Source organism: Agelaius tricolor, unplaced genomic scaffold, assembly GCF_023055355.1.
Source record: "Agelaius tricolor isolate 1412-34295 unplaced genomic scaffold, bAgeTri1.0.p SCAF_26, whole genome shotgun sequence".
NCBI classification, from domain to species: domain Eukaryota; kingdom Metazoa; phylum Chordata; class Aves; order Passeriformes; family Icteridae; genus Agelaius; species Agelaius tricolor.
Genome location: NW_027269286.1, coordinates 1,528,259 through 1,672,437, shown reverse-complemented (window position 1 = coordinate 1,672,437; position 144,179 = coordinate 1,528,259). Strand labels below are relative to the sequence as shown.

At 39.1% G+C, this 144,179-nt stretch overlaps 3 protein-coding genes across 15 annotated transcripts; 2 read left to right on the top strand and 1 right to left on the bottom strand.

Annotated features, from left to right (window-relative positions):
- Positions 1-69,489: 69,489 nt before the first annotated feature.
- Positions 69,490-99,406, top strand: SUPT20H (SPT20 homolog, SAGA complex component). 12 transcript variants are annotated; one of them, XM_071448423.1, is made up of 25 exons: positions 69,490-69,635; positions 70,308-70,405; positions 70,906-70,926; positions 72,372-72,407; positions 73,485-73,543; positions 73,627-73,693; positions 74,997-75,123; positions 75,716-75,819; positions 76,340-76,456; positions 76,581-76,634; positions 76,833-76,972; positions 78,228-78,384; positions 78,470-78,526; positions 80,132-80,203; positions 81,191-81,348; positions 83,523-83,555; positions 85,522-85,633; positions 87,767-87,872; positions 88,113-88,271; positions 90,013-90,325; positions 91,315-91,469; positions 93,735-93,790; positions 97,280-97,385; positions 97,919-98,046; positions 98,879-99,406. In XM_071448423.1, exons 2-25 carry the CDS (start codon positions 70,388-70,390, stop codon positions 99,011-99,013), a joined length of 2,490 nt encoding a protein of 829 aa, XP_071304524.1. In that variant the 5' UTR covers positions 69,490-69,635; positions 70,308-70,387; the 3' UTR covers positions 99,014-99,406. The 12 variants fall into 12 exon arrangements, 11 of the variants coding, with proteins under 11 accessions (XP_071304524.1, XP_071304522.1, XP_071304521.1 ...); XM_071448421.1 differs by having other exon boundaries at positions 87,764-87,872; XM_071448420.1 differs by having other exon boundaries at positions 74,994-75,123.
- On the bottom strand, positions 99,333-108,834 carry EXOSC8 (exosome component 8). Its single transcript, XM_071448433.1, has 11 exons — positions 108,741-108,834; positions 106,975-107,011; positions 105,880-105,943; positions 105,276-105,349; positions 104,665-104,710; positions 103,572-103,677; positions 103,443-103,488; positions 103,081-103,177; positions 101,900-102,020; positions 99,957-100,063; positions 99,333-99,547 (listed from the first exon to the last, which is right to left on the bottom strand). The coding sequence occupies exons 1-11, from the start codon at positions 108,755-108,757 to the stop codon at positions 99,432-99,434; spliced, it is 831 nt and encodes a 276-aa protein (XP_071304534.1). The 5' UTR covers positions 108,758-108,834; the 3' UTR covers positions 99,333-99,431.
- Positions 108,756-129,405, top strand: ALG5 (ALG5 dolichyl-phosphate beta-glucosyltransferase). Of its 2 annotated transcripts, XM_071448431.1 has the most exons (10): positions 108,756-109,055; positions 110,108-110,249; positions 111,093-111,139; positions 111,829-111,897; positions 113,107-113,199; positions 114,730-114,843; positions 116,133-116,192; positions 118,955-119,106; positions 126,884-126,969; positions 128,167-129,405. In XM_071448431.1, exons 1-10 carry the CDS (start codon positions 108,756-108,758, stop codon positions 128,277-128,279), a joined length of 1,176 nt encoding a protein of 391 aa, XP_071304532.1. In that variant the 3' UTR covers positions 128,280-129,405. The 2 variants fall into 2 exon arrangements, with proteins under 2 accessions (XP_071304532.1, XP_071304533.1); XM_071448432.1 differs by lacking the exon at positions 111,829-111,897.
- Positions 129,406-144,179: the final 14,774 nt, after the last annotated feature.

Here is a 144,179-nt window from a genome sequence, read left to right as displayed (position 1 = left end):
TTATGATTTTTGTGTTGGTTCAGGGGGCTGCAGAGATTCACAAGCACAAGAAACACATAAAGTGTGCCCAGAAAATACATTGATGGAAGCTGGAAAGGAAAGAGCCTGCTGATTCAGAGAGAGATGCAAACAGAGATATTTTGACCGAATATGGAACGGGTGGTAAATCTTGCAATTTTATTCCCAAGAAAAATTTATTAATATGAATTCTGCATGACATTTAACAATTTTCACTGCATTAAAAGAGTAAGAATTCTTTATTCCACAGAAATATCATTATCTGGTTTTAAATGGTATATGAATTACCACTGTAATTACCTCTGTTATTCACTGCACCTAAATATTGCCTCAGGAAAGCCATGACCACATAAACAGTCCATAAACCCCCCATCTTGTTCTTAAATAAACTAGACCTGAGATCTAATTATTGCATTCCTTCTCACTAAAGTGTACTCTTCCTTTCCTAGGTAGGAGAACAATCTCTCCCTGAAGACCTCTATTAAATCTGGGCCTTTTGCTCCACAGATAAAATCATAGGAATTACAGTATTTTGTCCTAGAACTGATTGTGGTAAATACTGATGATAGTATAATAAATATACAGAAATAAGGGTATCAGTTTCTTAACAAGTTTTTTTCACCTAAACTGGTAAAGAAATACAGAAAACAGCCTGGGTCTAACATGTTATGATAACATAGTATGAGATCTAACTTAAACTTTATGTTACAACAGCATCAAAAGTGTCCTAGATGCTGCTGAGAGAAAGAATTAAAAACTCTTCTCTGGTGTCAGCAAACAGATTATCTGGTTTGCAGTCAAGGCATATCACAGAGGCAGAGACTTTGGTGATGTCTCAGCACATAATATTTTGGGATGACATAACTTATTAGGTCCAGCCTTATTATGCTCCATGCTGTGCAAATAGCTTCAGTCCTCCTGAGGTCACCATATCTCTGCTTTTTGCCACCCCTTTTTGAATACAAAGTGCCCAATGGCTACATCTGCTCCTCTGTGGGAGTTTGCAGTCTCTTAGAATTGTCATGATCTAGTCAAAAGAGAGAAAATGTAAGTGAAGAACAGGACAAAATATTTATGTGGGAAATAATGTATTCACCATGACTTATTAGCAGAATTTTCCCCAGTTACTTTTAAGGAAAAAATGTTTTGTTCTTCCATGGGTGAGAGCAGTAGAGGAGAGCCAGGAGAAGGATCTGGAGGTCTGAGGAGAAAAGTTACAGGCTGAGAGCAGGGAAACACCACGACAGTTCCTGACTGAATCAAGCCTTAGAAATTAGTGTCTTAATGCTCTGAAAGGCTGCACTAGGAACACAGGGAGGGAAGGTGAATGCTGGCAGCAGTTGGGATGCAGGCCTTGCACCATATGCTTTGTGAAGCCCTCAAGATGAAATCTCCTTCATGAGACAAGGGCACATCTCCAACATGCTGAGTGACACTTTCCTCCAGGCTGCCACTGCTGGCAGCTCTGTGCAGATGTGCTCTGGGAGACAGCCCTCAACTCCCATCCCCACCCCACAGATGCCTGGGCAGGGCTCACAGCCAGAAGGTGCTCCTGGGCTGGGGAGGAGGTCCAAGCTTGCTGGTGTTGGCAAGCTGCCCCATGCACTGGCAAGAGCTGCTCAGAGCACCTGCAGTGACCTCCATCCCAAATTTCCTTACAAGACTGGAGGCTCTTCCAGTTAGTGACTGTGAGTAAAACACAAAGAGAAATATATTAGATTTATAGATAGATTTTGATATTAGAATTATATTTCCAGCTGTGCGGCTCTCAACTAGCAACACAGAAATATCCACTCTACAATATGCACAAGTCTTATTCCGAAGCTGTGGTGGCATTGACCTGGAGTGAGGTGCGTGGGGTGGGTGAGACACACTCCCACACAGGGCACAGCAAGGAGGGAATAGTGTGGCTGTCCAACTAAACTCTGTCCTCATCTTCTGTCCTCCATGGCTCCTTTTTTGTGTATTTCCCTCTAGACCAATCTTTTCTTATGTCTTGTGCAAAGATTGTGAACTCTTCAGGGAAGTATAGCTTCACCCTCTGCTTATTGCTTGAGGTTTATCCCCTGATTTCCTCCTGTGCACTTGTGTCTGCACCAGGACCTACACAGGGCTACTAGTTTCTCCTCAACATTGCTAAATCTATACTAAATCCCAAAATCAGGGATGTAAATTCACAAGTGTAGAGCAGGAGGCCTATGGCACCACGGAGAGAAAGACAGACAGCAATCTTGCTCTGGTATTTCCATCTTCCTCCACGGGACTACAGCACTCACTGAACCAGGACAGCCCTTCTCAGTCACAGATGTGACTTTATTTTAATTTTTTTTTTTTTTTTAATTACAGATTACTTCTTTATTCCAAGGAACAAAGCCTACAAATGAGAGAGGATGTGGTAAAGCCATTTTTGTCCTGCTGGCTGGAGTCCAGTGGCTTGCTCAGGCAACCCATCCTAACCAGATTCTTCTAAGAGCAAAGGTAAGTGACCAAACCCAGAGACTGTGTTTCATGACAGATGAACGTGGGAATGACAGCACTCAGAGCACTCCAGTCTGGCAACACTTTCACAGGGCTGCTCCACCACTGCACCTTGTCCCCTCGGGCTGCTTCTAAAACACACAGATCCAATTACCTAGCAACCAAACTCAGGGCTCAAACACTTGTAACACATTCAGGCAGGAGCAGCAAAAGGAGGGAGGCTATTGACTTGGGTCCAAATAATTATTTTGCTTAACGATGCTAATATAACCCTGATTACTGGAATAGTGGAGACTTTTAAAATAGCTATGGATAATTAAAATTAAACTTAAAAATTAAAATAACTATCATAAATATAGCCACCATGAATCACAATAATGTACTTTGCATATACTTCTGATTTAGTATTTTGGATATATCAAAACCCAACCGATTTTCTTTGTCATTTCAGGTCCCTAAGTTGAGAAATTCTCTTGGAGAGGAAAAAGATAATGAAAAACCTTGGGTTTGTTGGCTCAAAGTTGTAAGCAATCCAGTTTTTAAGTTCTGTGTTCCTATTTCTGTTTGCATATTACATGGAGGATGAACCTTCCGACATAGAGGAAAAAATCAGGCACAATCATTAAAAAGAGGGGGGTGATGTTCTTTATCACTTCAGCTTAGAGAAAAACAGTACTTCCTCTATCACTCCAGTCAAGAGATGTTCTTAAGAAAAAAAGATAAGTTATAATAAAATTGGTGTAGATGATCAATATCTATAGTGTGCTGAGAAGCAACCAAGTTACTCAGCTTTTTCATCTGAAGTGTTCTGAAAGTAGACCTACAAAATGTAGAGGAAGAAGTGAGGGAAGAATTCAAGGTTAGATAAATGTTGCTTTTGCTTTTAAGGAAAAAATAAAGTCTTCTGCAATTTTGTTTCTTCCTTAAAGAGATATTTTAAATTTTCCATGGTTCAAAAAAAAAAATCTGTTACAATTGTAGTAATTCCAAAACTGACGAACCAGACAGTTCCTTCTTCCAGGTCCTTTGGAAGTTCAGCATTTGGACACAGTAACTTATTTTGCCTAAATTGATCGAATCTGTCAGTTTCTGGAATGGCAGCAAACACCTGTATCTCTATGAAACCCAGGGCAGGACAAAAAACTTCTGTTTGACCCAGCATGTCTAGAATCAGTGAAAATATTCCAGAGTTTAAAAGTGTTGTTACATTGAGACCCTTTGAGCTATCCTCAGCTGAATCATGTGATGCAAAACATAACATAAATCACACATAATTGAGAATCCTCATTTCTCTTCCATATTTCTGATATTATTCTTATCACAGTTGTATGCTTTCTACCCATTGCAATAATTTTTTCTATATTTTTTAAAATGCTATTGTAAAAAGAAAGCATTCGCTTTTTTTTTTTTTCCTTTTTAACAAAACACCTGACATTTTTCTGGGACACCTCTTCCTGCAAGCTATCTGACTCATCTAATACAGGACCTTGCAAGAAGTTCAGGGAATGTCCCTCTACTAAGAAAATCAATACAGAGTGCAGATGACAATGACTTGCTATAACTTGTTGTGGAATTGCCTAGGGATCAGGTTGGACTAGGATGTGCTTACAGGTCTTTTTGAGTTGTCTGCCATTCAGTGCTGCCTCGTATCAGAGGTCACCAGGCCCAAAAGCCACCCATCCCCACTGTAGTGAAAACTCTGCCTAAGGTTGAACTAACACACAAGAGAAGCCTCTTTTGGGTCAATGTTGTGCTGAGCAGATCAAAGCAGATACAGCTGGTCAAGTCAGTGAATATGTTTTCCCAAGGGACATATTTATGTATCTCATATGATGGTACCAAAAATTATTTAGATACATCTACATGAACTGGGGCATTAGCAGGGAAGGATGTTTGATTCCCTTTCCTCAGAACTGTGATTTACTCCACACAAAATAAATATCCAGTTGTGCAATATGTGAAGGCAACATAGTGGACTGGAGTGACCTGGTGCTTACTAATGCAAACCAGACTCCACAAGCTGATGAACTGCTCCTCACAACTGCTTCTCCTCAGTCCTTTACTATGGAAGTGGCAAGTATTTAACATTAGAGTTTCTTTTTCATTTGTTTTTCTCCTGGCTCTCAACCATGGCATTCATATTGCTACTCTTAACATTTGTGAACAACCGCTATTTTCATCATCTCTTCTCTCACATTTAATTTATCAAAAAAAACCCACACTTTTAAGTTCATATTTTCCATGTTCTCAGGAACCAGTGCTTTGGATCATAGTAATTTTATACTCTTTTTTATTATTATTAAGCTAAAGAGAAGAAAGAAGCAAGAGGTGTAAGGAGTTATGTGCATCCAAAATGACATTCTCTTGCATATAGAAGGAAATAAGGCCAGACACAGAAAGGCTGGAGAGGTTGCCTAGGATATATGATGTTGCCACTATTGAACATGTCCTGTTTCCATTAAGGTAGCTTCAAAGTTCAAACTCACCGTCATGATTTATCATGGGCTACTATTTCCATCATTGTGACAAACATGAAGGCCACATCCTGAGACTTTGAGACCACAGTTTCAAGATGCAAAAATTAAGCTAACCAGCAGGTTTACCTCATCTTTAATGACCAAGCTGAGCTGTGCCCACTGTGACACCTCAGGGCCTGTGCACTTTTGAACCCTGAGTCCATATTTTCTGTGAGGAACCACAGTGAAATCAATAACCACAACAGCTCTCTCCAGTTACCAGGAGTGAACAGCAGGACATTGTGTTACCACGTTCCTGCCTAGTTTCATGTCCTAATGACAGCTTTGCTTTGAAAGTACTTATGCTTTTTAAGAAAATTTTAAGGGGTTCCAGAAGTGGAAGGCACATGGTGCCAAAAGGCCCCATGCATTTCAGATGGCTTCTACAGAGGCCATTAACTCCAACTTCCTGAACCCTGATGGCCCAGGAAAACACAGTGCATGCCTGGAAGGAGCTCAAACAGCAACATGAACACTAAATGAAATCCAGACAGACAAACTACAGATCCAAGATCTTTCACCCCCAGTCAGCAGTGGCAGGCAGAGAAACTCACAGTGTTCAGTGCACCACAGGAGGATAGAGGTCAAATAAAAGAGGGAAACTTAGAGGAATTAATGAAAAACTTTAAGATAATATCTAGACAGCTTACTGTCTTTTTTTAATAGCTGCTTGGGATAAAAGTAAAGGAGAATGGATGAATAAGATAGAAGTTTTTCAGAGGTCTGCATCTTCAAAGTAAATTCTGTGAATATGAGATATGAAAAGGCTCTTTAGATGACAGATTGTGTGAATCAACATATACCAGGTAGCCAGGGTGGCCACCAATCCACAGCTGAAATGCAGAGAGTAGATTTATTTCATTACCTTGCTAACAACATGGGGTAGCAGAGACACACAGAGAGACAGGCTCCCTTAGGCTAAGCTCATCCTAGCAAAAACAGAGAGCCTGTTGCCTGTCCCAATATTTCAAAAGCCTTTATGCACACACAGTTTATCACAAGACTGTATTTTATTATCTCTCTCTGGCAGAAGGCTCAAGCATGTCTGTGGGAGTGTATTATCCCTGCACAGGAATACTATTCAAAACAGTCAGGGGATGAACAACAGTAGGCATAATAAAAGTTGTTCCAAACTGATATTCTTAGCATACCCAGATGAAAAGGTCAGTTTGAGTGAAACTACTTCCCTCTCACCAAATCTTATGGTTTTAACCCTCTCCTCCCAACTCAGATTAACTTGGCTTTTAGTAAAATTGTCTTTGTACAATTACCAAAAAAGGTCATTCAATACTAAAAAATGGCCAGTTACAAGAACATGCATAGTAGACTCAAAGTTACATGAGATTAAACATCTGATCTATGCTGTCTTTTGGTTGAAAGTGTTGTGCACATAGTGACAAATTTTTTCAGACAAAGAAGTGTGGTTGAGAAAACTCTAAAAGCCCAACACAGCACTGCTGACTTTTTTCACTAGATCATTTAGTGAAGACATTTGTAAGGCAAAGATGAATGTACATTTGACTAGAAGAAGCAGGACACACAATAAAGGATGTCTGAAAAGATGATATTGCAAGAAAATGACAAAAAATCTAAACTTTAACAGGAAAGAAGTAAGGTGCCTTTCATCACTATATGCCAAGAACTAATGGTGAATTTGGGTGATTGGCATTGGCCAGTCAGAACTGTCTTGAGCTAAAAATTATCTAGTTGCTTATGCCTGGGGATCCCAGAAGAAAGTGGAATGCTAGGAAGAAACATTGAACACCAGCTCATGACACCTGGAAATTTAGCAGGCAGAAGCTGAAAATGATTCACAAGCTGTCCCTGCTCACTGAGTAAAACCAAACTGGTTTTGAGCAGTAACAATTTTCCTAATGATGTTTCTTCCTATAGGACAATTGCTGCAAAGATACAGGTGAAGACAGAGGCAGACACAAACTGAGTTTGAGCAGCATAAAGGGTTGTTCTGTTGCATTTGTTATAATTTCTCAGTTCAATCTAGTCACGCACCAGTCCTTTCAGAAACAAGGTCATGCAGCTTTCTCCATGTTTCCAGTGACACACTGGTGTTAAACAAAAACATGTGAAGCAATGCAACTATGTGCAGGCTATGGCCTCTGAACAGTAAGAAGTTCTTGTTATCTTATTTCAGCATATAGTTTTATTTCTTCTGGATTGAGACCAGCGTTAGCATAGTACTCCTTCATTTCCTAAGAGCTTTGTAAAAATTGGGCTTGCTGTTCCACTGTCCTAAAGCTGTGGGAGCCCACTTCCACCACTGCAAGCAGAGACAGAGAATGCACCTCTGTTGGACAGAGCATTGTGTGTGTGCATGCATCCCAGTGTGAAGCACCCCCTAGGGATATTAGAAACCACAGTCAGCACTGTTAAGCTTTCCTGGTGATGCCAGGATAAGCAATAGGAAAAAGAGGTGATGGACATAATGGTTGGTTTCTGGTAGGAGCTGAAGGAGAGACAGATGTGGAAAAAGAAGATGGAAAATCCTCAAGACAGCGTGGAGGACTGGGATGCGCATATGCTTGGCATAGGACAGAGATGAAGAAGAAAACCAAAGATAATGCAGAGACTCTCACTAAGTGCTAAGGGAGGGAAGAGACTTTTTTTATCTCCTACATAATACATAACTAAGAAAAAAATATTTCAATCTCTTGCAAGGAAATCACAATATACAGCCATCTTCATACCATGTACGAAGCTAAATGACCTCATATTTAGTGATTTGATTATGGCGAATATTTTTTTCTTAAAAACATGAAGAAAATGAGCTCTGGCCACTCCCCAAGCAAAAAAAAAAAAAATAGGGTATTACACAGAAAACTGAAAAACTATTAGTAATAAATATCACAATACCCCCATAGTCTTTGCATTATATCTTGTCTGATAGGCCAGTCCTTCTCTGGAAAAAAATAGAGAATGCAATGGATGTTTCTTCCCTTATGACAATCACAATAATATAACCATGCAAACTTTAGTTAACAGAGCTCTTTAGGACCTGAATATTGTATGTATGAAGTTCACCAGGGTGTGATGAGAAGACAAACAATGCATTTTTCAGGGATAGATCCAGGCACACACTATCAGTGCTTTGGGACACCTTTCAGTCACACCAGGACTCACCCCAGGCAGGATTAAGGTGGTTCCTGCTCCCTCTGCACCACCTGCACTGCCTGCTTGAGTGCAGAACCGAGTGCTCCTCTCCTTCCCTCCCTCCAGGACCTGCTCACCCACCACATGCTGGGTCAGCCATGGTTGTGCAGCTCCTAGCACGATGACTCGTGGCTGCAAGACAGCTCCAAATCGTTCATCACAGATGGATCAGGGCTTGTGCTGGCACCCTGTTACAGCCTAGCTGCCAGCAGTGGTTGTGTTCTCAGATTATGATACTATTATGATACTAACAGACTTTAACTGTTCATAGCATTATATGTTTCCCCTTTGCTTTGCAACACTCAGTATAAGCTTCTAGGGCTTTCCTTTCCATTTTTAGTAATGAGTACGATTATTAGAAAATTCTGCAGTGTACCTGTATATTCTTGCTTTTTTAATGTTGTAGTTCCTATGAGATTTGGGGTCTTTGGACTCATTTACTATTAGGCTTTGATTATGGGAATTTTCTGGCTTTTTGCAGATTTACAAATTTCTTCTCTAAGGAGTTCCTTTCAGGTTCTAACTCTCCACAATTCCTGGATTATTCAGAAATAAAGACAGGATGGAGGCTGTGGGAGTTGTGTTGTTTAGCTAGTTTAGGTGACTTTAAATACTTAACTCAAGTGCAAGTGGAGGATAAAAATTGAGAGCTGACATTCTCAGGAGAATTCACAAAAGAAGATTCTGGCAGTGGGAAGGGAATAAGGAGCTCATTGAAATGACTTTAAACTAGATTTGACAGGACAAAAAGGGTAAGACAAGCCTTGCTAGAAATAAACCTGTGGGCAGCACACTGATATTTAAGGGACGGTGTGCAGCCAGGTCCTTCAGTCTGTGGAGGTAGAGGATGGAGATCCTTCTGGCAGCAAAGACACAAGGGCTTTCAATGTGATAGAAACCACAGGAGCACCTGAGAATGGTCGCACAGGAATTTGGGCTTCCCTGTTCAAAAATGTGGTAGGGTCAATAATCAAACTGAAGTACACTGCACCAATGCATGCAGGATGGGCAACAAATAGGAGAAGCTGGGAGCCATTGTGCAGCAGGAAAATTAGGACATAGCTGCCATTGTGGGATGACTTGAACAACTGGAGCACTGCAATGGATGGCAATAAACTCTTCAGAAGGAATAGGCAAGGAAGGATGGGTGGTGTGGTAGTCCTGTAGCTTAGGGAATGTCTTGATCGTCTGGAACTTAATGACCAGGACTAAAGGGTGGAATGTTTATGGGTAAGATTCCAGGGAAGGCCAGGGCAAATATCCTGGTGGGTGTTGTTATAGACTCCCCCAAGCAGAATGAAGAGGCAGAAAGAATATTCTGTAAGCAGCTGAGAAAAGTCTCACAATCATTAGCCCTTCTTCTAGGGTGACTTCTGCTCACCAGTCTGCTGGAAATAAAACAGCAGAGAGGAAACAGACCAGGAGGTTCCTCAAGAGAGTTTTAAGACAACTTCTTGACACAGCTGGTCAGTGAGGAACCAGGGGAGGTTCCCCACAGGACACATTTTTAGTGAACAGATAAGAACTAGGGGGAGATGTGATTGTTAGAGGCTGTCTTAGAAACAGTAATCATTAAATTATAGAATTTTCACTTCTTGGAGAAGTCAGGGGGGAGACTGGCAGACCTGACAACTAGGACTTCCACTGGTCAGATTTTGGCCTGTTTAGGAGCCTGGTTGACAGCATCCTGAAGGGCAAAAATGTCCAGGAAATCTGGATATTCTTCAAGAAGTAAATCTTAAAGATTCAAGAGCAGGTTGAACAGACCTCTCAGGAAGACTACAAAAATTTTGTGGTGTTATATAGGGAGAAAATTAGAAAGGCCAAAGCCCAACCAGAACTTAATCTGGCTACTGCAGTAAAAGACAACAAAAAAATTCTTTCTAGAAATACAACAAAAATTAGCAACAGAACTAGAACTAAGGATAATCTCCATCCTTTATTGGATACAAGGGGACCCATAGTGACAAATGATTATGAAAATACTGAGGCTATTTGCATGTCTTTAAAAGTAAGACCACCCCCTGAGCTAAAAGACACAGAGAAAAATGAAGTCCCCAGAATCCAAGGGGAAATGGTTATTGATCTGCTACACCACCTAGACATACACAAGTCTGTGGGGATGGATGGGACCCACAAAAGAGTACTGAGGGAGCCGATGAAAGGGCTCACTGAGCTACTTTCAATTGTTTACCAGCAGTCCTGGCTAACTGGGCAGGTCCCAGTTGTTTGCAATTCAGCACATTTCCTCCTCAGCAACTTCACTGAGATCCAAAACTGGGAGGAGTGGCTGTGGGACCTCAGAGGACTGTGGGACTCTTCCGAGGGATCTTGACAGGTTGGTGAGACAGGTAGAGAGGAACCTTCTGAAATTCAGCAAGGGTAAATAGAGGGTCCTGCACCTGGGGAGGAATAACCTCAAACATTGGTAAAGGTTGGGGGCTGACCTGCTGGAAAGTGTCTCTGGGGAGAAGGACCTGGGGTCTGCAGCACAAGTTCTATGAGGAGTGTCTGAGGGAATTGGGGTTGTTTAGCCCAGAGGAAAGGAGGCTCAGGGGGAATCCTTATCACTCTCTGCAACTTCCTGAAAGGAGGGTGGAGTGAGGTGGGTTCAGTCTCTTCTCCCAAGTAACAAGTGGTAGAATGAGAGGAAGTGGCCTCAAGTTGTGCTGGAGAGGTTTAGATTGGATACAATGAAGAATTTCTCTACTGAAAGGGTGGTCAGACACTGGACTGGGCTACCCAGAGAAGTGGTTGAGTTTAAAAAATGTATGGATGTGGTACCTGGGGAAATAGTTTAGTAGTAAGTGTGTAACAGTGCTGGCTTAATGACTGGAACTGATGATGATCTTAGAGATCTTTTCCAACCTAAATAATGCTAAGATTGGAAGATCTATCTGAGATACCTACACCAACCAATAGATCTCCCTCTTCCATGCATTTCTTTAACCAGCTTTCAGTCCTAGCTTTTTGATGGTGCCTGTCTTGCACTTCCTTTTGTTTATACATCTGTTTATACATCTATATATCTATATATATAGATATATATATTTTTCATACATATTCATTGATGAATATACAGTCACCTCTTTTTTATTAGTTATTTTGCTATACCTATCACCAGTAGTGCAACAAGAAGTATTTCTCTCACAAAGAGGCATTGGTATTTCCCTAGCTTGTTCAATGTCCAGAAGACAGCATAGCATAACTGCACCTTATCAAAGAGACTGATCATGACTAATGCTTATGGAATCTTGACCCCACAACCTGTACCAGTGAGCTCCCACAAAACTCCTAACTGATTTAATTAGCAGTAAGCAGCTCTTTTCTTCAGGCAAATGAGAGGATTTCATGAATACATACATCCATCGACTTTTTTTGGCAAAAGGAAACATTTTATGAGAACTGGAGCCTTATACAATCACACACCCTTGCTTTGCAAAGCATTTTCCATAGACTGTATCTCATAAATATCCTTTAACAACTTCATGTTCTCTATGCTTCAGCAAACTGAACTTATTGCTGATAATTGAATGGGGTCTGCATGGTTTGATGTGGTGTCACTAATGGGTGTTTCCCATTGGGAGGTTTCCAAGGCATTTTTTATTGGAGTTTGCTTGTTTATCATGATCTGAGAGAAACAGTCCCATTTCAGCAAGACCTGTCAGGTATGTCTTGCTTGCTTTTCCCTGGCAGACTGCTGCACTCCTGTGCAGGCAGTCCCTTGGCAGGCAGCAGCCAGGTATACCACTGTAAATCAATAATTTTCCCTGAAGGATTTTGCAAATGGGAAATCCCATTATGGGATTTCTGGAATTCAAGCAAAAAAACATTTGAAAATTTGAAGGTACACTTCACCTCTCTCTGCTGTACCTTTTCTACATGCCATCTCTGGGAGGTTGCTCAGATGGGGAAGCAAGAAGGAAGCATACATACCTGCCCTGTTAAATGATAAGAGGCTGGGAAGCCAGCTCAGCCACTCCACTTTGCTGTCATTTTATCTTGCTCCATGGTTCAGTCTTGGTGTGTTCCACCTAGCTGTCTCCCAGACAATGTCCTAGTATGGCTCTGGGGGTGCTTTACTAGAGTGGTCCCTCTGAAAGCCAATGCAGACTGCATTACATCAGATTTTGTACCTGTTTTGTACCTGTCCTTCAGTGTTCTCAGAGTCAGTGGCTGTCATGTTGCCACTATCTTTCCAGGAGTTATGGTCAAGATGCAGGGAGATTGCAGATGTCAGAGACAAATTTCCACTTATACTCTTTTCTAATCTTTACCTGATATACTTTGATGTTGCTGTCCTCAGAGACAGGACACAACCCATCGCGTTGTTCACAGCTCATCCTTTTGCTTTGCTTGTGTCTGCATTTACCCCCACTGATGAACCAAGCTATTGACCTGTTACAACTGCATGTCCAGCAGCCTGGTCACCCCTCCTAACAGTTCATGTGCAAACCTCCTCTCCAGCAGCGTTAGAGCGTGCCAGACATGAGGTGTCTCAGTAGTTCTTGTTCCCAGCTTCCAGCAGCAGCTGGCACACCCTGCTGCAGTTTAAGCCTCAGATGTCAGATGTCATTGTGCAAAGCTTCCAGACACAAGCCTTTGGTCTCCTCCAGTGCCTCTGCTCCTTGTCAAACCTATACTCCACAATTTCCATTCTTCACTTGGCAAGGACTCTGAGGCACTGATTCCATTTCATTTTTCCAGTGAAATCTCAGTTCAGTAATACTTAATTGGCCTGGCTTCTTAAGTAGATATTTCCAAAGTATTTTTAAAAATAAATATTTTAAAAAACCCCAACCTCTGGATATCTCTCTGAGATACCTCTTCTCAGCTTGATTGATGGAAAATCAGCTTGATTTTCTTCCGCTTCACCAATCATTTCAGATGTCTGCTCATTGATACATTCTCTGACTGAGCTGTCTGCTTGAGTTCACTGAGTTTTTCCATATGTAGCTAAGTTTCACCTGCGAGATGATTTATAATTCTCTTTCCTTTTTTAGTGAAGATTATAAACATTTGCTGTGATGATGACTATACATTTTACATCGAGCAGTAGTTCTTTGGCCAACTTTTATCCTTGCAGCAATTGATTCTGAGCCACTTTGTGCCTCAGCTGGTAGATAGGTATCAACAACTACTGTATTATTCTTACCCATTAGAGACAGTTTGAAAAAATAACTTTGCATCTGGTGATCCAAAATACTAGGACCTGCTTATGCTTCAAAATTAAAAAAATCAGATTTTTATTTTTATAAGACCTTTGTATCTTTGTAACAGATTTGTATCTTTATATATCTTCAGACATAAATATATATCTACTTTTTTCAATATCATGAGAAAAAAAATTAATGTATGGTATCAGCATGCCTTGCAAGACTTAAGACTCAAGGTTTATTTATTAGTCAACGTACTTCAGTCACAAGCTAACCTAAAGAAATTCCTTTTTGGTTACAACTGTCAGCTTCCCTTATTCCTCATTCATTCTGGGCTGAAGTGCAGTAGCAATGACACCCAGGTATAGTGCTGCACCCGAAAAAGTTACATTGGCCCTTTCAAGTAACTAAAAGCTCAGTTGTGCCAGGCACAGGAAGTGTTCAAGGCTGGGTTGGATGGAAGTCTGAGCTGCCTGACCTAGTTGAAGTTGTCCTTGTTCATTGCCAGGGCTTACACTGGGTGACTTTTGAAGGTCCCTTCAAACTACTCTGTGATTCTATAACCCAAAAGTGAGGCAAAGTTACCATTCAGTCATTAAATTTTCAGCATATACAGGATGAACTTTGCATAGAAAGATAAGGAAGAAAATAATTACTGGTATGCTGCCTCTTTGAGACAAGGAAGACATTGTTATTCTTTCCTTGTTCTCTGAGATTGAAGCTGGACAGAAACCAGAATAACTTGAAAAAGGGTTAGTAAATCCTTGAGGTCTATTTAAATGGTCAGTTGAGACTGAATTGTAGGCAACCAGGATTAATCAATCTAAAGAATTTGAAAATTATTTCTCTATTCTTAATGTCAGTTTTCCTTTTAATCCCCTGATCCTCATTTCTTAGTTTGGCTTCTATGCACTGCTACTCACAGTGAAAAAAATTAATGTGGTGATGACGAGATGGAAATATCAGTCCCTGCAACTGAACTCTGCCAATTGAACCCCTGACTTTAGCACGATGTAGCTGCAGAGCAAAATACTGCTGGACTGCTCAGAAACATTGCATTTTTTTTAAATTCATGTAGGTCAATTATGAGTGAGTTTACTCCAGCCATTATGAGTATGACCCCAGAAAAAATTTCATGCAGTGTATTAGTGACACAAAAATCAGTCTTTCATATGCAGCTTTTAAAAACAAATTGGTGGGTTTGGATGGTGAAAAACAGCAAAATAAAAGCTAAATATTTCGCCTTGCATTGAGCCTCTCCTCCCTTTGTTCCTGAAAAGGCCATTTCCCAAAAATTTTTTACTTCTTTCATCAGATTTTTTTCTAACTGAGGTGATTCCTAAAATTCTTTTTCCAAAACAAGAAGATTCCAATAAATAAATCATAACAGCCTGCAAGAAGTCACTGCTGCCGTAAAGCAGATGAAAACTCTCATACCTCCCCATGAAGCTGACAAGTTGATCCCCACTTCAACAGCAATTGAATAGCAAATGTACTGCAAAATTCTCTTTCCTTCCTTGATTTTATCATTATTTCACTTAGGTAGGTATCAACTGCCTTTCCACTGTTACAAACTTTTCAAATGCTTCACAGAGACCACTTTTGAATGCATGACTATAAAATCTACCTTTAAATTGAGACACTGAAAGTTATGACAAAGGGAAATACCTCCCCTGGGGGAAAAAAAATCAATAGTATGATTTCTATATACTAAGTCCCATTGAAAAATTACTGAAAAAAATTGATTCTTACATCAGGGAGAACAAGAACCATTAGTGAAATCAATCGTTTCTAAGGTATATGATAAACCACATTGCTTAAAATTTTTCTGTTTGTTACAAGATTTCAGTTATTGAGAAAAAGGTCACTAAATATCTCAACAATTAGTGAGAGCTGGGGTTTTCTTCTTCTGATATCACACACAAACACACACAAAAAAAAGAAAAATCATGTATTGTTACTATGAATAGGGAGAATATTAATAACTAGGATTCTGGGAGAAAAGTAATGATCAGTGATCACTGAGCTATGCCTCCTTACTGGATTGAATGAGGTGTATGCACATCAATAGCAAAGGGCTGGATGAAAGTCTCTTCATCCAGGCAACAACTGACAGAATGAGAGGATGCAGTCTGAAGCTGTGCCATGGAGAGTTTAGGTTAAATGTTAGAAAAAGTTCTTCAAAGAGTGACTGAGCAATGGAATTGTCTGCCCAGGGAGGTGGTGGAGTCACCGTCCCTGGACGTGTTTAAAAAAGGACTGAATGTGGCACTCAGTGGCACAGTTTAGTTGATGAGGAGGTGTTAAGTTAGGTCATAGGTTGGACTGGGTGATGTTAAAGGTCTTTTCCAATTTTGTTCCTCCTGTGATTCTGTGACTGTGAACCCCTTTAATATAACTGTTTGAGCCCAACCCATCAGAGAATTCCTCACCCAATAATGCCATTTTTTCATGTAGTTTTGTCTGAGTGCAGTGAACCCCACTAAACTACCCAGATATGATGCCTGATATGACCAGAGTAAGCTGTCATAATGAAGGCTGGTAGGTCTACAATTGCCATAGAATTTCTGTGTGCCTTGGTGGAGTAGTGTTCTTTTATATCCTGGAGGATACAAAAACCCTGATGGATGGTTTAAATGATCAATGACTACGCTGCTAATGATTTGAGGATAAACTTTCATGTCCTCAGACTTAGGACACCATTTCTCATACTGACATTTGCTTCTCGAATATACTGTGAAGTCCTTAGTCCAAAGTCAGAGAGAGCATTTATAAATGTTTTGAAATTATTTGCAATTATGAAAAATATCTCAAAAATAGAATAATTTAGTAATCTGCTGCTCCCAGAGTTGTTTCTTCTCTGTTAATCCTATTGCATATCCTTTGGCAGCAGGTGTTAACTGATGCAAATTATTCACTCCTTCATGACCACTGTTAGCCAGGAAAGCTCTCCTTTCACATCAAAATGGTGGAGAATACTTGATGGATATCAAGGAACTACTTGTACCTGTTGATCTTAGTAACCACAAGAAGTATAAAGTATCTGTTTGAAAATCAAGCTCTAAGAAAGTCAAGTTCTGATTGACTTGCCTAATGTCAAAGACAGGAAAAAAAGCCCTCCCAGCGCACAACTCTCTTTCCTTGAGCTAATATGTCTTACATGTAGAGAAGGATGTAAAACACTTTTGTATGCGTAAAGATAACAGAAATACCTTCAGTAATTGAAAGTACAGACTGGGACATTTTTCATGTTATGCAAAAATGTATATGTACACTAGGAAACCACTGCTTGTTCAAAAGAACAGGGGATGCCAGGGGCAAAGAAATAAAATTTCAACAGTCTTTCAGTGCAGTCTGGGACAGCAGCACAAGGCCTGTAACTGAGAAATATCTGACATTGCTTGAAGAAATGCAGATCTCAGAGCAGGTTCCTTTCCTCTTCTCTCAAGTGGATCTTTCCTTCCATCTGGAGCTTTGTGTTTTCTTGGCTACTCAGCCAGCCGCATTACAGACAGTGAATTAAAAGCTGCTCAGTGGCTGTAACCACAATGGAAATCTACTCCACAGCTGTGACTTTCAAATCAAATTACAAAAAACCAAACACACCACTTCATGGTTTTAATACATACTAATGTAAAAGCAGCATATTCAGTAAATTCATTACTACATCTATATGAAGCTCTGTAGCTTCTCATGTCCAAGAAAGGCACACCCATTTGTCTCAGCCAGAAATCCAGCCCAAGAAAATTTCTGTCACTGAAAGTGCAAGTCTGGATCACTGAAATCCAGAGAGTTATTCCAAGTTCACATCAGCAGAACAAAGATCAGAATCTGACCCAAATATTTACTGAATTTTGGAGTCTCTGTGTCTAGCCATCAAGAAATGCCTGCTGGATGCAAACTCTACAGTCTTCAGGCAGAACACAAGGAGTCTAGTGAGGAAACAGACATGGATGGTATTTTCTAACATAGAACTGTCAAACAGTGTGCCAAGTGTTGTACATGTTAGGCACAGGAAAATGGAACGTTGTTAAATTAAATCACTCACTATACCAGATTCTACATCTTAACACAGGAATGGCTTGCAAGAATTAGCTTGCTGTTATATTTAAATCTAGATGTTCTTTTCCCATTAGTGGATCAGCCTGTGGTATTATCCAGACAGGCAGCAGAGGGGAGTGACCTCTGTTGCCTTGCTGCCCAGCTCCCCTAGGCAGCCCTGTGGTCTGTACTCCCTTTGGAGTGTCTCCTGTCTCAGTGTCTTCATACTGCACAAGACAACGTGCTGATGCTGAAACTAGCAGTGAAAGAGTAGAAATATCCATGAAACACTACTAGCACTTAATGAAGATCATCTCCCAGATCTCAGAGCAGCACGGCAGCACTGGCACATGAGCTAACAAGGGCTTTCACAAACATTTTTCATCTTGGCTGCAACACTGTGCTGGCCCAGCAGACCTGCCACTAGACAGGGAGAAAGCCCCAGCAATGTGAACTAAAGCATCTCTGTGCCTTTCTGTGCTGCATGGTGTAGGGTACCTGAAATATCACAGGGGCTGAGCTTGTGTCTCACCACAAGGAATTTATTACAGATGAATGTTTGCAAGTGAAATACTGTTAGTGAACCCAGGAAAAGCTTTCTCCTATAAGAAGCCAGCAAGGCAGTGTAGTCCAACTATTTGGGTTATTTCCTCTGCCACAAAGTGGCTAAGAGCTGAATTTTGTCTAGTTATAGATAACATTTCTCAGTACCCTTAAATAATTATATTGACTATTTTTATGTCCAAATTGGGTAAAAAATGCCTGAAATACAATATAAAATTTCTTTCAAAACTCATTTGGACTATCACTGACAGGTAATCTGGGAAATTTTACAAAGAAAATACTTTATTTTTTGTACAGTTATAGGAATAAAAAATGGAGCTAGACTTAGTTGACTGCTACTTCACTGTTCAGAGGAAAAAAGAGACTCCTGAGCTGCGCTCCCTTCTTCCCTGCCTCTAAAGTGCATTTCACATGAAGCAATTAAAATGTGTAGGCTTAGATGTCCAAAAGGTAACCTCCTTCCTAGTTCAGTGCTCCAACCAAGATGCCACAAATCTATGCACTGCTATTTACCTCTGCTCACCAAGGAGACCCCAGAGATTTCTGGTTTCATGCTATGGAAGGTGGAAAACACAGGTTTGAAGGCCCTGAAGATGAGACCAGGTGAGGCTACACTTTGTGAGCCATTGATCTGGTGATGCTCAAGCACTGGGAAGAGCACGGAGACATGACAAAGTGACATGGCCCTGGCAGACCATGAGCATGTCAGACACATCAGGCAACCCCATGAACACAGCACCTTGCACAGACCAAGCCATGTGCAGGCCATGTCTGATGGGTCAGGTTTGTCACTGAGCCTCAGCAGAGAAAGGCACAAGGCAGGACTGGGCTTGGATTAGAAGCCAAGCTGAAGTCCATCAGGCACAGACACTGATCCCAAAGCCACAGGGACCAGATAAACAGATCTCTGATGAACATCAAGTTTACTAGGAAGTTTAAGCATTCTCAGTGTTGGCTGGTATTCAGCAGAGGCATAGGACATGCATTCTTTTGTCAAAGCCTTTTGTTAAGCCCTTGCATGAGCCCTGTGGGCTGTGAAGGAGACCCTTGAGTTTATTCTCTGACAGTATTTAGTCTTAGTACAGTGGAGAGCAAATGAAGAGTATTGGAGACTTGGGCAATACTCTAAAAACAACTTGATGGTTTCTTTCCAGATTTCACCTTTATTCACAGTGACAATTTGCACATCTTCAGCCCAGTTACCTCTGTGTTATCACATCAGCCAGCAAAGCTGGCAACAGCTCCTGCTGGCCACATACACAGCTATGTGAGCTTTTTGACCATGCAGGACTCTTCATAGGTCTCCTCTATACTTTATTTCCAAGCTGCTCAATCCAATGTCAGTCTATGTATTCAACCAGTAGACTCAGTCAATTTATTTTGGAGGGAAAATACCCAATAATATTAAGAAATTTCAGACTTTCAGAGCCAAAAGATGAATAATGAAATAGTAAGTGGAAGCTAAAAGTGAGCTTGTTTTCTCAAACAATGAAAATTGAAATTTTTCTAAAGCTGTTGTAAAGAAAAAAACCCAACAAATAGTGCCAATAAGGATATACAGTAAGATGGTAACATAGATACTGATTTCATCCACCCAGTCATGTGGCTAGTGGTAGTATTGGACTGGAGGACCACATGATTTCCTTACAGCATGAAAAAGAATGTTACGAGAAAAGTTATGTGCTTCAGCCTTTGGCCCCAGGGTCTAGTAGTTCTTGGAAAAAGCACCATGTACTTTTTTTGATCTCTCTGGAATAGCCACGATCCATCCTCCAGAGATTTGTAAAACAAGGTCATGCTGAGGCCATCTCGTTCCTTTCTCTATACCTTACAGAATGTGGTTAGAGATGTTTCTTCCAGCACTCATGGCCTATCACTTATCCCTCACGTTCTCTACTCTAAACTGTACTAGACAGCTTAAAAACATCTGTGTCCAAGCTCCTCCTTGGACTATACTCCTTCATCATGAAATTATGTCTTCAGCATCACCTCAGTACTGTGAGAGGAACCCAGAAGTGTCGGGGATCCAAAATGAGGAAGGTCAGCAGGAGTGGCAGAAGAAAAGCACTCACACAAATAAGACACGCATCCAACCTCCCCAGCTCCAGCAATAAACAGAACTGACACATCTGGGGGAAGGAAACCCTCACAGGAATAAGAGTAATCTCACCATCAGAACAAGTAATTAGCACTTCTTATTCTTATTATTGTATGAATGCTATACATCCTATATTTTAAGATCCCAGTCCCATGTGAAAAAACTTTTGAAAGGGTTGTATTTGTTGCATACCAGTCATTAGACAGCTACAATACAGGGCCACACCTGAGGTATCCAAGATCTTTTTTAAATTTAAGATTTCCAGTAATGGGCAGTTTATGTTTTGTTGGGAAAGACCTGACCTACTCCATACCACAACCATGAATCAGCCAGTCTGTGAGCCAAAAGATACTACTTCTGCTTTCTCATGATTTATCACCTTGAACCCCCTGAAACCAAGAACCCCCTGAAAACAACAAAATTAATAGAGTTTAAGCCAACAGAATAAACAAAACCATGGAAACACCAAGCAACACACTTGAGGGTTTTTTTCCCATATTTTCCTATTTTGTTTATTGGTGAAGATGTGGGGAAATAAATTTACGTTCCACTTACAACATCTACAATGCAACCATTAGGAAGTGGAAAAAGACTAACCCTGTAAAGAAATATAAATCCTTCCCAAATGAAAAAAAATCACTTGTTTGTCTTACATTGGCCCTGACACCACTTGACAATAGTTATACAAACCCACAATAAGAAATAATCCTTTTCATCCTCAGAAATATCACCAACAAATAATCCCCGTCATATAATTTCAAATCAACACTTGTCATGAGAAATTGCCTCCCTCAATGAATCAATTATTTTATATTACTATTATGATATAAATATAATTTTATATTATTAAGAGTAAAATACTATTGTATATTATTAATATAATTATAATAATGGTTACAATAATAATAATATCCCTTTTCCCAGGAATCTCCACACAGGATAGGAAGAGGGATGCCAGTACCCTGACCATATTCATGCTGTGTGTATGCTGTGCCCCTCCAGGGCATCCAGCAGTTGGTGATTTACAGGACAAGTGGGTTATACCTGACATGTGCAGGTGAGCTACCGCATGCACACAATAGCAGCAGACTTATGGGAGTGCTGGTGGCATTGTCTTCCCTTCTACAGGAGGCAGCTCTGCAGCCTGAAATTTGGGCACATTTCTAAAGAGTGGAAACTGTAGTCAGGGTATTCTTCATGTCCTCCATGCACACAACCTCAGCGAACCTTGTATGGATTTTTCTGAAGCTATGACTCAACAGAACCATACACCGAAGGTGTAGTTCCTCACCAGTGCTCCTGAACACTGTTTCACACTGGGACCCAGAAGCCTGCCTTGTCACTGCCATGACCTGACTGGCAGTCAGTGAGGTCATGGCATCTTATCTTCCCTCCTCATCCCAGCACAGAATCCAGGAACAGAAAGCATTCTGCTCCAACAGCGCTTTCCTGGCTGACCCCTGGCACTGTGAACCTTCCCTTCAGCATCCTGTGGTTGCACAACTTGACCTTGAAATATCTGCTGGGCTTAGTCAGGAGGATAACCCTGCCCCAAGCACCTCCAGCCTGCTTTCCCACAGCATGCTGAGACATCACTTGCTTTCTACATTTCATAGCTGAAAACAAGAAGGCATAAACACCACTTTCAGAAATCCCTACTTATAATGGTAGGGATTCACATGCCTCAAGATAAGTAAGAGGTATCTCAAAATTGATCCTCTCCACTATTGCTGACATTCCTAAATATTAAAATACATTCTGTCACAACTGCTGCCTTTACTCATCGTGCCATGGCAAATGCATTCTCTTTACTTGTGGATTTATGCACACAACCACTAAGCAAGGAGCAGTAAGCAGATATCTGCTGCTTAGTGCTCTCTGTCATAAAACTTTCCAAATTAACAGACAAAAAATGCTGTTTCTACAGAACTAATAATAATAGGTCAAAAGAAAACATCCTCCGAGCAACTAAAATTTCTAAGGAAATATTTCTTAATCTCTGGAAGTGGAGATTACTCATAGCACTGGAAGAACTATCAAAGGTTTCACTCCCACTGTTCATCAATACTTAAAACTGACTTCCAGGTTCCAAAAATATAAATAATTTACCTAACATCTCCCTGGAAGTACATTTCCAAAAATGAGAAACTTATTTCCAGCATTTAGGGTACGGTAAATATTATGACTTCAGCACAATTTTTCATTAGTACTCATTTGCCCTTATATCAAAAAAATTGCACTATTGCTTCTAGGACCTAATAAAGCACTTACACACACAGCTTTGGTGGGAATAGTCATGTGCTTAAGACAAATGTATCCCTAAGTACTATTTACAGATAAAAGCACATCTTTTCAGGCCCATTTCCCCAGCTTGTTGAAATACAACATAACACAGCCATACAGAGCAGCAATATACCAGTTGCAGATACTTTAAAACAGAAAAAGCACCCCACCTATTCCATAGGACCAGTTTTATGAAGAAAAGTATCCAGTAGCTGCCCACAGAGGAATAGGCCTGACAAAGAGGAAATATGAGAAATAAAATAAGCAGAGTAAAACTGAGACTTTCAAAAGAGTTATACAACTTGCATAACACAAGATGAAATCTCATACTGTTGGGAAAATTCACCAAGTGGTTCCCTCCATAGGTGTACAAATGGGAGAGGGACACAGCTGACTTCTGAGTAAAAAACCAAAAAACCTAATGAGGTGATAGAAAGTAGACAGGATACAAAAAGAGTGCTGGTCTGCAGCAGCTTCATTCACTGGGCATGAATGTCTTTGAGGTTTTGAATCACAGCTGTGGAAACAAGCTGCTGAATTTCCTCCCCTAACTCTCCCAGTAATTTTGTTATTTAAGTATAAATGCTCTGGAAGTCAGTATTAACAGCAAACTCCTGAGTGCCCTTTGTGAGCAGAGGATGCCAGTGGGAGAGAAACTGTGATTTATAGCTGTGTTTTCATGCAACTAAGGAGGCACAGAAATGAGCCAGGCAAACAGTGCTCAGCCTGGGCTTCTTTCTATATCAGGAGTTGATCTACCTTATCTGAATTTTATAGCAAAAGTGAGTCTACTGATCAAACATTTTTAATCTTGCTGATTATAATAGATTAAGACTCTGTGTTGCAGTGCTCTGTCTGAATCAGAAAAAAAAATGTTTTCAATGAAAGGGAAGACAAAATTTGGATTAATCTTTGTTCCTCAGACACAGTCCATTGTTTTAAGCACCTGTCATTGTTTTGATCCTAAGGGGCACTGTTCTTACACCAGCTGGTCCACTATTATCTTGGTAAGAAAGTCACTCAAGCTCTATAAAATATGATTTTAAATAGTTTTTTTTATTAAAGTTAAGAAAGAAAGGAAGTATACTATAGAGGTTTTCAACATTATCCACTTCTCTACATCAATAAATACTCAGTGTAAGCACTTATGACTGCTTTGCTATGTGCTAAAAAGTGAGTACAAGCTTGGAACTCAAGTTAGGCAGAATGCATCATACAATCTTTTCTTAACACCCACAAATTCACATTCCCTTGGACTGCCTTGACTTTTCCCATGGCCACATCTTGAAAGAGTCTTATCTTCAAAACTTAAAGAAGAAGATGTTTTTCCTTGTCCATTTCTCCTCATCCATGTATGAAAAACTTCCACATTTTGTCATTTCAGCATCACTTCTGGCTCTGTCCCACTGTCCTGTGGAAGAGGAGGAACAAGGAGAAGTAGGGTGAAGTTCAGATGTAACTACCTCATGAACTATGAATGCAGAGAAGAGAGAGAAGCATAAGGGCTCAAGAAGCTCAGCTGAACAGGTTTAGGTTGTGGCATCTCAAGAAAATGCTGCCTCTTTCTGCCCACCTCAGCATCATGCCAAAAGATTTAGCAGGTGCAGATGGAAATAATCCCTGAATTCTCAGTTTTTCATTCAAAAATCTGGGGTTTAGCTGAAACCATAAAGCTTTATTGGCTTTGACATACTTTCAAGTGCTACTGGAGGTTGTACAGAGCTCTCCACAATATCAAAAAGTCGTCCTGGGAATAAAATAGGACAATTTAAAAAAAAATTTTTCACTAATTTCTTCCTGGTTTTATAGCCATCTATCCCAGCAGCTGTTAAGTGCCTCTAGTTGAAAGGTCAGGAAGATGATTACAAAACCTGAAAGGCTTTCTTTGGAGTCTCTGTCTCCCTTCCCTTTTGATGATGATCACATGACCCAAAGAAACACTTGTTTTCTCTCTCTGTTTTTGGTAACCCCTTATTTCCATCAGCTGAGGCAAAGCTTTGAGGACTTTTTAGACCCACTTTGTAGCCAACAGGATATAATCACAATTTTATTTCTGGGTAGAGCTATTTTAGAGCATTAATCTTCTGAACACTTCTAGAGGTGTGTAACAGTTTACACACAACATCAGGACACAACAGCACAGGGCAGATCTATTCTAGCTTTCTAAGAAAGAGGCTTATTTCTCTATAATTTATCATAATCTGTTGCCTGAATGCTGGCAAGCAACAAGACTAGCTCTGACATATGGCATTCTTTTGTGTTGTAATATTTGAACATTATTGAAGGGATGAAAAGGAAGGCAAAAAGGAAACTCCTAAAGGATGGTGTGTTTGGTTCTCCTTTTGAAAACATCCTCCGGCAGCAACACAAGAAAAGGCTGCGCCTGGATCACCACCTTCAGACCCTGACTCATTCATCATTGCTGAAAAAGTCAAAAGGAGGTCAGGAGGAACGAAGAGTCAAGCTTCATCAGAGTCAATTCCAGAAAGAATTCACATACTCTGTTGCTAGTAAATACTTGAAACAGTCAAAAAGCCTAAATTGGACTATGGAAAAAATCTGTTTCTGGTCACACAACCAGAAACATGTTGTGTTTGCTGTTTTCCTGTGTATCTGGGGAAACTGTACCTGTAAGGTGGCCCAGCTAAAGCCAGTCCTGTACTGCTGTGGCACTTGGATGTTGCTGTGTTATGGGGTCAGAGAAACAGTCAGAAGGCAGACCTGACTTTATCCAGCCTCTACCAGGCTCCCTGGGATTTAGAAATGGCCTATGGCTCTAGAGGTAAAACTAAAAAAATAATTCTCTCACAAAAATTAATACTGAACGTGTCTCACTGCCCAGTCTGGACACTTGCCATCTGCAAATAATAACTGGGAAAGGAAAGTCTCTACCTGACAACCAGGCAGCAAATTGGAGATGCTTACCTAAGGAAGACATAGAACCACAGAATCACAGGATCACAGAATGGATCAGGTTGGAAGAGACCACAGTGGGGCATCTGGTCCAACCTCCCTGCTCAAGCAGGGCCATCCTAGAACACACGTCACAGGATTGTGTCCAGACCGTTCTTGAATATCTCCAGTGAGGGAGACTCCACACTCTCTCTGGACAATCTGTTCCAGAGCATGGTCACATACACAGTATAGAAGTTCTACCTCATGTTCAGGTGAAATTTCCTGTGAATCAATTTCTGCTTGTTGCCTCTTGTCCTGTTGCTTGGCACCACCAAGAAGAGCCTGGCTCCGTTCTCTTGATATCTTCCCTTCAGATACTTATGGACATTGATGAGGTCCCCTCTCAATCTCCTCCATGGAAGTGTTTTATGGTGGACTAGTTTATGGGTCCATGACAAAAAGCCCAGCATGCTCAAAGGAAAGAGACTTGAGACAGAAAAATACATGGAGCTCAGAATTAGAGTTCAGAGAAAAAATAACAAAGTAAAAAAAAGCCCTGCATGCTGTGACAAATAGCAGAAACCAGACTCTATGAAAAGAGAAGGAATAATAACAACTGATTACACTTCTTGCAAGAACTTGACAATGCCATCATGATGAGAGTAACACGGAAAAAGATGATAGCAGAAACACAAGAAAAAAGTGGAAAATCTTTGTTTCTTAGTCTAAAAAAAAGTCACTGATACATGGCTAGATATAGAGAGATATAGGTATAGATACAGATGATATAGACATCTATAGATATAGATATAGATATAGATATGGATTATATAGATATAGATACAGCATAGAATAGTACCAGGTAATGACAAGAGGAAAAGCAAGCACTAAAAGAGAGTTAAATAAGATTATTTTTCCAGAAATCGCAGCCAAGCAGATGACACCATAGGGTTGTATTCACCCGTGATCACTGTAGGAAATAAATTTATAAACTCTAACAGATAGTATATAGACCATATATATATGTATGTATATGAAGACTTTTTGTTTCAAAATGTTTTCAACTGAAGCAATAAATGTTTAATACTTTATATTTTTTTTCATTATAGGGAATTTTTTCATGTCTAATAAATCAAACAGGAGATAGGAGGTACCCACAAAAGTACAGTGATCTTTCTGTGCAGAATACCCTTTAATGTATACTCTTTCTTTAGACTGTATCTGAGTAGTCAAAAAGTTTCCCTGGAAAATATAATCAATATTCCAGAGTAGATAGGAAAGTATCTATAAACTATGAGAGATATATAAAAGTGTGACTGAGAGTGTCTGTGCTGCTTTCATAGGACTGCCACTCTGATCTCACATCATGTTAAAGAAATTAAAATCTATTGGAACAAATGTACCATGAGCAATGTTGGGCTCATTGCCCACATTCTGTGGATTGGAAACCATTGCTTGAGAGCAGCATTGCTCAGATGAGGATCTGAAGTGGCATATAAGATATGAGAGTGATGTGACTGCTCTGAGAAATAAATGCATCAAAAGAATACATATTCTCACCAAACAAAAGTATAAAGTGGAAACTCATACATCTAATAAATTATCACTAAAATACATTTTTTGTCATCTGATTGTGAATTAAAGGCAGTATATTGTACAAGACACTTGGCAGAATTCTTTTAAGAAAGGTTAGGCTGCTTTTTATTAGAAAAAATGTCAATTGACACATCTCTATAGTATTTGAACACAGTGAAGTAGTGAAAAACAGGGCAGTGTGAGGAACGCTTCAGATTTAAAATAAAGTTTGTGTTGTCTTGAGATTCTTATAAAGGAATAGGAACAGTGTCATTCTGCCTGAGTGCTTGACTGAAAAGGGAACTTGAAAGGACCCTAAAACTTGTAAAGAAAACTAATTTGAATATAAAAGCTGTTGAAAGCTCACAATAAGGAGCCAAGATAGGACATGCCCTGTGCCAGAGAGCTGCACACTTAATGATTTACAAGAGGTTAAAATAGTTCTCCTCAGTGTTCTGTAATTAAAAAATTGTTATAAAATTGGAGGCTAAATTAACCACTACACGTGGTGATATTTGCACTTTCCATCTTCTACCTAGATTTCAAGGAAACAGCAAAGACAGAGCTACTACTTCCCCAGGTAAGAAGGCCTATGCTAACTGGGTCTTGGATGTGATCAGTAAATTACAGTATAATCAGTAAATGATAGGAAGTAATAAATTTTCATCTCAAACATTACTAGGGCAATATTAAAGCCAGTAGTCAGTCTAAGGACACATTAATTGGGACAACAAGTTTTCTCTAGGTACTTCTTTCCTCTCTTCCTATTTCCCAGATTATTACAGGGCATTTATTCAAGCCTGTCTTTTTCCATAAGCAGCAAAGGATGGGACATGCATGTGCCATTAGCTGTAAGACTTGGAAATGAAACATTTGGAAGTGCTAATAAGCTCTCAAGCTCTCTAGCTGTGCCCCTAACCCTAGAGCCAGCGCTCTAAGAGGGGAGAAACAGATGCTTCTCTTCCTGTTCTCCCTCCAGCTCTCCCTGTGGTGATAAGAAACTTGGATATATTCCCCACTGAGAGCTGCAAGGTCATCCAAGAGATGAGTGTGGGTGTGAACTGTGCTCTGTTCTCCTCTGCTCGGTGTCCAGCAATGACGTGTGCTGTTTGTGCTCTAACTGGAAGGATGCTACAGAGAAGCTGTATCTAGATCTAGGTCTGATTTCAGCCTAAGGAAGCTGGAGAGAGCACACTTTAATTACAGGTCTGACATGGTTCAGTGGACAGCAGGAATATTCTTCAACATAATGGTTGTGAGTATACATGACGGAGAAAGAAACTAAACCAAACAAACCAAACCATAAAAAAAAACCCCTTGAAGTGCAGACTGGATAGACCTTTCACTACCAAATATTTTATAATCTGCCTTCATTTAATAAATTCTGCAATGTATAAAGGAAAAGTCAATTAAAAGCAAAGTCAAGTCTCCTCGAAAACAACCAAAATTCACCTATGGCTATATCTTCATCTATTTTCACCAAATTTCAGGGCAACTAATGAAAAATGACTACTCATGATAGAAGGTCTGAGCAATGAATGTATCTCATAGTCTGGCAGGTCCTCAGCTATCTGAAGACATGATGTACCTAGTTAAAGCAATGTACTGTTCATTGGAAACAGTGAACACACTTCAAAAATTGAAACCAGCTGTCATAACCAAGAAGCAAGATAGACCCTGTACTGCTCTGAATGTAAATACCTATGAGCTCACACTGTGTTCACATCAGAACTTTCAATGACAGCTGCATTTGCAGTATGAATGTCCATAATGCATCCATAATCATAGACAGAGTCAAAAACAAGGAAGGATTATGTTTTAGCTAGCCTTATTAAAGCATGAAAAGAACTTTGATCCCTTCTAAACAACTTTTTTTACATAGGAGTAGGATTAAATACCAACACCTTCCTTTTTTCCTTCCTACACTGTAATTCATCCAGAGTGAAACAGAACTGAGCACCAAACCTCAAAGGACATGGAAATTATTTCCTTTAGAATACAATGTATCCCAGAGATTCAAAACATTGCTCTTTGAACTTTCAAAAAAGATTTCTTAAGCCAGTTCTTGGAAACTGATAAACCAGAGAACCCCAGAGCCTACATCTGCGGTCTGCACAAATTAGGAATTACTCAATCACTGAAACTGAGATCATCAGAGCAGCAGAAGTGAAAGAGGGCCTGTCTTGTCCATTCTCCCTCTCTTCTTCCCCTAAATCAAACCTATATTGAACACAAGGACATACATATAAAGCCAAACATACTTCTACATAATAACCCTCCAAGGAAAAATTATGAGTTTCCAATGAAATACATTTTTACTTGTTTCTTTTTTTTGGTCTATGAGCATGATTATTTTGTCATTTTTGGTATGGCTTACTCATAATCCTGTATTTGCCTAATAGTATGCAAGTTTGATAAACAGCATACTAAAACACGGCCAGATGTTTTCAGAGGCAGCCCATTTTTGAATAATTCCAGGGGACAAAGGTGGCGGAACTGCGCTTCTTCCTGTGGTCGGCGAAAAGAGATGGTAGTAGTTTGGACAAGAGCCAAAATCTAAAAGAGGGAGGGACATTCCAGGAAACAGCAGGGAAAGATGATAAAGATGAGAGCCCTCTATTATCAATTAATTTTGAAATACCTAAAAAAAATGTGGGACTAGAGAAAATGGAGGAGGTCTTTCCCTGGCATTTTCATGGCTGATCAGGTGATCTGTACCAGGGGAACTCACACAATCAGTTTCAACTTATCAGCTCTTCCAGAAACCCGTTGATGTACACACAATCATGTGGCACAGATCACAGTTGGGTGTGTGGCCAAACTTAGAGAGCTCCCCTTCCTGCTGTTGGTCAGGCCAATCCACACATTATTTCACATTAGGCTTATCAAGTTATTATACTGGCTATTTCAGCTTTTCTCTTCAGCTACTTTCCTTTTTCTCCAAGATTTTCAGTACTTACAATAACTCCTGCATTTCTGTTTTGCTACACTAACTAATGTTCCATGGCTTCATGCCACTGTCCACTGCTTTCAGCTCTACAGAATTTAGGCAAAGCTGTCTATAGAAGGCAGCCAGGAGAATAAATCATAAACCACATTACATTTCATATAGTGGAGTTAAATTATTTCACTGCTACCAGAAGTATTAGTATTATTATTTTAAACAAGAAAAGAAGCAAGGATGTACAAGTAAAGCCATTTAGTTTCTCTTAAAATTTTTGATATTTACATAAAATTCATAATTGGCAACTCACTCATTCACACCTTAAATTCAATTGTCTACAAATCATTTCCTTCTTAAATGCCTTTGGCCGCTGCATCCTTGAGACCCATTCAAGCCATTTTTATTACTTCTTGGTTTTTATATTGAGTTTGTCACGGCACACTAAAAAATGGGGGTTTTGTGTGATATATAGAAAGGATGTTCCCTTCTCTGTCTAAATCAACAGACTGCAGCAGTCCTATATTCAGCTTGTAGCACAAACCCATCCCTTTCCTAACAACTCCTTCTTCTATCCACCTGGTATGGCAGCTTGCTGAATAGCTGAGGTGCAGTAGTGGCATTCAGCAGTGAAGAAGATACTATTAAGGGTAAGAATTTGGGAGGATAATGTGATGGGAATTAATTTGGGAGGATATTGTGGCAGGAATTAATGCTCACTGGAAGAGATGAAAATGTACAGAAAGAAAATTGCCGAGTTAGGTCTCCTGAGGCATGGAAAGAGAGGGCTGTTGGAGAATAGAAAAGAAATATTCCACTACATACAGGGACCTGTCTGTATTTTCATAGTATTGGAGCAAGTATTAATATTCCTATATAGTAATACTGAGAGAAGAAATAATAGATTATATATTTCATGAAGACAAAATTTAAGTATTACAACGATTTGAAATAATGTGGTTTCAATTATGGTTTCATATGAATTCATAATGGTTTCCATTAGTAGAGCATGAGGAAGAAATGCACCATATTGCCAATCTACCCTTCAAACCCTATCAGCAGAAAACCCACCCAGCCTTTAGCTTAAACTCAGTGAACTAAATTCACACTCATTCAACTGCTAGGGAAACCTACTAATTTTTGATAGTATTGGTGTGCCTTTTTTTCCCTCAGTTCTCAGTGTTCCAGCATAATCGTATCCTTCAGTCAGTTGAACTTGTACAGACAGAAAACATGTAAAATTTATTCAAAGGCACTGGAAGTAGAAAAGCCTCTGGTTCGCTTTTAAGTTCAACATAAATCCTTCACATTGTTTTTGGGTTTTAATGTGGTGAACATCATGCATTAAATACATAGTTATTAAATACACATTAAATAAATAAGTGCCATGGATGAAGGTAACTTGCTGACTTTCTTCAGGCACAGACATTTGCTCACACTTGCAACAAGAATAACTTGAAAACTTTTGCCAAACATCCTCAAATGCATTCCTGGTTCTCCCCAACAGCATATAGTAGACCCCATCCCCAGCTTGTCTAAATAAAGTGAGTTTCACTGAAGTAAATTAATTCTATAATAAATTAATGAGAGAAGTTCAAAATAGCACATAGAATTTTGGAAGCATTTTCCCAGTTTTCCATAGTATTTAATCTGCTAGGAACTGTATCTCTCAATATAACCCGTTACTTCCATTTATTGTGTTACACTTGCAAGCCCTTTTGTGACCTTACCTCAGGGACATTTTCACTTTCAGATATACCCTGCTGCAAACTATATTAGTCTAAATATAACATTTTTACAAACTCCTGAAAAACTTATTAATGGATCTTCTTCCATTCTGAAAAGTCCATCAGACAAGACTACTCATGTCCAGAATCTTGTAAATGAAGAAACTTTCTGTTGAGTTCAGGAAACCTGAGTAGGCTCCTTTATGTGTACCAGACTCTTTGCCAATCAACAAAGCTGAAGGGCCTGTGAAGATGACTGCTACCAGACAGAAGCAGAGTCATTTGAAGGGATTTCTGAGGAATTTGGAGAATGCACTCTTCCTCAAAGAATGAGAGAAATATTTTGCATGGAAAAAAAAAAAAAAACCAGAGAAAAGCCACTCCTCTGATGAAAAATAGAAATCATTGTCTTGCTCAGCTGTTCTTGTGAGTTTTCCTGGTTAACACACTTTTCTTGTGACACTTCTTATGAGGTTTTGGTTAACACACACACCACCACCATGGAGCCCAAGAGGACAGAGCAGTTAACATGGAATACCTGAGCACATGAGCAATGCCCAATAGTTACTGAAAAGGAGTGTCAGCTTCCCAGCTACTTTCAAAAACTCTGGCTGGTTCAAAGCCTGCTACAGATTTGTCAACATTAAAGATTTTAAAAAAAAACCCTTTCTCTTAGCCTAAAAACTCAGTGAAAATGAAAAAAAATCAAAGATATTCCCAAATCAAGAGACCATGCATTATTTAAAGGAACTTGTTGCAACTCCCTGTATTTTTTTTCCATCTTCCTGCGGCTGTAACAGAAATCCATAATGCATGCTTTTGTAGACTGTGTGCCATTTCTCATGTAAGGCTAGTGCTTCTAACTGCATGGCTGTAGAATGAGAATCTGGACCTTCATGTGAAACTGATCTCTTTCTGAGAGATAAGTTTTGAAAGAAGCCTCATGCAAACAAGTCTTCCATAAACATAAGAAGAAAAGCCACGAATAGTGAAACAGAAAAGAAATACGTTTTACAGAGGTGCCTTTTACATGACATACACAGTGTGAGTCATTGCTGTGTGATGCATTCAAGCATTGGCCAGCAATAAAAGTAGAATTAGACATTCATACAGATAATAAGAACATCCAAAGCTCTTTTTGAAAAGGTTAAAGATATATATTATTCTTACCTTAGCTCACAAACTAATGAAACAGCCAGGAGGAGGAAGAACTTTCTGAAAGGCAGGTTAGCTATCTGTCTGACCTTGCATATATCTTTCTCAGATGTTGGCTCTGCTAGGACTGGATAGTGAACTGAATGAGTGACTCTTTCCAGCTCAGAGATAAATACAGAGTTCCTGCTGTTATCTCTGGTGTTCTCAGGTACTTTCCAGAGGCCCCTTGCACATGCATTACATACCGTTACTCATTGCACCACACCCGTCCCCGTGGCTCCTGAAGACCTCGTGCTTCCAAGGGTTTCTCTTGCTGTCAGCTGACCCTGGAGACTCCAGTGTGGGGTCCACAGCACAGAGTTGCACCAGCTGCTATGAGTTCAGTCTGCAAGAGCTCAGCCCATTTCTCCTCTAAGATCTCAGAGGGGAGCACTCAGCAGAGCAGTGTCTGCAGCCCTGCTGAGACAGAACTGAACTGTGCAGCCACCCAGAAGAGCTTCTCGAGATCCGATGGACACCAAAGCACGCTGCAGAGCAGCAGTATGCCAGAACAATCTTTTGCAAAGGGCCATGTCCATCTTGAGGAAATGGACCCAAACCCAAGCCCATTTGTAAACCACACGTGCAAACGATCCATCTCTTTACCCTAGACTGAACCCAAGACCTAGCTGTAAGCACCTCTAATAGTGGAAATTGTTCAGATTGGGATCTGAATCAAAGATTATGGGCACAACTTATGTTTAATATTTGGTCATGTTTTGCTCACTGTAACACAGTGTGAAGGCCAATGCTACTCTTCTCTCTAATTGCTTGGCGTCACACTGTTGGATGGATGGAAAACAATGTTCCCATATTGTCAAGATCTCTGGTTTCCAAAATATATATTTTCTTTTCTTTTTTTAAGTATCAGAACAGCTGAGCTATAGGTAAGAGAATGCTTTCATTAAACAAAAAATCAAAATGTCAAATTCTTATATCCTAGTGGAATAAGAGGCTGGAAGCCTGAAAGATGCAGTCACTTGTAACTTAAGTTACTAACACTCCAGAGAGTCTGACAGTTTTCCAGCAAGTGAAGCACTAGGTCTTTCTGTACTTGAATAGGCCGTATCGCCCAAAGGAGCTCAAGCTACAAATGCCAGCATGATTTTCCCAGAAACAAACTGTGCTTCATAGCAGCAATCATTCCAGACTGCAGGAGGGACAACACCAGAAGGCCAAAGGAAAATCAGCATAAGGACCAAGTGATTTATAGCATTCATCGAAGGCAGTGTTATTACAAAATGAGGAAAATGTCTCCTCTTTCAGCACTTTAATCACTTGGGGCAATGTAGATGCCAAAGGCTCACACCTTTGTATGCAGACCTATAATTACAAGACATAAACAGATGAAAGAGACCAATCACTCAGCTGTGCTATATGAGAACAGTTACAACATCAAGCAAAATCTCTCACTAGTCAGTTTGAAGGACCAGGTTAGGGAACAGAGTAAAATCATTCTCAATTTATACAGAGCCCTTCTGAAGCTCTTCACCCTGCTGTGGTGCTCAGCAACACAAATTTCTCTCTCCCACTGGCACAAACAAGTAGCAGTGCAATAGTATCAATAGGAGCAATGAGATTAGTAGAAATCAATTTGATTTCTACTTCACCATTTGCTTTTTCTCTGTTGAGCCTCTCCTGATAGTTGGAGAATCATTATCTATAAAACTGTTAGTTTTCTGGAGTTTGATTTATTTAGTCTTTTTTACTTGCTTTCAGTGCCAATTGCTGCCTTATGAAATAGCTCCTAGAAACATGCCCTCTAACCAAGAAACTGAGCTGGTTCCTCACTGGTTCCCTCTTGCCTTACCTGAATGGAAATGTACCAAGTTAATTATTTGGTGCTGAATGGACTCAAAGTAGATCTCTTTGCCTACCTGAGACTTAGGTGAACAAGAAAGCAATTTACTGCTAATGGTCAAAATGGGAGATAAATAAATTGAGGAAGGGGATGGAGGACAAATAAAAAGTCACCAGTCCAGGATTTGCAAAGCTACAGACTCACATTTGAAAAAATGGACAGATCATAAGAAAAAGGAAGATTATTGCTATATTAATTCATCTTCTTCACAAGGGAAAAAAAAAAAACACCAGAAGACCAAACAACAACAACAAAATGACCAAACAAAAAAATGCCACCACCACCACTCGCCCAGACTCCACTATATTGTCTAATAGTGTCTGAGTTTCAGCCACTCAGACTCCTGGCTGAAACTAAAAACACAGATGAGGAGTATCAGATCTCACCCTTGAAAATGCCACTTTGTGTTTCCAGATCTTTTCTGCACTTGATGCTTAAAACATACAAAGCAGGGATTGCCATATCAGAGCAGACTTCTGATCCATTTATCCAGTAAAAACTTGTGGGATAACCTATCTGAAGAAGGAATGTCTTGCTTACTCCAGACAGTCGCTGAACTATATTCTGAAGTCCAGGTACTTATCCAAAACTAATTCAATGTTCCCACAATATAAACATGTCTAATCTCTTGCTGCCTGCCAAATTTTGTTCCAACAGCTCATACCACAATCACCTAAAGAACCTCACCATAAATTTGGTTGTTTCAGATCCTGATGAGTTGTCCAGACTCATCTTCTGATGAAAATGCCTATGAATAGTTATATAACATGATTTAGAATGCTAACATAGAACAGCATTTTCAAATTGGTAAAGAGTCAATAGATAAAGAATTAATTCTCGATAAAATTAATGTCTCAATGAAATGGAGTGTCAATGGCATGCAGGAAGAACAAGTCACGATCTGCACTTTGTTTCCAACAGAAAATGTGTTACTACAGTTACAAATATGTTTTAGAGATCTGGTGCCACTGGTGGAAAATTAGTTTATAAGAACCAGGGAGCTACTCAGCCTGGATTTCAAACATCAGTTCTGGTAATATTATTATATTAGTGTATATTAACTACTATATGTCCATATAAGAGAGAATAGAGCCAACCTCCTCTGACTCATTAGCTCAACTCCTGTCCAAACAAATTAGGAGGGAAAGTTAGCTATTCATTATATGGAATGGAATGGGATGGAATGGAATGGAATGGAATGGGATGGAATGGAATGGAATGGAATGGAATGGAATGGAATGGAATGGAATATTTCAGTTGGGAGGGACCTACAGCAATCAACCTCTCAAACTGCCTTACCACAAGTCAGAATTAGGGGCATTCCCCAAATTCCTCTCAAACACTGACAGGCTTGGGGTATTGACCACCTCTTTAGGAAGCCTACTAACTGCTCCCCTCGTTTCTTAGGAAGTTTTCTCTCACAATGGGATTTAAATGATGGGAAAGAAATAGGACACCTCTGAAACTTATGTTGTTTTGCAAAAGAAATAATGTTCCAGGCTTTCCTAGAGACCTTTCCTACCTATAACAGATGTTTTAAAGGGCAAAAGACATGAAAGGAAGTCTCTGAGGTGCAGATACAATGTCAAAGTGCTGCCAAATATCTGTGGAGTCAAGATTCTTTGAGAAACACAGCATCAACAAGTGCATGACTGCCTAATTTAGTCCAGCTGATCTGATTTGTGTTTACTTGTAAAAACACAATTTTGTTTTGGGGGTTTTTAGAGACATTTTTTCATTTTTCCTTCCCCTAAAATATAGAGTATTTAATGATGTCCATCCCTTTCAGTTTGCCTCTCAGGAGCATTTTCTCAGAAGAGGTTATTTGGTGCCAAGAAAACAAAATATCTAGTTAGTGCTTCTGCTTGCAGACAAAGCAAAAAGATCAGCAGCCTGTCAAACTCTGCATCCTTCCTCTCTTCTGGCAGAGCAGCAGCACACAGAACAGAGCAGCTCTTGGGTGAAGGGGCACCCATCCTCCCTGGAGCTGCCAGTCCTGAATCTGCTCAGGCATTCCAGTTTTCTCCACCCATTTTTTATTTTCAATCTCTCCTTAGCAATTTGTCTAAATGAAATACAGAACCCTGTAACTTAAGCCCTCCGCACACAATGTACAGATTTTCTCAGAAACTACTCACAAAACTCGAAGATCTGTGGAACAGAGGTGAAAAATACCACCATCCACTTAAAAATAAGGATATAATGGCTACACTTTCCTGTAAGGAAAGCTTAAAATGACATTACTTCATTTATCCAAAGACTGGGGGCCCATACCTCTCAGAGGTTTTGGCTGTCATCCTTGATAGCCAAAGTGAGCAGGCTTACTGGGAAAAGTCTCCCAGTCATGACAGACAAGTAAATAAATTAACTAATAAAAAAAGAAAAATCTTTTATCAAGCTGTTAAAAAAAGATCCTTTAACTGCCTTTCCCCAAAGCTCCCTTCAGGGCTGTATATTAGAAAAAGATTAATGGTGTGCTATTTAGCACCACCTTGTGCTGACTTGTCCTTTTCAAAAGAATGCAGTCAAGGGAGAGAAACACATTCAGTCTTGACAACCCAATGCATAAGGGTAAAACACTTGGGTGATTGGGTTGGGTTTGTTAGTTTGAGATTTTTTATCACAACAGCAATTTCAGAATGTAAATAGCAAGAGCAAGAATTGCCATATTATACCATTTAAAAATTAAATCAGAAAACAAAGCCTCCAAACCTGTACAGGGAAGAGAGACTTGATCACAAATAAGAACAATATCTTACAGCTTTTACTTAATTGTTACATAGTAACAGAGCAGGCAGATTATTATATTTACTATACTACAGACAGTCTTGCAAACCTGCCTCTAGATTAAATCTTTACCACATGTAATTAGTGAAACTAGATATAATGTAAAAAATGTAAGTTTACTTAAACCAACTACTTTTGGGAAAATTTGAGAGTGAGAAATCTGATTTTGAAGTTTGTGTGCCACAAATTTAATACATCAGGGCTGATCTCCCTGTGTCCATGGATGGGGTTACGGAGCTCTGGTCCCTCTACCTCAGTCTTTCAGTGTTGACAGTGATGCTTACAGCCCTGCTCACAGACAGACCTGTGCATCTGTGTATCCTCAGAGCACCATGTTGGGGTAGGAAAGTGCTACTATTGCTACCTCTTGTGCAAGGGGTCCTTTGCTTTATCCCCTGCCCAAAGTTGTGTAGCACAAGATTTTCGGACCCAGAACAGGGGTTAGATTTAATTTCTGTGACCCCTTCTGCATATGCTACCAGTACCAGACCCTGTTATTGATGTTGTTTATAGACACTCCCAGCTTAAGTAAAGGGCCCAGTCAGAAGCCTGACAAAAGTCTAATAGCATTTTCCAATTGCTTTTTGTGGTTCTTGGATTAGGTGCTATGAGAATAGGTGAGGTTCCATAAGGAAAAATTCAGTCTGCCAACAACCCTTGCCTCCTTGACCAAAAAAACCCACAAAAACCAAAAAAAAACAGAAACAAAGTATTTCAGTGATTTCCAAGAATCAATTAATACTTCAGAGCTTGGATTTTCTAATATATTTAATGTACAACCTTTCCAAAGTCTGTGAATAGTTGTGAAACACAGCAAAAAAGCAGCCCTTTCCCTCATTTTGCTGCAGAAAGTCTGCACAAGGCAGGCCACACCTCTGCAGGGAGCTCCCACCCTGCATCAGCCCTGACACTGAACTCCCTGCTTCCAGTCCCAGCTGGGAAGGTCAAAAGACTGCTTTCCTGGAGAAGCTGTCCATAACAAGTGTGTAAATAACATGTAGGTTAAACAAATGCTAATTATGGGCTGACAGCTGAGGCCCTTGGCAGCTTCTTTGCTTGCTGCCTGGATGAGGTGGTCAGGGATTTTGCATCACAGTCTGCCTCAGAGGGAAAATTCACTCTTGGAACTGACAAAAGTTTATGGAAGAAGGGAAAGTATAATTAAAAATTCCCCTGAGAGAAGCTACATTAGGCCAGGCTGGATGGAGCAGGGACACCTTCCAGAGGCCAGATTGCTCAAAGCCCCATCCAAGCTGGTCTTGAACTCTTCCAAGGATGGGGCATCCACCACTTCTTTGGGCCATCATTCCCATAGCAGATGACTTCTTTTTAATATCTAATCAAAGCATACCCTCATTCAGTTTAAACCATTACCCCTTGCTCTATCATTACATGTGAAACATATACATATGAAGCTGAAAAAATATTTGTGGATGCTTTTTAAATGGAAAAATGAATACTTGGCTTCATTATATTGAACAGCCCACAGTGGATTGGAAGGATGAAGAGTGTCACTGTCAATTCATTCACAAATTGAACTGTAATCACAAGTCACTGATAAAGATAGTACAACAGATCTATCAGTCATTATCACACTTTTGATGTCTTCAAATAGCTGACATTATCTAGAGGGTTTGAACATGATAAATTTCAAAGGGAAACAGTGCTTCTGCAAGTGATCTTGCTGTCAATAAACCTAATTAAGTTTAGCTACTACAGCATTTTAACCAAAATGTTAAAAGTCTGAACCCCCACCTGAGGTTAAACTGCAGATATTTAGAGCAAGGTGTTGTTTATTTTAATTATTTTGTCTCAGATCTTTTCAACATAAAGCAGGATTTCAAAAGCTTATATAATACATCATTTCTTTTTCCTGATTAATGACAATTTTAATTAGAAGTTCTTTCTACCTAAAATACATACAGAGAAGTAGACAGCAAAATTCCCCAGGTAAAACCTATATTTCAAAAGTGTATCTCATTGACACTCAACAATAAAAATTTTATTGACTACTTAGAGATGTGAAAATGAAAGCCAAGGAGTAAGTAGTATGAATGGAATTTGATCTAAATATCAATATAGAGCATAGGGTTAACCGCAAATCAAATACCTCATAGCAAGAATGCTTGGTATTGGACTCAAATCAAAATGGGTTCACCAGCATCAGCAGATTCCTAATTAAGCATTTGAAGACACAAATCCTTAACATTATTTCATTAACCCACCCAGTGGTGAAGAGATGTGATGTGAATGTACACATCTCATATCCCCATATAGGAAATGGGTTCACATTTGCTTCCCCAAACCAAGTCTGACACTATGGCTACGAGCTTAGGTTGAACCTAGAGACAAATAAACATTTTCCAGGTACTCCTAAGACTTATTCCACCTTTCTAACATAGAAGGAGCAGGAGAGACACTATGGTGGCACACAGGTATTAGGAGACTGAGTTGCCAACACAGCAATATGAGAGCTGGAGAAAACTCAAACTGGGACAAAAGACATATTACACATGTCTTTGTGTCAGATATGAGTGGTGGACTCATATCTGAATTTAGATTCATAAGAAAGTGACAAAAGACACCGTCAAGGATCACGGGACTTCATTTGAAAGATGGAAATGGAGAAAGGGGAGAAACACTGCCACAGTATTCCTCATCAGGAAGTCTTCCCATCACAAACTATCCATGAGGTGGTAAAATGAGCTCCAGCTGGGAATTTACCGTGACTCCTCTGGGATAGTTATTGTAAAATAGAATCACATGGTTCGTGCATATAGGGCCAAGCACACTGAGTGCACACTGAATGTATAGAAGTATTTTTTTTCCTACCACAAATGCAAACAACTGTGCATGGCTGCATTAATTCAGGTTCATGTCACATGGCTAGAAATTATGAGGGTTGGTAGAATTTGAGAATTCTACAGCTAATTCAGGAGATTCTAAAGGCTCCAGTTCTCCCTCCAAAAGATGTCAGGTGTTTTGTGCTAGGAGTCAAATCTAAGGAAAATTTATCCTCAGAAGAAGATGAAATTATGTGGTTTGCTGCTTTTCTTTTCATATACCAGCAGTGGACTATTTACTTATATCTTTAGTATAGGGTCATTTGACATCACATCAAGTCATCTCCTTGACTGTCTGGCCAGCTAATATTAAAACCCCTATTTCTACAAAGAGGACTGGAAGAGTAAAATGGAGGGTTGCTGTATAAGTTTCCCAATACAAAATCTTGAGATCTATACTCATAAAAAACATAGTAAAAATGTAACAACATCTTAGGGGTTACTATATATAAAAATTAAATGGCATAAGTTAATACCCTATTTGCATTTCCAGTCTACAGTGGACTTCCAAATTTCTCTGCATATTCTTGCATGGAAGGAAAGGAAAAAATTATTTTGTTTCACTGATTGAACATAGTGGAATTTGACTAGTTTGGGCATAAACTGGGACATTTGTCCTATTTTATATTTATTCTCCTCTGTGATTATTACAGTACAATCTGAGCTACTTTAATTTGGGAAGAAAAGGGGACAGAAGACTATGAAATGCTGTGGATTTTCCCCACCAGTTTTCCAGGAGCAGGAGAGCAAAAGAGACAGAAATAGGACAGCTTTGTTCTGCTGTTGTTCAGGGTTTATTAGATTTGAGTTTTCTGAAGGAGTTATTTCCATACTGTATTAAAATACAGAGTCACATATATTTTTTCTTAGAAAAAGCCAGATTGAAAGAAAAAAAAAAAATATGCTGACACTTGTAATGATCCTTAGTTTCCCAGTGACTTCTTTCGAAATCCTCCAACATTGCCAGGAAAAACTTCATGAGTATTGCATTGTGCAGAGATGAAAACCATCAACCAGGAGATTCAGGATGGCTTTTAGATACCCTTGGCCTGAGACACTAAATATTTCTATGAGCTTTTGAAACTAATGAAAAGTACTATAGGAACCCATAGTTTGTTTGAAGAACAAGTTTGATGTTAGCACCTGTAAAACTGAGAAGATATGAAATAGCAAACTGCACTATTTCTAGCATCCTGAGAGTTAAAGAATCCATGTCCAGCTAAGTTATATTATCATAATGAATGCTAATATTATGAAGGCATGATTAACTATATCAGCATAATTATGTAACAAGTATGCCTGATGCAGAGACATTTTTTCCCTGGTGGATGGATCTTCCAAACTACTCACAGCCAATGGTTTAGGGTGTCCCTGAACCAAAAGTCACATCCTGAGTATGAAGTTTACTTGTCATCTGGGGATCTATATTCCACAAAGAAGATGAAGTATTTTTGCCTACTTCTGAATTAGACTTCTGCTGCCGCTTCTAGAAGTCTATAGACTTCTGCTGTATTTTTCATGATATAGCAAATCATTATGGAGAAGATACTTCCTTTTGTTTATTTTATCTTCAGTTTATCAGCAACTATCTCTTTAAAAGAAAAAAAAAGAGCTCATGATTGAAATGAATTGTTTCAAGTTTTTAAGAATTGTCTTTTGTTCATCTTCTCTTTAACAGTCTTTTGCAGATTGTTATCAAATTACCCCAATTAGACTTATTTCTCCTCAGCTTCAACCTGCTGAGTGTATCAACAGGTTCTGCAGCCTCTTCCCACTGCCAACAGTTTGGCTTTTGGTGCTCATGACCAATTCTGGCCCAGTGTATCTGAACCTTGGGTGAAGCTGCTGGGAAAGAGATGTGTGAGAAACACCCAAGAGATGCCTCGCAGGGGACATCTTCCCAGCTTGGGATCTGCTTTTGGCCTGAATCCTGGCCCACAGTCCTTGTCTGAGCAGGCCTCAGGGATGCCTGTGGCTGTGACCACCTGCTGCCTTGCCTTCCCAGAGTGGCTTCAGACCAAGTCACCACAACCTGGTCTAGAAATGAGTCATTTACTGTCCTAATAACTCCCTAGACCTGCTCCTCTTGTTTGGGTACCACGGGACAGGGCTCCTGTCCAAGGGTCTCTACAGGCTCTGTGTTCCTTGCAGAGCAGCCTAGCATCCACTGCACCCCGACAGGCCTGAAAATGTCAAAACAACTATGCTGGACATACAAGCCTCTTTCACTACTCAGAAGATACAGTCCTCAAGGAATTGTTTCAGTAAGCTGACCTGGATATCACTTCTCCTTAAGGCAAGACATCTCATCATCAGTACTGTTGAAAGCTTCTAAGTAACCTGACAGATAAGCATGGGTAACTATACATTGCTCATTGTTAGGAAAATTTATCCTAATTTTAATGACAATAAGATGGAATCAATTCTGTGAGCCCAATGGATGAAGGGGTAAAATATAAGCAAATATTACACAGACATGTAAATGATATTTAGGCAGATACTCTATAAATTTACAGAAGAACAAGGGTGTTATAAAGGTTGTCAGATGGCTAGAACTTACATAAATTAGATATGTTTCCATAGTGTTTTTTAGACAATTGCCAGTCTTGTCATTCATTAATCTTTCAGTAGGGGAACCTTGCTAATTGAAGAGCTTTCAAAGGAGTTTTTATACAAAGTTAATGGAAAACCACTTGCAAGAGTAGCCAAATCACCATGAATTCAAGAATCTTCCTCCTGATTTAAAACTTTGTCTAAGTGAATAGCTCCACAAAAGTGTAAAAATCTACTGTATGACCAGGAGAATTGTCTTTCGCTTATCTGGTAACCCATATAAAATCCAAGTGTACTACAGCAGATGCAAAAGAAGACCTAAATATTCTAAGCCCCTCAAGGATAGCTCTCAAGGTAAACAGTGCATCACCTATTCTAGGTAAGGAAGAAATGACCACATTCAAATCGAAACACGTCATTGCAAGGGCCAAAGCTCCATATTCCACATTATATCATGAAAAGGTAAGAGGGGGTGTGGGGGAGTGTGTGTCTGTCTGCCTGTCTTTTTTGACAAAAGTTTCCGTTATTATTCTTATCAGTACTGAAGCAGAAAAAGAGGACAGTTGTGGGGGGAATACCACCAGAGGGAAAAAAGACATGAAAGTATTCCTATTCACATTAGCTTGGATGTCTAGACATAAAATGTGATAAGTTATCCGTAGCCCATTAACTTAACACATGGCCTTTAAAGATTCATGTGCAAGCAATGAACTTGTTTTATATTTGTCCCTGGCACAACTCATGATCCTTCTAAGCCAGTAGCCGTAGACACGTCAAGTGTGCAAATATCTTTAGCATTTTTATTTGACTTTTATTACTTGTTTGCTTTTTACCCTGCTTCTCCCTTTACAAATTCTTGTTGCTTGTGGAAACTGAAATCTCTCTCCATGAATTCTTGCCTTAATTCTGAACCAGGTATAATTTAAGAAGCTACAGACTATACATTTCCAGTTAGACTTAGTGAAGTATGTACAGCTCCTGGATATTTGAAATAAAAGAAAGATTTCCTAAATTTTGGGGTGGAGATTTTCTGCTGGAAAACTTGTCATTAACAGAATTTAACTTATAACTCTCATAAGTCCAGAGTAGATAAACTAGAAAAAAATATCCAGAAGGAATTTTGTGTGCAAATGAGATAGAGTATGCTGAGCTGGAAGTAGCTGTCCTTGTGATATAAGATGAATACAGCAATACAAGCTCTTCATCACATGAGCACCCATACACAGTATGCACATAGATATGCAAAAAAAAAAATATAGAGAAGTTTTTTATAATAAAGCTAAAATGTTACATAGAATACACAGAAGATAGTAGAAATAAGAGAGACAAATTACTTGCTACAAATTCCCTTAAATTTATATGAAACCATTATTTTCTTCTCTGTTGAGAAAATAAACATAAATCCTTCAAACAGAAGCACATACTGCTAGACTGTTGTGGGATCTCAGCACATCGTTCCCGATGTCCAGAGATGCCAGGAGAACCCTTGGGGGTCTCGGAAACCCTGGAATGTTGCCAAGAGTGCTTGGTGGCTTGATTTTGATCCATCCACAGAAGTAACAAGAGTCTGAGGACAAGAGAATCACTTTAGAATACAAGGTGTAAAAGAGACACATTTAGAAGGTGAGATATAGACTTTAAGGTTTTTGGTACAGGGGGGTTATGGAGACAAGATGGAGAGATCGGGGCGTGTCTTGTCCTTCTTCTTTCTTCTTCTTGTCCTCCATCTCCTGTGATGATGTTGGCACTTGGGGATTGGTTTCTAGTGAAAGTGCACTTGCCAACATGGGTGAAAAGCATTGGGAAATAAAGGTAAATATTGTATACGTAGGTTTTAGTATAAAAAGACATGACCGCCCCGTGGGTGGTCGGAGAGTGCCTGTGACTGCCTGCAGATCAGACCTCTGTTGGGCAGACAGAAAATTTTTGTAGATAAGAAATAATAAACAACCTGAAGACCGAAAGCTGAAGAGTCCAGACTCGTCCTTTGCATCGCGCCCACCAAAGAACCACCCTACCCGTGTCGGGGCAGAGACAGACAGCCGGACCCGACATTTGGCGTCCCTGGGTGGGCACCCCGTGGGCACCGGCACCGGTGGGCACCCGGCGGCGACCCGGGAGCAGCTCGGCAGCGACCGGCAATCCAGCAGCATCCAGCAGCCTTCGCTGAACCACGGTGAGCTCTGCTGTGCACCTCTTGCACAGGGACAGCCTTGAAGCACCGAGTGGGCAGCTCCCGAGTTGGACTCATTCCCAGGAGAGCCTGATAACTCCTTGGGAAAACAGCCAGAAAGCAGCCAGGAGAATCTGAAAACGCAGCAGCCGCAGAAAACATCGCACTCCACCTCAGCCGAAGAAAGTTCGTAGCAGAACAGCCCGGATCGGAATCGGAAAGGCGCCTCCGGATCCATCTCCTGTGACCTGCAGGCCAGAGACCAGGAGCCTCCGGACTGCTCTGACGACAGGAATTCGGTGAGAAGGTCAAGAATTAAGAACATGGGGGGTACACTTTCCCAGGAACAAATAGAAATTCTGTCCGACCTACAGGGTGTGGCAGACACACACACTAAGGGGATCCCAAAGAAAAAGCTTAGAGAATTATTGCTGTGGGTGCGGTGTAATTACCCGTACTCCGAAACAAGGCTGTTATTTGAAGTAGGCTTTTGGCAAGAAGTTAACAGACACCTATATTTCCTAGCCATCAATGAGGATAAAACAGCCTTAAAGTTGCTGTCCTCAGCAAGAATTGTGTTAGAGGCGACCTCGACTCAATTTAGGGGGTCAGCCAGGCAACAAGTTGTTGCAGGTCCCAGAGGGGCGGAGGGAGCAGAGCAAGGTTCCAAGCAGAAATTGGCTCTGATCTCAATTAGCCCGGGGGAAAAGGTGCCCGAGAAAAGGGTACAAGGGAAAATGTCATTGCCCTCAGTCCCACCATCCCGAAAACCCAAGGGAACCCTAAAGCACCCTGAAACCACAGAGAATACAGGGATTTCAGACTCCGACTCAGACACTGATGATACCATTCCTCTTCCTGATGAAATAAAGTTTTCTCCCAGCGACATCGAGGAGACAGGCCACCCTTCCGGAGTGTACTGTCCCGATTCGCAGGAATCAGGGGGGGAGGAGGTGGAAAACGTGGCGGAGTCGGGGAGGGGGGTTCAAAGGGAACAAGCGGGGAGGGGGGATGCGCTCTCTCGCGGCAGGCGCGGCGGCGCGGAAGCGGCGGCGGCCGGCGGGGGGGGCAGGGAGGCAATGGGAGACACGGGTTTCCATGCGACTCTTGCGAGCGCAACGCCGAAAGCGACAGTCGCCTTTGGAGCGGTGCCAAAGACGCGCGGGTCGAGCAAGGCTCAGGAGACAGCCGGGGAGAGCTCTCAAACCGGCGCGGGAGCGTCAGACACGGGCGGCAAGGACGGAGCAGCTGCAGAGCTCCGGAGAGCTGCTGTGAAGGGACGCAGGAGACGCGCGGTGGTGACGTCAGACCCGGAAGTCTGGACCCGGAGATCGGCTCGAATCGCAGCGAGAAAGGGGGCACCCGCGGGGAGGGGGCTGCGCATTTCAGCGGGGGGTGTGGATACAGCGTCAGAGGAGGAGGAGAGAGGGGCAGGAACAGACAATAGGGAGGAGACTTCGGAGGTGGAGCGGGACGGAGACAGTGACGTCAGTACAGGGGAGGCAGGGGGCGTCCCCGAAGGCACGCATGCGCAGGAAGTGCCGGCGGAGCGAGGTCGGGGGTGGGTCCGATCCTCTGTGACGTCTGGGGCGAAAAGAAGGGGCCACACTCGGGGTTCGGCATCCCGGGGCTCCATCCCCTCTCCGAGACCGATGCCTCTAGCCTCAATCCCTATGGTTCAAACCCCTTCCACTCAAAAGAAACGCTCAAGTACTCAACCCTCAATGCCAGCTCTGTCAGTCAGCCGAAACAAAATGTTTGGGAAACGTTAGCCCAGGCAGCAAATTTAGAAAGTATCTGCCTGACACATTCGAAACCAGGGAAACCATTCACAGCATGCATGGTTGGGTTGCCAGTGGGCGAATGGCCAATTCCAGGGCATCCTCCAATGGAGATTTCGCAGGTCATCAAAGATCCTGTGAATGAATGGTGTGCGTGGACACATCTTTTACCTGTAGTTTCTACTGAACCGCAGGAATTGGAGATTTTTGGGTCCACAACAATGGAGCTATGCATGAAATTTGAAAATTCGAATGTGTCAAGGACAAACAATAGCATTGATGTCACACCAAATCATGAATATTATAAAAATGCATCAGCTTGGTGCAATCACACTGTGACGACAGCCAAAGGATCAATCCAGGTCCCAGTGCAATTGCCACGTGGGTTGTTTTTAATTTGCGGGGACAGAATTTGGCACGGCATTCCTGCAAATGCCAAAGGAGGTCCATGCAGCATTGGGAGGATTTCAATGTTGTCACCAGATTTAAAAGTGTTGAGAGAGCAAAAACACAAAGAGAAAAGGTCCTTGCAACATTACAGTGCAGACTGTGATGATGAAGTGTACACCTGGGACAAGGCAAGGAGAATTGCAGCAGCAATTTTCTCACCTCAGACAGCATCGGGGGTGGCCTTGACTCAACTGGACCACATGGGTTGTTGGTTGAGCAAGCATGCTCAATCAGTTTCTCTCGCTTTGAGTGACATGTTAAAAGATGTAAGCAGTGTGAGAGAGGCAACTCTTCAAAATAGGGCAGCAATCGATTATCTATTGCTCGCTCATGGACATGGATGTGAAGAGTTTGAGGGGATGTGCTGCATGAATCTCTCAGATCATTCGAGATCAATTCATGAAAGCATTCAAAATATAAAAGACAGTATAAAGAAATTGGGCGAAATCACTGGGTCATGGATTGATGATGTGGCGGGATTTTTTGATCTTTCTCCCTTATGGAGAGGGTTTTTAAAAATGGGATTTTATATTTTAATGATACTCTTAGTCCTCATGCTCATCGTCCCATGCATCTTTATGTGTGTGAGACGTGTCATGAGTCAAGTTGCCAAAGAAGTCTTCTTGGTGCAAACAGAAGGGGGAGATGTGGGATCTCAGCACATCGTTCCCGATGTCCAGAGATGCCAGGAGAACCCTTGGGGGTCTCGGAAACCCTGGAATGTTGCCAAGAGTGCTTGGTGGCTTGATTTTGATCCATCCACAGAAGTAACAAGAGTCTGAGGACAAGAGAATCACTTTAGAATACAAGGTGTAAAAGAGACACATTTAGAAGGTGAGATATAGACTTTAAGGTTTTTGGTACAGGGGGGTTATGGAGACAAGATGGAGAGATCGGGGCGTGTCTTGTCCTTCTTCTTTCTTCTTCTTGTCCTCCATCTCCTGTGATGATGTTGGCACTTGGGGATTGGTTTCTAGTGAAAGTGCACTTGCCAACATGGGTGAAAAGCATTGGGAAATAAAGGTAAATATTGTATACGTAGGTTTTAGTATAAAAAGACATGACCGCCCCGTGGGTGGTCGGAGAGTGCCTGTGACTGCCTGCAGATCAGACCTCTGTTGGGCAGACAGAAAATTTTTGTAGATAAGAAATAATAAACAACCTGAAGACCGAAAGCTGAAGAGTCCAGACTCGTCCTTTGCATCGCGCCCACCAAAGAACCACCCTACCCGTGTCGGGGCAGAGACAGACAGCCGGACCCGACAGACTGTCAGAAAAAGCAGATCAGTGTATTTACAGCCTTTGCTCACAAAATGAAAGCAAACTGGAAAAGGAAGCACATAAATCAAAGTTTATAGTGATGCCTATGCCTGACATGTGGGACAGGAAATCAAATCTTCTGCTTCTGACTATCTTAGACCTCAAGACAAGGTATTTAAACCCATTCACTGAGACTCACATACATACCTTCATTTCCAAGGAAGGTGAAATTTGGCCACCCACTTAAAGACTCACTCAAATTCTAGCACAAAACAGGTTCTAGTTTCCCCTCATTTCATTTGCTCCACACAATAAAATATTGTCAAAAACTTAACTAAATGAGTTAGTAAAGGATTTTAAAGGAATATGAAATTTTACTATTGCAGATTCTCTCTGGGTATTTTCTAAGGCTTTCTAATAGACTACCTTAATGGCATTTTACATGTCTTAATCAGTGGTAGTCCAGATGCCTTAGTAAAAGGTTAACTACTTCTCGATTCACTGTGATCGTCTGGGTAGGCCCCAAAGAAGTTTCTGTAATACCAAAGGAGAGAGACAATAACTTCACAATTAGGAATCAAACTTCTTAGTCAGAGCTTCATGTTTTACTGGAAAATGTGGGCTTCTGTTCATAGGAATTGGTATCTGGATTGATTCTGACATCTAACAAACAATGACCAATTCTCATGTAAGTAGTTCACTCCCACCTTCCCCACAAGACCTTCTTTATTGCCTGAATTAGTCATTTAGTCAGACTGATATCTCACCACCACAAATAAGCAGTTTTTTAGCTGTAAAAAAGAACAATTCAAATGAGAGGCATTGATTATATTTCCCCATGCAAGGAAAAAACACATCGTTAAGGATGACTCACATTAATTTGTAAATGCCTAGCAAGTCATCAAACCTCACTGTTCCCAAAGATAAATATTTTGTAGCATACTTCACTTGTCTGCAATAATAAAGTCAAAGTATTATCTCTGTGAGCCACAAGTATTTCTTAGTTACAGCATATTTAACCTGGAAATACTCGGAGACTAATTACTTGCTAAAAATATCTGTTAAATTTATACAAAACTAATATTTTCTTCTCTGCTGAGAAAATAAACATAAACACTTCAAACAGAAGCACATACCTGCAGACTGTCAGAAAAAAACAGATCACAGCATGTACACAACCTTTGCTCACACGATGAAAGCAAGCTGGAAAAGGAAGTGTGTAAATCAAAGTACCTATTTCTATCGATGCCTACAGCTGGAAAGTAGCTCCCAATGCTCTATACACATAATATGTCTCAGGTTTCTGTGGTTGAGATGACCCCTCAGGTATTAGAAAGTCTTTTTTTTCCCAGCCCCGCAACTGAAGAAGAAGTCAAGATTTGTTGGTTCTGCTTTTCAAGGTTGTTTGTTTTATCTATTACATTCTTTTTATATTTATACAAACTATATGTACTTTATTTACAATAATTTTCCAATACTTATCACCTAGGTTAGACAGTCTGTCTCTACTCTAAACCAATCCAGAAGTGTCACCATCACAGCAGAAGATGGAGGACAGGAAGAAGGACAAGACTGACAGGACATGCCCAGATTCCTCCATCTTGCCTCTTGAACCCCCATTCTAAAACCCAAAAATTCTACTTTTTCACCCTGTGACAAATTAACTATCATTCTACTCAAACTCTTGTGGCTTGTAAATCTTCACACAAAGTTGGTAGTTTTTTCCATGGACTAAAATCAAAGGCACAGGTGTTTTTGACTCCATGCCAAGGTCTCTGAGCCCCTTGCCAGGGTCTCGAATCACCCAGGGCAGCCAGAGGAATGTCCTGGGTCCCGACATATATGCAGCTGTATTCTCTGCCTCTTTAGCACCACTTTTTCCACAAAGGTAGATCAGCACCTCCCAATGGGTCCTCTGGGAATGGCCAAAACCAGGTGACATTGTCTACAATAGGCCATATTCCAAAGCCACATCCTTCCACCTCATCCACAAATGGAAGTTGAGCAATTGGAAGACATCCTACCATTGGGTCATAAACCCAGCTCACATTTTGACAGTGAAAGTACTCACATATGACTCAGCTTCACAGAGCAGGGACACTCCCAAGCCCTGCACTTCTGCTTGTTCTGAAAATAGGTTAATGAAATTTCTTTAAAAAACTACCCGGCTACATATTGCCTTTTCATAATCTCTTTCAGATGTTCACCAGTTTGTTATGATTTGTGTTGTCATAGTGACTGGAAGTCTCAGGTGACATGGAGGGACTCTTATGGCAAATGACACACTAAAATGTACTGAGTCAAAGTTCCTCTGAAGAGCTAATTTAGGATTAAAATGCTCTGATTCCTGAATGGAGACAAAACAAAAGAGGACTGTTGATGAAACTTCAACCCCAGAAGTCTACCTTGTCTTCAGTGGAAGGAAATAAATACACTAAACCACTTACAAATCGCCTCCAAACTGCTCCAGTAAAGATTGTGGAATGTAAGGAGATGAAAGCAGTGACACTTTTCTTTAAATCATGACACTGCAATTTGCTACCTCATTAGTTGATAAATAGCAAGTTCAGCTGCCCTCACATGAGAGGGGTGAAATGAGTGGGAAGGCATTAACCTTACTTTCTTCTTTTTTTCACAAGTTGAGGCTAAAGGCAGAATATACTGATGAGAATGTGAGGGAAAGTGGTTGTCTTGCAGACCCACAATGGTTGGAAACAATATTCTGAACCCAGATTTTAAGAGTGACATCTCAGGGCTGACCACAAAATACTTTTAACTACATTCTTCAACTCAATGCGTTATTGCTTTTTCCTCAAAAAACTGTACAAAAACCCCACAGACAAACTAAACAAGACCAGTAGGAGAAAACCTGACTGGGTAAAAAAAGCCCTGTACCTCAAGAAGGAACGTCCCTGTGGTTACAACATTTTAAGAGATTTTTTTCTTTCTAAATCATTTTAGTAATTTCTTTGTTCAACAAGATGAAGTGCAAAGTCCTACATGTGGGGATGAACAACATCAGGCAGAGGTATATGTGAAAAGCACCCACATATAACAAGTGAAAAGCAGCTTGACAGAAAACAACCTGGAGGTTCTGGTGAAGACCAAGTTGAACACAAGCCAACAGTATGCCCATGTTGCAAAGAAACCAAGGTTAACTTGCACTGCATTAGGCACAGCATTGCCAGCAGGTCAAAAGTGGTGATCCTGCCTCTCTGACACTGGTGAGGCTGCCCCTGGACAGTGGTGTCCATGTGGGTCTTGTGAATGCAACAAAGACATGGACATGCAGTAGAGAGGGCAATAAATGGCCAAAAAGATGACACAGGAACTGGAGCATCTCTCCTATGAAGAGAGGTTGAGAAAGCTGAGACTGTTCAGACTTCAGAAAAGAAGGCTCAGGCAGATCTTATCCATGTCTATAAACACCTGAAGGGAATGTTTAAAGAGGACAGAGCTGGCCCCTTCAGTGGCGCCCAGTGAAAGGACATCAGAAAATGGGCACAAACTCCAACACAGAGATGTCATCTGAACATCAGGAAACATCTTTTCTTGCTGTGAGGATGACCAAGCACTGGCACACCTGGCCCAGGGAGCTTGTGAAGCCCCCATCCTTGGAGATACTCAAAACCCAGCTGGGCACAATCCTGATCAACTGGCCCTGCTTAAGAAAGGATATTGGCCCAGAAAATTTCCAGATGTCACTTCCAATCAATTATTTTGTGTTTCTGTGACAATAAGCAGTTATATCAATATTTACAACTGCATGCTCATCTTTAACTTATTTCATCTTTTCTTTCTTTTCTTATTTCACATTTTTTAAAGTAGCTGTAAAGAATGAAATGCAGAAGAGGCTTATTGCACCACACCCTCACACAGCCTGTCATGTAAACACTTAATTTTTTGTTGACTGTAAATGTTTAATAGACTAAGATCAGGGTTTATCTTCCTTAATTCTGTTTATCTAAGTAACTAAGTAACTTGTTTGTCTGGGCTCCTGCTGCAAGCAGTACAGCTCATTACAGGCATTGTTAACTGTGCTAAATGGGCATTTTTATGCAACAGAAACCTGAACTGTCACCAAAAGGGAGGTTTCCACATTCCCCATGCTCCTGCATCCCTCCAGGGAAACAGACAGTACACTGCAACCTGATTCTGCTTATTCCAGCAGCTGCTAAAAGAGGCACAGAAGGAGCAATGGCATGAATGGAGCCAGAGGCACGCTGACTTAGAGTGGGCCTCTGGCCATGTCCTCAGTCTACTTTTCTCCACTAGCTTTAAAAAAATAGCTTATACTAGACTGTGTGCTAGAAAGAAATTAATCTCTTCTCTTGTAATTAAACGCATTTCATATTAAATCTGATCAGTTCAGCTGTGTCCCAGCAAAATCCTACAATTTCCAGTGGTTCAAAATCAAGTCTTGTGTGTCTGCACACAATTCTCAGTGATGAAAATACATGCAAGAAAAAAAAAGGTAGAATTTTATTTTTGTTACTTTGATCAGACACCTTTAAATCAATTGTTAGAATTTTAAACTTACTGAGAGTATGAATCAATACTCCTGTTACTATATAGTGCTATGTGATAAAAGTGAGTGTGAACGACAAATAATCACAAAGTACCTACTGAGAAGTTCCATTTAGGCACAGAAAAACACATTCAAACATAGCATGATAATAACAAATAATGTGCCAGTTATCCCAAATAACACTAAAAGTGAAACATGCTTTCTCTGTGATAATAATGTGATACAAAAAACTATCCCAAAAGGAATGAGATCAGACTCCAGTCATTTTTAATATGGTCATTTTTCATCTGTTCATTAATCTAATTCATCATGTATATTCAAGATTTGCATATTTAACTCACTGGACATCTGTCTGTTGCTTTCAGTCTAGTTTGTCTGACACAATCCCATAAATGCTCCCATATGTCAATTACTTCATTCTAGTAAACATAGAAAAGAGATGAGGGTGCCAATGAATCTTGCTAAGCTTCTCCCACAACTGAATCACTGTGGCACAAAAAGTAAAATACTATAAAAGAAGTACTAGGAAACAATCACAAGAAACAGCTGCCTAGATTCACAGACTGGATTAAAGCAACATAGCTGATGTTGGAACCTCTGGGGCTATGACTCAAAGGAGAAACAGACTGTGGCCATTCAGGCTACTTCTCAGGCTTTGCCTGAAGTGTTACACAGCAATACCCTGCCATCCTACAGCTCCAAGCAATCATCTACTGACTGTTGCCTGTCCAGAAGTCCTTGAGAAGTGCCAGAGGCACATGTGCAAATCTGTTACACATACACAGTCTAATCCAGGGGACACAGAAAACTAAGCACCTCCAAGTTCTGAAAACTTTCTATCCAAAGTTCATTCTTGTTCAAAGACCAGGCAAAAAGTGAGCTTAAAACAATCCTACCAGAAATGTTAACACTCATCTGCCAGAGATATAAACATTTGCATTCATATGAGTGAAGAAAGCTGCAGAAGCTATGCAGTAACTTTCTGCATACTGAAATCACCAATTTGTTACAATGTTTGGTGGTATTCTCAATCTTTGTTATCAATTATGGAGTTTGGTGTCTCCAGCTTACCTAATGACAAAGCAACCATTGCTACATCACCTCCATGCAGACAGCTTCCCTACCTCTCTGTTTTATTCTGCCTCAAAGCCAAAGTAGTAATGATAATTTAAGTGTTGGGACCTGAGAGACTTGGACAGTTCAGAGTTACCCAGATAATCTGAAGTAGTGCATACAGAAAAAGGCCTGCAGGAAGACTGTAGGACACGATTTTCAGTAGCAGAGTAAGCCACAATTTTTAAATGCTTCACTAGGAGTACAAAACCTTTTCATTTGCTAAAACTTTTCCTTGAACGAAAAAAAACCTGAAAAAAAAATAGAAGAACACAGGTAATGAAGTGGAAAGCCTGGAAGGGACAGGAAGAGGGAATGATGCATTGTTCTGTAAGTCCGTAATATTTCTCTTGCCACAGGAGACCAATAGAAAATTAGGCCCCAGTTTTAAACCTATTTAATTTTTATTAATTATTAGCCTCTAACTATTATTCTAAAGGTGCAAATATATGCTGTCATCCACATTAACATTAAGATGTTCTTATAAATTTATAACTTATATAAGTTTAAAACTGCTCTTACAATTTTATCCAGACTGATTTAATTTCTCCATTTAATTTAGCTGAGTTTTGGCAGCAGATCATTTTAGATGTGCAACTGTGAAGTGGAAGAGGAAAGCCACCAAGAAAAACTTTTTTTTTCTAAGCATAATCCATAGTTTTTATATAAAGTTCTTCATCTCAACTACACCTGCTTCACTCTTCAGGTTTTCAGAGTTTTGAGGTAGTCTTGTTGATATGGGAGCAGTAGAATTACAAGTACAGAACAAACAGCTCCATTTCTTCTCTGTAAATCAGTGTGGCAAGCATGGAGATCCCCTCTGTCCAAATGAAAATTTGCAGATTGATTTCCTTGGTTGCTTGCTTCCAGCTGCTACAAAAAGATGTGGCTAGTCGATGGAAAGAGGACTAGTTTACAGTTTTCTCTTATTTTTTAAATTAATGACCTGTTTCATTAAAAAAATGCTTTATTATGATCACCCCATGGCTGTTTTCCCCAGCTTTTCTCATCAAGTTTCTTTGTTGTAAATAATATATAGAAATACAGAAAAGTATGGCTTTCAGCCAAAATAATTTCCCACTCAAAAACGAGAACACTAAAAGTTAGTGAGAAAGTCATACAGTGACTCAGCAGGAAACGTAGGACATAGACAGAATCTGAGTCAGAGACACAGAGTTTATTGACTGCTGTGCATCTCCCCGGGAGAGAGATGTCAAACAACGGGCCCTGAAACATCTAGCTCTCAAAACAGAAAATCTAAAATATAGAACAACCCTTCATTCATATGGCAATCTTGTGGATTTGAAAAGTGAGTTAGCAGGTAAAATTCTCAAAAAATAAGGACAATATTAGAACTTAAGAACATAAGAACCGCCTTTCCAGCTACAAAAAGAGGTTCATGTGATTGAACAGTGCCCTCTAACACTTGATTAAAGGAAAAGAGAAGAAAAATATAAGTATGAAGAGATATTCTTTTAATATATTTTCTTCATTTTCCACAATTTCCAATCCAGAGACCACCGTTAATGAGTTATGCAGAACATCTTTCACCCCTTTAACTTACCAGAAATACCCCTTTTTCTCTATTTGTATAATGAGAGATTGTATAAAGTCATTCTCTTACTCAACCTCTCAACCAAAATGTACTCAGAAAGTATGAAAATTAATTTCTGAAAATGCCTTTTCCCCTTTATATCACTAAATACAAATGAGTAAGTAAAGTTCAGAAGCTTCCCCCATATGTGAACATCTTTTTCTTCCTTTTCTTTTTTGCCGTTTTTTTTTTTTTTTTCAATGAAGAGGCAATAAACTTAGAATAAGAGGGGAAAAAATAAAAAATATAGAACAAATCTTAAATGTTATTCTAATACATTCTAAGAGGAAAAGAAACAAGGAAAGAGTAGTTGTGAAAAAAAGACCCAAACCATTTAGTCCAACTCTTGCTGGGTTTGCAAGAAGACTCCAGCTGGAAACCTTAGCTAGACTATATTCCAAGCTGCGTGGTTTTAACATTTATCTTTCAAAGAATATCTACAATATCTATGCAAGCCACATGTTATTTGCACCATGCTGGGGGCATGGGGTGGCTGCAGAAAAGGAAAATCTATCAGTGACAAATCAGACATATAATGAGGGAATGACATAATCTGTTTTTTACTGACACATCTCACATCCTTGCATGCAATTCTGAGGTTTCCATTGGAGTGCTTGGGTAACTTTACAGAGGTTGCTCTTTTTCTCAAAGTGGGACTGATTGAAGAGTGGGATTTTTTCTAAAATCATAACAGGAAATATGAAACAACTGTGTCTCACTGGATACATTTTCAGCTGTTTTTTCTTTGGATATTAGAAAAACTCTGAAGCAATATAATTAAGTGGTGAAGCTTACTAGTCAATTTAATTATGTAATTTATGGTTACACAAGAGAAACCTGGTGCCTAAGTGATGCTGGCTTGCTGATATCTGGAGAGAAGACTTCTGTCTTCTGTAAGAAGCTGCCCCCACAATGGACTGGGCCATTTTCCACCCAGCTTCATGATGAATGCACCATTGGCCAAAGCTGAGCCCATCAGACACACAAGTAATGTCTCTGTTGTTGCAGTTTGAATTGCTGCTAGTAAAGTCCAGGGTAAAGAAGCAAAAAGGCTTTTGCATAATATCCATCGATGTTTAATTCAGCCGCGTGATGAGATGTTCTCCTCTCTGACACACACTCCCCCTCAAGGTCCTGCTCTCTCCCCCAGGGGCCTCCCAGCTGACCTTGGTCTCCAGGCAGCATCAAGGTGAGGCCCAATCAGGGAAAAGGGAGGGAGAGCCTCAGGAGCACCTATGTTCAGGCATAGGAACAAAGGAAGGAGCCAGTGGGGTGTAACTTGGGAGAAGCCCCTCCAGGGTCTCCACATCTGTGATAACATATTTTTAAAAGGGTGAAAAATGCTGTACAGCAGCATCTGGGAGATAGGAGTTAGAAAATATGAGAGAAACAAGTCTGCAGACACCAAGGACCTTGGAGAAGCAGAGGGAGGAGGCACTCCAGACACCAGAGCAAAGATTCCTGTGCTGCCTGTGATGCAGATCACGATGAGCCAGGTTATTCTGCTGAAACCTTGAGGATCACAGTGGATCAGGTATCCCCCTGCAGCCTGTGGTAGGCCCCATGCTGGAGCAGATGGATGTGCCCCAAACAAAGCTGCAGCCCATGGATATCCCACACAGCTCCTGGCAGGAGCTGCAGGAGGAGAGACCACACTGATGCAAGTTTTCTGGTGGGAATTGGGAGCCCTTGAGGAACCCACACTGAAGCAGTTCATTCCTAAGGGACTCTTCTACCCTGTGGAAGGAGGAGCAAGGTTGTGAAGAATCACAGCCCACGAGAAGGACTCTCATGAAGAACTGTAGCCTATGTTTAAGGATCCCACACTGGAACACGGGAAGAGACCAGGGAATAAGGAGTGGCAGAGACAACATGATGAACTGATTCCCCATTCCCCATCCCTCTTTGCTGATGAAGGTAAAAGGAGATGGAGAAGTTGATAGTGAAGCAGAGCCCAGGAAGAAGGGAGGGGTGGGAGGAAGGTATTTTAAGATTAATTCTTATTTCTCAATACTAATAATAAACTAAATTAAATTAATTTTGCCAAGTTGAGTCTGTTTTGCCCATGATGGCAATTGAAATGTGATCCTTCTCTCCTTAGCCCACTTACAAGCTTTTCACTGCATTTTCTTCCCCTGTCCTTTTGATAGAGTGATAGAAAAGCTTGCTGGGCACCTTATGGCCCAGCAGGACAGGAAAGCACTGGAAGGTGAGAGGTGTGCAGCATGTAAACTCTCACAGCTAGTGAATAAACCTAGTGAAAGACCACTCTGTAATTCTCTGAAGTTCAGGAAGGCAACACTAATACCTGGAAAAACTCCACTTGAGGCATTTTTATTCACACCTTACTATGAATTCTTACTAATTTATTGTCATGAAATGTTATCTACTTTTTGATATATGGTAGGGTAAATGGTGCATTTGAAAGAGGTAGCTGTCTGAAATTATATACAAGGTAGTTATTGTAGAAGGCATTAGTTTCAGACAGAAATAGCAAAAGGCAATGCCAGAGACTTCTCCAGCTTACAGCTGGATCAACTTCAAAATCTGATTTTTTGTCTCGCCATTCAGAATAGAAAAGTAAGGTTTTTTAATTAAGCCTGTTCATAGCATCTGCAGAACTGGAGAGTTGCTGTCTACATCAGAATAATGCTTGAGCTGCTTAAAAGACAAGGTTATGAAGTCAAGAGGAAGAACATCCAGTATTTATAACCAAATAGTTAAATTTGTGGTAAAACTTGTCATGAAAGAAAATAACAATTACACCACTTAATTAATTCTGAGGAATCCCAAAATTACAATTAAGAATTACTTCCAAAATAACTGAAATACAGCAACACTTGAAAAATTACATTATACTTTCCAGAAGGCCTTTCATAAAGACAACACAGAGTTGTACAATTTTGATTCAAATTTCTAATTAAAAAATGTATCAATATTTTTTTAACTGTCTGAGTAATAGTGCGAACTTATAACCAGGATTATATATTACTTACATAAAGTTTATAACATAAATGCAGAACCAGTGTCCAACACTCAGGCATGAAACAAAAATCTAAGGTAGATTAACAGAGACATGATTGGCAGAACAGTAAAGAACAAAGGCTTGAATCAGAGTCAGACTTTGAAGATAAAATTTTCATGTCACCAGAGCTAGAGTGGAATTCGGTGACCTTAGAGATTTCCAGCATCATGGACAATCCAGAGCACCTGGATAGAGCTGGCAGCTATGTCACAGGACTCACGGGGGAAAATGTGGAGCAGCTGAATTCCAGGAATGTACCCCTACCACTAAAAAGGGCATTAAACTCACACGCATAGGAAACAAAATCATCTGCCCACCAATATAATCAACTGATCCAGTTTATCTTAAAAGAGACACTTAGAGGTGATCAGCTGAATAATCTTGTAAGATTGTTGAGCTGAATTAATGCAACTGAATCCCACTCTGCTCCTCATACTGATCTCTTTATTATATTGGCATCTGAGGCACCTCACGTGAATGTGGAAACTTCCTTTGAGATGCAGATGCTTAGGTGACTGTGGTCTGGGCATGACTCCCATCTTAGGTTCTTGAAGATACACATACTCGAATGATACCTCCATATATATGTATCAGAATTTAAACCAGAAATAGCATAGCCTGTCTGGAGTTCTTTAGTGATTACAAATGTACAGAAACAAATAGAAACAGATAGGATGCCCTCAAGTATAAGTCCACTTTTCCACAGCTGTAGAATTACAAGTCCAAAGTAAGACACGCCCTTTACTTGCCTTCACACACCAGAAGCCATGACACACTTTATTTCCCATACCAAATGTGGTATTATTAATACAAAAAAACAGTAGCACCAAAAAAATAGCCCTTGGCGCATCAAGAGTTTAGACAATAACTAAAAGTACCACTGACTTGAGAATATGCAAATATGTGTGACCTGCAAAGTCAAAAAGTGTGCTATTTCCGAGGCAGCAGTTTGTCCTGGGCATAGTGTTAACACCTTCAGCAAAACAAAACAAAGACAAAATAAAAAATACCTCAGATTGTGGAGGGACCTGGGTTAGTGAAATGTACTATGCTTCTTTGAAAGGCACAGGTTTTAGGCTGGTCAGTCCCTTCAGTAGGCCTACCTTCCTACACCTTCTTCCAAGACTGAAATGAAATCCATAGATAAAAATTACTTAAAATCATGAGGAGTAGCTGTTAGTTTTGATAAGACATTTATTTTTAACACATAAACAGAATTTACAAACCAGCTTTTCAGTAACATATGGAATAAACTGGCTGGGCTCATGTAAGAAAAGCCTAAAGACTTTAGATTTCAGCATCAGTTCAAAGTTTTGGATTTATTTGTCATGTACAGCATATATAAACACATAATAATACACAAAAGAAAGAAAATTAAAAGCCAAAACAAAAAGAAAGCAAATTCTAATACAACAGCTTTCTGGATTCTCTAAACAAAAAGGAGATACAGTGATTCTGTCTGGAAAGCAACTAAAAGAAAATGGCTTTGAGTTGATTTTCTCTTTAGCAGACATACTTGGAGGTCATAAAGATGAAAAGCAGAGGCTGCCAACAGCTGGAAACAAACATATGCTCAAACAAAATTATGACCTGATATATAAGACAAAGTTACATCATAAGGATACTTGGCCTTCTCACCATATGATTTTTTTCCATGCTTGTCAGTTGAGCAATATTTAATCTGACTTTTTTTCAGAACTACTTACTCTTAAGAAAGACTATTATTTACACTGAACACTATTTAAAATTGACTTAAAACAGAGGCATATTAAAAAATTTAAAATTTTCAAACACATAAAGATAAATGCAACACAATAACATTCTTTCTGAGCTTGAGGTAAAAAAATGAAGGACTCTGCTGTCAGCTATTGCATTTATCAGTTATTAATTTTACTACAGTTAAAACCAATATCAAATAGCTTCATTCAGACTTCTTTCAAAAGCCTCACCTCAGAGGAGTTCCAACTGCCATTTCAGGTATTAACTGGAAGTATAGCTCAGCACAATCACCATTTGGTATCTTCTCAGTCTGTAGAGAAGCTGCTCTGCAGCTTGCTAAATTTCTGATACCAGAGCTCACTGGACACCTAGAATGCTGCACCTGGGACTTGTCAGAAGAAATGTGCTCCTGATAGCTCTGAAAACTCAATTTCATTTCACCTACTTCATGCATAATAAAGCAAGTAAAATGTTCCTCCAGGCCCAGGCCTGTCATCTTAAGAGTTCAATTCTTGAGGCATATTCAGAGTACATGAAGTGTACCAATCTCTCCATAAGGGAGACTGAAGTGTCCTTCTTTCCATCACTGCACAATGATTAGAGTGATTAGCAAAGATTTGTATGATGGCCATTTAAGTCCACTATTTTCTTGGGGGATTAAAGATACTGTTCCTGCTGTACCAGGGAATCCCATCCCCACAGCTCTAGGATATTCAGAAAAATGTATGTTTCTAGCATAAGACAGCATGAGGGAAGAATGGAGAAAATGGGAGTTGTTTTCGTTAGCTCCATTCAAACTGGGCCAATTTTCATTATTAAGAAATGGTTCTTTGTCACTCTGTTTTTTAAAGTTCTTCTAAGCCTTCTGATGTTTACATTCTTGTAATGAACTTTCTCACAGACCTTATGTAAATAATTAATTGTTTTGCATTCTTTTATGGAGGAGGAGAAATTTGATGGACTGTTAGTTTGTCCAGTGTCATTGGAGAGGTGACACTGTCATCCTCCAATCCACTGTCACTTTTAGAAATCTATAAATGTTGAAGTTAGAAATTAAACTACCCTCCTTTTTACCTTGGAGATTCTGGTGTCCGCGTCGTTTTATTTCATGTCCTAAAGCGACAGTTCTTCAAACTAGATAGGGAGAAAGAACAAGAAAGACAGTGAGGAAAAACCCCAGAGAAAGGACTGATAAATGTGAATCTAATCTTTGATCATCTTTTGAGAGCAAGAACTGATGTTGACTTAATTTTGTTACTATGGCTTTACCTTCAAAGGAAAGCTGAGAAATGTTATGATTAACAACACTGCTGTTTACAACAATTTCAACAGTGCAGTGTATATGTACTGCACCGAGTTCCCAATCAGCATGTTGGCACTCATGAAACATCCATAGGTACTTAGCTCTGCCTAACAAAATTACAGTATGTTTCCACTACAAAAATGAGCATGCCAAAGCACTTACTTGCTCTGCCCCTTCGGCAAGCTGACATAGCATGGTGTTCATGCAGACTGGTAAACTCACCACCTTCCAAAACAGTGATCTTGGGCCAGATGCCAGTTAGATGGCAGAGACTAGTGCACAGGATCCATTTCCCAGAGGTTTGAAGTGGCCCACACACCCCCCTGCATGTCCGACAGGACACACGCACTGAATAACTTCAGACCCACAGATGCTCTCACGTGGGCAGTTGCTGAACCTTCTGTGTACATGCTGCCTCTGGATGCTCATACTCCCAAAGCTCCAACTGCTTTGATTTTTTTTCTTACTTTTATTCATATCAGACAGCTTTGCATGCTTTATCAGGCTTGCCTTCTTGGCTGGAGACAAAATTATTCATCAGCAAAGGATCCACGACACACATAACCTACGCTTTTTCTTGGGACTCAGCAAAGGAACAAAGAAAAGTGCTATCAAGGCCCACAATTCCTTGCCTGTCGTGAAGGGTGGAAGAAATGCCTCACACAATATGCATGGATGGCAAATCCCAAAGTTTATTGAAAGCTCACACATATTTATATTGATGTTAATGAAGCTTATACATATTGCAAAAGCTGAGCTCATTATTGGTTAAAGCACACTTAGATCAACCACACCTATTTCTATGCTCTAATGATTATTTTGTTTCTATGTTTGCATTCTTCTAGCTTCTCTGCCTAGGATATCTACATTTTCTGGCAAGCGATTTTCTCCCCCATCTTCCCGTTTCAGAGAAGGCCACTATGACCTTTGTCAGTGATTGGACATTGGTTACATAATCCCCAGCTTGTTTCCCCTATCCTTATCCAATGGTATCACATCAAAGTGGCCTTTCTCAGCTAACCAATTATCCAAAAAGCTCTCTACACTTGCCAAGGCCAACTGCAATAAGGAGGGTCCAAGTCTGCTATGCATTACCTCTTAAGAGAGGAAAGGCCTCAAAAACTAAAACCCATTGACAAGACTACTACTATGCTATAAGTAGGATGACTAACAATGGATGAAGAATTTCCCCATACAGAGGGCCACCTTTGGAGTTCTCTGTGGAGAACTGGCCCTGGATATCCACCCTGAGACTATCATAAGCCACCAGCCCATCTCAGCGGAGAAAACGATTGGCATTTGTTACTCTTCACTTCATTACCCCAACTTTTGCCGAATACTGGGTAACCAAATTAGTTTCAGAAAGCTTTCGACATGCAGGTATGAGATTGCTGAGGCTACCAACTACACCATCTACACGTGACTAGTACTTAGCAGCAATGCTTGATTATTATTTTTGGCATAAGTAGTAGGGCAGAGATGCAAGTAACTCTTCTTAAACTCAGTGTCCTGAAAGACAGTATCACGGGAAAAGGAAAATGTGAGAGTCAAAAGGCTTAAACAACTGGGGCTTCAACACCACAGTTTGTTCATACTGCAACATGGGGTGGCTCAGCCAGGCCTGGCAAAAAAAACCCCAGATTTAATTATCCTGGACTGTCAATGTGCTACAGCAAAAATTCAATGAATTTTACAGTAACAAATAATCACAACATATATCACCCTTCCTGCTGACAGAGATAGGTAAGTTTGTTCTGCACCATCTTACAATATTGTGAAAAATTTAGAAGAGTCCACATTGGTTTTCCTAATTTTGGTTCACTAAGACAAGTTGAAAACAAATCCCAGCACACAGCCAAAAGTATTTTCTTTGCTAGGGAGTATTAACAAACGTCCCATCACATGGCATTGTCCTGCAAATACAGATATCAGACCTGCTCAGAAACATAACAACTTCCATTGTTCAAATTCAATCAAATTCTGTAAGTATGAGATCTCAAAAGAATAATTAAGCCAATTATCATGGAAAGAATCTTAGTTATTCTGGATAAAAACACAACTGAATGTGTGAAATTTTAAATTATTGACTTCTTCAAAAATTTAGGGAAGGAGGGAGGTCTCACCCTCTGAAAAATGATAAAAATAAACACTCTCAGACCTTTCAAACATCTTGCTCTCAGTTTAATGTTCAGTCTTCTGGCTCTCCCACAGTCCCTTCCATCTGTGGTTTTGCAGCTTCACTACTCCACAGCCACACATGGCAGATGCCACATGTCAACCTGATCTGGGATTTGTTGACTACTGGTCAGGCACCATGGCTACTGGGCTGGCAGAATGCCAGCAAAGCCAGGAGCACAATCCCACTGTATGTGGCTCTATTGCAGCCACAGCCCTTCCCTGGAGCACCCCCAGCATTGGCTTGGAGCACACCTTCTCCACAGGCAGGCACACATCCCTCCTGCAATGCCAGAGGCACAGCAAGGAGCTGCTGCTGCTCTTCTCACCCCTATTGCAGGCACACATCCATAGTGCACATGGACATCAAAATGAGAAATGAGTGATGTGTGTTTAAATGTACACTGGTGACTGGAGAGAGATGTCTCAGATATTTTAGATGCTGACCTCATAACAAACAATGGCAAAGAAATGAGCATCACTGCCAGTCTGGATGAATACTAATTTCTCATCTCTTCAGGCTGCCTGTTCTTGTTCACAAGGTGGACCTGGCCTTGTGAGGCATACAGTCAATACAGGAGAAAAAAGAATGTTTTCTTTCCTAAACCAGAAGCAGTATGAAGCTCCTCATCTGCCTTCCCTTGGCTTTGTCATATACTGATGTAGTAAGAGTGTTAAGCCTTTGTGTAGGTTTTCCATGAGCCTTGTGGCTCTCCCTGCTTTAGCATGCACGGATTTTACAAAAGGAACACTACAAAAGAGCAGGATGAACCAAGTACTGATCATGTGCTGCATTTTAGTTACTCATAACAAGATGAAATCAGTTCCTATCACCAGCAAATAAAGTACAGAAGTCCCAGAACTGTGTGTGAAATGTGATGTTGAAGACCTTGCCCCTGCTTTGGATTACCAATCATTAGTATTGCAACCCCTTCCTTTAAAATGTTGCTGAGAAAGTTATGCAACTTGAATTAACCCTTGTTCTACAGAACTAAGAAAAATTCCTTATACCTGTCTCTGCTCTTCTTCAAGTAGATACTTAGATAACCAGTGTATAAGATGCAATCGCAAAGCTGGAACTAAAACTGCAATAGCAATTTAATAGAAATTTAGAAATATAATAATTAAAAAACAGATTAGATATTTTTCTCACTGCTCTATAATTTTATAATAACTGTGGATCTGCCAAACTAACCTACTTCACCAGTGGTAAATACAATGGATTATTTAATATAAGCTGCTTTATGTAACATATTCTAAATTTCCATCATTTAGAAGTCTCTCACATAACTCTCACTTCTGGCAACCTCTTAAAAGATTTCTCCCTAGCTGATTTTTAACCACTTACCTTAGCAGTACAGCCCTGACCTCTAGTGGGTTCAGTGAAACAATACTGCAGGCAGGATAACATGCTAAGTTGGTTTCATAAACAATATCATTTAAACCTGGAAAATGTAGAAAGCAAAGGCATGCAATCAGCCAAGGAATAGCTGTTTTATTAAACAGATGAAAATTAATTGCAGGCTAACAGCAGTACTGTGTTTGCCTTATGCCAACATCCATCTGATTGATGAGGTGTTTTGATTCTCAGCAGATGACTGCTCCTTCCCATTGGGAACTCTGTATTCTGTAACTCGTAGTTATCTGCAAAGTTTGCTTGACTTACCTTTTTTTTTGCTAACTTACCTTCAGACCAAAAGATACCTATGACTGGATTCAGAAAAACAGGTAAGACAGGTTAGGGATAAGTACATTCCTATTTTTCTGTGATCTAAGAATTAGATTAAGACCTCATTGCTGCAAAGGTTTATGAACCTCTATTACATTCAATAAAAATTTAACACTTGCATGATACACTCCAGTTACCCAAAGACTGAGGATCTTAGGTTTCCTGTTATTTTTATCTCACTGTGAAAATTAAATCCAGAGCTCTGACAAGATTACTGATTTTCCAATTAAGTATGGGAGGCTTCCACATAAAGACTGCAGAAAATATGCAAGACACAACATTAAAACATAAAAACAATTAAATTCAGCTGCCTTCATCTAGAAGGCCAAAGAAAGACACAAAGTGATGGGAATGCGGTCTGCCTCTTTCAAATTCCTGGCACAGGATAAATGATGCATGGACAGCCTTAACAGGATAGCCACAGATACTCTGCCATACTCCTTCCTATGTGCCCTACAGTCTCCAGCACAGAAGTTTCATGAAAGCACTCATAAAACCTGATTCTCTTTATGTCACATTATATACCTGCATTAATGAATATAATGTTGTTCTGGTTTGCTGTGAACTAAGCAAATGGGAATCAGGCCAAACTAGACAGTAGACAGACAGAACATAACAAGGGTGACACTATGGAAAATAATAATAATAATAAAATAATAATAATAATAATAATAACCACCAAAGATACCTCTTCCAAAGAGTGACAAACTCACTGCACTTTCACATCATCTGTAAAAGCTTAAAATGCAAATATGCAGATATGTTATCCAGATTCTGAGTTCTGCAAGAGAAGGCCAACAAATCTGTTACTTATGAAGTTTGGACTACTCAGTCAGAGCAGCCCATCCAAAAATTAATTATGTAGAAATAGTACATTTCTTTGCTTATTCATCACAGAAGATGCGCAATAAAAGATGTGATTTTTAATCTTTTAAGGAGAAGAAAACATCCTATTTCTATCCTTATTACAGATTTATTAATTCAATATCTACATTAATTTTGTTCATAATCCAAACACATATATTAGACTTTGCCAAATAAGAATAATTTGACAAAAATTTCTAGAGATCCTGAGGCTGCCCTTAACTTTGCTACACTGCAATTCTTGCACTCAGACATCATTGCCTTAATTAGAGGGCCTCATTTTATTGTTCCACTATGGTTTGCCATGGCAACCTCACTGTTTAGTTCACCGCTTTGATTGGTCATGTTGGATCAACTGGTACTGGACAAAAGTCTCTTCCCAGAAATACTCTAAATATAATGGTTTCTTTATAAGCCTCCCTTTATGTGCTAGTAAGCTAGGTACGTTTGGCATCATAGACTCAAATTTTTTGGCTGTATCTGTATTGCCCTAAGTTCTCCTTGAAATGCCTTCAGTGCCAAACTCCTCCAACCACAGGTTCCTTGGCTCTTGAAAAGAATACGACACCTATCCCAAATCCAAATACCAGATTGAGCTAGCATCATGAGACATTAATTACTATAAGCATGCTTTGGCATTCTCATAAGGGTTTCTATGTAAGCCCATGTCAAGAAAAGGACCAGCCAGAGCAGCCTTCCTGAATAAAGTACAGCCTGGACTGCATAACCTCCTCAGGCCCAAGCTAATGTTGCCTTGCCTGCCTCCAGACCATCAGGAAGCCAATCTACTCAGACCACTGTCCATGTCCTCAGTTTTTACTTCCTTCTCCCTGCCTTTCTCAAGAAAACAGAAAAAACTGCATCCAAAAATCAGTCCTCGTAACCTCAGCCTCTGGCTTGCTCCCTGTGGCTCACAACATTTCAGACTTACCACCTCTATTAAATCTCCTTGCTTTATTTGCTATCCTGAAAAGATTGCTAGTTCCTGAATTAATTCTCTGATAGGCACATTTCTGTGTACAGAAATGCAAGCAAGCCTTTACCCACTTTATCTCCTACTGAACACCGCTAATAGGAACTGTCAAGTTCAAACTGTCAAGTGGGGAGCAATCAGGAAAGAATGGATTTAAACATGCCTATGTCACAAAGTGTAAGTCAGAAAATTCAGAAAATCAAGGCTGTTTTTAAGGTGTCTCTACAAAGCATCTCAGAGCTGAGGTATGAACTTGCAGAACGGCTCAGTTTGAGATGGAGACAGATAATTCTAGGTGTCTCTATGTGTTACTGCTCCCAAAGTCAGAGGAACTCTTCAAGGCAGCCAAGAAGTCCCAAGGGAGTGACTTGTTTGACCAGCAGGAGGCTGATTAGGACAGGGGTAATGTCCCCAGCTGTAGAACACAGATCTCTCAAACTTTGTGCTACACTTGCCAGACCTCTAAAATTCTATTTAAACAGTCACATTAGAAATATCTGCCTACAAAAGAATGGATGGTTATGCCTGACAAAGTGTATCTGACTTTAAAAGTAAATGGAAGCTGTGGGGTTTCTTCATGTCTGCAAATAATTTAAGTCCTGAATACAGATGTCCATAACCAGGGTAGGAAATGTTACCACAGGGATTTATAACTGCCCACATAGAAAGCCAGTGACATAACTGATTTAGAATTCAGGAGTTCATGGCTGTTTGCCCTAAGTTTCATCCACATTCATACAGTCTGTCTGACTTGAATGAAGCACTTTCTACTTAGAGCATGCTGTCATTTCTTTTTAATGTTTATACTCAAATAAGAGGGACCCTACTTGAATCACTGTCTCAGCCTCAGCATATAAATCTGACTCAGATTCATAGGCCTGTAATCCATTTAATTTTGAAAGAGCACAGGAAAATGAAAAACAGCTTTGCAATTTTGTACTGGTACAGGTCTATGAGTATGGCAACAGAACTCTGGTACTCCCAGGCATACACCACATAAATTGAGAAAAAAATTAGGTGAAAGGATGGCACAACTGCATCCTCAAAAGACATTCAAAATTGGATGAAATGCAGCTGCTGAACTGTTGGACCATACATCTATTTAGTGCCTAGATGAGTCAAGGAAGAACTGCCACCTGTTCCTGCTCCAGGACAGGATTCCAGCCATCTTTTCTCTGGTGTTCAGCAACAACTTGGGCTCCTAAAAAATCAAGAAACTAGCATTCCTGTTGCTGAAAATAGGTGTCCAACTTATTTATTCCCACAGCTGAAGAGCAGTGATCTCATCAGATGTTTTTACTCTATGCAGTGAGAAGCTCTGAGATACTCTAGACACAGCCAGTAATTGATTCCCAATGTTTTGGCTATGCTGTGAGACACAGAAGGGCTCCTAAGAATCCAGTTCTGAAAGCAAAACAGTGTCAGCACCAAGACAGAGTACCTGGGTAGTCCTACAAGAAGCACTTCACTCTATCCAGAGCTACCTAGGGCTCCCAGTGTCTACATTTCTTGAGTTTTCAAGTCATCCCTAGCTAGGACATGTCAGCACCATAAGGTTAACAAAGCACTGAAGGGTGGTGTCACGTATGGTTTTTCCTATAGGACTGGCTGCAGGATCATTGCGCAGCACGTTTGCACATTGCTGTGAACAAATAAATTACGGCTCAGCCAGAAGTGCTAGAAAGGTCTGGGGAAAACGTGCTCCAAGTCATAAAAGTGCTGTGCTCAGGGACATATGTACAATGTGTGGTGTAGATGTGCCTGGCAGAGCTCGAGTATGGATGCTCATGGGCTCCCCAGGGAAGTCACTGAAGCACCAAGCTTGAGAAGTGTTTGGACACTGCTCTCACGCACACGGTGTGACTCTTGGGGACCAAGAGGCCAAGAGACGGACACGCCAAATATCCTTACAGCATTCCTGAGACACACAGGATCCCATCCTGATCTTCACAAGGGCACTAAAGCTGTGAGTCGCAGCGCAGTCCAGGCTGTTTACTACCATTAAACCCTTTGAATTCCTTGGCGCCCATCCGTCACCCTAACCTACCCACACCCCCATCTCCATCGCCGCCCCGGCGGCCGCTCCCCGCCCTCGCCCGCCCCTCGCGGTCTCCACGGCGACTCGCCCGCCCCTTCCGGCCGCGGCTCGGAAGCGGCGGGGCGGAAGCGGCCGGGGCGCCGCGGCGGGGGCGGATGCGCGGGCGGGCGGCGGGGCCGCTGTGCCGGGGGCTCCGCGGGAGAGGCCACCAGGTACCGGCGGGCACGGGGCACCCACAGCCGGGGAGGGGGCGGCGGGACGGGGCCGGTCCGGGCGGGAAGGGAAGCGGGGCCCGGCCTGCGCCCTTGGCTTGCGCCGGCCCGGCCCTTCCTGGCCGGCTGCTGCCGTCGGAGGCAGCGCCGCTCGATCTTCACCCCGGCGGTGGCAGCAGATTTTTTTTATTTCTTGATTGACAGCTCGTTGTGAGTCAGTTTTAAACCAAATACCGCTAGTGGAGGTGTTGGCTATGTTGGTTACGATGTTGGCTAATAACACCTTCTCAAAAGCAAAACAAAAGAGCTGATGCGGTATGCTAAACACTCTGCTTTTCATTAAGTGTTTTAGCCTTCTGTGCATCTGAGGTTGTGACATTTGGGATAGCCCAGGCAGACTGCTCCGATAGAGAAAAGTGTATGTACATTTACGTGCTTGTTGCTTTACTGTTGAATAAAACTAATGTAAAATGATTGTGAAAAGTAGTAGTACTAGTCATTGGAGTGAGAGCCTCTGCACTAGCAGCAGGTGGAACACTTGTTCCTACTCTTGGAGGAAACTCTGCTAATGAAATTAAAGTAGAATTAACCACCAGAAGTGTTGTATTTAAATGAAATACCCATTTTGTTTCTCAGTGGTATTTTTTTTCTCCTTTAATTTTTTGGTTTTAGTACCCCAAGTTTGACCATCAAATATGATTCTTTGCCTGCTACACGAAACTCCTTAAGTACTTCTTTTGCCATTTGGCCACATGGCTTCAACTACAATGGTAAGTTAGGATTTCAATCATATATTTTCAGATCTTTTTGCTCTAGTCTGCTAACTGTCTGGCTGATGAGGAGAATGCCACTAATATTTGACATTTTCTTTTAAAAAATTGTTTTACTTCTTACTGCTGAATTCTGATATTTCCCTTTTTAGGAGTGTCTTCATAGCTTTTGGATACTTCTAAACACTTACTCACTGGCCAGTGCAGCATAGGAGTTGCCATATCAAGCTAGTGGTGTTTTCAGTCAGGAGTGGTGGCAGGAAATTTGGTGTATATAAATCCTACTTCTACATAGTAGTCTTTTATTCACAGATGCTAATATTGACATGGATTTTTACCTAATGTTAAACAGTCAGTAAATTGAATATTTGAAATCTTACCTAGACATAGGTATTGTTGAAGTATCTACTAGATATATTCTCTTACGTAGAAAGATCAGTATTTGACATTTTCATAACAGCACCTAGACACTTGAAAATCATAATGTTCTGTCATGGCAGGTTCTACCACACAGTAGCATGGTAAGTAGGTGGGGGGATTTTCATGAACAGGTAAGAAATTTTGTTTTAGGTATATTATATGAGTGTTTTTGTTGTATATTTCTTTGTTGTTCTTTTGTTGTTGTGTAGTATGGTTTTCTTCACTGGATTCTATTCTAATAAAATATTATCTATGTTATCACTGGTGCTACCTTGCATTGGACATGGCTTGTGTGTCTTCTGTTCCTTGAGGCTCAAGTAGAGGTGTTTGCTTTTAGGAGCAGCTGATAGGGATGGTTTAAACTGAGGGAATAGGACAAATGCATATTTGGCAAGAGGTACCTGTTACAAATGTTCCTAAGCTTCACCTAATGTTAGAGTTTGTCAGGAGTACATTGCTAAGGACATTATCCAGCTGCCACTGAAGTGAATGCATTGTTTTTCTGCACTTACCTGGAGATGAATCAAGCTCCTGGCATTCTCCTACAAGGCTTTGGTTCTTAATAGTGTCCTCTTTTTTCCTCCCTGCCCCAAGTCACTTTCATTGTCTGGTTCATTTAGCAGCAGCTCATTATTCCTGTACAAAGGATGTCAGGGCTTAAGTGAGTGCCAGAGAAGGAACATTGGAAACCAAGGAAGACTTTCTTAGAGTTGTTTTTTGACACTGGTGCTTGTTTATTCTGGTTTGAAATACTTGTCAAATTTTAGTCCAAGAACTCATTATTCTGATCTATGAAGTTGTGGGCTCTTTTTGATATAAAAGTTTATCAGCTGCAGGTATACTGAAGGAAAAAAACATTCCAAAAGAGCTAAATTCATTAAAATAAATGGTATTGAGTATACCATGCTATGGGATATTGAAAAGCTTTTGCAGATTTTGTTGTGTTTCATGGGGTTGAGCAGACTTTTAGCCTACCTTGGAGAAAGTCTGTAGTGAAAGCTGGCTTTGTTTCCTAGCCACCTAACAGTATATCATAAGGAGCACTTCTTAAATTGTATTATGTGCAGAAGTAAAGTTCTGAGCACAAGATCTTTGTTTCCACTGTGTGAAAAATAACTGTGCCGATACTTGGGCACTGGTATTTAAAAGATCAATGTTTTCTTCCTGGACATCTGTTCAGGGATATTTTGGCCTATCCTTTTTGTTGAGTTAGTGACCAGCTTAACAAAGGAGATCAGGTTTTCTAGTTGTCATCTCTATTTGTTTTGGGTAGTATTTGTTACTGCTTTTATTAGGTGTAAATTTCCATTCCTGCTTTTAATTCTAATTACCTTTCATTGTTCTAAGGCATCATAATTTAGCCAAGCCTTGTGATGCAGTTACGTGAGGTTTTAGCTAAGTTTAGTATGTGCCAAAGAATTTTTGAGCCTGTCTTCTAATTATAAATTCATATCAGTTGTAGTAGGGTTGTTGGGGTGTTTTTAATGTATGAAGATGTTAAAAAAAAGTCATATAATTTCTAAAAAACCTTTTGTCATTCTTGCAGCAACAAGCTTTAGAACTGGCATTGGATCGTGCTGAGGTAAGAAGCAGCTAAATTACTTGTTTGTACATAATTTATTGGTCTTAGAGTTATAAAAATACAACAGCTATTTTTTTATTTCTCCTGAAGAGTGGTAGAAAACCACGTTATGTAAATATATACGTGTGTAATCGTCTATACATGTAACACTGAGTTTGCAGAATTCTCACTGAAATTGCTGTAATGTATTTGTCTCTTACCCATTGTAATGAGAACATCAAGTGCAATGGTGACAGACTGTGCAAGACTTGAGCTTTCCCCTTCTAAACCAGCAAATCTGTGTGCTGTGAAATGAGCAGGCAGAAATATGTGGTAAAATCCTGTTTGTGTTTTTAAGGATAGCCTAGTGAGAATGAAGAGGCAAGTGCCTTCATGTTCGTGTTCTTTAATGCTGTCATCTGATAGAACAGTTACCTTGAGCCCTGTTACGGGAAATACATGTTCCTGTGAGAGAACATAAATTCTGAACAAAGTGTTAATTGAAATACTTCAAACAATAGAGATTTGGAAAAACCTTGTTAGAATATAAATTACATTTACTGGAGGATGCTTTCTTTTTTAATTCAAATGTTTAATGTACCTGAATGTTATTTATAATGCACAGGTCTATAGAGAAAAACAATGTAAATGCAAAAGGCAAAGGGAGAACTTCCTGAAATTATTATGTTGAGGAGTATTTGATTTGTAAATGTTGTTAAGCCTGTATGCATAAACTTGGTTGTACCTTAGTGGGTTAACCACATGAATTTCAGTAGTGGTAGCTAAGTACAGTAGTGTTGTAGTGTTAGTTACTACTGTAATTAAAAGATGTGAGTGTAGGATCAAGACCTTGCATGGAACTGATGCCATGGGCATGAAATGCTGTCTTTGACAGCTAAATTGAGTTGTGTTCTTGTTGATGACTGTAACATAAACCAGATTGTGTTTAGTGCACTTTTGGAACAGTCATGTACCATAACTGTTAATTACTTTCTGTATACATGGAACACTGTCTGGTAATGATCTCTAGTTGTGTGGTAACTAGAATTAAATTTCTTTGTAATGTATGCTGGTTTCTTGTTTACTTTTCTCTTTTAGTATATTATTGAAAGTGCCCGTCAGAGACCTCCCAAAAGAAAATATTTATCCAGTGGAAGGTACCAAGTGTTTCAGTGTTTAGTTTCTTAATAGCATTTCTTTGATTTAATTTTGGTTACATGTTGAGTCTTTTTAATTTCAGAAAATCTGTATTTCAAAAACTTTATGATTTATATATTGAAGAATGTGAAAAAGAGCCTGAGATAAAGGTAAGTGGAAATTGCTGAAAAGCTTTTCATTTCTGTCTAAACAGGCAGGTTGGGAAACTACTTTGCTTTTAATTCCACTTAATTTCTTGGTTAAATCAAGTATAAACCCTTCTTACTGTAGTAGTCACTTAAAGATAAGACTATATAATGTGAATAGTAAGGCCTAGACTGGTTTAGTGAGCTGTTCATTCTGTCTTAATCCTGTGTCATCGAAGGGCTCTTGTGTTCAAGTTCAGGGCCATGGTCAATGCCATGTGCGTGGTTGTTTCACAATCAATTGCTTAGCATGACTGCCATGGAAAAAAGTAGAACATTTTTCAGACCCTGTAATTTTGTTGTAAATTCTGATTTATTTCTCCAATTGTTGGTAAGCTAAGAAGTTTTGTGAAAAATTTACATTAGGTTAGCAAAGAGACTCAAACTGGCTTATCAGTTCTAAATATAAGGTGTAAAAGGTACAAATTACTTTGCTAAACTCTGAATGTCAAATTGAAAAAGAAGATAAAGCTGTGGAACCTGCTGTATTGCTGCTTTCAAGGAAGTAAAATTAATGAGAAGACAAATGAGCACTCGGGTTAACTCCCAGTTGATGGTTGTACCCAGAGCTGGTATTCAGAGATGAAATATGGTCTCCAGCCAGAGGCTGTAAAATTATCTGAGGTTCAGAATTCATTGTCTTAAGTTCTAAGGGGATTTCAAATGTTTCAATTTGTAGGATGTTTATGTGGTCCCTGAAAGACACCAAATAATTATAAAAATCTGTTACACATTGAAAAGATAGTTTTACAGTTAAATAAGGGAATAGTATCTGGGGCTGCTGGATCAGATTTCAGCAAATAAGGACAAGAAAATGCAATTAAGAAAGCTTCCAAATGCTTGTTAGTTTAGTCCTGGAGAGAAATGCCTTCTTCTGTTAGGAATATCTGAAAGTACTAAATATTTTGTTGTTATCAAACAAGTTGTAGTGGATTTATGATATTTGTGGAATGATACAAATAATGGTGCACTGTAGATCTACAACATTTTAGCATTTAACTCTGTTGTCTGTGGACTTCCAGTTATAGGGTTTGTAGTTTAAATGAGTGGGATTTTTTTCAAAAATCTTTGTCTATAAGCATGCATGATAATACATAATATGTTTACTCTGCTGAATACGGTAAAATTAAATTTAACTGGGCTTGTTTAGATGTGTAATTTGTCATTAATCTAAGTAACAGTCTAATAAAAACAATTGCTTTTGTTTTTATTTCTGCTAATTATTTCATAGTATTATGTTCATGAGCAATGTTTACTTTTAAAGCAGAAGCTGAGACGAAATGTGAACTTACTTGAGAAGCTGGTTATGCAGGAGACATTGTCATGTCTGGTAGTAAACCTCTATCCAGGAAATGAGGGTTATTCGCTGATGCTCAGGGGAAAAAATGGTTCAGGTAATATTTTTCTCTTGGATTTTAAAAAATACTCAGAATGCTGTATAATTTTTTAGAATGTGTTTTTGTTTACATTTATCTGTTACATAATTGCACTGGGAGGTGGGAGAACAACCAACTGTAGTACTTGAGCTAAAAATTTACATAAAGCTCTGAGCTGTTTATCTACAGACAAAATCTGTAGATAGGAGTCTTTTTGATAACCTTCCAGTCTCTTATTTCCCCTTAGTTTCTGCAGCTGTATATGCAAGTTTCATTCACTTCAGGTTCCTCTTGTCAAATTGCTTCTTTCACTGCTTCCCGTGTCTAGATCTGCCTAGAGGCATTTGTGTTCCACTTTGATGGCATTTCATGCCACTTGTACTGCCATGGGTGATAAGAGCATACAGTATGTCAACTGGGAGCAAAAGCTAGCACAGTAAAAGCAAACTAAAACTCTAAGTACAGAAATGGATGTAAAAAATAATAGTATCCAAAAAAATTGGTATGTGTGGATAGGTTTCTGCCAACCCTGATTTTTCCTGTGGCAAGTTTTAGATTTCTTAATGTGTTTTTTTGAAACACAAAGGTAATATGTTTTGTTTAAATTCAGACTCTGAGACCATTCGTCTGCCTTATGAAGAAGGAGAGCTGCTTGAATATTTGGATGCAGAGGAACTACCACCTATTTTGGTTGATCTTTTAGAAAAATCTCAGGTTTGGAGTTTTTGTTTTCAAAAAGAACTTGTGTATTGCACCCAGATAGACCTTGATTTTTTTGAGTGCTTCACATAGATGATTGTAAGCACAAGACACTTGTGGATATAAAACTGTAGTATTTAATACCCCAAATAAATATTTTGTTGATATATAGGAAAAACCAGTACTTACTACTGAGGAGAAGGAGATAAGAGAGATTGCTATGATTACAGCTGTGAAACATCTTCAACTCTAGCAAAATTTCCTTTGTTCTTTGTCATTATGGAATGTTTGGCATGGGAATTTCTTACAACTGCATTGCTGGCATATGAAAACACTGCATTTGAAACTTGTATTTTAGGTATGTCTAGGACAAACATGTCTGTGTACATAGAAAGGACTGCTGGTCTGAAAAAATAAGTCATGAGTTTTATTCCTAGTTTCACTGAATTTTATATGTTATATAGCAAACTTCTTTATAGAGGCAGGGGAAGATTGGTAAATGTTGTTCAATAGCTGGTGTTTTTCTTTCAACCAGGTTAATATTTTCCATTGTGGATGTGTCATAGCAGAAATACGGGACTACAGGCAGTCTGGTAACATGAAATCTCCAACCTACCAAAGCAAGCACATTCTTTTGCGACCTACAATGCAGGTAAAGAGGAGCCTTAAGTAATTTCTCAGTATTATGGTAGTTCGTAAACTGGATATGCCCAGTTAACTGAACATACATTATCAAATCCTATTATTCATAACTAGCATTTTGTCTTTTTCCTCAGACTTTAATTTGTGATGTGCATTCTATAACAAGTGACAACCACAAATGGACACAGGTAGGTTAGAGGTCATTTAAAAACTTTACAGTGATGTCATAAATACACAACAAAACAAAAATTTATTATAATTTTTTATTTGTTTAATAATTTTTCAGGTTTTTCTAAGATAATGTCTACATGCATAGGTTTATAGGAACTTGACAATTGTAAAAGTTTTCCTATTTTTATATTTATTAATAGCTGTATATATTACAGGAGGACAAACTCCTACTTGAGAGCCAACTTATTTTGGCTACAGCAGAGCCTTTGTGTCTTGATCCTTCAATAGCAGTGACCTGTACTACAAACAGACTCCTGTACAACAAGCAGAAGATGAACACTCGCCCCATGAAACGGTAATTTTCAGTATGAAATATGTTTTCCAAGAAAAATATAAGTAATGCTTTATGTAAAAATTTAGCTCCTCCTATGTAATACCTACTTAAATAGGAATATGTGAGGAACAGTCAAGAAATTATATCATATTTTTAAGTGTTCAGTACTGTATTTTATTTTGGTTACTAGTAGATACTGTAGTGGGCTCATTTTTGTATATCAAAGGAAAGTGTAAACGTGTTAACATAATCAGTTTTATTGCAGTTTGGATTTGGGATTTTCTTTGCATAGGTTTTGTGTACACAGAGTCAGATGGCAGCTCAATAATGTAAAATATATAAACAGATATGTTGTATAATGGTCTCTAATTTGTTAAAAGCTACATATAAGTTTCATCCCGAATGAGTAAATGAAAAGAATTATTTGTGTGTTTGACATTCAGGTTAAACAGAAGTGTAAGTATATAAGAATATTGGAAAAATTGAAAATAATGTGATATGCACTGTGTACAAAATATTGAAATTATTTCACTTTTGTGCATGGTTGGGCCCTTTTTTATTTCCACAGAAGCTTGAAACCTTTGTTCAACATGTTTGTTCTATCACAAGAGTTGCATTTACTCTGTAAATAGGAAATGCATTAATGGTCTGTCACAATTACTGAAATATTTTGAAATTAATTTGCATTGAAATACTATGCTAGTACCAAATCAGCAGTAATTTCTGAAAAAAATATAAATCATGAATTTGATCAAGCTGTCCTTGAAATTAAAGCTTGGTGGTCAACAAATATTCCACTAGAAAAATAGGAGAAGGGATTAAGTGTATGTCCAGAACAGCATTACTGAGTCTATGAATTTGTCATGAAACAAAGACTAGAGGGTAGCTACTGTCATTATAACTTTATAGTTACATAAGTAGGACAAGGATCATTTGATGGAACTGAAATTATGATAATACATAAATATTTTAAGCTTGGCAGCTTCTTAATTAACTCATTTTGATGATGTACTTAAATTAGGCATTTAAAAAATAAGCACATTCTTAGTGCTGAAACAGATGAACAGAATACTGGTATCTTTTATAAATATGAAATCATAATTTAAAGTTGTACAGTTTAATCCAATCACAATCCAAAAGCAATTTTAAATTGGTATTTACAAACTTATCAGTCTCCATGTAAGTAGCAGTTCCCTGCATATTTTTGGTTTTGTACAAGGGCAGTGGAGAAGTTAATGTTGATGGTTTTACAAGCTTAGCTGTCATTTTGCCATAGGTGCTTCAAAAGGTACTCAAGATCCTCTCTGAACAGACAGCAAGAAGTAGCTCACTACTCAACTCCACCTCAGCTCAGACTACTTGACTACTTACAGAAAAGGAAGGAGAGGAAAGCAGCCCAGCAGTATGACCTCAAAATTTCAAAAGCTGGAAATGTAAGTGTTCTGAAAAGTAATGTAATGTACTTCTAACTATTTAATTAAAGGATTTAATATATTAATCCTGTTTTTCATTTTCCAGTGCGTAGATATGTGGAAACAGAACCCTTGCTACTTGACTGCTCCTTCTGAAGTAGATGTAAGACCACCAGTTGTTATGTATAATTAGCAATTATTAGAAATTGTATTATATGAAGAAGTGTCCAAGAAGCAACCAGTATCAAAGAATGACCTTTAAAAAAATGGGAGTGACTTTAACATTTACAGTTACTTTTCTGTTCCATAAGGTATAAACACAAGTTAAGCCACACTGTAATATATTGCAGTTGTACCAGAATAGTTTGGATGAAGTAATCAGTACAAACAAATTGTTAGCATTTTTCTTCTGTGGACTCAATGAGCACATGTCTATTTGAAGTTCTCTGATAGTATGAAAACCCAAAAAGCAAATGAGGTTTGTAGATTGTTTAAATATGAGTCACTTTTCATCTTGGCAGAAATTCCTGCCTTTTGATATGTTATACTATGGGAGATTAATATTTTGAAAAGTTTTAGATTTTATGCAGAGAATTCTAATTGAGAGTTGTTTTTTTCACTCTGTGTGCATTTTTCTCTTGGGGGCATTCATATTCTTAGTTTCTGGCACTACCAGAACACATACTATTAGTGTACAGAAGGGACTCATAGAAAATCCTGAGTTGGAAGGGACCTACAAGGATCATCAGGTCCAACTCCTAGTCCTGCAGGACAGGACAAGCCCCAAAATCATATCATGTGTCTTATCCAAATGCTTCTTGAACTCTGTCAGGTTGGTGGTGTGACCACTACCCTGGGGAGCCTGTTCCAGTGCCCAGCCACCCTCTGGGTGAAGAACCTTTTCCTAATATCCAACCTAAACCTCCCCTGGCACAACCTCATGTACCTCCCTGGGGTCCTGTCACTGGCCACTGAGAGTTTAGATCAGTGCCTGCCCCTCCTCTTCCCCTCACAAGGAAGTTATAACTGCAATGAGCTCTCTCCTCAGTCTCCTCCCTGCTGAAGTGAACTCAGCCACTCCTCATGCAGCTTTCCCTCCAGGGCCTTCACCATCCTTGTGGCTCTCCTTTGAGTTCTCTCTAGTAGCTTTATATCCTTCTTATACTGTGGCACCCAAAACTACCCCCTGCACTTGAGGTGAGGCCAGCCCAGCCCAGAGCAGAGTGGGACAATCCCCTCCCTTGCCCAGCTGGTGATGCTGTGCCTGATGCACCCCAGGATATGCCTGGACCTCCTGGCTGTCAGGGCACTGCTGACTCATATTCTACTTGTCACCAACCAGGATGTCCAGGTCTCTTTCCACAAGTTTTCTCTACTATTCTGAGATTTTTTAAGAGACTGTAGACTAGACAAGACTGTAGCTCTGGACATTATAGGGCTGCCAAGAGTGCAAATGACAGTGGAATGGCAGTGTAAGTTTCTGTGAAACAAACCTCTCTTTTCACTTCAACTGCGTTGTACCTGACTTAATCAGAGGCTTTAGGAATTACTGTTATGGTGAAATTACTTAACAGTTCCACATTGCAGGCAATGATTTCAATCTGTAGTCTGAAACCATGTTTCACTCTTCTGTTAAGTTTAACATAGGAAATGTGCTATAACTCTATAAATATATAGTTCTGAGGGTTCTTCAATTAAGTTTCCTTGAAGAAACATAGGAGGTAACATAGGGGATTCTTTCTTTTCTGATCTCTCTATTTTTTTTAAGGTGGAAAAATATGCCAAAGTGGAAAAGTCTATCAAGTCTGATGACTCACAACCAACTGTCTGGCCAGCACACGTGAGTTATTTAGACCTTTGGCCAAACTTTACTGTCTCTAGTTAAAATGCCTCTTCTTTCAACAAAATCAATGTAATGTGGAATAATCTTCCCTCCCCCAATTTAATTAATCTTCCATGTGTTACAGAGACATGGGAAGATTACCAGAGATACTTGTAATTTTATACAGTAAAGCAAGCATGTGATCAGTCTGATTTCCTCAGATTTTCCAGAAATACACGGATAAGCAGCTTGTACTAAAGAAATTATCATTATTTATACAGAACTCTGCACAACAAATTGCTTTCTTTACTCAGACATTGAAAGGCTGATTAAAAAGAGCTTTATTGGAATCAAAATGTTACATTTTGAGAGAGAGTAATATTAAATGCCTCTTACAAAAAAACTCCTACAATGTTTAAGTTGAACCTTAAGATTTTTGGCACAAACGATGTGACTTGATCAGAAGTAGTAATTTAATATAATCACTGATTATTTCACATTAATAATAATTAATTCACTGATTAGTTATGTGATTAAATCACATAATTGATTATTTTGTTATCATTTCAGAGGCAAGGTACTAGCTTTATTAACAGCATGTATCATGATATCTTTGTAGTTGCCTGTTGGAAAAAAGTAATACTTCCCCACAGAATTTAATGTTCAGCTCCAGCATTTTATTCTCAACATTTTTGCATTGTCATAATTCATATAAAACTGTTTCTATATATGTTTACCCAGTCTACATTTCTATGTCTAACATGGTCGTTTGGGGTTTGCAATAACTTTGTATTTTTAAGAGGTATAAATCCTTTTCCTCTCATCCCCTTAATGTAACTTCTGGAATCACTTTGGTTTTAGATAATGCACCCTTTCCTATAGAGTGTTATTTAAAGTTACTTATAGAATGTTTCTTACTCTGTATTGTATATGGAGGTGGTCTGCTTTACTTGCTGTTTCAGCTAAGGCTTGTTCAAGACTTACTAGGTCATTCTGTCTTTTTAGGAAATGAAGGATGATTATGTGTTTGAATGTGAAGTTGGTAATCAGGTTCAAAAAACAAAACTGACCATTTTTCAGTCTCTTGGCAATCCCTTGTACTATGGTAAAATTCAGACGCTCAAAGGTGATGAGGAAAATGACAACCTATTAACTCCATCACAGTAAGTTACATGTTCTTTTTTTAAACTATGCTGTGATAAGTAGGTGGAAGAAAACAAGCATTACTTGTCATTTTCAGTCACAAAAATACGCTAGAGCTAGAAGTCTGACTTAAGATTTTTTAACCAAAAAAAACAACCCAAACCAAAATGTGTACAAGCAACCATCATATTTCAAATGTACTTTTATTTTAAATTAATACATTCTTTTACATTAAAGATACATTGCGGGAGAAATAAGACCACCAGCAAATCCAGTCATGAAAATTGTGGAGACACTATGAAATGTTGTTGCACTCCTTTTTGGTGGTACTCAGAATCTTGATTGTTCTCAAAATTTGCCTGATGCCATGAAAGTGAAAGATGTGACTATATTCTGTTTACTCTTAGATCCAGTTGAACTAAATAAATGAAGAAAAACATGAGCTTCTGAGAAGCTTCATAATTTTGAATTGTTTGAAATATGCTGGTTTTGGCTGGGGTTCTACAAAGATTCTCTGCTCTCGGCTGTTTTTGTTGTGTATACCAGATTATTTGTGTGGAGGAACCCATGCAGCAGAGTAGAGCCTATAAATTTCACTAAGGCAAGGAGCAGTGAGACTGAGCAAACCTTTTAGTTCTGCTAATGAAAGTTATTTTTATCTTCTAGCATGTAATCATTCTCTTATTTTTTATGAAAATCTTAAAACATCCTGAGTTTTAAGAGTACTTTATCCCTAGACTTGAGCTATTCACTGTTTGTTTCCATACTGTTGTGGTTTAACCCCAGCTGGCAACTAAGCAACATGCAAGCACTCACTCTCTCCTCCCCTGACCTCCCTGGTGGAATGGGGGAAAAATAGCAAGGGTAAAAGTGAGGAACCATGTGGCTTGAGATAAGAACAGTTTAATGTGTCAAGGAAAACCACACATGCAAGTAAAGCAAAACAAGGAATTCATTCACCACTTCCCATGGGCAGGTGGGTGTTTTCCTGTCTCCAGGAGGGCAGGGCCCCATCATACCTGATGCTTACTGGGAAAGACAAATGCCTTCTCTTTAAATGCTTCCTCTACCCCTCTCTTCCTTTTTGCCTTGGCTTTATTTGCCATATGGTATGTATGAAATATCCTTTCCTTTAGTCACTTGGGGTCAGCTGTCCTTGCAGTGTTACTTCCCCACTTCTTGAACACCCCTAGCCCTTTTGCTTGTGAGAGGCCTTTGTCAGTACTGCTTAGGAATAGCTAGAACACCCTTGTATTACCAACACTGTTTTTAGCACAAATCCAAAACAGCCCTGTGTCAGCTATCGTGGAGAAAATTAACTCTACCCTAGCCAAAATCAGCACACATACTTAGTGCTGATCTTTTTGGAACAACAGTGCTAGCTTAGAGTTGTGTAATAAGGCTGGGAATTAAATTAATTTAGAGGTATTAAATGCCTGGACGGTTTTGGAAATCATTGCTAAGACACTAACAATTAAAGTCATCAGAACTTGGATAACCCATCCTTGGCAAATTGTCATATGAAATGAAAGGTGAAGTAAACATTTTTGTTGTTCAGTAAAATATAATGTTTTTATAATTTTTTTTTTTTGAGCTGGAGAAAGAGAAACTTCTGTAAAGTTCAAGAAACATAGTAATAAATTTTCAAGTTGTAAGTGTTATGCAAAAGAGAGATACTTATTTAGGAGGTCTGGAAAATCATGGGGAATTGGAATTGGCATAAGTGAAATCAAACAATGGAAACTAAATGTTTGTTAAAATATTATGCATAGGACTGTTTTTGACCTCCCCTCAGCATGCTTCTATTTCAGTCTGAGTGTACTGGTATGGTGTTGGTTTATACATATCTTTTCCTTACATGTACTTTTTACATAAATAATTCTGTAGCAGTTACTCACATTTTTTTTTTAAATATAAAATCCAAAACTTCTATATTCTGCCTTTTCCTTTGTAGGTAATTTGCTGTTAAAGGAGACCATATTAGATCATGTGTGTATATTTTACATATAGTTAGGAAGTCAAGTGTGTATTTCAAATACTGAGTGATACTTAGTCCATTGAATGGATACATTATCATTTGTATTTCAAGCAGGTATGAAAAAAACACAGCACTGCCATTTGTTTGAAGCCTTGTAATTATAAAAATATGTTCTTTTAGTCCAATTCATGACTGAAAATATACTTTACATTTTAGGTTCCTTATTGGTTCGAAGACTGATGCTGAAAGGTAAATTTATGTAATGGCTTGATGACAAATAATAAATTTTGTTCCTTTTTGGCAGTTATGACTGCCAGTGCTATGGTTACGGAAACAGATGCAGAACAAATGAAAAAAAATAAGAGGAATTAGTCATCATATCAAGAAATAGAATAGTGTGTAGCTTCTGTATTTAACAAGCAAGGAAGAATAGAGGACATCAAATATGTGAGTACACCTGAACTCTGAGACCACTTAGCAGTAATTTCATCCTAACATTTGGCATGGTAAATTAGAAATCATGGAAATGGTTCATTTAAACTGGTCATTTTAGTAATGAAGTGTAATCTAGGATTTAAGATTTATACTCCTTCGTTTTGTGTATTGTGCATGTCTTGATTCAGCTTTCCTAGAGAAGCAAGTAATAAACCAGTTTTTCAGTATATTTTAGTTGTAGAATGAGTAGGAGTAGCTAATTCAGGGATAACTGAGGCAGCAAAATAAGTGGTTTTTAAGTGTTTGTCAGAGTACATCGCATTAGATTGCCTGTGCATATAAGCACAGAACCTTTAAAAACCTCTGTCAGAGCCAGTTGTGGTTTTGTGCCTCCATGGGATACTGCTGGCTATGTACATGCCATAGCTCTTATCTTCACACACCCTTACGTGCCTGGCAGGGAAGTGTGTCTTTGATTTGATCAAAAATCAATAATAATGTTCTTTTTTTAAATAGGTAATTTTGATCAAGAAACTCTTTGCTTATATTCTCTCCTGCCTCTTTTGTGCTGATACTTTTCCTGTTTGTTCTGTAAGCTGAACTGGCTGGCTGAAAAGTAAAACAACGATATTACAAGAGCCTAGTTTTAACTGGGATTGATTTCCTGATCATATTTGTCACTGGCTTGCACAAGTCCTTTCATCAGAATAAGCAACAGGGTTTCAGGGACAAGGACCAGAAGAAACAGTAGAGGAGTGCAGGACCACCATGTACCAGGAGTACATGGCATTTTACTACCCTGATTCCACCAATTTTTAAATAAGTCAGTCTAAAATCTAATTGCTACAAAAAGTGCACTGCCCCCTTTCCTCCATTGTGTGTGTCAGGGCCCTTGCTTATGTCTGCATTGGTCAGGTAACAGCATATGACAGAAGCAGGGCTGCATCAAAATAAAGAGTATTTCATCACATTTAGGTGTGAGGTAATGGAAATATTCCAGCTGGTTTTTGCTGAGGTCCAGTCTGCCAGAGTGTAAGTGACCACAGTACTTCAGCTTTATATTTCAAGGTCATTTTGTATATTCCAATCATGTTTGTGAAACAGTATTCCCTCAGCTTGGTTGTCTTAGATGAGCAGAGATGTAGTATCTGATTCAATTTGATAAAACAATATTTTAAACTTGTTTCCCTGATGCTTTATCAAATGTCTGTCATAATGCTCACAGTGGAGTGATTGTTCAGCCCTTGCATTTAGACTCCTCATCTGACATAGACCTCAAGCTGAAGGAGGGTTGACTGTTTCACAGGTGGCATGACCAGAAGAGACACTTTTATAAAATATTCTGGACCTCTGTAAAAAAGGGGGAATGGGATCCCTGTTAACTTAGATCCCAAAGATCTGCAGTTGCTTTTGGGAATGGAACTGTTCTGTTGTGTTCTGTATTCCTTCAGTAGAGTGTTTCTCACACTGTATTTTGTTTAAGGAAAAAAAAGAGATTAAAAGTTAAAATTTAATAAATCTAAGAGCCCAGGAGTATAATGTAGAAAGATACAAAGAGGTATAAGTATGTTTTATATATGTACATCTCTCTGTTATATATATTGTGTTACATATGTTATATATGTATTGTATTTTATATATTGTGTAAGCATATAGAGATATGCTTACACAATATATAAAATGCATGACTATAGCATATACAATTATGTGTTTATCTATAAGTATCTACTTTGGACGTTCGAACTTGTTAATCTTTTTATGTCCTTATTGTTTGTTTCAGGGTGGTGAACCAGTACCAGGAGTTAGTGCAAAATGAAGCTAAATGTACTGTGAAAATGTTTCATAATTCAAGTGGATCAGTCAGTCATCTTTCTCCAGGAAAGGAAATGGAAGTGAGTTTATCAAGCTACAAATTTCTTTTATTTGCACTAAATTATTGAATTATTAGAATAAATTTTGCTATCCACATTTAACAGTAAAATAACCTAAAAATGTTATCCTGAATGACTTTTAAAATGCATTATGGTCATGATCATTCAGTGTAAATATATTGGGAAAGTTAGTGGAAAACATTTATGTTTTCAATGTTCAAATGTTGCCTTTTAGCTGTTTTAAGGGGTGGGGGGTTGGCTCTGTATCATATAGTTAGCTCCAAAGTTTTGTTTTAGCATTTTCCCCTGTTCAGGTGAAACTTTCATAGAGCAGTATAATAAAATGCAGCTGTGTGTCTTGTTTTGCAGGTCAGTAAAAACAGAAGCAGATGGAGTAGCTGAACTTCTTTTACCTTTAGAAATTCAAATTATTTTCTCTTCAATTTGAAGAGGAAAACTTAAAAAAAACACCCAAACAAAAACCAATACAAACAAAAGAAACAAAAAGCCAAAGGCAAAAATAAATCTCATACATACAAAAAAAACACCAAAAAAACCTCCAAAACACAAACCCCAACAACATGCACACACATTTCTACATTTCCACTATAAACTTGCATTCCCAAATTTTCCTGCCTGTTGGCATTGCCTTGCATTTTATTTGCTGCTTCTGGCTTTGTTTGGTCAGAGTCAGTGCTTCAGCAGTGAGCTGTAGGTTATACTCCAGCTAGTAAATGAGATTTGTACCCCTGGGGTGTTTCCTTGACATCTTTCCCCTAAATATCTACTTTAAAACTCCAACAATGTTTTTCTGAAGGAGGTAGTTCCTGGTGTCAGGCAGACCAGCAGCATTCCAAGGCCAGCAGTTGCAGACAGGAATATGGATGTTTTTGTGTATGTGTGCACACATACAGACATGTACATGCATGTGTGTATATATACATTAAAATCATATAATAAATGGGTGGAAGGATGCTTGCCAAAGTCAATTTGTCTGCCTGACCAAGCCCCTACCAAAAGCTGGACTAGAGTTAATCAGATTACTATATTTAATGATTGAGTTACCATTGCAGTGGGGCATTGTAACCTGATTTCAAAATCAAGAAAGCAGTTTTTAATACAAGAACAGAAAGGTAGTCCTCAAAATTTTCCTCAAAAGATTCTTTTTTATAAGCAAGCAATTAGAAATATCTAGAGGGGCTATCTCTTATCACTGAGAATCAGTGGAAGTTAAGCTCACCAAAAAGGGTGATTCTGCACAATGCTCTGATTTCTTAGCTCATGCATGTTTAATTGAGGCTCCAGTATTGACATAGTCCAGTCACTAAATTGCCAGCCTCATTTCCTAGTTTCAGCAGTTTGCAAACTGTATGTTTGTTAAACAGTACTGTAATTTATGGGTATCTGCTATAAGGTAAAACCACATAGAATATAACTGAATGTGTTTCACTGTTGACAGTCTCAGCTATTGGAATTATGGCTTTAGGGTCTGTTGTGAGTGACTGAGAACTACAGACTCAAATAGGTGAAGCAGATATATGTTCAAACAACCTGATGATTAGGATGCAAGAGCGAACAAAAAGGCTTTATCTTCCCTCTAAGAGTATGAAGTTTTGGTCCCACTGAAGCCAGTGGGGAAATGTGTCTTGATTTCTCTGCATTCAAGATTTTCTTAAATTTATTTGAAATCCTGCTCCCAGAATAAAGAATTCTGATCCTGATCTTTAAGTCTGTCTTGGTTGAAAATGGCAGGTATATAGAGAATGAATTAATTAAATGATGCCATTTTTCAAGTAAAACCTAAATGTTTTATTATTTCAAGTATATTCATCACTTTTGTGTTTGTGAAAATTACAAAAAATTCTGGAATTATAGAGAAAAGTGAAACTCTTTAATTATATTACTTATTTCTTTGCTCATTTTAAATTTTTACTAGCACTTTCATGCTGCTTCTTGATGGTAAAGACTTTATCTAAAGAGAGTTCATCATAGGTTATTTTTTTTAAATAAATGCATAAGCATCTGAAATGGCTGAAAGGAATATTGTCATAGTTCGAGAAGCCTTCATACAAATCAGTTGAATTGTCTTTTCTGTTAGCTATGTGAAAACTTGTCATTGCTGTAGTAGTGTTAATTTCTCTTTCCTCCCAGCAGCCAGAAAGTGTATCAGGCTCTGTTCAGTCTTCAGTACTGGGGAAAGGTGTAAAACACCGACCTCCTCCTATCAAATTACCTTCAAGTTCAGGAAGTAGCTCTTCAGGTAATTATTTTTTGACTCAAACATCTAATTTTAACATGACCTGCCTGTTGTAAAATGAAAGGATATCCCTTTAGTTAAGATTTAATTTAAAAATACCAGAATTTTATCTGTGAGAAGAGCATGGGGCTTTTTGTTTGTTTTTTTTTAATTTCTGATTATATTGTTCACAAAAGTCTATACTAATATTCAAGTTTACATGTACTCATAGAATAGTAATGTATTTTAATTATGCTTTTTCAGGTAATATTTTTAGTTCACAACAGTCAAGTGGCCATCTAAAATCCCCAACTCCACCTCCTCCTTCTAAGCCTCCTGGTCTTTCTCGGAAACAATCTATGGATCTTAATCAAGTTAGCATGCTCTCTCCAGCTGCCATGTCTCCTGCGAGCTCTTCACAAAGTGAGTCACGACCTAAATTCTCCATTAAATCTTAGGCTTTTGCATAAATGCTTCCTGAGATAAACTTCTTAACCTGTGGAATGATGAAACTTAAGTGTACAGTGTACCCTAAATTGTATAAGTTGTGCAGCTTTAGGCAGGTCTCTTGTTCACTGTATGTATTTTATGTTTATTGTAACTGTGTTCGTTTTCTGTATATATATGTATGCACCCTCTGTGTATACGTTTTAATACATTTTCTGCAATTAGCATGATCTCCTCATATATGAAAGGCTGGTAGATGATGTGATGAGAGAAATTCCAAAGTGTAGATTTTTTTCCTCCAGTGTAAAAACAGTATGTTAGATCAATTTGCCTTTACATTATTTAAGCATCTGGTTTTTAAATGTTATAGGAGCTGGTGCAGTTGTGTATCTGTGTATGTATATAATCTGATCAGTCCCGAGGTGATGATACAATAAACGATAAGATGATTTTTTAAAAACACTCCTACACTGTTTTACAAATCATTGCTGATTGCAAGTGTGGTGGTGATGCTGCTGATGATAGCACCATATTCTCAGGTGTAAAATTGCAAATTTCAATCAGAAGGGACATCCTAGTTAACATATTTTCATTAACACTGACAGGATCATTGTAATCTTAGCTGTAGATCATAAATGTTTTCTAAAACATGTATGTGTCTTGAGCCATATCGTGAACAGATCTGTACAAAGAGGGAACCACAGCTGCAGCTTCTCAATTTTTTTATGAATAATTGTATACTGCACATTCCAGTATCCTGCATGGTATTATAATATGCTTTTTGCATTAAATAATTTAAAATCTGGGTAGCTCAAAAAGTGTAACTTTTGTGCCTTCTTGTTTTGCACTAGATAAAAAAGAAAACTTAAGTTTTCTTCTAAAATATTGAGTCTGGATTTATGTTAGTGTTATGAATTGTGTAAATCTGCTGCACACAGTTACTTTAAGGCTCTGGTCACCATTCATATTTATTTCCTTTTTTTCTGCAGGACATAAAAGCTAAAAAAAAAAGAAAAACAAAAAAAAAACAGCTCATGCTTTTTGGGGGTTTTGTTTTGTTTCATTTTTCTATTGATAGACTTTGCCTACTGCATCCACAACAAATACAGCTGTATGTGTTACATTTAAATAGAGAGAATTACACAGTAGCTTTTAAAGATGCAGTATTATCCTCTTCTATGGTTCTTAAATATTAGATAGTTGCTTTTTATTTGATCAATGCTTGGAAAATTGCAGTTTGACTATCTGATGAAATTTAGATCAGCCCCATGATCATTGAAATTGTACATGATCTTGCTGACTCTTGTTTTCCATTATAAGTTTTTAACACAGTCTATTGTGCAGGCAGTACATGGATACTATTTGTTTAACAGTTTAGGACAAACATTAATTAGGTTAAAATGGTAACTAAGAAATTATTTTAAGTATTCCTGAATAGAATTAATCCCTTGATGTGTGATAGATTATGGAAGCCTTAAAGGAAAATAGAAATTGGTGTATGCCACAAGGAATGAAGCATGGAGAATGGATTTTCTTTGTGATTATACTGCATCCTTAACAATGAGTGTGTGCTGCAACACTTGTCATGTAGAAATTAACTCTTGCAATCTAAAAACCAGAAGAAATTGTCAATGCTAAGTAAGATTCCATTAACCTTATACAAAAAGGACTGGCCTTTTATAACAAACTAGCACTTTTTATTTTTCTCAATGAGCAGGGTCTGGAACTCCTAAACCATCTACTCCTACTCCAACCAACACCCCTTCATCGACCCCACACCCTTCTGATGCTCAGAGCTCAACTCCTATTACCCTTTCTGCCACCCCTACTCCCCAAGATTCAGGCTTCACCCCTCAGCCCACTTTGTTAACCCCGTTTGCTCAGCAGCAAATGTCTCTGAGCCAGGCACTGCCTGTAATGACCATTCCTCTTTCCACCATGGTAACATCCATTACTACAGGAACAACCTCCACCCAGGTCATGGCAAACCCCGCAGGACTTAACTTCATCAATGTAGTGGGCTCTGTGTGGTAAGTCTTTTGTTATGATGGTTTCCTAATTTACCATGGGGGTTGGTTGGTTGGTGGGAGGGGCTGTGGTCCAGGTCTGTCCACCATCCATTAGGGTAAATATTTTTCAGGATCTGCAGTACAAAAAAGATCACTCACTTTGTAATTACAAAGTGAAGAGCCACTAGAAACTATTTGTATTTCTCAGATAGAAGTCATCTGCTATTAGATTATTGAAAAGATCTATTAAGAAAGGCCTTTATTGCTTTCATCTTTGTGGAGTCGTATAGGTTTATTTCTGAAAGCTTTATCTCAATTTAAGTGATTTCTGAGGTTTTGCTCTGTAAGTTTGAAAACTTTTTATTAATCAGAGGGGAAGTAGAATATCATATGCAGACCAATCTAAATAAGAAATGGGAACAGATTTGTTTCTATCAATTTGAAAAAGCATTGAGGTGAAATACTCTTTGATCCTTAAAACTCATTTTGTGGTTTAAAGAAAATAATAAATGCTGTCAAGAGAAGATGGTATGGTGTAACATGAACTGTTTTTTAGACTAAGGAAAATTCTGCGATTACAATGGTCAGTGTAAGATACATAGTGTGCTTCAATGCAGGTATCAGACATTCAAATTACCCAGCTAAGGTGTTGAGCAGCTGGTTACTGTTGATAAATAGGGAAAAAAGAAAAAGCAAACCTGTTCCTTTTACGATAGTACAGCCATTTTGAAGACTGTTGACCTTTTAGTATTTCTAGAATGAAAGGACCACTTGTGGTTTATTTTTAACAGTTGATATCAAAGAAGAAAAAACCCAGTATGTGCTCATAATATGAAATATGTTATGCTCTAGGCAAATTTCTTTTTTAAGCTGCATTGATGCTTCATCCATAGTCCCATAATTTACAGGAAGCTACTGATTTACTTGCCATGAAACAGAGAGCAACGATTTAGTTATTCAGACTTACTTGTGCCACTTGGGTTTGATGTGTTGTCTTTCCTCTTCCACAGTGGAGCACAGTCACTGATGAGTGGTTCAAACCCTATGTTGGGGTGCAACACTGGTGCCATAGCCCCTGCAGGTATAAATCTGAGTGGCATTTTACCCCCAGGAGGTCTGGTACCAAGTGCGCTGCCCGCTGCAATGCAATCTGCCTCCCAAGCAGGTCAGTGTGACTGAAAAGCCACCCTTCAGACAGGGACAGTGTGAAAACATTTTGTGAGAAAAGTGGACTGAAGTGGCCTTTGTGTGAAGAGGTTGTGTATTTGATGGCTGGAGCTCAGGAACAACATACATGTTTTTGTATTCAAGGTGTAGGCTGTGTTGGAGATTGTCTTAAGCTGGTTTTTGGTGAGCTAGGCTGGGGATACACAGTCAAAACCTGGATTGTTTGGTGCACTCAGTAAGAAGTTCGACAGAAACTCCAAATTTAAATAAAATTTTGATAAATATGACTGCCAGAAAAAAGGCATGATTGAAATTAGAAAGAGGCCTCACTTTCTAAATGTGTGGGGCATTTTATTCTAGCCCTGGTACTATTTTATTCTTATACAACAATTAAGTAGTTCCTTATTGTCTCCAAATGCAACTATATAAATCTTAAAAGCACAATTTAAATTATCAGTTTATTTTTTCTGAACATATAATAAAAAAAAAGTCTAATGTATGGTTATAGAATGAGAACAGTAGAAGACTTCAAGATATCCATCCCATATGCTGAGTTAAATCTGTCTAAACCATACTGAACCAATGTTTATATAAACTGTATTTAAATATCTTCACTGAAGAAGATTCCAGTCTTCCTCAGTAGCTGTCTGGAGTGGCTCATTATCCATGCAAAATGTTTCCTTCTAATTACAGTGCATCTCCTGAACTGCAATTTTTTTTCCTCCTATATCCTTCAGATGTGAAAAATAGTTGTTCACTCTTTCTCTTTACCTTCTGAGTATCAAACATGCTGTCATGTCCCACATTTGTCTTTTTCTGATAGGTCGTATTTTTCAAACCTTTCATAATCCTGTCACTCTTTTCTAGACTGTCCAATTTGCTTACATCCTTCTTAAAATGTGATAACCAAAACGGGACACAAGCCTGAGCTTGGCTGATTTACCACTGTGGAGCACAGCAGAATAAATGCATCTCATCTCTTTCACAACATTCCTGTTAACATTTCCCCAAATGAGGTCTGCCTATTTTTTATCTGTATTTTTTGCAACAGCATTACCTTAACATAAGAATGGCTTTTACTGGTTTAGGCCAAAAATCCATCCAGTTTATATTCTGTCTCTGACAGTTGCCATTAGAGGATACTGAGGAGAGTGTTTGAGATGAGGCAAAAGTGTGAAATTAAACATCCCTTGCCTACAACTGTACCTCTTCTGGCAATCTACAGCTTTGAGACTTTCTCAGCTGAAGAATATCCACATGGATCTTTGTGCTTAATATCCTGTGCTAGATTTCTAGTCTGTGGATTTATCTAATTGGTTTTTGAACCCATGTATATTTTCAGAATCTCTACAGCATCTTGTGACAGTGAATTTTATAAATGTAAACTGTGTGAAGAGGTTCTTTTCTTTTGTGTGCTCTGTAGTTTGTGATATGGATGATTTGAATATGTTTGTGACCTCCTGTAACTTCTCGTGTCCTTTCTTGCTGTATAGACAGAAAGATAGTTACAATTTTGTACTTGGTCATTTGTCTTTTTTTAAATCAGTGTTACTGAGTTTTGGACCATTTCTTCAGTTCATGAGGATCGCTTTTAGTCTACTTCTGTCCTTTCAAGCACTATCAACTTCTACCAGTTAGGTGTCACAGATTTGTACATGCTGTGCTGTCACCCACACAACAGATGCAAGTAGTGAATTGTGCAAGACCTCCAGGGCTTCTGTTTGTTAGCTGCTGTCTTACTGGAGTGTTGCTCAGATCTGGGGTGGGATTGTTTTCTGTTAAAGATTGATAAGAGTGTATTACTTCATTGAGCCCTTGGACTTTTTTGGATTTACTGTAAAAACAGTAAAGCTTTTTAAAGGCAGAAGGATCACTGAAAAATAACTGCTGTGGTGTTCTCCACAATCACCTTTGTGTAAATGCACGAACAGGTTATAGGTCACAGGGTATAATGTTAATGTAGAGATACAGATTTCTTTCCATTTAATCAGTTCTTGCGCACTTTGAGTCTGAATAACCATGAGCTGCATTACGGAAAATGCAGCATTGTATTAAGTTTACACTTAATTTACACTTGCCAGTATTACACTTTTATTATACTTGTACTAGTATAAACTTAGTATTAAGTTTACATTCAATTTACACTTGCCAGTTTTCCAACTTCCAGATATTTAAAAATAGTCCCAGTGGAAAGGTGTACTGCAAAACACAAACAGAACTGAGTAAAGACTCACTACTAATAAAAAGATGTTTTCTTTAACAGGCAGCCCATTTGGTTTGAAAAATACATCAAATCTTCGGCCCTTAAATCTTCTACAGGTAATTGATATACTTGGACACAATAATAATGATAATTTCTTATCTTTCTGTAGAGACCTGCTTAGTGCTGCTTACTGCACTGCCCCACACAGATCTTTGGAGCCAGTTGGTCAGACCATTTACTGCAAATCTTAATTGCTTATTTAAAGGGCTTAGAATAAGAGAAAAGAGATCTCCATAGACATACAAGGTGGAAGTTACATTCCTAGCTCAGAAAAAAGCAAATAATTCTCAGTAACAATATAAAGATGCTGACATTTGAATTTAAAAGATTAACCCTAAAATACAATCTTTCAGCATTTGCCTAAGGTTTCATTGCAGATCACAGACTAAAGTTACAATTTTACTGTACAAAACAGTGTAGTAGAATCACTTGGAGGTTACACGGTTACACATAGAATGCCTAAAGGCCAAGCTCAGCATGCACAGGTAGGTGCAGTAATAGGTTTAAAGAGTTTTGAGAAATGGAAGTTCATGTAAGATAGGGAGTTTAGAAGGTCTGTAAATGCTTTATTTGCACTAAGCATACATACAAATACAAATATGAGCAGATGTTTATTATGTCAGAGTTGCATTTAAAAGCAGAGCAGGGGTTTTTTGTGGAACTGGGCGGAGTTCCTGGACCTTGAAGTCAGCTGCCAGATGCAGGTACAGAATTACAGTGTTCCACATAGATTGCACCATGCTTCAAAAAATTACTACCAGCTTTGCTACTTCCTCTTCCCACTCCTGTACACTCGAGAAGGATGGAAAAGGACAGGCACAGGAGGCAGTTATGCCAGAATAGAGCTCTTCTATACAATTAAATGCTTGTATTTGAGTGATTCCAGGTTGAAGGACATTCTTTCAAGCTAGCTCTGCCACTCATATAAACCAAGAACAATTCAGCTGAAATAACTGCAATTAAAGCTGGGGTAAGGGAGAGGAATCAAGGCCGTTTCACTATCTATTAAAATTCAGTGGAATATTCTGAAAGTGGAAATTACATACAGTGCTGTTGAAGACTGGCATTTATCTTTCCAGTATCAGTACACTATCTGCCATTTTAATTAAAATAATTAAAATATATTTTCCTATGGAAATACCTTTCTGTCAGATCATGCAAGTTTGTTTTCAGAGCATGAGCTTTTTTCAGAAACAGCAACAATTGTAAATTGATTGACTTTAAAGGCATTACCAAACAAAAATCCAGCCTCTGGGAAGTACACCACTATCAATACAATCTTCATCCTAGAACAGTAGGAAACTCAGCAGTTTGATTGAATTATGCCTTTTGTTTTTAGTCTTCAACAGCTTCCAGGTGGTTCACTTATTTTTAACCCACTTCAGCAGCAGCTGTCTCAGTTTTCTCCATAGCAGCAATCTCAGCAGCCTACAACCTGTAGTCCTCAGCAGCAGGGAGAACAGGTGTGTGCTAACAGCCCTTAGTCTGGAGTGTGTGGATGAAAGAGTTTCTCCTTTTCTCCCCATCTCCACAAGTAAATGAGCCATTACCCCATAGATCTGAAGCAGAGGGGGAGGAAACTCTTGCTCCTAAACTTTCTCAAACAGCAAAGAGTGCAGTGGCTCTGTTGCTATGGCTGGAGCTGGGTTATAACTCTTTATTTATATCCTGTGTAGAAAAGCTGTAACAACCGCTGAGCATTGTCTAACTGTCATGAAGAGAGCCAGCCCCACTGTATGAGTAGTGTAAAACCAGCTTAGTGCTTTGTTTATCATAACTAACAGATATATCAGATGAACAGAGAAAAAATGCAGTCAGGATTATTACAGAGAAACAAAAACTTGTTACTGACACTGCTGTGAGTTGGCTTACAAACCTCACTGCTGTAGTTCAGCAGAATTTTCTTTGCACCTAATGAAATACAACTTGTCTTTAAAGCTGTAATCTTAAGAGATTTGCTCTGTTGCTGCCTGTAATTAAAGGCGATAGACACCAATCCGTCTTCAAATGACGAATTTTGAGTAGTCAGTTGCACTTTAAAAATCGTAAGGTGCAAGTACCAGGTTAGTACTTAAAAATCCTAACCAACATTGATGCAGCAGTGTGAGAAAACTAGCTGCTCTGCTTTTGTGTTCTCAGACACACAAGAGTTCTGCTTACCAAATACTCTCTACTGGATACTCAAGTTTGTCATAATTTCACTTGTGATACTGTAGACTGTTCATAAATAAGATGCCTCTGATTTTTTTTTTTTTTTTAATGGTATATAGCCTCCTGTGCCACAGGCCTTGTTCTGGATTGTGGGAAGGTTTAAATGGGAAACTTTGCAATTTGTTCACAGCATCTGAATCTCTGAATGTCAGTAGTTGAACTACTAAAAAAAATATAATGTGACCTTCTACTGTTGAGTTTTATTTTCTAGATATTGAACATCAAGGGCATTTATAAAAAGGCTGATGTAAGCATAGTTCTTGTGGCAGAAAGTTCTGGAGAAAATCAATCTCTGCATTGGTTAAACTGCCCTAAGGAACTTCTCTCATACCTTGCATTATAGAGGAGGGGGTTGTTGGCTAAAATGAGATATTATGAACACTAGATTCCTTAGCTTTGATAAGGACAGGAATGTATGTGCTCAAAGTCTTAGTGAAAAAACTTAGGATCAAAAGCAACAAAAATTGTCTGTGCTACCAATAGAATATAAATATGCATTCTCTCTCATACTTAGGGATTTTCCCCACATGGTGGTTCTGTGACTCTTAGTCATCATGGAGGTGATGGTGTCTCAACATGCAATCCTTTGGTCTGGTTTTCCTAGATCTTAGTAGCATTATAATGTAACGCTAAAGAAGCATTGCAACTCCTGGACTGAACCAGCTTTTTTCCGACTCATAAGCTATGCAGTTTTTCTCAAATTGTGCATATAATGCTTTACTTCCCTATGTTACAAATCAGTGCATAATTTAAGTTCTAAAAGAGGTCATAATTCAGCACCCTTTGACTTCAGGAGACACTAAGTCAGACTACACTAATTCCTTTAAAGTGATTACTGTGAAAACTACTGCATTCTGAAAATATGATTTTAAAAGCAGGGTCTGTATTTTTATGAAATGAAGGTGTGTAGCACAATATGAACATGGGAATGTGACAGCCTTTGCACACTTTGATTGATTAGGACCTTTGCACATGGGTATCTCAGGGTCCCCTGAAGACTTTGGGGCTGTGAGTGGGACAGGAAGTTGTCATAAGATTACAACCATGAAGTGTAGTCTCTGCTAGACTGCAGAGAAATTGACAACTACATGGACTTCTGCTGGGTAACAGGAGCACTACCATTTCTACCAAAACAAAGCTGTTCTGGGGTATTCAGTATCTGTTTGTTCAACTGTTAGTGACTACACTATAGCCTGTATCTGGCACACACTGGATGACGTAGCATTAAATGTTTTTAAATGGCACTTCAGAAGTTTGCCTTCACGCTGGCTTTATTTGCTTATTCATTGATACGAAAGTTTGGTAATAAGGATCAAGCTTTTCATTTTTGCTAGGGGTCTGACCAAGGTCCATCCAATCAAGATCAGGCATTATCTGCCCAACAAGCTGCTGTAATTAACCTGACTGGAGTAGGGAATTTTATGCAACCTCAAGCCACAGGTATGTGCTTGCTGAGCCTCCTTTTATAGCAAAGTGTTTATGTTGATAAATTCACACTGAAATGAAGTTTGGTCTTAAGGAAGTCTTACGTTAGATCAGAATGATTTACTGTTTATTATCAGGACATGAATTCTATGAGAAATACTCGACTTCTAAAGCATGCACTTCTCTGCTTTGTTTGGCAGTTAAGTGCCATCAATTGATAGTATCACATGAAAACAAGTTACACTTGAGACAAAATGAAAATGCAGGGAACTTCATGCCAGACTTCATTAAGGAATGTTTCTTTAACTCTGTGCTTAACATCCAGTGTGAGAAACCTTTGTGTCTCCACAAGCACTTCATAATCTAATTATGTTCTAACTAACAGAGTATGTATATCATGTATACTTTATTCTGCACTGTTCCAAATTTGACTCTGAAACTAATTCTATTGATCCCCCTTTCCTGTTACACTATTCCTATGTCTTCCTCCCCTCACCAACTCAACCTGACCTCTTTGACCTGCCTGCTTTCCCCTTCTCCTTTCTCAGTGTTGTCTCAGCTTGGCTCTGCCGTGAACAGACCTGGGCAAAGCCTTCCTCAGCAGAGACTCCAGCTCTCTTCTGCCTTGCAACAGCAGCAACAACAAGCCTTGCAGCAGCAGCAGCAACAGATACAAGTAATCCAGCAACTTCACTCTGACTGTGTTAAAAAAAAATTAAATTAAAAATACAATTCTTGGCTCCAAAATCAAAAATATTGCCCTCTTGGGCTCTTTTTAACTAATGCAGTTATGGTCTTGCAAACTGAAAATAAAAAAAAAAAAAAAACAACAAAACCAACATGTATTTGGCAAACTATCGTGCAAGACCTGAAATCTGTGGTTCTCTCAGCTTGGAGCACTGAATTTATTTTTATTCATTGAAGCCCTCCACCTTCCTGATTTGCAAACATTCAAGGGGTGCTTGTGGCACATATCTAAATACTATACCAGGTGCCAATAGATTTCAAAATGGCATGGATGTAAGCACCTGGAAGTTCAAATGTAGGACTGCTAGTCAGTACATGAAAGCAAGAGCTCTGCAAAGCTCCTTTACCATTCAGATGCTTCATGAAAACATTTTAGCATTTTTTTAGCACACAGTCTCATGTTTGTAATATATACAGAAAATTCATACAATACATACACTGAGAAGCTATCACATTAAAAAGGTACTGTGTAACCCAAACACTCAGTGAAGTTGCTGAGTTACTGCAGTTACTGCAATGAAGATAAAGGGCAAAGAAACAAAGCTGTGCACATTCACATGTAAAATGTTAGCTTGTGCCCTCAGCAGGCTTCTGTGCCACTGGTGCTGCTTGACTGTATCCCTGCCCCAGTTCATGGTGTGTTCCTTTTGTCAACCTGGTGCTTCCTTATTTTTTCTTTCTCTCCCCCTCTTCATTCTTCCTGATGTGAAAGCTTTATAGTCAACACTAACAAGCTTTTTCTCCCTTCTCCTCCATGGCAGCAGTTGCGATTCTTGCAGCATCAAATGGCTATGGCAGCGGCAGCAGCACAAGCAGCTCACCTGCATCATCAACATTCAGGCAGCCACTCAAAAAGTAAAAGGAAAAGAGGCACATCAGCCCCTCCAAAATCATGAGACTTGCCTCCCCCCACAAAAAAACTGATTGGAAGGGGATTTTTTTTTCAGATTGTTAAGGAAAAGGCTTAAAATAAAATTAGTGTTTTATATTACTGGTGGGAAAATGAAATTTTGACATTACACTAAAAGAAATGAACTGGTTTTGGAAGCCAACCATACAGAACTTAGAAATTTCATCTATAAAGCAGCTAGGATCTGGTTTCCTCTAGTCACTTAATTTTTTAACAGAATGTTTTATCTTGTATTTTTTACCAGTCAACAACATTGTACATAGAATGAGGGTGAAAAACATTTTAGAAAAAATGAACTTTGTAAATGTAGTATTGGTATTTGTTTATTTAGTATAAAAGGTTTGTGAACACTGTAACAAATACAATTTTTACAAATCCATTTTTGAAAAGAGCTCTCTTTTTATTCACTTGGGTGTTATACTTTTTATTACTTTGTCTATGAGCTTCTTTACTTCTTTGTGTCTTGTAATTGCTCTGGTGATACAGTCCTGAAGCTTGGCTCCTGTAAGAGGACTTCCACCTAAACATTGAAGGGAATAATTTGATTTTCTACTTATATTTCAGTTACGTGTATCTAACTGTGATTTCCAAATGCAAGTATTAATACAGTAATTGTCATTACCACCACCTTTCACTGGGGAGCATACAGCTTTCCCAGCCCCAGCTTCAGGCAAAGATAATGGAAACAAACAAGAGCTGTAACAGGAGACATGCCCAGAATTAGTCCTCTCCTGTGACTGCTTCTTGAACTTTAGTCATGCCACCCGCCATCTTAAAACTCCTTTCAAGAGCAGGTAATTATTGACTATTCAGGCAGACACTGTTACCATAAAGCAGCTGCATCTCACAAAGCAAAGCAGGTACAGAATCTTTTCTTGACCTAACATGATCATCTCCCATAAGCTTCTTTGTAGTAAATTTAGAAGTACCTGGTTTATGGACAGAACACAGTCTGCCTTCTTCATCAGTTACAATGGTTACTGTTCCAGTTGCTAAATCTTCTTCTTCAGCAGTTGGATCAACAATGAGTAATGTGCTTGTGAAAGAAATGCATGCAGATATGTTGGTATACATTGCTCCAATAATGTTATTGCAAAATACAATTCTTACTGTAGTCTCACAAAGTATTTGTAGATGGATTTAGTGCTCAAGCTTATCTGTTTTCCTACCAAAATACACCAATTTAAAGAAAAAAAAAAAAGAGAAAAAAGCCAAAAAATGTGGGAGAGTCCACATAATCATGTGTTTGTGACTGTCGAAAATAGGCATATAAGCAGTTTCATAAATTTGTGACAGTGAGGTCTTGCAGGAAAATGCCACTGAATTGCCACTTGCAGTATGGAATATGAAAGACTGCAGTTGTTATATTGTAGTTACACTGAAGACTAGCATTGGTTTTAGGTGTAGGCTGCACTGATTTCTACTAGACACCTTAAAGCAAAACTGATTTGCACTGGTAAGTTCACCAAAGTGGTTCTCAATTTGTTGTCAGTGAACTCTAACATCACTCCGACTGGGAATAGTTCAAAACCAGATTCATTGGGTTATTCTGGCTGTCATACTGTCACATGAGCAGGTCATTGCATGGCTCTTGTTGATGTACAGGAGCAGCCCTGCAGCAGTGCTCTTCAGCCATGGCCACACTAACCAGCAACTTACCACTTCCATTTACTCAAGGAGGCCTTTTATGCAGAAGAAAAATGCCTCTGGAAGCCAGGGTATGAAAAGCATTTTATTGAAAGGGCTATTAACCAGAATTAAAAAACAAAAATAAAACCAACGCAAACCACACAACACAGGCAGACCTCCTCTCAGTACTTAGTTTTAGGAGCTAAAAGGAGACTTCAGTAACTTGTTTGATGCAACAGCAACAGACACTCATGGAAAGCCTTCTTCCCCAGGCAGCTTTTTGGTCTATATGTAAGTATGTGTGATTTGTGTGTAAATAATACCCTACTGACAGTTGTCTGCCTAGTATGTTACTCACTTAGTGTACATCAAACTTCAGACCCAGCAGAAATGGTACTAAAGCAATTAACAGAGGCATTCTGAAGTACCAATAATTGACATTATTGCTCTCCCCACACCATTTGTTATTTGGATGAAAGGTCCCTACTAATCATTTCTGTGAGTACACATTAATGTGCCATAACCCCCCAAGATCTCCAAACAGACCTAAATCTTGAATAGCACAATGAGCAGTATCCTGTCACTTTCTACTTTGCAAATGGATGTCACCTGAAATGACTGCATTTCTTATAAATAGCAGCAGAATACATTCTTAACATTCATGACCTAAGGAAGACCCAGTAGACAATTTCAGATGAGGAGTCAAATTATCAGATGTGATTACTTTGAATTCTCATAATCAGATTCTCTTCCTACATGAACAATTACTTAAGAATGCTGGTTACACTTCACCTTGGGTCATTATGTTTACAGTTATCCAGGGGTTCTGTTGTTCTAATTGGACTGTTACTTCCTACTTCCTTTGTTGACTACATCCTTGGCATAAGCTGTTCAAAAACTACCATCTTTTCTATCAGTTATTACACAGGCTTCTAAAACATTAATTGCACTGGTAACGTTTTCATCTTAAAGATACTTCAAAAACCTAAAACAGTACCCATCCCTGTACTTTTAAGCTTATCTTTTACTACACTTTGTTCTGTGCACTCCTTACATCACAGAACTAGATACCCCTTCAATGAGAGAGGCTGTGGATTTAATATGGGTGGAGCAGCATTGCCTGAGGCTCCACTCTCGTCCCTGGCAGAAGTGCACAAACATCATCACCGGTGGCATCTTCAGTCTTTCATTTGTTTTACAAACACTGTTGTTTCCATAAAGTACAAAACAGTTTGGAACTTACTCATCAAATATAGCAAATGATGTGGCAACCGGATGCTTTCTGATAATCAAAGGATTCTTCTGTTTTAAATTAACTTCTGATAAACCACTTTCTTCATTTATCGTAACCAACGGCAATTGCACTGAAGAGATGAAAAAAATACAATGGTCTAATACTAAACATGCTGGGTTTAGCAGGCCTAGAGATGTGGACAACTACTTAATTATTTAAGCTGTTATCTTAACCCATTGAAAATCAATCAGAATAGTTTTTCCTACATTAATCATACTCTCTAAAAAAAAACAAATCTTGAATTCAAGGAAAGTATTTAGCTTAGAATGACCTGTTCAAGAAAGTATTTGATTTTTGTACTTGGTAACAGAAGCTTTTCTCCTTACACATAAATATTTTCTACTTCCAAAATGCCACACAATTAAAATACTTTAGACTCTAGTACTTTAGATTCTAATACTTTAGAATATTTAACCAAAAGTATTTTTTCCCCAAGTCTACTGGACATATAAAAATTAGGAATATAGTCTCATGCCATGAATGTTATGCATCTGTAGAAACAGTGCAACCTGACCTTTAGCTAACTCTTGCTGTGACAACCCATACATTGCTGGTGACAAGGAGGACAAAAGCAAAGTAGCTAGGGGAATTCTAAGGCTGGCAATTCACAGTTAGAAAGGGAGGCCTTGCTGTAAGTTTCCCTTTAAACTGCTGCCTTCATGCATTTATAAGCCACACACCTGCAAACAGTCAGGCCACACATTTTTTTTACAAACTATGATTCATTAAGCTAGGAAAGGAATATTCTGTTGTGACAAAATACTTGTGTAAGCAAAGCCTCCAACAGCTCATCCTGCCTACACAAAATACATTATCGAAGTAATAATGCCCTGATGTAGATGTTAAACTCATTCATAGCCCCTTCTGAAAGACTCATGTATCTGACACCAGAGAACACATGGCAGAGTAGCAGATAGTCTTTTAAGAAAGCAATAATAAGGATATGAAAAAGATGCTGTTTTTGAGGTGTTACACACCTATGGCATCCCACCATCATTTCCACCTTGTATTTGCATTCAAATGACAGGAAACAAACAGTCTTATGAACTAGGAACCTACTTATCAGGGTTCAAAAAGCATTTCTCCAAGCAACACTTATCAGAATGTCTCTTCTTCTAAGGAAAACTTACCATTTTTTAATGCTGCCAACAAAGCAAAGACACTGGCATCCAGAAGGTTTCCATCATAGTCCAGACATATGATATCACAGTATAAGACCCACGCAAGCTATCAAAAAAGGTTTGCACATGGGAGATATTCCATCAGCTAAGTAAATGGGGCAATATGTAAGAAAATTCTGGCCACACTAAATACAGATACTTATTTCTATTATTTGACTTTTGCACTTAGGATGTAAAATAAGCTATGAGGAATGAAAAGCAAAAACAACACTAAAACCCCCTATAACCTCAAATACCTTCTGTATTTGTACTCGTGTAGAGGTCCTGTGATCTTGTTACTATCTCCCTCTTCATTCTGAGATAGAACTTACCTTGCCATTGGCAATACACAGATCTTCTTTCACTATCATCTGTGAACTAAAATAAAATGAGAGTAAGCAAGGCAATAGAAAACTCTTGCAGAGTTGCTTGTATTTTAACAGCACTAAGATGGTTCTTACTTTTCAATCACATCTGCGATGAACTGGCTCGCTGCTTGAGCTTCTTCACCAGGTGGTCCAGAGCGAAACCTCTCTGCACAGAGGGATGGCAGCTCCACATTTGGAACTAGGTAGCAAGAATCATTAGTCATAAACCAAAGAAAGCAGGCAATGGGTAATCAAAAATAAAAAAATAAATAACAGATGCTATTAATACTATTTTATGTACTTCAAATGAAAGGCAAGACCAAGAATTTTTCAATCAAGCCTTCCTAATTCTCCCCTGAAAAATAAAGTTATGCATGAGTTTGTATTAAAGAACTTGTAGTACTCTCTGTACTCAGGAACTATATATTCCATGGAAAAGCCCATACTCCTAGCTACCACTCTCTGTTTATAATCCTTCTCTATCATGACCCACACAAACACTTCTGCAAGTATTAAGCACTTTTCAGCAGATCAAGAAACAGCAGCATTTCCATCCCACTGCCTGACTTTACTGGTATGCTGTCTGCTTTCCATCAACTATTAAAACCTGAGGCTTTAGACTTGAAGCAAAAACATGCATAAACATTCATGAAAAAAACCTAAGCATAGTCAAGCTTACTGAAAACAACATACTTGGGAGATGCCTTAGAAAAGGGGACTTTGTCTCTCAATTCCACAGAATTATTTTATTTCCAAAAAAACCTCCAAACACGAGTGAGGAGGTACCACTGGGAATTACAGTTCTCTGAGAAATAAACAGTTTTTATTTCACAGTTTTTAACAGTTACATTTTTTGCCTACTGGGACCTTGAAACAGAAGTTAACATGCCTTTACACAACCATGCATGCCACTGTCTTTTATAGAGTACCTTCTCCCTCTTAATATACACAATGATGCAGGTTTCCTTCCATGCTCAGCCTGGAAACAGCAACGAAAAGGTAGCTGTATACGGAAAACTCACAAGCAAAGCAAAGGGAATTCTAGATGACTAAATGTCAATTTTGAAATTAATTTGAAGAGTTGTAATAAAATTTGATCCAAATTAATTCTTTTAAGAAATCTACAATTTCCACAACATTTTAGCTGAAGTAATACAAAACCTCAGATCGATGCTGAAACACTTACCAATATATCCCTTATTAGCAGAATCCACTGCAGGTGCAGCAAGTTCCTGGAGAAATAGAAAAGAGAAAAATGAAGAATTGTGTACAAAATATTTTTCAGCTGTTCTATATACAAATGGTTGTTTTCTTCCCAGTTATTATGACAATGAGATTTACGAAAGTCATTTTTAATCAGTCCTTGTCTGTAAATTTCCTATGGAAGAACTCAGTACAGGGATGAACAGTCATTGGTCTTGTAGGTCATGGCAGGCCAGCAGTAGAGTAGGGGCTACAAGGCATTCAATAGTCCAGCCAGCTCATTCCCAGGGCACTTACTGATCCATGTTCAGGAACTTTTCAATTACAGAGCTTTTATCTAGAAATAACAAAGACTTTGGTTTTGTACACATCTTTCCCCACACACAATGGGCATCACAAAAATACACGTTCTCAGACTATACAGGTAGGATTATGCAATTACATTATATATCAACTTTCAGGTCTAGAAGTAACTCAGGTGAAGGACTGTAATTGCATCTGACTGGCACATTTTTGTAACTTCAAGGGTGAGCAATTCTAAACACAAATGCACAAAGTCAGCTAACAATAAATAAAGATAAAAACCAACCATACCGCTTTTACTCCGCAAATCACTGTGGTATTTCCTAACTTCACCAGGGCAGAACCATCTGCAGTTGTAATTGAACCTGAAGAGAAAAAGTACTGTTCAATAAAATCTATTTTCCCTTCAAAGGGCGCTAAATAACATCCAACCTTCATGGAGTGTTTACCTTCAATCATTTTATACTAAACACAGCCTAAGCAAAGTCTCAAATCCAGAGTGGGACAGAATCTCTGTATCAAACAGTCAATCATACAGAACGGTTGAGGTTCTCCAGCCTGCTGAGGCCCCTCTGCATGGCAGCAGAACCCTCTGGCATATCAGCCACTCGCAGTTCAGTGTCATCTGCAAACTTGTGAGAGCACCTAAATTGTGCTGCACATACAGGAGCAGAACTGACTAATTACACTGTGCATGTTAGCCCAGGAACAGGACTGAAAACAGTGCTCAAAGATACCATTGTACCATTGTAGAAACTGTAAAGGAAAATCCTTCCTCTTCCTGGTTTCCAAATATAAGAACCAAGAAAACCAATTAGCAAGTCATTAAGGTCACCACTATAACCTAATACTAATAATACCTCCCCCATTATTACTATTCCACATAAGCACTTGCCTATGTTGACAGTGGTTGTCCGAAATTCACCTAACTCTCTTCCATCAGGTCGACAGTTCTCTTTCTAAAGAAAAATTACAAACTTCAAATTAGAAAATATACTTTATCAAATAACACAGTAATATTTTTGCTACAGAACTTAATAAAACATAATACTCTCTTCTCAAAAATGCTAGGGAAAACTCAGTCACACTCTAGCTGCTTTTCATCAACTGATAGTAGTTTGTGGTCATCAGCCTGCAAAAGAAAACTCCTGATTTTTAAAATTCATTTAAATTTATTTAGATAATATAACAGGAGACTGATTGTCTCAAGGGTAGGTACTACAGGAGACTAGATTCAGAACATCATCCAAGAATGAACACGCACTGGTAAACTTAAAATCAGAGTTTTTACCTGCCTGCATCACTTAGTGGAGCTCTTAAAATTAGAGTGAACTTAAGAAAACAAAAGAAAAACCCTGCACCAAAAGAAAACGCAGCATTCAAATACCATCAGTCAGAAGCTGTACAACACATAACCCTTGTGTTAGAAACTGAAACAATATCCCATCATTTTAGATCTGAATTGTTACCACAGTTTCAAGCTTTTCAAAAGCAAACTCTTTTGGTTCAATTATAAGAACCAAAATTTGCAATAACACTGGATCCATTTCTAAGTCAATACAACTTCAGTAATAGCTGAACTAATTTAGGGTAACAAAAGTCAGTGTTCTTCCCCCTCAGTTAAAGTGTGCATGGTTAGCAGCAATAGTCTCTTTTACCAATTTTTGCAGAATCTAAAAGCCTGGTATGACATAATTTTGTACGAGGCAAAAACCTGCATCTTGGTCAAATTTAACCTGAACTCCTTTCAAGACCAACAGAAGCATTTACCGATCAAGATGAACAGCATCAACACCATGAAAAGATGGAAAGAAAAACATGTTCTGAAGAGCACAAATGTTTTTCACCTGCTCAGATGGTTTTTTGGTTTTTTTTTTCAGTTTCCATTTCCAGAGCTTCAGATTTCCATACAGACAAGTTAGAAGAGCAGAAACAAGCAAGAAAAAATTCACTGCAAGGAAGTTATACAGGCATCTTATGTTTCACTCACCAAAAACCTCCTGTAATATTCCAATGGTTCCACAGTTCTAGAACAAATAGAAAGAGAATTTCAAATGCAAGCTCCTGAGTAGGCAAGACACAGAGGAAAAAAACAATCTGGGAATCGAGATGCCTGACAAAGCTGTTCTGCAATACAGTTACAGAACAATGAGGAAATTTTAAACTAATCTAAAAAAAAATTTTATTAAAATTTCCTCATTGCTCTGTAACTGTATTGCAGAAAAACTGTAACAGTTTTACAGTTAGGAAAAAACTGTACATTTTTCCTAAGTACAGTTCCAAAATGCTCCTTCCATACAATGAACCTGCCTGCACATACACTGAACAAAAACTGCTAGCTTTCATCTTTCAAGGAATGCAAAAAGGAAAATTTTACTACACTGTGTGAAATATCTGTTAGTTCAAGGACTGCATTCAGATGCAGAAATTTGCATAAAAATTTTTATTTATTCAGTTTTTCTTAGAATCTTTCAGAAAATGTAAAACTACAAAATATGCTTCATGCAGTGCTTCAGATGAGAAATAATTTATGTTATTACTAATCATACACTAGTAACAGTACCTGTGTATCAGGGATCATTAAGGTAAAAAAAAAAAGCTTTTATAAAAGGTGTTGCCAATATTTAAACAAAGCATTCACAGTTTTGTTAAAGTAGTGCTTCTGGGGCAGGGGTGGAAAAAAGATAAGTGGAATAGGCAAGTTTTCCAAATGTAAACTAACGCACAGAGGCATCACCAACATAATGGACAGCATGAATTGGCTCCTGTTGGCTCCACATGCGTAGGTCCTGTACCACTGGATTATAAGCCCAACACAAGGTCTGTTATCTTATTGTTCATGTAACAGCACTTGCTAAAACTTGTTTTGAAGCTTTTAAGCCACGCAATAGAATCAAGGATGCTGGGACAGCCTACCCAGAGAAGCTGTGAGTGCCCTGTGCCTGGAACTGTTCAAGGCCAGGCTGGATGGGGCTCTGAGCGCCCTGGTCTAGCAAAAGGTGTCCCTGCCCGTGGCACAGGGATTGGAATTGGATGATCTGGGAAAATCCCCTCTAACCCAAACCATTTTACTATTCTAAAACGAGTAGTTATAAACGAGAAGTCATTGAATCCCGTACACTTTTAACTTCCTTATAATTCGATCAGCTGTGTAAGGGGAGGTTTAGGTTGGAGAGCAGGAAAGACGTTTGTCACGTAGAGGTGATCGGGCACTGGGACTGGAACTTCCCCAGGGCAGAGGTCACAGCATCAGAACTGCTCCGAGTCCAAGAAGCGCCTGGATAACGCCCTCAGGCACATGGTGACTCCTGGGGGTGTCCTGCACAGGGCCAGCAGCTGGACTCGCTGATCTCTAAGGATCCTCCTCGGTATACTCCGCAATTCTGATACCAGGCAGCTCCGGCCTCACTGAGCTACGCTTTTTAACGGGCGTTTTCCCGGCTGGCCAAATCCTGCTCGCTCAGTCTTTCCCGCACTCGCCGAGGGCTCCACCGCCCCGCAGCACCGACCCCATCCCTCCGAGACGCGCCGAGCCCGCTCCCCGCGTGCGACCGGAGCGGTGACGGGATAAAGCCCTGAAGGGTCCCCGCGCGGCCGGGGCGGTGACGGGATAAAGCCCTCAAGGGTCCCCGCGCGGCCGGGGCGGTGACGGGATAAAGCCCTCAAGGGTCCCCGCACGGCCGGCACGCTGAGAGGCGCGGGCGGGACCCGCGGCGCGGCTCCGGCGGGACCGCGGTACCAGGGCCCAGCACTTACTTGAACGCCGCCGCCATGGCGGTGCCGTCTCCGTCCCGGATGTGGCGCCCCCTGGCGGCCCGCCCTCCCGGCAGCCTCCGCGAGCGGACCGGAGGCAGCGGCGGCCACAGGGGCGGCGGCGCTGCCGGGCCCCGACCGCCGGGGGGCGCCGGCGGCTCCCAGCGGCACCCGGCGAGCGGCGCGGCCGCTTCCGCGTCGCTGTCGCGGCGCGCTGGGGCCCCGTGGCTGCCGCGGGCGATGGCGCTGCCGCCGCTCCCGTCCCTGCCCGCAGCCGCGCTGGCACTGGCGGCCCTCGCCGCCTTCCTCCTCGTCCTGGTGAGAGCCGCGCACGGCGGGCCCGGGGGGCTCCGTGGCGGGGGCGGTGGGCGAGGCCGCCCTGTGCCCGCCCCCCGGTGCGGGGCAGGGGCGCTGCCCGGGGTCCCGGCCCTGTCCGGGGGTCCCGCGGTCTCGCCGCGCCCCGCAGGCGGCAGGGCCGGCCCGGGCTGGGCGGCAGAAGCCGGCAGGGCTGCGCTTGTGCGGGGGGTTGTGCGGGCAAGGTGTTTCGGCAAGGCGTGGGCTGCCGTCCCTGGCAAAGGGCACCAAGACGGAGCATTTCAGCCTGACAGTACGTGTTGGGAAATGTCCTGCTAACGCCTTCGCGTTAACCATTTGGGAAGTGGATGCGTTTCTGCCTATCTGAAATGCCCTGCGAGATTAAGAAGGTCGACCCCCTGGAAAGCGAAATTCTGCTGCCTGTCCGCAGTGCCACGTATGCATCCTGCCCAGGGAGGTGGCGGAGGCACCGTCCCTGGAGGTGTTTAAGGAAAGACTGGAGGTGGCACTCAGTGCCGTGGTCTAATTGACACGGTGGTGTTGGGGCATCGGTGATCTCAGAGGTCTTTTTCAACCTCAGTGATTCTATGTGTGATGTCACCAAGTAAAAGTGCTCCAGAACCCAAGTTCTACCGCTTTTCTTTTAGCCATGCATGAAGCAATCAGAGCCTTAGTTTTGCAAGCACACATGGGTGCTTGCATGCTATGCTTGCAATATGCTTGCTTGGTCGTTATGCTTGCCATTGATTTCAGTGGCTTGGTGGGGGATCAGAGGTGGCACCTGCTGATGTGCTTAAGGTTACTTGGGGAAGGAGCTTGGACCACGACTTTGGAGGCACCTGCATGCTTTGCAGTTAAAAACAGCAGCAAGCCAATGATGCTGACAGTGGGAGTAACCAAATGGGGTGAGAGGGTTTTGGTCCTGTGTGAAATTGCACAATAGTGACCCACCTCGTTACTGAAATATACTTCATTGCCCCTGGTAGCACATTTAACAGCTAGGTAAACTTCTAACAAAATGCTTGACAACTTTTTTCATTTCTTCTTCATCACAGATTTGTGTAATTGCTCATGTGACTGCCAAAACAATGCCACACGAAGATGCTGAGTGCAGGAGAGGATCTGCACCAAATTTACATGATCCTGCTACAAGAGAACTCTCTGTCGTTGTGCCTTCATACAATGAGGAAAACCGGTGTAAGATTTTTCTAGTTTTGAGGAAGAGAAGAAAATCTATCTGTTGTTACTATAATAATGCAGAGCCAGTTAGGTTAGCAGTAGATTCTGTCAGGCCAGATTATGTATCAGATTTTGGACACAGTTTCTAGAAATCAGTCCAAGTACATTGGATTTCAAAATTAAGGCATAGTGTAACTTGATTTCTACTGCTAAAAGTAGCATGGGGCACTTGTAAGAATCCTCTTAATTTTAATGAACCCCAGAAGAATGGCTGTTCATTGCCCCTGAAAATGCTGCAAGGCAAGAAGTAGTAAAATACTTTTTAAATTTATTTGAGAGCTTTCCACTCTTTAAACAACAACAGCAGCTTCATACAGGCAGAAAAAGGGATGATCTCATGGATTTGTGTTTGACTTGGCCATAGATAGGAGTACCTGATATTGAGTGAAGGCATTTAGATGTGATAGAAATAATCAAGCTCTTAAGCTGATGTGGCAGTACAGAAGCTGACAGCTTGCTTAAACAGATAAAGTCAGTGCTGGTTTACAGGGTCAGTCATAAAGAATGATTTTTTTTTCCTTTAATGTGTAGAGAATTACATACTTCAAAATGAAAAGTTGGTTCCTCAGAAAAAATATTTTTATCCTGTCTTTTTACCACGTGTGTGATTTTCTTCAGTGTTCTTTCTGCATTCAGAAAGGGCAGCACTTAGAGTTGCAGCTGCTAAGCTTGGTTACTGAAGGTAGTGTTGATGAAAGAGTTGCTTTGCTCAGCCTTGCTTTGTGGCTGTTTTCAGCTTGCTTGTGCAGGTGCTTTTGGTGTTATAAGCTACTAACCTGACTTCCTCCACCTTTTCTCTAGTACCACTTATGATGGATGAAGCTTTGGATTATCTAGAAAAAAGACAGGTATATTCATTTTACATTCAAAATTCATTGTTTTTCTGTGTATTATGCATAACAAGTCAGTGATCTAGTCACTTTGTTATGTTAGCGTACATTAAAACAGTAGTACTTGGCCCCTTAGAAATAATGCTTCTGTCTCTTATCAGTTATTTTTAGATTGAGTGCCAGAAAGGATTTTTAAATTAAGTAAAAATTTAACATGCTGCTGTAGGATGAAACAATCTTGATATGCATGAAATCTGCCCAAGACAGAGCTAAGGATTAACCATGCATTTAACTTTCTAAGCTAAGTCCTGGTTTGTTCCAGCAAGTTTCATAAGCATCTGTTCTTCATTAGGATTTGTTCTCTGGGTAAGAAGCTCATTGTGAAAGTTTGTGGATTTTGTTTTGTTTGGGTTTTCTTAGAAGTGATGTTTTTCTGAGCTTCCATCTCCTACAGCAAAATTGATTTTTCAGTTCTAGATGGTAGCATGGCAAGCCAGTGTAACGGTACCTGCATCAAATATGGCAAAATTCTGTAATTATGCCATCTTAACAAATTTACTGCATCATATTAGTATCTGTTGGCACCTATGAATGACTGCTAGGGAGAAAAGTATAATGACATTTGAAAGACCTACTGCCTACTTAAGAAATTGGATGAAATTGATTAAATTGAAATAAAATGCATTATTTTTGCTTTTATTTTCAAGAAACAAGATCCTTCATTCACTTATGAAGTGATAGTAGTTAATGATGGTAGTAAAGATCAAACTGCAAAGGTAAGAAAAAGTAATGTCTTCCCAAGCAACCAGAGACATGAATTTTGTTTGGATTTTTGTATATTTGTGGAATATACAAGTGGTTTATATTTATATTTTGGTTCTTGAAGCAGTTGACAGTTGAAGTTCACATTTCTGAATTACTCTGTTGTTGCATCGTGGATGGTGCACATGAATACACATGAATACACATATTATTGTTTTGCAAATTCTAGTTTTCTTGATTGGCAACTGTGACAGCCATTTTCCTGCAGCTGAGGTTCTAAGAATCCTAACTTCAAGAAATTTCATTTGAAGTACATTACGTGTGCATAGTGATGATGTGAATATGAATTTGAGGAAGCTAAAAAGTCTTTTAAAATATCTCATTCATACTGTGATTGACAGAACAGGTGGCAGTTCTTTCCCACCCTTTGTGGGATTGTTCATTTAAAAATCCATGTGCCAGTAGTAGTATTTTCAAAATAGTTCTGTTTTCTTCTGCTTTTGATGTACATCACTGACAAGGAAGGCTAGCCAGCTTGTGGGGGTTTTTTCTACTGCTTGGAAGATGTTTGAGGTAGACACTAAAATGCATATTGCTTTAAGGATTGCTGGTATATATTTTTGACTGCTGTGCATTTTTTCTACCATCTCTTTCAACTGAGCATACAATGGCTGCAGGCCTCTGGACTTAAAAGGACTCAAGACAATCTTTAGAAAAAATTAAAAGAAAACTCGAGCTTTCTCTTCCCCACAACATGTACCAAAATGTTCAGATCCTTGCAGTGTGAATGGGGTTTTAGATCAATATGAATTTTTTTCAAAACCTCAAATAGCAGCAAGACAAGTGAGAAATAGGTGGCTGTCATAGAAAATTGTATTTCTTTTATGAACTATTGGTGTTAATAGAAAAGGTCTGTAATAGTATGATATAAATTGAATTAGGATTGAGTTTTTTAGAGGTGGGAGGATGGGGGTTGAGATTGCTTAGGGAAATATCCTGTTCTTATTGAACATTACTTCATTTCTTCAGTCTTTTTGTTTTGACTGTGAACTGTTTTTTATTTTCCCAAACAGACTCCGGTGAACACTGGCAATGTATTTGTGCCGACTGAAGTGGTTATAGCTCTGTGCTATTAATTTATTTTCTTTTGAAGGGTGAGCAAATGTACACTTCTCCCTTGGTTCCTGTTTTTGTTTTATGCTGGCTTTTTGTGTATCTGTCAGGTTGCAAAGGAGTACTGCAAGAAATATGGAAGTGACAAAGTGCGAGTGATATCTTTGGAAAAAAATCGAGGGAAAGGGGGAGCAGTCAGGACGGTAATTAATACTTTCATCTCCTTCTCTGTTTGAACTACCTGTGCCCAAATATGCAGGAGACAGAGCTGTGCTGATTGACATTTTGAATTCAATGCATTAACAAAATGATTAGGAGAAAACTGAGTACAGATTCTATAAATTATAGCAAAAATATTTTTCAAAATAAGTTTGTTTTAGATCTTGGTAGCAGTGTTGTCTTTCCAGAAAGATCAATAACAAAGAGTTTTTTATAATACGAGAATTCAAAGTGGAAAAAACTGCTTGAATCTCATATTCATGTTAGTTCTACTTAGAAATATACTTGCATTTATAAAAGCCAACCAAAAAAAATAACCCAAAACTGTTACAGATTAAAGTTAAGCTTTTGTAGACAAAATAGAGTCAAATTGGCAAACTTCACTCTCCAGGTCATGGCTGTTTTTAACATGGCTGATAAACAAGAACTCATCCAGCACAGTTTATGTTTACTGAAGCCCACTGCTATCACCCACACTCGGTAGTCAAAACAGCACAATTCATGCTTTCACATAGATATTGTCATAAAATGAGCATGTTCTAAATATGAAAAAGCTGTTACACATTTAGAAGGAACATTGTATTCCTACAATGCATGACACCTTGCTTTTCTGAAAAAGGGTGGTATCATCTATGAATTGTCAGTGATGTGCCTTTATCTGTATTTTCAGCTCAGTCTTTAGTATGTCAATTTATTTTTTATGAAAATTGAATAACTATCGGAAATGGAGAGAACATAATATTGGAACATATAGAACTTTTGTAAGAGATACAAATTTGAAGTTATTCCAAGAGAAGGAGAACAATTTTCTGTGTGATATACTTTTACAATTCACAATGTAGAGTGATGTGTGTTCAGCTACTTCCTTGACAGGCTTTTCCAGATGCACACATGCTTGGTTGGAACAGTACTTCTGTCACACACGCTGCTACTTGTTTTCCTGTCTGGACCCCTTCAAAAATTATTAAATATTTCTGACCGAGCATATAGCAAATTAAGCTGTGAAACCTGTGCATCACAAGTGTTTTGCAGTGATATTGTGTCTTGAGACTTAGTCTTAAATTAGTTTTGAGAAAAAGCTCTTGAATTTTCATGAAAAGGTGTTAGGAAAAACTCGCACTGCATCCTCCTTTCCACAGTGCACGTGACCAAGAAAGGCCATCCACTGCAGTGGCAACTGCTAATCACTACTTCTTGGTGCTCCCCTCTAGAGCTGACTGTAGCAACTTGTTGCCCTTTAGATTTAGGGTTTCCTGAGAAGGATTGTTAGCCTTCCATGTTCATGCATTGTCTGTCACTGTGGACGCTCAGAGTATGAAGTCTCTAGATGTTATTACCATATAAATAGATATATTACTGTTAGTAGCAGAAGATTAAGATTTACCTGCTGTGTGGAATCTGTGAGATATCACTGTCTTGTTACTACATAGGTGTTTGGAGTGTCTTGCATCTAGCTTATGACAAATAATTGGTCACAAAGGTATTGATATTTGTATTGACTATTTTCATTGCAGGGTGTCTTTAGTTCTCGGGGGAAAACAATTCTTATGGCTGATGCAGATGGAGCTACAAAATTTGCAGATATTGAAAAAGTAGAAGAAGGTCTAAAGAATCTCCAGCCATGGCCTGTGAGTATAAATTCTCATGCTTTTACTGCAATACATGCATACTTTAATACACAAGATCGACTTTTGTAGTTTTCTTTTGAGATCCAGTTGAAGATCTAGGTGTAAGTCTGAAGACCTAAGTATAAGGTCAGAATCCTCAGGAATTGGCTGTCAGAAGGAGCTTTCACTGAGTTCTTACCTCCTTTGCATCCATTGTGCCTACTCCAAGGCAGTACAGAATGTTCTGTTTGCTGTTTATCCTTCCTGCAAATTGTTTGAAGTTGTTCTGTTCTGTATAAATGCCATGTGATGCCTACTTAGTCTTCTTTGTGAACTGTTTTGTTTTTTCATTTTATCTGATGTCATCCTGTATACCTTTAAGGGTGCATCTTAATTCCACCCTCTTTTATATAGGTTTTCTTTTCTCAGGGTCCTTAGTTTAATGACAGTATTTGGAAGAACTTTTATTGTAAACAAAAGTTCAAGAACCTGTGGAACAAGAACAGCTCCCTGCACAGTCATTCTCTTTTGGGAGCTTGACTTGAAAGAACTGAGGTTTATTTTCTGCTTAAATGCAGATGGGTGAGGTACTTGTAGTTGGTTTCCCAGAGTGCCAGAAGAGATGTGCAGCCTTACAGACAGAGCTGTGGGGGATGTACCTGTGCAAGGGGTCACAGCCTGTGAGTGCAAGAGCCTCAAGTGCAGGACCCAGCAGGCAGCGTGTGACCCTGACACTTCCCTACCAGGGCTGCAGCAGCTGCTGGTTCTCCAGCACTGGCCTCAAATAGAGTAGATTTGAGAGATTTTATGTAAGAAGTAGTGTGAGAATAGTGTTAAACCTTTTGTTTTGATCATATTGATTTAATTTGAGATTATATTTTTTGTTGATATCATGGCATTTTATTTGTTTGAAGATACATCAGCGCAACAAGTGCTTCATTCTGTTATTGCTTCCATCATGCAATATTTAAGTTCTTAGTTCCTAGGAATGCTGCATACTTATCTGTGCTGCTAACATTTGCCATGTGCATAAAGTAAACAATTTAAAGCTAAACAAGACCTGAATAAATTGAGGCAATTTGCATGCATCTTATGCAAATTGTAATAAACTTTAGATTGTCTCTTAATTGTAGAAGACTGATTTAGGGTCAAAACCTAGCAGTAGAAGAAGTGCACCTACAGGAACCTGATAAGTATACTGTTTTGAAGTTGGTTTTTTTTTTTTAATTTTATGGTTCTCAACACAAGATTCCACCAATTCAAATAATATTCATTTAAGAAACAACTCTTTAATTTATATTCCTGTACAGGAAGGGATGGCTATTTCCTGTGGTTCTAGAGCTCATCTGGAGAAGGACTCAATAGCAAAGGTTTGTTTCCATTTCCTGCTGTGTACTAATAACCAAGTATTTCCATTATTTGTTTCTGCTCTACAGGTTTTGCAAGTAGATAATCAATATTTTTTTAAAGAATGGAAGCTAAAAATAAGGAAAAGCTTGTCATACATGCAGGATGTCCTTCATCATATACAAAGGATGTGTTCTAGATTTTAAGCACTTTGAAGTTATTTCAGTTAGTGTTCCAATTTATGGATTTAATTTTTATAGTTGAGAATATTTCACAAGCAGAGCTTCTAAACCCTGACAGAATTGGTAGCCAGTAACCAGTACTAGGGCTCAAAGGGAAGGCAGCTGATGAGTTCATTATTATTGATTTCCTTGCAGTGCAAGAACTTGGCCTGCAGATCTTGAAACCTGTTTAAAATGAGTTAGGGATAATTAGCAGCCAGCTGTTTGAAGAGTACCTCTATTCATGGGAAAGTGGTTTTAAGTCTTCTGTATTACTCATAGTAAAATTTTTGAGTTTTGAACACACAGACAGTACTGTTCTATGTGTAACTCTTGTGTAATAAACAGTGATGCAGAGGCACATGGCTTTATCTTGTATCTGATTTTCTGATGTCTTGGCAGACAGTAATTGACAAAGCACAGGCATGGAACTTGTATTGCAACAGACACATTGCTGGGCTCATTTTTTAGCATCATTGGACGTGCTCTTCATGGTGAATGTTCTCAAGAGTAAGCTTTGTTTATACTGATGTTTAGTACTTGAAATTATTCTAAAATATACACACAACTACTAAAATAGTTACAGAAGTTCAAAAGAAGTTACACTGGTAATGTTCAGCCTCTCGTAGATCTGTACTTTTTTCTTCTGGTTTATCAGATAATATTGGAGTGGGTCACTCTTCCTGAGTTCTTGCAAATATTGCTGTGTGTGTATTTACATCCTCAGTGCATCCTCAAAGCATCCTCATCCTCAAAAAAAAAAAGAAACCAAAACCAAAAAAAGAACTCAACAAGAAAATAACCTTCATCATTTTCAGAAACTAGGAATTACTATGGGGAGATTATGTAGCTGATAAAGTGGAGCCCAGAAAAAGTGTTTCATTGCATGGTCAAGTCCTGGATGTGGACAGACTTTTCTCAGTGTATTCATTTTTCTTGAAGGTCTTGCTACATTAGGGAGAGGAATTGGAACAAGACTTCCATCTTTTAATACAAAAGTATAATTGTTAGAACATGTCCATCCTTTGCTTCCTGCTTCTCCCCATATTTCTGAATTTTTAATAGAGGAATAACAAATTGGTTAGGTTGTACTGATTTGCTTGAAATGTGTAGTCCATTTCATTTCATCACCCAGTTGTCCCTAGACTGGAATAGAAAGACTACCTTTACTATAGTGGGACAAAACTATAGTCTTACATACCTATTGTATAGTGCAATAGGTATAAAAAAGTTGCAGAGCAATCTTTTAGATGTTGGGATTTCTCTATGGACTTACTGGCATCTAAAACAGTAGAATGAAGCTGTGATAAGCAGCTGTGTTGAATTTATTAAAACCAGAATTTCACCCTTTGTTCAGTCTCAATACATCAAGAATTCTGGTCTGCCTCCAGAATTGTTAGTGTCCTTTAATGAATCTATACTATGACTTGCATAAATAGTCTTAGGAGTGGTAAGTATAACTCAGGACTTCCTCTTTGTTAAGTAAGTGCACAGTTTCACTGTCTGACAGTCATGCATCCTAGCATTTTCCATCTGGCCCTGGTGGGAGACTGGTGTTCTTGGTCACAGAGCCAAAAGAGCCAAAGAAGCCACACCAGATGCACCATTAACCTGGGGCAGGAGCACTTTTCAAAAGACACAAGCCATGAATTTGGTTTTTCTTAAACCAAAGGCTATTACATAATAAGCCAAGCATCTTCTCTATTTTTCAAGTGAGATTCTAAATTGTTGGCTTTAAAGGCATCTCTTATCACCCAGAGATACTTAACACTTGAATCATTGGCTCCTAACAATTTTACATGGTATATGGCTTGCAGTCATAGACACAATCACTTAAATTTAGCTTGAGAACAGCAGTGAGCTCAGAAGCAATTTTTAGATCACAGTTCTAGTTGTTTAGGAACTGTCTTGAATAAAAGACTAAGAGGGACCTCTGCAAATCCAGACTCCAGCCTCTGGAGTTCATGGCCAAACTTATCTGTATGATTATTATGTCAGGAACACAAGTGTAACCAACAAATAGTCTGGGTACATTTATCAGGAATATAAAATATATCTGTGAAAGCAAAAGAACAAAAGAGATGACTGTAACATTGCTGGAAATATAAAATAAAATATCTTGCACAGCAGCCTTTACTTTAGACCTGATTTTCAATTAGTCCATTATATACTTCCAAAGAATCATGCAGAAGATACTATGGCTGTTCCACTAATTATTTGAAGTTCAGGTGCAGGTTCTGCTTTACTTAATAAGGCATAATCCAGAGTGAAAAACTGCTCTGAATTGGGGAGAGGGGAAAAGGGATCTTGGATTTCTCCTATCCTAGACTATACACATGACTGGCAAGTCTTTCCCTAGATCAAAATATTCCCCTTTCAGCCAGTATTTTGTTTGTACTGTAACAATTGGTAAGTTCTGTTTTCATTCCAGTGCAAAATACAACCAGTTTACAAACTTTGAAAGCTATCACGAAACAGGGTTACTGTCCTGTAAGACAGCTCTCTTCAAGCATTTCACTCATCACTCAAATAAAACCACCTAACTTCTTGCCTTTTGTCCACAGCGCTCGTACTTTCGAACTCTCCTCATGTATGGGTTCCATTTCCTGGTGTGGTTTCTCTGTGTCAAAGAGATCCGGGACACGCAGTGTGGATTTAAACTTCTTACCAGACAAGCTGCCTTGCAGACTTTCTCAAATCTTCACATAGAACGCTGGTAAATTGTTCCTTTTTTGTTGGTGGTGTTTTTTTATTTGGTTTGAAAAAGTAATTTTAGTGTTGCAGCTACGATGAAGCATGTGATGTCTGTGTATGCATCTCAGCTGCTCAGTTTAGCCAGTTATAGTATTGCCTGCATGGCAGCTTTGATCTCTGGTTATGTTAAAGTATCCTGGTAATTGCTAGAAATTCTATGTTCTTATTAAGATACATTGTAGCAAAGTAGTTGGGTATTTAATTTTATTCTTTATTTAATTTCATTCTCTTTTCTCAAAAGATGTATGTAACCCTAGCTAGGATTCTTTGGTTTTGCCTTGTCGTAGGAAAAGGTAGTTGTTTAGGAAAGAGGAGAGGGGGAAAAAAGAGGAAAAAGGCCTCAAACAACTGAAAATCCCAATAACTCTTCTTTCTCCAGAAGAAATTTCAAACAAACAGTTTTTCATGGTGCTGTAATTCACTCCCAATTTCTGAGAGTCCTCTCTCCTTTTACAGATATAAGCAATGCAAGCAGAGTAAGAAATAGAGAGCAGCTGTTATTATGATTAGGACAGTTAAGAGTTATTAATCATATTCAAATCTCCTATCAGTGTTATTTTTATACATTACAATTCAGTAATGCTTAACCAAAGTATTTTATGTAAAATCAATATCTGATAAGGTGTTTGTAATTGCTGAGGACTGTAAAGTGAAAGCAGATGCTTATTCTTTACTTACTTTCTTGCTAAAGTATTTTATGTGAAGAACATTGACAGATATCTTTAATTTCAGAAAACTGAAAATTATGTGTGTTTTTTAAATTACTTTAGAGCTTCTTTAGTTATAATTTAGCTACAACAGTTCCCATATGTGAGTTATACAGCCATGACAGCTATTATGGGACTGAAGCACTGTTTTCATGCAAATACCATAATTTCTGTAGATTTTCTATGCCACAATTCTTGCTAAAAAGGATAGTTTAATTAGGTGTAATCAAACTTCTTCAAACTATTTTCTTCATTCAAGAAAATCTCTCATGGGCTTCTGTGTGCTTGACAGGGAACAGAACTGCTGAACAACGTTCCTGAACACAAACAGGATTATGTGCAATCCTACAGTCCTAGTCAATTCCAACGTGTATAGTTTCAGGCTGAGCTCTGACAGCTATACTGCCCCTCCAGACTTTTGCAGTTGCAAAGGTGGTGTTTGGGCACAAGAATCTCATGTGGAACAGAGAGCTATTGTTGCATTGAACTGAGCAGTCAACAGTCAGAAAATCACTTTCCCACCTGAGTGGGTTGCTTATTGCACTAAAGGAGACTATGGATGAGCCAGAAGTAGGATTTGTGCTGCTACCTCCAAACCCAGTCTTGATCTATAAAGCTCTGTAAATTTCACATACAGGATTTTTCTAAGTACTAGTAATAAATGGTTAAACTCATATGTGAGGCCCAGAAGTGCACATCTCAAAATTGTCTTATTTAACTTCATTTTATAAATTAAGCACTTCAAGAAGAAAACTGAAAGAAGTAAATGAGTATAATCAGTTTCAGCTGTAAATATTCAATCTTAAATTTTATTCTTTTTTAAAATGAAGGATTTTTTTGTAATTGGATTTATTGGTTATATGAAGTGTTTTGTAGATAAAAATGAGCTTTCTTCTGCCACTTCAATTACCTAGCACCAAAAGAATGAAAGAGTAAAAATAATTGTGCTGTACTCTGTTATCCAGGAATAGAAGCAATGAAAAAGGAGTATTGTTAACATTTTATAGTAATTATGTTGTTTGTGTGGAGCATACAGGCAGATCTTCATGTCTTAGTTCATTGAGCCTTGTGTGTGCCACTAGAAGATGAGCCTTCTATTCTTGCTCTTTTATCTACAGTAATCCATAAACTAATTCTTGTATGTTTTATTATTTATTTGAAATGTGCTAGTTAGTGATGAAGAATGCTTGTTTTGTGTGTCAAGAAAAGAACAACTCAAGTTCTTCCAAGAAAGAAGCTCTTCACATAATTATAAGTCAGAAATTGCCTAAAACAGCTATAGATTTTTTGGATCTTTTAAAATTTGGTTTACTTCTGTATAGACTGGCAATGTATTTTCTGGTTTCATGCTCATCTCTCAATCAACAGTCTCTGTGTTTACCTGCCTTCTTTTTTATATTTATTGGCTAATTTAAACCAAATCTGACAGAACAGTAGAGATTTCAAGATCAAAAGCTTTGGCAAGGTGTGTGGAAAATTAAACCCTCTTAGAGGAGAGAAACTCAGATTATTGCCACTGCTGAAGAAAAAACCCTATAATAAGGTCTCAAAAGTTACTTTTCTGCTCCACAGCTAGTCATTTAGCATCTGTAACTGGAAGATAGCATGTCAGTGCACAAATCAAGTATTGTCCCTTTCCCAGTTAATATTAAAAAGATCGGGAAATAAACTGGGAGATGAAGAGGTATAAGTATGTGGGGAGAGTGCATATATTCAGGGAACTTATAGTCCTAAGTGAAATGTCAACATTGTACAAACAGTTGGGATAATTGCAATGGAAATTATATAGGGACATCAAACATTCATCCCATAGCGTTAGATTTCTTTGTATGTAATTGTGTAAGAATCTGAAATAGCTCAATGCTGGAAACTTCTTTTTAAGCAAATCTGGTATCTTTCCATTGCATAACATGTGTAAAAAGGAAAATACAAACTGGTTAGACATTGTGCTATAGATGTTCTGTACATATCATGAGTATGGAGACAGAAGAGTAAGAAATAGTAGTTGGAATTGTACTTCTGCTGACCTGGAGCAATGTGGCCCCAGCTGGGTCACAAAGCAACTTGTTCATACTGAAACCATCAGCAAGGGGTAGCAGAGGCACCACTCTCTTGGTACTGCGTAACAGGCTCTGAAATCTGGATTTATTTCCGCTTCTACGTCACTGCACTGGGGCTACTTGACATCCAAGGAAATGGACATTTGATTCTCATTGAATCTTAAAATCCCACAAGTGGGGTGCAGGTCTGTTAGGTACTTGAAGGGGTGTTCAGTTCTGTGTGGTCAGTGCTCAGATGTTCAGTGAATAATGGGGGAGGATGCTGGATTTAATAGAATAAAAGCCATCTGAGTTAAGCACCCTGGTCCTTGAGCCTGCCAAGGGCTCCCCAGCTGCTGCACTGGAACGTGTGGTGAGCTGCTGAAGGGAATGAACACCAGGCTTCTGCACAAACCAAGTTGTCTGTCCTGTCTGCTCAAGCTTAGTCAGGCTTGGATTTGTGGGGTTACTACAGTGCTAGGTGAAATGCTTATAAAAAATGCTTAGACTAAAATTGACGCATAACATGTTCAGTCATCAAGTTAATACAAAAGTACTATAAAATCAGCTATCTAATAATTCCCACCTGCTTAGACCCTCACTTCTTAATGCTTTCACCATTCTTTTTCCATTCCAGTGGACATTGATGTGAATATCACCTCTTTAATATTAAAAACACTAGAAAACAGACCAGAATTTTTCTTCTTGCTGCACTGAATATGATTTATAGATGCTTACATTTAAGAAATCTTGAAACTGAAGCATACAAGGAAAAATACAGTTTTATTATTATGGCAATAAGGATCATGTAACACTTCTTAAAGAGAGACAAAGATATTTCCTAGAATATTTTTTCATCTAACTCTAAATTTTAGAAGGCATTTGAAAATTAATAGATACTACAAACTGTTTATATATTCGATAGTTACATCCTAAACTGGCTTTTTTTTGTGAGTGTTCTCATTGTCTTTTTTGTTTAACTGTCCTTTGGCTGTGTATATATGAATATAAACGAAACATTCTTGAAATTTACTTTCTAAATAGCAAAGTTTTGACATTAGTTTGAAATGAAAGCAACCTTTTGAACAGAGAGCATATGCTTTGTGTTTTAGATTCTGAATTTGATTACACAGCTAATCTGTTTTCAGAAATGGATGGAGCAGATTTTTTAATTTAAAACTTAAAAGAAAATTAAAAGAGATATAAAAACATAACAGAGACAGTTGGAATTAGTCACTTCAGGCTATAAAAGAAGATCTAGTTCTGCATCTACGGTCTTGACCTAAAAAATGTAACTGTTCATGTTAAATTTTGATGCACAGGAGAAATACTGGAAAATTAAATGGTCTCGCTGGCTGAGTTTTCCTATCCTAAATTTGATCATTGATTTCTTCTGACAACAACAAAAAAAGATAAATTTTCTTCCAGCCAGAAAATGTCTATCCTTAGGAGAACTAGACATAGCAATTACAGTCCTACCTTTATGATAAAAGGAGGGGAAATTCAAAATGTAGTTCTAGTCCTGGTTTGATGGACATATTTTTGTGAAGTGGCAATTTATGATGGCATTGTACAAGTCAGCAGATCAATGAAGAGATCCAATTGTTGCTATTACTTTTATCTATAAAAATTGCCTTGTGCACTGAACAAGGCATGCTGTGTCACATTTAAAACTGGGAAATAAACTGGTAAAAAAATGGTTCTCCAGTTTGTCACTAATCTCTAAATATGAGTTGCTGTATAAAAGTTACAGAAAAATAAGCATTCATATTGCTGCAGGGATATTTTTCCCAATTTTGTGCCATTGTAGACCACCACAAGCAGTGGAATGAATTGGTTTTTTCCTGGTTTTGTGCATGGCAAGTAGAATTTTTTATCGGTGTCTAGTCAATGCAAAAATATTTTTGTATTTTTGCTGTTTTAACTCTGTCTGTTTTGTCTTTTAAAAAGTCCTGCTCTTGGCTGACATGGACTCTCAAAAGCCCAAGTTCAGCTAGGGCAGTTCTGGCAGTCTAGCCCACTTGGCATCTTGTTTCATGGTTAGACCTCTTTGACCATTGGCTGTTTTCTTTGCCTTTAAGAGTTTCTTGGAAAAACATATCTTGGATCTACAAAACTCGTAAATTCCAGTTAGAACATTATAGCTGAAGGCCTGATTTTGTTTTTTGAAACACATAATACTGGATCAGAAGAAAAAAGAGTCCTAGTGCAATTTTAAAATACAGAATAATTTTTAAGGATATTTTTTTATAAGATATAAGATTTTATAAGGTATTTTATTATCTCAAGCATCTTAAAGCATCTTAAGGATTCAGTTTAAAAAGACTGAATTCAATTAAACACCTACCAACTTGGTTTTCAGATGAATTTTAGCCAGCATTGTCTTAAATTGTAACTTAACCAAAACACAACCACATGGAGAATTTTTTCTTTACAATATATGTTTGTGGTAATTAGCATGTCATGGAGCTACTATTAGAAATAGATGGGGAAATCATTCCTACCATAGATTTTTGGCTATCTAACTCTGGATACTTAGATTGGAATCTAAATTTTTTCAGGCTGGAGCCAAGTTTGGGTGTTCTGAGCTGTGTGTCCCCCTCCCAAAAGGCAGCAGAATGAAGTACATGGTGTGAATAATATCTTGCTGTTTCTGGGAGCAGTTCTCTCACAGATTAACTGCTCACAAATGGCACATGAATTGCACTTACAGCTCATCCACGGGTGTGGCTTTGATCTCCTCTAGGGTAGGCTCTATTTAACACAGCAAGTTCTATATGGTTCTCCTGTACCATCTGGATCTGGTGGTCAGCAGTGTGCCTGTACTGCTGTCAGTGTATTGAGCATACTGTAGTCTGTATTCCCTGACTAATCATCCTGGCATACTGAAAGGTGGTGGGGAAAAGGGATGAAAAATGATAACCCAGTGGTATTCTACTTTCAGCTTTGAATAGGTTGTGGTTTTTTTTTAATTTCAGGATATGTTCACTGTTACCCAAATGGCAACCACATGTAACAATATTAGTGTTCAACCTGATTAATTCCTGTGCTTTTAATCTCTTACTTTGAGCCCTGTAGTTCACAGAACTATTTAATGTTGTTGTTCTGTGATGTATGTGCTGACATTCCAGTAATCAGTTGTCCACAGGAATTACTGCAAATAACTATTAGTTCACTAGGCTAATAGTTTATGTAATACTTTTAGAGCAGCTCATGCAGTCTAATTCATCAGACAATTATTCTGCGTCTCTTAAGATTTTTAGTCATTTAAGTAAGTATTACAAAATTAGATTTAGTCTTACTACACATGATTCATAAACATTCAAAGGTGAATACATTGGGTTTTTGGCTTACAAATGTAAAATGTCAGCAAAAAATTAAATACTGCCTCTTCAGTAGAAGAGACCATGGAGTGATTAATAAAATAATATTCAACCCTCATGTAAAGACAGTAGTGAAATGACAGGGCTGCTTGGAACAGATTTAGTTCACTGAGGTAAAAAAATAATTTATTCTTCTAACTTTTTTGGTGACAGTGAGAAGACCTGTGTCCTAATCAAAATCAGATTTGCAAAGCAGCTCTAAATTCCCTGTTCACAATAGCTGTAGCCTCTGTAGATAAGATCTGTCTGTGCTGCCTTTGCTTGTTTTAATGCTGTCCCGTGTAGAATCAGTGGCTTTCCTGTCATGTACACGGAGAGCATGAGTCCAGGTCTGTGCGTGTGTGCCTGTCATTCCACCAGCAAGGCAGCCTGCTGTGGTCTGCACTTCAGGGGGAACCTACCTGTGTGTGTCAGACCTACCTGCACATTTCAGAGTGGAATGCTGCTGTTGTTGCATTTATTAATAGTTTTACAGAAATGCACCTCTTAAAAGGAGAAGGTGGCTTGAAGTAGAAGGAAATAACATCTGAAGTTGGCAAGCAACCTGCTAAAGTATGTCTTCTGCCTGCTCTTGATCACTGTCCCTTTCCATCTTTTCTCTAGTGTTAAATGGAATTACCAAAGACATGAATTCAAGCAACTCTTTAAGCATGAATGAATAATTTTGGGGGTTTTTTATTGCATGCATTTCCTCCAGTGGCAAATTATTTTCTTTCACTTCAAAAGAAAACTGTCTTTGATTCAGCAACGAGAATTTAAGGCAAATTATCAGAATCTTCTTAATTGTGATTTGTGTTCAACTCTGGCAGTTTCATATGCTGATTTCTAAACAAGCATTAAAAGCTGCCATACTACTTGTTGCATATCAAGAGTCTGGTGTTTCAGAGCCAGAAGGCCTACTTGAGAATGCATTTACAGGAATGAAACACAGACAATTCTCTGTGCAGAGAACTGAGAGGATTAAGGTGCATTCTGGACAAAGTGAATAGGAAGGAGCACCTGACACAGCATGATCACTGCCCCTATTCATTTTGCCGTACAACCTGCAAAAAATTGAGCCAAAAAAACCCACATCTCTCTCAAGAGGGTTTTTGTGTTGTGCATTAAGTGGTCACTAAACTGTTGTTTGGATTCGGTTGTGCATGGTAACATAAATAATTTCTCACTTCTGTGCTGCTGCCTTGAGTTCTTTAACTGAGAAAGTAAAAGGAGCACCCATCAGATCAGCATAAAGCCACAGCAGGTAGATGTCCTCTTTCATGAAACTACTAGAGATGTGGAGTGGCACTGTACATTTGACTGCTTGGTCTTCATGGTGTTCAAAAACATTTAAATTGTGATTGTGACAGAAGGAAAAGCAAGAAGCGGCCTGAACACAGAGTGATCTATACCTTCAAATACAGGACACAGTGAAGTATCGTTATTGTTGTCTGTATTTTGGCTGTGTTGTGAGATGTTTAGTCAAGAAAATTAATTTCCCATCCATGTGTATCTGACCCATAGAGCATTGGTATCAACTGCATAACTGAACAGTCATTTAATTAACATTTCCACTGTCTTTCATCTGGGAGTATGCGTGATTATATTTGGTATTTTCTGTTCTTCTTCAGGGCGTTTGACGTGGAACTTCTTTATATAGCCCAGCGCTTGAAAATACCTATAGCAGAAGTTGCTGTCAACTGGACTGAGATAGAAGGTGGGGAGATAGTTCATGTTCTTAAAAGATTCCTGACATGTCAATCCAGAATAACAGATCCAAGGTTATTGCCCTATTTACCTGGTTTTGATAGCACAAAGCCTTCTTTCCATACTGAATTTCATGTCCTTGCCAGCCTGTTGCTATGGCTTGGTACAGAAAGTGTATGTGAAGGGGTAACATGGCAGAGAAACTCTGCAGTCCCACTGGAGACAAAAGTAAGGAATTACAATGCTAGGACAAAACACTGTTTTGGCATGTCTTCTTGCTGCAATGTGTTAATAAATTAGTGCAGTTTTAAAATACTGTGCAGGGAGTCTGACCATTATCACTTACTGATTCAATTCCATTTCACTGTGTCTTGCCTTCCAAAATTCTCAGCTACTAAGGCTTCCTCTAGAGCGCCATCTCTTCTTAAGATGTGATATTGTTTCAGACCTGCAGGGAGGTCTCTGCCACTAAGTTATGGGAAGTATAGCTCCATGCATATTTCTTCAGTGCAGAACCAGTTTAAGAGGTACTGCTTGCTTTGGCTCACTTCCCCCCATCAAATGCAGTTCCTTTATTTTTTTGCCCTTTTCATGTTTTTTATCTTTTTTTTAATCTCCTCAACACAACAATTTCTGTTGTCCCCTGGACAACAGAAATTACCATGAACTTTAGTAATGATGAAAGGTGCAAGTAGAGAATGTCCTGAGCCAAATTTACTAGAAATGTTTCCTTTCAGTGCAGTTCCATGTGTACATTGCACCCAACACAAATATTAACAGAGATGGTAGAAGGCTTGGTTTTGTGGTGTGGGTTCCTTGCCTTGCCTCAAGATAGATACCTTCGTATTATTGTTGTAAGACAAGCTGGTGGTCCTCTTCTCCAAAGCTGCTAAATAATTGGCTTAGCTATTGGTGTTCAGGTTCCTCTTTACTTGAACAAAGCCTTGTCACGGAGAGCAGTGCCCATCTTGTCACATACATGGAATTACTGCGCTGCTTGCAAACTAGAGTGTCTCACCTATGGCATAACGTAATACTATAAAGCACTTGCTTTCAAAATGTATATTTTTTATTAATGTTAAGATCTAGGTTGTGGGGCTGAATATGCTGAGAATGCAGAGGTTTGTGACTGCTTAAATGTGAGTCTTGCCGGTGCTCATTTTTTTCCTAACAATGTCATTCTGATTTTCTTCTTCATTAATCACAGGTTCTAAGTTAGTTCCCTTTTGGAGCTGGCTGCAGATGGGCAGAGATCTTCTTTTTATACGACTGCGATATATGACTGGTGCCTGGAAGCTTGAAGCAAAAAAATGTAATTAGGTTATTTACATTTTCCAAATATATTATTATGCTTAATGGAACATAAGAACAGTTTCAATCAAGTGAAGTGGTGGTGAAAGCTGAGGTAATTCTTCATTGTTCCTCTGTATGTTTCATTTTTGCAGCATGTAAGTGTTTTATAAGATTGTCAGCAGAGAATTTCTACATTTTGAAAAAAAAAGCATTTCCAAAAAGATTTTCTTATGTGATAATCAGTTTTTTATTTTATTAAATAGTAGCTTTAACATTTCTTATAAATTCATTCAAATAAATTTATCTGCTTTTGTCTCATCATCCATCTGGAATCTCCTTATAAAAAGAGGCACTCTGTTTGACATTGTGCAATGTTCTGTTGTGAAAGACCACAGCCATTTGTTTCTGTTACATCTGGAAATGCTAGGACAGAATGCAACTTGAAATTATCATTCATGGTTCACACTGGTGCATGTGTAGATCAATGTTATGGGAAACATTCATGGATTTTACTGAGTTATAAGACTAATGTTCATAAAGTTGTTCTCAGGACTTCCAGTAGTCCCTTGACATTCCAAATGTTTTTGTCTAAAGCTGAAATAGTTTTCCTGAAATCCAGCTGCAGATCTTTTCCAGACTGTAGAAGGTCTAAGAGAAAGCACATTTAATTTTAGCATGTCTTTTATAAATGTGTTTTGCTCATACATACTTAGTAGTGCATGCTCAAGGCTAGGAGTCCTTGACATCTACAGATCTGTAGTGAAAAGGGTATGGAAAGCTCAGAGCATGCAACAGTGAGACCCAGTGTACACTGGGGACCTGTGCATTAGTAATGCCCGTCTGATGTTGTCATGCTCCAAATGAGATCAGAGACAGAGGGAGGGTCTTGACTCTTTCATACTAATGTCACAGTAGCAGTACTGTAATGTGCTTTCAAAGTAGCTGTGAATTGCCAACAGACTAAGCCAATCTGTCTTCCTGAAAATTGTACAAATTTGAAGAGCTTTAAAAAATGAGCGGTGTATGGTTGTACTTTCACATATGAATTCACTGGTGATTTTTCTTATTCTTTCTGTAATACTGACTTGAGTTTTGCTTCTCTAAGGGTTACCTCAGTTTTCTATAAAGTGCTGGAATAAATTCTCAAAAAATATATTCAGTTTGACTTCACAGGCTTTGTTCTCTTACCTTGTCCAGATACATGTCTGTCACCTCTGCAGAATCAATCATGACTCCTCATTGCCATTACTAGAATAAAATACCAGCTCCTCAGGACACCTGCTACAGTGTGGATTCGCAGAATCAGAGAATATTCTGAGTTGGAAGGGACCTATAATGGTTGCTTCTGTAGGTGCAGCCTGATGCATTCCCTTGCAGTGGGGATAAGAGCTGAACTGGAATAAAAGAAGGAGCCAACTGGGATGAAAGGAGAATGGGGAGAAATAGAAAAGGAGCATGATCTGGGGCTGAGGTTGAAAGCCAGAGTGAAATGGAAGATTTACTTTAGCTGAGAAAGATGGTTGGCTTGTCCTTCTGTCACTCATGTAGCAGTCAGAAGTCTTCTGGGTATCATACTCATCTCCTAGGCAGTTATTTGCAGATTAGGAAATCACAAGACACACAGGCAGTACCAGGAGACCAGGACTTACCACACACATGCTCTAAAAAAGTGTGTTTTAGACTCACAGTTGCATTTAGATTTTTGCTCTGCTCTCCTGTGTGTTCCTTCAGGCCCAGCACACCTCAATTGTTGCACAGCAATCCCAGAATCAGGGAAAGATTCTCCTGGGTTCCATTTCAGAAGCAGATGTACTGATTTAATGGCACAGAGGCATAAAGAGGAGTATTCCTGCTCCCTCTCTACACCTGTTCTGGGGCTGCTTAGAGTCTCCCTGAAGCTAGTTCAGCTCACTAGAATGGCAGGATGCCATCTTCTACATGTCTGCTTTTTTTTTTTCATTTCTTCTGAGATAGTTTTCTACCATTTCAGTCATCTAAAATGACTCCCTGCATGGTCTAGCAGGCAGAGGGTGCAGCAGCAAAAGGAGAGCTGCCCCCTTTGGTGGCTGTGAAATCACAAGTTTGTAGACTGACTTGTCACCTGGAGGCTAGTACCCTGTCCAAGGGCAGGAAAAGTAAATTAAAATTCCTCCTTTTTTAAGCCTATACAAGACCTGAGGTCTTGTTACATTCTCAAAATGAGACCTTGAATTACTCTGCTCCATCAAGAAAGATTTTACTCTGGCTCTTGATGTGTTCCAGGGACCCCACTTGGTTTTACTAAGTGGTACGACGTGAAATGGGAGGTTTGAGTAGAATGTTTCAGTCATTCCTAGTAGGAGAAGAGCTGATTGATTCACACTTGATGCAGGCCTGCTTAATTGCAGAGACTGTGTAGAGAACTAAGTGCCTCAGACATAAACAAAGAACCTCCCTGATCACCAAAGCTGTCATTCAGACCAGTGCTCTGCCTAACTTGTCCTCATGCTTCTCTTTCTAGAGTTGCAGGGATACATTTATTTGTATTCCAGTGGAGTCTTAAATTTACTATTTCTTCCTAGCCTTGCATTTGCAGGGGTGACCTGCAGGAGGTGAAAGTCTTCTATATAACTCACTGTCCTGACCCAGCTCTCCAAAGACTCAAAGTATTCTCACAGACTGTGAAAAGAAAGTAAAAACAAATAGAGAAAATCTACATGGTAATTCTGCAACATTCTTAACAACATTGATGTCTGCGTAGGCAGCGCTTTTATAAATATAGATTTCAATTTAAAAAAAAAATTATAGCTCGCATAAAAACCTTACTTTTCTGCACCACTTTACTAACAAGAGATTTTTTCAAAAGGCAACAATTTTAAAGTCCTCTTTGAAAAACACATGCAAAAAAAAAATTAAAACAAGTTACTAGAAAATGTTCAGTGGTTGACATGAGTTTTCTTTACTGTTACTATTTTTTATCACAACCCAAAGCACTGGCCATGCAATATCCCTTGATACACACTTAGCTTTTATCCTTACAAGCTATTTTTTTGAACTCACATTTTAAATATCAATTGGAAAAACAGTAAAAACCTTTCTTTTTACTCTCAGGCATGTCTTTGGATGTGCAATATGTTTTCTGTGACAGCTTAAAGTTCACTGCTGAGAAGTATAAGCAGATAAACACAGAAGATGGCACCAGTTTGTTCTGCAGAATTGTGTTCAGCAATGAATCAATTTGCAATTCTCGAAGTTTCTGTGCAGACCCTTCCACCACCACCAATGTCCAGGTCATGGGAAATAAAATTATAGCAATGTGTATAAGTACAGTTTGTATTTCCAAGCCACAGAATAGTACCAGCCAGTATTTAACTTGAGTTCTCTGCTAATGTTTAAGGCTCTGGAGACCTTTCCATAATTATTTATGTACCTATTGTCCAAGTGTTCCTTGAGTTCACAGGCATAATGCTGACTGCAAACTAAAAATAGTCAAAACAAAGAGACAGACGAAGACAGAAGGCTGCAATGAAATTTCTGTATCTTAGTGTTTATTACTTAAAATAACATCTAACCTTATTTATGATCTGTGTGTGTTTCTTAGGGATGCAGTGGCATGCCTGTAATAGCTCAAGGGGCATGAATTAAAGTAGTATTCCAGCACTGCTGGAGGCTGCACCGTAAGTTATCTACCTCTTTGGGACAGAGATTCAGAGGTTAAGAATGGGATGGTACCAAGTCATACCTATTGCTTTATCCAACAGCACATAAGGGAGTCTTGAGCACACAAGCCCAAGGGGTCATTGAGGCTCAGGGGAGAAGCTACAGACAAACCTTTGTTTCTTACTAGGAAAGAAATTATATTTTCATATGACCAAGCATTAGTAATAGTTGTGAGATCATAGCTGAGAAGGGTGTGCTAGAATATGATTTCATTTAAGAGATCCATCAGAAAAGAAAGGGCTAACTAGCCTCCATTTCCCTCAGTGTTTTTTAATCTACTTAACTTTTCGTTCATGGATCTGTTCAACTACCCTGGCTGCATAATTAGATATTTCTCTGGTGTAAAAAAGAAACAAACAAAACCTTTCCAGTCCTGCTTGCTAGGCTTAGTCTTCCAAGTACCAGAACACTCTTTGGTGTTCAAGAAACAACTGTAAACAAAACAAACATCCTTCCAAAATGGCTTAGCCACAGGTGATCCTTCTTACCTACATGACCTTAACTCCCCCCTCAGGTACATCACATCAATCAGGCTCTGCTTTCCTTGGTTCTTCATGCTCTGCTGTCAAGATCACTTTCCTCGATTGGATTTTCATCAATTTGTTGTTTCAGCAGAAAGAACTTCAATCTCTAGACTGAATCCAAGCCTTTGTTGCTGGCTCATTCTATGCAATATTCTTGAAGAATGAGGTGACATGAATTCTGGCATTCCCATCTGGTTTTTGCCATGTTTTGATGTTTCATCTGGAGTTATTCTGGAGCTGTATAAAGATCCCATTACAAAACAGAGAGAAGTTGAGTGTCAGCTTTTGGACTGGAGATCAGAAGAGGTGCTTTAACCACAGGATGATGAAGAATCATGGAGTTCTGCCAACAGTTTTGGCAAATTCACTTTGCCTCATCTCTGGAAAGCAGCCTTCCACATGTGGGACTAATCCTTATCTTCCTATCTTTCTAGGGTAGAGAAAGGTTTAGCTAATTATGTCAAGGACAGGCTTCACCCTTTAGCCACACTACTGCCTTAGTTGCACAGCACAGGCTGTCATAAACGACCCACTTCATACTCTCAGTCATCTATTGTCAAATTAGGAAAAAGGTCAAAACCACAAGGAATTTGTAACTCTTTTTTGGCTGACTTGGTCTGCCATTTAAGGTCTCAACAATAGAACTGCTGATAACTTCCATATCTTGCTGCCAAAAACCAAAACCATATCGATGGCCATCTTCCAGTTTTTAAGCCAAGTCATACATTTTGGCAGTGGTAATCAACTGTGTCAGCTCTCCCTTTGGTTGTTTTACATGTCTGGCTAGGTTCTGCCCTGGTGAAAGGTTTTGTGATAATGGAAGTTGAAACACAGATGAGATTAGAACAACCTTTACTGGTTTTCAATCAAAGAGTAAAATTCTGATCTCACAAAAATGTTTTGTGATGTTATGTTTAATTTTACTATTCTAGACAATTTATTTTCTCATTAAAATGCTTCATAAGAACAGGAACAGAATGAAAAATAGCCCATTTTCTGCAGGAGTACTGCAAGGGGACTAGAGAAAGGACAAACACAAAAATTATTCTCATAAAGGAGACAGCAAGCAATTCCATTCCAGTATTTGCTAGAAAGCTAGAAAAAGAGAATGGTTGATAACACAAGAATATATTCAGTTTAAGCAACATCTGCATGTATTACTCATGTTTTCATGTTTTGTCTCAATTTCCATGACACCTCTAAAATTCTTGCACCCACACTCATATCTGCGTATAGTAATCCCATGGCAGAATAAATCTGGACCTTTTCAGTTCACTTATCAAACAAATTAATTACTGAAAAAGTCTGTTTACCAAAATGAATAAATAAAGCTAGACAACTTAATAGAGCCATTCATCTTTAAGTATTAAACAAAGAATAAGGAATGCTGTGATTTGTCAGATCCTACAGAAATACTGCAGAGTGGAAATGTTACTCACCATCTTGTCTACATGTGTCATGTTTGTCTTTCACATACTTGCCAGTGCCTTCCTAAGCTTCATGAGAACCAGGGAAGAGCTAACTTCATATCCTGGACATTCCCCTTTCCACAAAGTAGAAGAGGATCATGATAAAGCAGGGTGACTGCTCAGGTACCCTTGAGCAATCATTCAGAGGCAAGAGAATGAGGTTTTATCTTACTCTGAGTAGACTGAAGGCAGGAAAATTCAGTGTAAGGCCCACTCCATTCCCTGAAACCATGGATGCTCTGCCTCCAATACTGAAAGGTTTTGGAGAAAGTAGTGAGGGAAGAGTGATCTTGCTGTGTGCACCCTTGCCCATCACAAAGGAATTTCAGGAGTGCCTTGAACAGACCTGCGTGGTTACAAGAATCTAATTTCACATGTAATGATTTCTCTGGGTTGTAAAATTATTAAGCATTCTTTCTATTCCTGGCTTCTCCTTATTTACTCAAGATTATACAGTAAATCAGTCTACCCCTAATCTAGAGAAGATGGGCATGATAATTTAATTACCCTCAAAAAACCTCTGCTGAATTTTCTAATGGTAAGACAAAAGATTTTGATATGTTGGAACAGAAGCTCCTCACTGTGAACAGCAAACATTCACAGGGAATATGAAGTCATTTTTTCAACTACCTGGGACCCCAATTACCCTTCCTGCAGGCTGCACTAAAAATCCTGGGGTTTTAGCTCCTCTCCTTCTGAGATGTTCTCTATCAATGCAAGCATTAGGCTTATACTTCTGTAGGTGTGCACTTAACAGCAGGCAATTACACTCCCCACTTTAAAGAAGCTCTATTATGCACTGTGATTACTTTGGGGAGAATACTGTCTTTGCTACTAAGTGCAAATCTAATGGATAATATCACTGCACAAGTTCAAGCAATGTGCAAGAGCTTTTATTTCCATCAAGCAAGATGTTTGATGTTTAGGGGAAAAATTTGCAGAATAGTCATTCATAAAGCCACTGCTGCACTCAGTCAGATATTTAAGAGTTAGGAAAATTCAACAGGAATGTAGACTGATGTTCTCAGCTGTGCCTAGATAATAATTTACAAGGACCTTAGAAGTTTCTTAGGAAATTCCTAGCTCTACAAAAGTTTTGTTCTTTCCATGTTGCTGCTGCAGACTCGTCAACATTTTTCCCTCAATTTAATCTGCATTTATATTCACTCAGGGTTGAATCCCATACTAAATGGGACTGTGTCCTGTAGAGACTAATTCTTCATTCTCAAAGAAGAGGACAGATGAAAGTATACAATACTCCTGATGCAATGCTCCTAAGATGGCTTTTGTGTTTGTAGTTAGTACCACCGTAAAGAACTTCAAAATAAATTGATTCAGGTTTCACAGGTCTTTGCTTAACACAGCAAAAAAACTTACAGGAAACATTTACTGGATGTCAAGTTAGTGGCAAACATTATCTTTCATATCTGAGAGGTAATGTAATTAAAACAACCAAAAAAAGATGTGGTTGTCTTTTTGCTAGGCTGCAAACCTGACATCAAAATGCTATGTGGCCAACACACCATTTGGTGTTTGATAGCACCACCAAGTCTGAGGGAACAGACCTTCAAGAAGAAGGAGGGCTTGCAGCATGGAAGTAGTTTCACACAAGAAACTCTCCAAATTGCTGGTGTGGAGCCACAACACGACAGTGCTAACAGTATTTTGCCTTCCCTTGTGAGGCATTGTACATGCACACTGTATTTCAAATATAGCTGTCACTTAGTAGATTGATTGCATTAGTGCAAGGCTTCTCAAGTTTTATGATGCCATGGCTTTCTCAACAGCAGGGAACAGTCACTCTTACAGATCTACTACATTTTTGCCAGAAAATAAAAGGCTAATGACTTGAAATATGAATGCCACAGTAAGGCCCATGATTAATAGCCACTGAGTAATAAAATCATTGCTGACAAAATATGTCGAATGACAAGTTTAAATCTTTTCCAATGAAAAGTTTAAATATCCCCTTGGGAAAGGAGTCCTCTGTCTTGTTTCCAGTGCTGCAGAGGCATTTTTTATTCAATTGCTTCTTGGGCAAGTGTTGTGAAGCAGTTTCCAGCACATGGACAAGAACCAAGACTTCCCATTCTCAAACACATTTTTCTGCTAAAAAGGAGGGTGTGTACCTCTCCACTTTGTCTGTGTCCTCAGGAGTCCTGCACTCCCTGCTGAACAGTGGCCCAGCAGATTTCAGTGGCCTCATGCTGGACCTTTCCATAGCTCAATGACTGTTTCAGAGAGGAGGTACCACAGATTAAATTCCTTTAAGCTAAGCAGGATCCAAAACCTGTCTGCTCCATTTTGTTGTAGCCATTATATTGCTGTGGTGACACAGCCCCTACTTCGTACCTTCTTCAGATGATGGTCTAGTTCTCACTGTCCTACAAGTGCCAAGCACCACCTCTTATGCCCAACAGCTTTTAGCTGAGGGGCTGAGGCAGGCAAGGAGAACTGCTCTAATTCATTAAAGCTGTAAAAAATAAAAGGGATTATACATCCATGTTGTGGAAATGAGATCTATTCCCCAACTCTTCACTAAGAGGGAAAATTAATTGGGAAACTGATGTTTTGTAGCATATGACTAAATGCCACAGAATGGTTGGTTACTGCTGCTAGAGAAAACTAGATTGGGAGTATCATGGGAAAATACCAAACAAGAAGATTTTTCTAAAACATGCTCATTTCTTCGTCCCCTGAATTATGTGGTAGTTGTTTATAGTGGTCAGTCCTAAGTCTTGTCTTCACAAGATACACAGTACAATGCCCCCGTAAATAGCACAACCCACTGGAAATACCAAATTACATTTAAAAAACCTGTAGGGAGATGTTGCTTCAGCCAAGAAGAATGTGGGCCAGGTGACGGGCTCCAGCATTTTGGAGTGGCTGCCCCCACCAGAAGAGTCCTGACACTGTCCATCACATAATCAGCCAGAACACAGCCCCCTAAGCCATGGAAAAGATCTGACCTCACATCCAGAGACCAGAGGGCAACACCACCATGCCCTGGCCCCTACCCTCACTCTCTTCACATTATCATCCTTGACCTAAAACCATGCCAGCTGTAGGCCCAGCTGGGTTATAAAGGGAAAATAGCAACCACCTTTTCTTCTAAAACTTTCGATCATTCAACTTACATCACTTGTCTCCAAGGCATGATAGAAGAGGGTACAACAAGCACTAAGTGTCTGCCCCTCTTCTTCCCTGTCAATGTCTCTTCCCAGCAAAGCCCCACAAGGCTGCACCTACAGTCCAGCCAGTTCCAGTGCAAGCAGTCCATACAAGCATTACTGCTGGCTCCTCCTTGCTTTTCAGGACACCTCTACAATGACCGTCACTTTTATTACTTGCCCAAAGCCCACAGCTGCAGCTCTTTCCATCATGGGGATTGCTGAGTCCTTATTTCCCTAAACTGCTGCCTCTCCACCTGCATTTTCCATCACCTGGAGGCTGCCAGGCCATAGGGCAAATACCTCACATATGCTGATGAAGCCTTCATCAGTGCTATCTAAAGCCACAGAGGAAAAGAGCAGCCCTATCCAAATACCAACAGTGGCACAGCAGGCCCTTGCCCATTCACATCACAAGTGCCATTCTTCTAGGCAGACCTCTGCTTCCCAGGAATTCCCCACACAACCTTCAAAAAGCAAGTAAACAAAAAAAAAACCTTTAAAAATATGCCAGCTAGGATGTAAATTCCTGCTGACTCCTTAAGACCTGCAGCCCAGTTTTCCAGCGCTGCTGAGCTGCTGGTGGACCCACAGGCAGGCTCATGTCAATACGAGCTGATGTACAAACTGAATTAGACACACAGCTCTTCATACAGCAAAGGGTAACAGAGCAGTGGTGATGCTGCAGTATGTATTGAAAATCAGGCATCTTTGCCTGGGACCTGGTATTTTACACAGTATTATGATTTGTTATGCACAGCAAGGCAGAGATGCCCAGACCACATCATATTTTCTCTCTCATAAGAGCTTAAGAACTAAATGTAAATGGAGAATTTGAGGAAATACAAGCCTTTGATGTGTGTGGAGAGATGTAATGCATTTAGGCAGAATATTTTAATTATGTGAATTACAACAGGACAGCCTGCTCTTTTTCTTTTTAGCATGCTGAGTCATTTCCACTTGGACTCTGCAAACATGGACCCTTGCACTGAGTGTTTAAGTATTTGGAATAAACAATTAATGTTGTGCTCCAGCTTTCGCAAGCCTTGTGCAGAATAAAGAAATCACTCCATTTCTTCTCTCTTTCCTTGTGATTGTTAGTGCCTCCTTTGGAGGAGTGTGGAGCTAGTTGGGCACCCCATTTTGAGATACAGAGTGCCAAGGGCCAGCTTGCTGAAACTATCTCACCCAGTTCCCAGGGATTGACTTCTGAGCCTTCTCTGAGGCTTCCAGTTGCCATCCAGTCTCATTTGTGTACAAAATATGGAGAGATGAGTCAGAGTAATTTCTCGCCCTTTATGAAGAAAACCTGATACCTTGTGCATAGTTGTGGTATTTCTACACACAGTTTACATACTAGCCACCAACCCAGTTTTATTTTTCTTTTGAATCTTTTGATTTTTTTCATACAGTAATTGTTCTGCTGAACTCTGTAGCTAGATGAGGTGTTTATTCAGCATCTGTGCCTTCTAAATATTTACTAATGAAGATCTTTTTAAAAAAACTTTTTCCCTCAGCTTATTGACTAAGCAGCGTAACTTTTTCCATTTCTTTGATCCTGAAGCCCCCTTTATTTTAATTATCCTCCCTTTTGGCAGCCAAAAGAAAATGTGGCAATATATTCCGAGCCCTTCCTCACCCCTCCAGTTAACAGAAATACCGGTTGTAGATCAAAGAACCCATCAGAACAAACTGCTTCCTATGCAATAAGCCCTCTGTCTCTGGAATAAGCAAGTTTATCTTCATTGTGCATTCCGATAAGATGTTATTATAGCAGTGACTTTAATTACATTTCTCATTATTACATTAGTGTGCAGCAACATAGAGTTTCACTGAATCTAAATGTGTTAGATTGTAAAATATGGTGCCTTTAAGTCTTGTGATGGAAGCCACAAAACAACAACAAAAAAGGGGTTGGTTTTACAGTTGGACAGATGTTTCTGTGAAAGGAATGATGAAATTTTTCTGGAGTATGGATTGGAGCATGGAAAAAGATGAAGAGACATCATGAGATGGCAACAGCATATGCCTCATGTACTGTACATCATCTCTGTAATTCAAATGTGGTAAGACTCTAGAAAATAAATAGCTGCTTTATGATTTAAGCTGCTGTATGATTTTCCTGTCTGAAGTTCATACAGTGATATACCTACATGTATGCTTTAGTGGCAAGTCTTGAAATGTTGATTTGCTTTCTTCCATAAGAAATAGCTTATTCTCCCCTTATTTCTCTTTTGGTTTGTTTGCAGGTTTTTTATGGTAAGACTAGAAAATGTAAGACTAATGAACTATCTCAAAGTATTTAATGCTTGGCATTGAGTGGGTTAAAAATATTTGTAGGTATAAAATCATTCTTCAGGATTTGTACATTTCAGATGTCTAATAGTCACTGAACAGATGCTGAGTAAAACAGATCTTTATGTATCTCAGCTTCTCTGATAACTTGATTAAATATGAGGCCTGGTATTTGGTGCCAGGTGTTTTCCAGGGGAGTGAATTTATCACATGCTTAGTCTTGCAATCCTTATTTAATAACTACTTGATCTATAACTTAATGTTAGTTCCTATGAACTGCAGTCAACTTTAAATCAAGGCATAAATTACCAAATGCATCTCGCTGTGAAAGGCACAGACTTCCAAGCAGACTGTTCCTACTTGCCCTATGGAGTGGCAATAACTTCATGATTTCCAATACTACAACATATTTGTGAGGAGTGGATTAGAGTGCAGTGGTCTCCTTCTTGGAACTCCTAAGCAAAATATTCAGTCAGCACCCAACTTGTTTCAAAGAAAACACAGGGTAAAATGATGCACTTCTTGACCCCTATTGCTTGAAGCAACTGTAAGTTTGCGAGGTTCTTTTTCCTTCTGCCAGATAATAAAAATACAGATAAATCTGATCCATATAAATCAAGTTTTTAATTAAAATACTTTGAGTTTTCTAATACAGATGGCATTTCCCCTTCTAATCACTGCATCCTGGTTTAATGCCAACACTGAACAAATAAGATATGTTTATCAGTACAATGTTCTAGTCTGTCATGTATCACTGAGCATTTTTTCCTTTTTATATTTTGAGTTTTAAATAGTCTAGTTTATAAAGATGTTGTTTTTTCTCCCCTGGCAGGCACATATACCGTCTCTCTTTAAACTGTGGGAGTGTTTTAAAATAAAATATTATTAAGGAGATGTTTGCAACTAACATTTTTAACATCTTTACATGTTTTCATCTGGAGAGGGAAGGCTGAGGACACCATTTAGTGATAAGAGTTTCAAATGACTTTCCAAGATGGTCTTTCTCCAAAAGTGAAACACATCTTTGCAGTCTCTCTTTTGAGAAATTTGTTAATGAGCTTTTAAGCCCATAAAAAAGAAAAAGTATGGGGGAGGAGGGAATTACTGGCTTCTTCTTGTTGTGACCACTATTTTCCCTTCCTAGAGCAAGAATATGAAGAAACCATATAAGAATGTGAAAATCCAAGCAACCATACCTTCTAAGTAAACAGAACACCCAAGGACATTTTAGAGATAACTGCTGCACTAGATGAAACAAAGTTTCCATTTAAATTGGAAAAGACCTCCAAGACCACCAAATTCAACCTCCACCTGAATAGCACCATGCCCACTAGGTTGTATCACTGTGTGCCACATTTTCTTGGGTTTTGAACACTTCCAGTGGCTCCACTGTTGCCTAGGGAGCCTGTTCCAATGCATAACCACTCTATCATTAGTTTTGCCTCGGAGAAGAGGCCAACCCCCACCTTGCTACAACCTCCTTTCAGGCACTTGTAGGGAGCATTTGAGCTGTTCAAGCTGAGTTTCAAACAGAGGGAGATGCATCAGAACTGAAATTAACACATCAAGATGACCCCACTCAATATTTCCACAATCTTCTTCATACCTCTTCTTCATTGACAACGTGACCAAGAGAAAAGAAATATCTCTATGGACTCACTTTAAATCTGCTTCCAGAAACGGTCAGGATTGATACCCTATCAAGTCAATAGTTTCTTCTGAAAAGTTCTGTTCACTAAGGATGGCTTCACTGGCCTTAAAAATTTAGTATCTAACATTGAAGGAATATATGTCGGACTAAGTCTTGACTGGTAGAGAAGCCTATCACTAAAATACAGAGATTGCTTTACAGAGATTGCTTAATTGCAAGGTATTGCAATTGCATTTGTGATGTATTATCAGGAGATAGTTCAGACAGCTCTACATGTTCTTGGAAATAAATCACAAAAAAAACCCAAACAAACAAACAACAAAAAAAAAAACACCCAACAAAACCCAAAAAAAAACCAACCAAAAAAACCCCCACAAAACCACAAACCAAAACCAGAAATTCAGTCTTAGAAAGCTGAAAGCATTTTGAAGCTAAATCAGCTGAAAAGAAAGAAAATAAATAGAAAGGAAATAATAATTAGGAACTGCTTAAAACATTCTAGGAAATACTTTCAAAACCACAATCCAAGTGAGAACAGAGGCTATTCTGGTTAACAGAGAACAGACAGACCCCAAATGAGTATGAATGCAAATATGTTCTAAAAAACACACAAGACAAAAAAGAAATAGAGATTTTAGAAAAAAAATCCTCATGGAAAAAAAAGGAGGATAAATCCATGGATGGCAAAAGTAAGAAAGGGGTTAAGTATTCCAGATAGATTAAAGTAATTCAAACAATTATTTGTTCAGTACTAGGCAAAAATGATAGAACTGAGAATAAAATTAAAGATTTCAAAAACTTTCTTGGAAAAAAAAAAGAGTTAAATTACTTATACCGCAAGGTAATAACATTTTCTATTTTAACAATAACTGAAGATGATGTTACAAAGCAAACCCTGACTTAAGACATTTTGAAATCATCAGGTCAATAGCTTCTTGTGAAAAGTTGTGCTTGCTGGATTCCCTGGTCTTAAAAATTCAGCATCTAACACCTTGTTCTCAAGGATTTTAAATGGTGAGCACTAATGAGCTCTATCACCAACACATGCTACTTCAACAGGTTTGGAAAGGTTAGGAACATTAAAGCAGAAGACAGCTAATATTATATTAGCATTTTGAGATATATGGAATATGTGGGGTGATTAGAGGTCTTTCAGAGTTAGAACCAGTCCCAGGTAAAACAAAACAGTTTAAACAGGTCATGGTTGCTAAAGATTAAGGGAGGACAACAGGAGGATGGCATATGTACCACCACTCAATAAATACATCTGATGAAATTAAAACTGAATTAAAAGATTAGCTGGTAAAGGAAATGAGTTTGATATTACAGACTTTTCAGAGGTATTCAGCTTCACGCTACCTGACATTTTAATTAAGAAAGTAATGTAAGCTGTATTGAATTTGTATTATTTTAAATTGATTAAAAACTGACTAGTTCCTAGGTCTGAAAACATCACCATAAATGGGGAAAATTTTATCAGCTTGATGGATTTTTAATGAGGGCTCAAAGAGATAATTTCTTGACCTAACAGTATTTAACTATCTTTTTTAATAATGGCACAGAAGAATCGATGAAGTTGTTACTGAGAACTTTGTCAATGACACAAATTATAGCGTTGTTGAAAAAGGAAAAGAAAAAAAATTGAAGAGAATACGTAATTAGACTATCAGTAGCACAGGTGAGGACCTCAAAGTCATTGTATCCCTCCCCATTTCCATGAAAGAACCAGGTGTTCTGACAGATTTTTTGCCTAATCTGTTCTTCAGAGGCAGAATTTCTCCCTCAGCAATGGGGAAGTTATTCCACTACTTGCTTGTAAGCCTGGCTCAAGAAAACAGCACATTTCTGCACACTCTGTTCCTGTCTGTAAGGTGACATGCTGGAGTGAAGAATTTTTGCAGGTCAAGGTATGAGAGGATGGGGAGTCTAACCTAGAACCTAAATAAATCTTGGGCTTCATCTCAGCAAGAGAAAATTATTAAATATTGGTGTGATCTCCATAGGTTGAAATAGAGACCTTACAAGGTCAACTGCTCTCTGTGTATGTCCCCTGATTTCTAGTAGAGCTGGAGAAGCCTGGGTTCTTGATGTCCACCATTCAAAAAATGTTGAAAATTTGGAATGGATTCAAAGGGGAGCCCAGCAACTCTTAAGATTATTTAATCACCTGATATTTAAGGGCCATTGCCAAGTTTATGAAGGACAAGGTAGAGCATAAGCACAGGCTGTAAAGGAACATGCAGAAAAAATGAGCTTTTAGTCCCATGTGTAAAGACACAAGATGAAACTGCTAGTATCTGAAGCTAGAAAAATTCAGAGCAGAGAAAGCCATTTTTCTTTACAGCCCATGCTTATGCTACCTTTTCAGCCAAGGATAAGCCTGACCATGGAACAACTTAGCAAGACTTGTAACGGATTTTCCATCACTAATGATTTCAAAATCTCTTTTTCCAGAAGATTTGCTCTAGCTCAACCATAGCTGTGGCTCTGATGCCAAAGTTCAGGGAAATCCTGGGCCCTCTGTATATATGTGAAGTCAAAGGACAGTGGCTCATTCTTACTACCAATGAATCTTTGCATATTGTTTCTTTTCCATACTCTTTCTTTTCATCCAAGCAAGTTCTCAGCAACAAGAAAACTGCTCATGTTAGTAAGATAAAGAATGGACTTAGATAAAATGGCTGAGAGTTCATCTGGTTCTTCTCAACATTAGGTGTGAAGTTCAGAAGGTGAAGTGAAGGCAGGGGATTACAGCAGTTCTTGAATCAATGCCAGCTGAGCCAGAGGCACATAAATATTTCATCCAGGTCAAGCAAACATCAGGGAGGTGATTTATCACAGATTTCAGCCAGTGATGGCTAAAAAGGCTGGAAAGAATCCTTCCAGACTTTGTCTACTAAGGTTTACTAAGTCATCAACATTGCTATGCTAAAGGAACAAGTGCAAGTAGGTTGTCTCTGTCCTCTTCCTCCACATGGTCTCACAGTTTTGAGGACAAAGTAACAGACTCTGTCAGCTGGAAGATCTTCTGCTTCCAACTAATCTAAGCTAGTCTGGTATCAATCCACATATCTCGGAATAAAAAGACATCTCAAGAATCATATTGGTCTGAGCATCTC

Excerpts from the sequence above, each read along its gene's own strand:
- SUPT20H (XM_071448419.1), top strand. Across the intron at positions 76,457-76,580 it reads TTTTGCGACCTACAATGCAG|ACTTTAATTTGTGATGTGCA; the intron begins GTAAAGAGGAGC and ends CTTTTTCCTCAG. Across the intron at positions 83,556-85,521 it reads TCGAAGACTGATGCTGAAAG|GGTGGTGAACCAGTACCAGG; the intron begins GTAAATTTATGT and ends TGTTTGTTTCAG.
- ALG5 (XM_071448431.1), top strand. The coding sequence starts at position 108,756 with ATGGCGGTGCCGTCTCCGTCCCGGATGTGGCGCCCCCTGGCGGCCCGC. Across the intron at positions 113,200-114,729 it reads AAGGGGGAGCAGTCAGGACG|GGTGTCTTTAGTTCTCGGGG; the intron begins GTAATTAATACT and ends TTTTCATTGCAG. Across the intron at positions 119,107-126,883 it reads AATCTTCACATAGAACGCTG|GGCGTTTGACGTGGAACTTC; the intron begins GTAAATTGTTCC and ends GTTCTTCTTCAG.
- EXOSC8 (XM_071448433.1), bottom strand. Across the intron at positions 105,944-106,974 it reads AATATTACAGGAGGTTTTTG|AAAGAGAACTGTCGACCTGA; the intron begins GTGAGTGAAACA and ends ATTTTTCTTTAG. Across the intron at positions 102,021-103,080 it reads GTTGGCAGCATTAAAAAATG|TGCAATTGCCGTTGGTTACG; the intron begins GTAAGTTTTCCT and ends TCATCTCTTCAG.